The following is a 144,179-nucleotide window of genomic DNA, read 5'->3' as shown; positions in this document are numbered from 1 at the left end:
AAAATTCTACACTAAGCAAAAAAAAAATTGTGGCGGTCAATTGGTTCCTAAAGTTTTACACGATTTTTATATCAGCTGAAATAGTGCAGCTTTCTATGCAAAACGATAAACTTTTTTTGAAAATCAAGTTTTGCTCAGAAAATGCGGCTTTCTTTTAATGATATTTAAGAACTGGAATAGATTCAGGTCCCAATTGAATGATTTGACATAAAAAACATAAAATTTTTCTCAACTACCAGCTGCAAGACGCCTTCTTCCAGGCCCAGATTTAAGGAGGGGGCAAATGCCCCGGGCCCCCCGATTGCTATACCCCACTTCATGATCCAAATCTTCCTCTCCAGCAGTGAAGGCTGGTGGAACTCCTTTTGATTGAGATTCGTAGCCATAAGTTACGGCTCTTTTATCGTAGTCACTAGAACGCCGGAACCTCTCGAAGCTTCCTGGTACGACTTTCCCTCGCGCACTTCTGTCACAGCTCTTTCGGGATTGTTTGCCGTATATTTATGCTTGTTTTCTTCCATAAAATGCTGAAAACAAGGATGAAAGTTCAACAAAATATGCATGATACACACGCTGTACGGATTTAGATTCAAGCGATTAACAAGGATCAAAATCCGTACGGCACAGTTTTTGATGAATAAATACAATTTGCACTATTTACCAGACAATACACAGCTCGAAAATGACAAAGACACACCTTTTCAATCGATTTCAAGAAGATTCACAGAGTAAAACACTTATATCCCACTTGAAAAACATTTTTATCTGAAGAACGTTTCTTTAGTGAAATCTCTAACGATGCGACGAAATGACAACTGAAACCGATACACGATTGATTTTTTATTTTTAATATTTTTATTTCATGGCCTACTGGCGCATAGTTCAATTTAACAGAAAGCCAATAGTTCAACGGACATGTACATGTAACTTTTATATGAGTTTTCATTTTTGTAATGCCTAAAACTACAGAAAAACATCAAGGTGTACGGATTTCGATCCAGCACGGTATTCTTCTGGAATAACTTCAAAAAAATTTTATATTTTCTCAAGAAACTCCCGTATTTCAACACCAAATATCAAAATTCGAATATAGACAAACATTTAAGATAAATTTGTAAATTTGAGCTGATTGTACCACAACCATTCTAAGAATCTATGTAAAAAGTATGAAATTCAAACGAAAAAGTAACCATGTTTAGCCGCTTGTCATCGACTATGATGCAAATACCTGCAGCTGGAATCTTCAATAAATCATTTTTATGTCCTAAATCTTTCGTTTGGTGGTAATTTGGTGATAGTATCTCGCGCGGAACATATTTAAAAGTTTACATGAATTTAAGTTTGAGCGGTGCTCTCTGACTTTATTACTACGTTCCCTCTCACGACTAATTATGATCACAGTTTAGCACATACCTATCCAAACAACACCGCAATAGCAAAGCAAACCTGTTTTCTGAAAGCTCATGATGAAAATAAACAGATTGAGCTATTGAATTTGTTCTACAGCGGATATGTACACAATGTAAAAAAACACGTCTGTTTAAGTTGATTTTGCGAGTGTCAAACACTTTCCCTTATCTCGTGCTCAAAAGTAAATTGTTCATAAAATAGGCCAAAAAAACAGCTTTTCTGCATTCTCAGGTCTATAACCGATCCATTTAATCAATAATAGCCAGAAAACCAAAAACTTTTTTTCTATTTTTGGCCTATGGGCGAACCACTGTGCATCCCCCTAAAAGTCAGAAAACACATTTCTTACAAAAAACATATATTTTGTAGTTATTCCTGATGTAATTGCAGTCAAATGCAAAGTAAAATTTTGATCATTGTATATTTATTTGCCACCCACTGTATTTCATATCTCAAATTTTTGAAAAATTGAACTATTTTTAATATTTTTCAATTTTTAAAATTTTTTTAAATATTTTTTCCATGCATCGATTATACTTTGAAAGATGCACCAAAACGTAAAAATGCAAAGCTTGCTATGTTTTTTCCATCAAAGATCCGCTATTGATCAACATGACATAAATAAACTTACGTTAAAGTTGTTTTGTTTCATGATTTTATAGGTTTCTGCAAATTTCTGCAAGAAATTTGAACTGCCGTGTGTGCAGAACACATGGAAAATTCAATTGGTGGTAATCTTGCCGTGGGATTGTTAAGAAACAGCAGAAAATCGAAGATTTCTTGTCAAAAGTTAAATTTTTGGCAGGAAAAATTGATAGAAACCTAATTATCATAAAATAAAAGTCTGCTATAACATATAAAAAATGTCTGATGTTGTTTTAAAAGTTAAATGAGAATATCAGAGGTATAATAGTGGTATAAAATATGAATTTTAACGTGAAAAACTTTTTTTTAAACATTATTGAACATAATAAGATAGCTTAGTAAGATTGAGAAATAGCTACCTTGTGTCTTCAGCAAAGTTTTTTGTTATGCTATGTTATGGATTTATCGCGGATCAGTTAATGTCCAAAGAAGGGTCTTTTTTTACTCTAAAACTTTCCCGAAGGCAGTATTGCTCTAAAATGTAACGTTTATGAAAAAATGACTTTCGACCAGCTTTTTCATTTCTGGGCCACAGTGTGACGTGAGCGCTGTTATTCTAACCCCCCTTCTCTCTCTCCCTCTCGCGCTCCCTCTCGCTTTCCCTCTCGCTCTCCCTCTCTTTCTCTTTCCCTCTCTCTCTCTCTCTCTCTCTCTCTCTCTCTCTCTCTCTCTCCCTCTCGCTCCCCTCTCTCTCTCTCTCTCTCTCTCTCTCTCTCTCTCTCTCTCTCTCTCTCTCTCTCTCTCTCTCTCTCTCTCTCTCTCTCTTCTCTCTCTCTCTCTCTCTCTCTCTCTCTCTCTCTCTCTCTCCCTCTCTCTCTCTCTCTCTCTCTCTCTCTCTCTCTCTCTCTCTCTCTCTCTCCCTCTCTCTTCTCTCTCTCTCTCTCTCTCTCTCTCTCTCTCTCCTCTTCTCTCTCCCCCCTCTCTCTCTCTCCCCTCTCTGTCTCTCTCTCCTCTCTCTCTCTCCCTCTCGCTCTACCTCTCGCCCCCCCCTCTCTCTCTCTTCTCTTCCCTCTTCTCTCTCTCTCTTCCCTTTCTCACTCTCTCTCTTTCCCTCTCGCTCTTTTTTTCAACCAGCATCTCCGTTCAATATTCTCGAAATTCACATTTTATTATCAAAATACAGAAAATATGGCAACGTCATTAAAAAAGGCAACTCCGTAAAATTTCTGTTCAATGATTTTAGTGAAACTTTTCTCCGCTTTTCCATACTAATATTCTAAAATCCGCTTTTCCATGCTAATATTCAAACTCAAAATGTTAGGATTTGAGACAGGACTTTCTGTATGGAATGAATCTCATTTGATGAACAAGACCTATATACGGTTGGGTCTAAGAAACACCTGTCTGTACCAATAGAAGTGATATCTGGAGTTCCGCAAGGCATCCATTTGAGTCCTTTGTTGTGCATTTCAATGAGTTTTCCCGTAGGCAATCGTCTTTCTAGTCCATCTTTTATTTTTTTCTAATTTTAGCTTTATTTATTTATTTATTTATTTAGTTATTTATTTATTTATTTATTTATTTATTTATTCATTTATTTATTTATTTATTTATTTGTTTATTTATTTATTTATTTATTTTACTATTTATTTAATGTTGTTAAATCATCTGACACATTGGTGGTTTTTAATAACTAAATGCTAAATCATATTTACAAACGATAAGAGACACTTTAAAAACAATTAAAATACGCTTTAGAAACAATTAAACCTGTCGTCTACGAAGAATCTGTTTGAATGTTGTTACCCAAGCAGCAGAATTTGTTTCGTAATGAATTTTGTGCATCACAGCAACAAATTCTTATGCGAAACTAAGTTGCAGCTACATTTCAGTTTCTTATACAATGACAAAAAAAGCGCAGAAGGCGGAGCCAACTGCAACATTTTCGTTGTTTCAACACAAGTTACAAGAATGAAACAGTAATGTGTATGAACTTATGCGTGGAATTGGATAACAACATGGTAACTGCTGCATGGTCAAATTTTAGCAACGAAGATGTATCGTAGCAGCAACTTGGACGAAATAGTAATAACATGACGTTGTGGTAAACAAAAGATTTTCTGTATAGCGATTGATCTTTGATTATTTCCAGAAATTTGATGAGGATTCAACTCCAGTTATCGATTTCTATTCAATTTTCACGTTTCTACCATTTACGTCATTTGCTGTAGAAACTCTTGCAAGTTTATAGCTCAGTCAGTCTTTATTTTGCTTCTCTAATTATGCTCAGGCTCATTCTCAGTTTTTAATTTTACTTCTTTAATTCATCAGCACTTCAGCGTGATAGTGAAATTCAAATCAATTTATTTCATTTGGTTTTAGAGACCAACATTTTTCTGCCGAATTGAAAAATGGTTTTTGGATGACCAAGTATCAGAGGCGCGATAAAATAAAAGGTCATTGGTTAGTCACCTGAGCAATGTTATTACTTTATTTAACATTTTAAACGTTACAAAGGTGAAATATTTCCCTCTCGTGTGTTGTGAAGATAATAATATTTGCAAGAAGCGCTGTAAAGAACCTGGGTGTGATGATAAACAGCAACATTCCCGTATGTAATCTGCTCGCCTTGCCTTGAAGACATGGACATCAGTATGAACCTCAGCAAAAAGTTACAGCGCAGTACATAATCTCATCTCAGAAACAAATATAAGGCGAACGATCGACCACTGTTACATGACTTGAGAACGTGACAGCAACTTTTAGAAGTATTGTTGTGTGTTTATTTGTGTATCTCGCAAGCATCACGTTGGCAACTTATTTGCTCCGCCCACTAGGTCTATCCAGTGAAGGTTAGGTTTTTGAATGCCGTTTCTACGTTTCAACAACAAATCCAACATCGCGAATTACGTTGTTGGTGTAAAGATTTTTGAAGCAGCGATGCAACTTTAGTTGTTGCTTGTATCTTTACAATTTCATCGTAGTAACAAATAATGTTCCTTGAAACCTCAGAGTTTCATTAGTGCAACAAATGATTACAATTTATTGTTTAATCATGTTTCAATTGTTGCTTGGGTACCGAGATGTTACAATCAAATGAATCTGCTACGACGTTGAAGTTAGCTGACATGAAATGAATGGGGTCGTGTTGCTCATATGATGCAGTGCGATGCGGTAGCGAAAGAAAGTTTCTCCACCTTAAAGACCATTCCGGAGCATACAGATTTAACTGCTGCAGAATTTTCGGGGCGTCAATTTCACCGGTTAAAATTTTGAAGACAAACACAGCTTGTGTATCAAAACGTCTTTGCTGCAGTGTTTCCATGCCCAAAAGCTGGCAGCGATCCGAGTACGCCGGTAGCTGCTACGGGTCTCGCCTCGGAAGAAAACGTAAAGCGTACCGTACAAATTTCCTCTGCACGGATTCAATTCTTGCAATCCAGTTTGCATTGAATGGACACCACACTTGTTTCAAGGACAGATCGCACCAGAGAGTAAAATAATGATCGGAGGCACAGTGGATCATGAAAATCCGAGACTACCTTGAAATTAAACCGAGTTGTCGGTTCGCCTTTGCTATGATCTCATTATAGTGTTGCCTGAAAGCTAAATCCAACGTAACACCCAAGTCTCGGACCTGGTTAACCCTTGTCAGAGTTTGACCAAGCATAGTATAGCTAAACATTTCCGGAATATTTTACCTATGGAACGAAATCACACAGCATTTCAGGATACTAACTGTCAACAGGTGGAGCACCAATTTAGAAAAACGTCTACTAGACGCTGTAGTTCGAGACAGTCTGCAGTATTTCTTATTGTCTTGAATAACTTGACATCGTCTGCAAAAAACATTCGGCAATTTTCTGGCAACACTAAAGATACGTCGTTTATGTACAAGGCAAAGAGCAGTGGTCCTAAATTACTGCCTTGCGGAACGCCCGATACATTTGAAAAATGAGCAGAATGTTGTGATCCAATCTTCACGTAGAGTGAACGATTTACCAAATAGGACCTCAGCCATTGCACCAGAGCGGGGGCCATTCCAAGTTTCTCCATCTTAGCGAGCAGGATACCATGGTCGACGCAGTCAAATGCAACTTTTAAATAAGTATAAACCGCATCAATTTGGGCTCCTTCGGTCATTTTCTGTAGGCACATTAGAGACACTTTTTTCGCTTTTGTCGACCAGTGAAATGCTAGTGATCGCGTTAAATCGTCTCAAAGTTTTGATAGATGTCACATGAAATTGTGTATAGAAACAAAAACCAAATTAGACCTTAGGAAATTCCAGCAAGAGATTAACGTTTTCGACAATTGTTGCGAGAAAGTCTTTTCGAACTTAATATATAATCTTACACAAGAAGAACAATCCAAAATATTTCACCCTCTGACTGACGCTCATTTTTTTCGCAAGCCGATAGCTCATTTAATAAGCACATTTTTGAACAACTTTATATGACCCTCAAGTAGAACTATAACTTTATCGAAATGATAATATGTCCTGCCCCTTCAGCAGCATATGTAAAGTTAAGGGAAACTCCTTGAACCATCGCCACCGTGTCCCAGATGAGTCGGATTTCCTCCTAGTTTCTTCGAATTCAGAACTACATTCAGCGCAGTTCTTGTTCGCTGGCTTCATAGACGTATCCTTTAGCTCGATAATCGTCGTTCTGGCTACGATCGTTTCGATACAACTCTGGTGACTTTTCCAGCTTTCTTTCCAACTGCTTTAGACGTTTCAGCGCCATAGGGTAGCTGTCCTAGAAGCTTACGTCATTCTTGGTCCAGGGGAGTCCCGTCTCGAAACGGTTTCCTACGCGATTTGTAGTTTGCTGATTCGAACTGATCGACAATCCCAGCCTGTGGTCGTACTGCGCCGATAGTTCATCAGCCTTGAGTGTCTGGTGTGGCAGTCTCAGTTTGTCAACCATATACACTGACCGCAGTGAACCTCACTCTCCTGGTTAGCAGCAGAAGTCCACGGGTTCATACGCCTGGAGTTCTTTTCGACCCAATAAATAACGCAAATAACGCCAACGATCTTTCTCCGCAGTAGACTATAACAGGAATCATCCGGAACATCATGGTAATGCTGGGCTTGAAGTGTGCGTGTATGGCAACTGTCGTTGTGGCCGGATGAATCAATGCAATGGATTGTGCAGTTCTCCGCAATCATCTACGTCGTACCGAATCTTAAAAGGGCATTGCCCACTACTTTGTCTGCAAAGAATAAGTTTTTGAAGTCATGGCAGACTTAGATTTTTCACATGTCTCAGCTGCTGCTTCAATGTCCGGCTTGTATTCGTAGTTGATGTTCGCCTCGCAAGAATCGTATACGATCTTGGAGATAAAATTCGTAAACGCTCGCAGTGTCACTTCGTTCTTCTTCCGTTTGAAGTGCAGCCACTGTTGCTTTTCTCCATCCGGGAGTTTGTTGACCAAATCCTGAATTAGGATTGGATTGACTAGGTGCAGTGCTAGCTCGGCAGCTTCCAAATGCTCACAAAGCTGCTCTACTGCATTTCCGAAGGGAATAAAACTGGCCAACCGGTCGGTTTTCGGGGAATCCAGTTTTCGAATCCTCTCGAGATGACTTCGCAGCAGTTGCTCAGGACGGCGATGTTTCATGAAGTGGTCAACGTGGTCGTCTTGAAAAGGCCGGCAAACCAATCTTGCAGGCGCATCATCGTCTACTAATCAAAGCACTTTTCTGCAGCTGCTACTAGATATTTAGTCATCCGAAAAATAGGTATCTACAAACATGTAAGTTCCGATATTATTGTTCTGTCAGCACTGATCAATGATTACTGTACTACCTATTGCTTACCATGGAGACTGAAAAACAGCAAAATTGGTAGTTGTGTTAGTTTGTTTATGATTCCATGTTCATACTGCTGTGACTGTATTTTTTTTTTTTTTTCAAGAAATGAGTTGATTTGATTTGATTATTACCGTTTATCAAAGTGTAAATTTAGGTTATGTCAAAACTCGAAACCCTATTTTAAACTCCTTGTTACCACTACATGTAATGATGATCATTAAAAGAATGATGTATTAAGAATGTACTTTTGTTTTTTTTTCTTAGATTTTATTTATTAGGGGCCCTTTTACAGAACACGATTTGTTCAAGCTTCTGCAATACGACCCTAAAATGTGAATGCTACAACGCCGATCATATCTTGAGTCTCTAGATGTATTTGATAATTTCCAAGGGAAAACTGAGCAAAGAATAAAGTTGTGCTATTTTCAACCAAAATCTGGGTTTACACAGAGTTTGTAACTTTTCAACAGATGTTTGATGTGATTTAAATTTATTTGTCAAGAACAGAAAAGTAATCATCCAACTAACTTGATTGACGACTTATTGCCTATAAAGAGAGCTGATAACTCTTATTACTTCTGAATGTAGGATGGGACTTTCATTAAGCTAATTAGTTCACGAGTTATTTTTTCATCCCAGAAACGTAATACTTTTAAAAGTTGAAATTCACTTTCGGATCAACGTTACGTAATTACTCAGCCGATTTTATTATCTCTCTTCCATAAAACTTTCATTACAGCATGTACCATAAAAAAAAGACAAAAAAAACACGTTTATGCAAACCAAAACCCGACAAAGAATGCATTAAATAAGACTGTGCTATATATCTACACGAATAAGCCGCCTCCGAGTGGCTTCGGATTATTTTCAGCCTCGTTTATGCGCATAAACTGCTCCGTTCCCGGGGAAAATGCAAGGAGTTTGCAGACGACTCCTTCCGGGCACGACACGGAGCAACGCAAACTTTCGCTTACATTTTAATCAAATTTCTCTTTCATTTCACTGCATCAACGCGCGCGGGAACGTTCCTCTTGGTGCGACCTTTTGCGGTCCACCGTTTTACTTACATTGCAGGAAAGGAGGTGGTGATGATGCTGGTGGCCACCCCGTCACGGGCATCAGTCGCAACGGTTGCATATTATTGATTGAATCGAATTGCTCACTGACACAGTGACTTATATTTGCTTATTTCATTGAGCTTTTTTTTCGGGACTGCCGCCTATCGCGCCCTGTCTAGACGCTGACATCAATTCCTCACAACGCTAAGCGCTGGTGTCGGTCGAAAACCCGGTTAATGCGCTCTCAGGGCTGCGGCACGTGCAACGAAAGTGCATCGCCGTTCTGTCGTGTAAATAAATACGTAAGTGTGGTTTATTAGCACAGACTGCGATATGACAGATCGATGAGAAAACGACAGGGAGATGGTTTTTTCGGCGAATTTGACGCATGTTTCTGTTTATCATATTATTGATGGAAAGAAATAGATTATTGATAACGCTTCTATCAGGGGCGGCGTCTAAGGTGGTGGAGGTGGAGTTTCTTTCTAAAAAAGTGCCCGTCTTGCAATGCAAAGACGATTTTTTTTTAGGGGGGGATTTGTTAGTAGCTTAAGTATTTATGATAAATATTAGTAAATAATTGGTATGTGTGTCCAATCACAAATGAAGGGCCGAAAGTGGTCAAACTGCTAAGAAAAAGTGACTTTAGTGACCAGAATTTCGAAAAAAGTGACCAAAAAGTGACTTCGAAACTTGAAAAAAGTGACCAAAAAGTGACTTGAAAACTTGAAAAAAAAAGTGACCAGTGGTTTTTTCTGATTGTCTTGCATAAATCGTTCAAAAGGGAACAGTTTTTTCCAAAAATCATGTAGAATTTTTCAAGAAATTAAAATAAATATTTGCATAACAGAACATTACGCTAAAATATGAAAATCGTCGATAAACCGATAAAGCTAAGAGCGGTGATGACAATTCAACAATTCAGGAGGCCTCTCAGCATAAAAAAGCAGAGATAAAAGACACTATAGATCATTTCCAATTTAAAGCAAAGAAAATCGAATCCAACACAAAGGAAAAAGCTGTTTTTGCTCTGCTAATTAAAAATTTAAAGAATATCCGCTAAAGCGTAGTTTTATACTGTTTTCCGATGAGTTACCTATTGTTTCATGAGAAAAAAATATTTTTTCCTTAACTAATGAACACCTTCCAGATTTTCTTATGTTTTCTAAGGACCCTAACCCTGTAAAACATTGAATAGGGAAATTGCAAAGCTAACACTTGCATAAACTTGCACATACAACCAACTCTTCACGATGCAGCCGATCGATTACGGTGCCAATGGACTTCGGAAAGTCGATTTTCGTCTCTAATGTTGGTTCTGAAGTAAATTGACTTGGTACTTAGAAAATTATCGAGCTTGGAGAGTGAATAGAGGATTTGATTGCAATTGCTGAGATTTTTTTTCTTCATCTAAAATTGCTGAGATATTCATGACAATCAGTGGCAAAACGCTGGGTAACACCCGGGCGGAAAATTTGCAAGTCAACCCTCTCCCTCCAGGTTGCAGTTAAATCATCTTGTAACCGGTAATTGTAATTTATTATATTTTCAAATGAAATAATAACAGCATTTAAAGCAAAGCAAAGCCTTGGTGCTACATTCCGTATCGGAACTCGACCTTCTGTTTATTTTACATAGACATCGCAGCCAACTGGTTTAGTGTACAGGACGATTGCGGGTCTAGCGCTATGATATTACTGACACTAATATTCTCACCCGAACCGGGATTCGAACCTGCGACGACTGGCTTGTTAGGCCACCATTGTATCTCAAGAACAGCTGGAAGGGAATAACAGCACTTAGCAGTTTAATACAAATTCATGTTTTAGCCGATTTTGACACGTCTTGGCATAGCAACAGCAAATTATTTTCGCTGCTATTTAGCAATATTTTGGGTAATATTTGATTGTAAGCGAAAATGAATTTGATTTTACTGAATCATTGTTGAGCTGAAACTCTGTTTGGAGCATGAGGCAGAGACCCATCAGGTATTTTATGTTTTTCTATTTCCCATGTACGCGTAAGCTCTTAACGTCAAAATTTGTTAAAAATAGCAAGAATATGCTCGTGATGATATGAACTTTCATTCCCACGAAGATTATATGGTAGGATTTCACGGAATTTTTACCTTTTTTACCTTTGTTATACTAAACAAAGGTTATAAAATCGGTCGAAAAACGCAAAATAGATCCATGATCCGGAGGGCCGAATCGTATATACCATTCGACTCAGCTCGACGAACTGAGCAATGTCTGTTCGTGTGTATGTGTGTGTATGTGTGTGTGTGTATGTATGTTGTCTGTATGTATGTGCCGCAGAATACTAACGCACCTTTCTTACAGAACGCAATATCTGATTTTAATGATCTTATACGCAAACGAAAGCTACTGTGCTCCCCCAGAATGCTACCGAGTGGATTTTTGATTAGTGGCTTAGATTTTAAAATATTGATCAAAGAGTATTTTTTATATAAGACATTTAACTTTTAAGGCAAAATTAATGGCACGGAGAGCCATGGGTTGTATACCAATTTACTCAGATCGACGTATTGAACAATTTATGTATGTTTGTGTATGTGTGCCTGTACGTATGTATGTTTAAATATGTTATTTATATGTGTAGTATATCAAAATCGACCCAAAAAAGAAAAATAACAAAAAAAACTCTCTTTTTACAGAGCGCTTATTCCGATTTTGATGAGATCTTTGAAAATCATACTAAGTGCGATCTTTTATTTGTTGCTTGAACTGTAGAGTTTTGACCAAAGTATGTTTTAGACATGGGATAGTTTACTTTCTGAATAATTTTTCTCTCTCACTGCTCTTTCTTCTTCTCTATCCCTCTTTTTTTCGTATCGCTGTTTATTTCTCAAAGAAAATCAACAGTAATCGACGACTTTTCATAATCTTTACACTCTTCGTAGTGCGTCTTAACTGTTGTAAATAAATTACCCTTTACCCTTTTCTTGAAAATTTGAACCAGATTTTAGAAGAAACTGCAATGCTTACTCAACTCCTTTTCTCGCTTCCGAAGTTTTCGTCCTCACTTCTTATAAAATATATACTAAATTGTACGTTGAACCTAGATTTGCGAAGAGTAAGAAACATTTACAGCTTTCGGGAGCCAAGCATTGTAGCAAAATCTGATTCCACAGTTTGCACATGTAACACAATTAGCGATGCAGAGGTTTTTTTTTTTTTTTTTTTTTTTTGTGGGGGATTTGTTAGTAGCTTAAGTATTTATGATAAATATTAGTAAATAATGAGTATGTGTGTCCAATCACAAATGGTGACTTCTCAACACTGTTAGAAATTTGTAATTTTAATTGTTAGGATTTGTTTGCTTTTGCAATTAGGACTTATCATTCGTAAGGATTTAAACCTACTTGTCAGAAAAGGGGAAGTAAACTTACAACTAACTTAATTGCTAACTTATTGGCTATAAAGAGAGCTTATCGTAGCAATTGAGGATTGCAACGATTTTTGTCGAAAATTGTTAATAATTTTATTTGACATAGCTTCTAATGGTTCAACACCAGTAAGTCTATGTAATTCGAGTGTACCAAACCAAGGAGGACGCTTCAAAATCATTTTCAGAATTTTATTCTGAATCCTTTGAAGCGTTTTCTTCCTTGTTGAACAGCAACTTGACCAGATCGGTACAGCATAAAGCATTGCTGGTCGAAAAATTTGTTTGTAAATCAAACGTTTATTCTTTAAACAAAGTTTAGAATTCCTGTTAATGAGAGGATATAAACATCTCGTATATTTGATGCACTTGGCTTGTATACTCTCAATGTGCTCTTTGAAAATAAGTTTTTAATCATAAATTAGTCCCAAGTACTTAACCTTGTCGGACCAACTTAAAATAACCCCATTCATCTTGACAACGTGATTATTGTTTGGCTTGAGGAAAGAAGCCCTAGGCTTATGCGGAAAAATTTTCATTTGAGTTTTAGAAGCATTGGGAGAGATTTTCCACTTTTGCAAGTAGGAAGAAAAAATATCTAAACTTTTCTGCAATCGACTGCATATGACACGAAGACTTTTTCCTTTTGCGGAAATACTTGTGTCATCGCAGAACAATGACTTTGTGCATCCTGGAGGCAAATCAGGAAGATCTGAAGTGAATATGTTGTACAGGACTGGGCCCAAGACAGAATCTTGAGGTACACCTGCTCTGACAGGAAATCTATCAGATTTTGAATTCTGATAGACAACCTGCAGAGTTCGATCAGTAAGATAATTTTTTAAAATTTTGATTAGGAAAATTGGAAAATTAAAAGTTTGCAATTTCGCAATCAAACCTTTATGCCAAACACTGTCGAATGCTTTTTCTATGTCTAAAAGAGCAGCTTCAGTGGAATAACCTTCAGATTTGTTAGCTCGTATCATATTAGTAACTCTGAGCAATTGATGAGTTGTGGAATGCCCATGGCGAAATCCAAACTGTTCATTTGCAAAAATTGAATTTTCGTTGATGTGTGACATCATTCTGTTAAGAATAATTCTCTCAAACAGTTTACTTATTGAAGAAAGCAAACTGATTGGTCGATAACTTGAAACTTCTGCTGGGTTCTTATCCGGTTTTAAAATGGGAATATTTTTTGCATTTTTCCATAATTTGGGAAAATATGCAATTTTGAAGCAGCAATTGAAAATTTTCACTAAAAATTCCATTGTGCTCTCAGGGAGATGTTTGATTAGTATATTAAAGATTCCATCGTCACCAGGTGCTTTCATATTTTTGAAATTTTTAATAATTGATTTAATCTCATTCAAGTTAGTTTCAATTATTTCTGCAGGTAAAAAATTCTGGAAAGAAATTAAATCAAATTGACGTGTGACTTCATTTTCAATTGGACTCACAAAATTCAAATTTGAGTTATGAACACTCTCAAATTGCTGAGCAAGTCTTTGAGCCTTTTGTTCATTGGATACAAGAAAACGTTCACCATCTTTTAAAACTGGAATAGGCTTTGAAGGTTTCTTAAGAATCTTCGACAGCTTCCAAAAAGGTTTTGAATATGGTTTCAATTTTTCAACTTTAGTCTCAAAATTTTGATTTCTCAGAAGAGTAAATCTATGTTTAATCTCTTTCTGTAAATCTTTATAAATAGTTTCAAAAACAGGGTCACGAGAACGTTGATATTGACGTCTGTGGACATTTTTCAAACGAATTAGAAGTTGAAGATTTTCGTCAATTATTGATGAATCAAATTTCACTTGAGCCTTTGGAACAGAATAATTCCTGGCATCAACAATTGCACATTTTAATGCTTCCAAAGCGGAATCAATATTCACTTCGTTTTGCAAATCAAGCTCATTATTGAAATTTCTCTCAATATGAGTTTTGTATCTTTCCCAATTAGCCTTGTTATAATTAAAAACAGAGCTCATAGGGTTTAAAACTGATTCATGTGATAAAGAAAAAGTTGTTGGAAGATGGTCAGAATCAAAGTCAGCATGTGTGATCAAATCACTACATACATGACTTTGATCTGTCAGCACCAAATCAATTGTTGAAAGGTTTCTTACAGAAGAAAAGCATGTAGGACTATTCGGAGACAAAATAGAATAGTATCCTGAAGAACAATCATTGAATAAAATTTTGCCATTGGAATTATTTTGAGAATTATTCCATGAACGATGTTTAGCGTTAAAATCGCCGATTATGAAAAATTTCGAACGATTTCTGGTGAGTTTTTGTAAATCACCTTTAAAATAATTTTTGAGCTCGCGTGTGCATTGAAATGGTAAATATGCTGCGGCAATAAATAAAATCCCAAGTTCAGTTTGAACTTCAATTCCCAAAGTTTCAATAACTTTCGTCTCAAGATGGGGAAGAGCACGATGTTTGATTCGGCGATGAATAACAATTGCAACTCCACCGCCGGAACCCTGAATCCTATCATATCTATGAACCACGTAATTGGGATCATATTTTAATTTTATGTTAGGTTTCAAAAATGTTTCAGTAATAATTGCAATATGCACATTATTTACTGTTAAAAAATTAAAAACCTCATTCTCATTGGCCTTCAATGAGCGAGCATTCCAATTTAATATTTTAATTGTTTTATTTAAAATCATTGCTAAATTTTAAATTAGAAACAATTTTAATAGTAAAATTTGTGCCTATTTGAATGGCTTCAAACATTGATTTTGCCTGCAACATGGCGTTCATAAGATCGAACATTGCCTGTTGCAAAAAAGAAAGTTTACCTGCCGTAATAGGCCCCAGGCAGTTGACATTAGAAAAAATATTTTCGGCAGCAATATTAGCTGGAGTAATAGGTGTACAATTATTTTCTAGCGTGTTTTGCTTACCCATATTAACGGTCATTTTCGAACTACCAACACTAGGCGGTATAATGTTCGAACTACCTGTAACCTGTGCATAAGTTAAACGGGTATGCAAAGGAGTAGGTAAACTATGCGTCACTGGTACGCTTGGAGAATTTTGTTTTGAAGTTGGTTTTAATTGAGAAATTGAATTTTGTTTACCTTGCCTTGCCTTAACAATTGCTAAACGGACTGGGCATTGATAAAAATTTGACATATGGTTGCCGTTACAATTCGCACAGCGAAAATTTTTACTCTCTTTCACAGGACATGTGTCCTTTTTGTGAGAAGAGTCTCCACAATTAAGACATTTTTGGTCCATGTTACAGAATTTGGAACCATGGCCATAACGTTGGCAAGTACGGCATTGGGTGATATGCTTTTCACCTCCGCCATACTTCCTATAAGTTTCCCACTTTACACGCACATTATACAAAGCATGTGCTTTTTCAAAATATTTTAAGTTGTTAACCTCATTGCGGTTAAAATGAATTAAATAATTAACAAGGGAAATTCCAGTTCTCTGACTGTTTTCGCCTCGTGATTTTTGTTTCATTAGAATTACTTGGGTAGGGGCTATGCCAAGTAATTCTGTTAAAGTAAGTTTGATCTCATCAACGGTTTGATCGTTGGTGGGACCTTTCAAGACAACCTTGAACGGCTTGGCGTTCTTGGTGTCATATGTAAAAAAATTGTACATCTTGTCAGTTAAATACTGAACAAGACGATCACGACCCTTTACTGAGTCGGCTAATAAGCGGCATTCACCTCTACGGCCAATTTGATAGGTAACTTTAACGTCAGAAACAAACGTTGAAAGTTCCTTTTTGAATATATTAAATTCAGAAGAAATAGTTACCACAATAGGTGGAACTTTCTCCTTTTTTAAAGTTTTTATATTTTGTATAGTTTCATTATTGGTAACTTCCATTTCACCAGCTTCTTGCTCAGGCAAAATATCAAAAGGATTGTCACTACAGACACTCGATGTGTCAGAAAAAGATGCCTCTCTTTTCCTCCCCGCAGCGATGCGAGGTTTCTTTTTCCGTCCAGCCATTTCAGGTGATACGAAAAAAGTTAAAACAAATGTTAAATTCAAAAGTAGGTAGTCTTGAGAAAGACTGATGGGAAATAACTTTCAGGTAGTCTTTAAAAGACACACTGACAAAACACAAACTTTGAAGCTATAGGCAGTCAAAGACCAGTCCACAAGCAACCGAAAAAACGTCTGATCTGTAGGACAGTTCAAGACGCACTGATGCAGATATTTTGAAAAGCTTTACCAAAGATGTATAGACCTATTTACGTACGAATGTGTTAGTGCCACCCGTTGAGAAAAACACAAATAAATCGCTGTTTTGTTTGCAATGCTACGTTTTGAACAGCTGGAAAATTTTTCAGTTGAACGCTTATTTTGCGTTTTAAATTTGTGACCAGAAATCTAAAGTTGCTGGTGAACGTAATCGGCAAAATAAGGAAAAAGTGTTGTAGCAACTCTTCACTTACTAATGTGCGCAGGTGAAAAGTCACTTATCTCTATGAATGATACAATATGCTAATGAAAGATATAAATATTGCTTTCTAATTGAGGACTAAGCGCAAACAGAGTATCCATGTTATTCCACTTCTCGTTATCGCAGCAAGATTAAAAAAGTCTTTAGGCCTTCGAAAAGACTAATGTTCTCGCCTACACTCTGAAAATCCAAAATTCTCAAAGATCGTGGAGAACCTTCATTTTTAGATAATGCATTTGAGATAGAATTAAATTGACACCTTTCATCAATAGGTATATTTTTTTCTTGTATAATTCTGAACTATATTTTGAGAGCAGGTTTGTAGAAGTTTGCTTCAACTCATAAAAAAAACTTGATGCTGATTCATAAATCTAGGTCCTGCGATTTCTGAAAATGAAGCGAATAAGTAGAACCGCATTGAATACATATTTGCTGTTCTAGTGTGAAATCAGCATCATTGTTCTCTATTATTATTGCTTCTAGACAGCATTTAAAAATTGGTTTGGGATCGAAAAAATAAGACTCATGTACTGCAGTTATAACATTCATATTATTTGCGAAAACCACGTCAAGCTTTAATTCAATTATCGTCTTTGGTTAACTCTCTGGAAACTATCTTTTAAATTCATTTTATTCATTATTGAAATTGGAATTACGTTGGTATACGATTTGTAATTGACTGGCCTAATATGTATAAAGTGATAGTTAGTATAACAAAGGTTTCTGCACCACTAGGTGGATTAATTCAGGTTTTGATATTGAAAAAGCTTGAAAAACTTAGTGTCTTGCCCCAAGCATAACACGACGCAAATTGTTTATCTCCGTTTGAGTTCGCAAAATAACAATACACGAGTTATCGTACGGGTGTTTTTTTGTCGATTAGTTCTTGTGCTGCGCGATAACAATAGCCTGTTATATATCGGCAGAAACATCTGCACACTGGTAGGGGCAGGCTACCCCGCCAGTGATTCGATACGCAGCTGATATATCAGCAAGAATAATTCTCCCGCACCGCTGTTACCCCGCTAGCAGCACGGACCATCATACGATCGAGCGAGTGGAAGTCAACTACAAGTGGCATCTACAAGGTCGCGTGTAGGACACGGCCACTGCGTCTCAACACGAAGCTGGATCGTCATTGTTTGTTCTGCGGAGACGCTCGATTAATTCTACTATCAGCCGTGAGGTCGTGACTTAGACGTTCGGTGACGTATTACCTTTAGAATTTTTACTATTATTATCAATATTATTACTATGTTATAATATTATTATTAATATTATTATTGATATTATTATTGATATTATTATTGTTATTATTAATATTATTATTATAATAATTATTATTATTATTATTACTATTGTTATTAGAATTAGTATTACTGTCTTTTTTTTATTTGATCCATTGTAGATTGAAAAATTGTTTTTAAAATTTAACATCAACTACTTGAACCCCCCCCCCCATATTCGAATATTTATCGTTTGTGTGCGGTAGAGCGTAACGCTCCCGCAAAATGGACGACATGCAGGTGCAACTTTTCCTGGAGGTGGAAACAAACGGGAAAGAAATTGAAATTTCTCCCATCAGCTCACCCCTACCTTCCCCTGTGCCCTCCCCTTTGCCAAGTCCTGTACCATGAGTACCGGAAGTACGGGTAAAAGCTTACCCAGATGCCGCTGGCGGTCCCTACGTTGTTTTTTTCGGGCCCATAAAGAAGCCATTGAATATTATTCAAATTGGCAAAGACCTGGCAAAACATTTTTCGGCCGTAACCGAGATTACGAAGGTGAGGCCGAACAAACTGCGAGTTGTCGTGAGTAGCTTGAAGCAAGCAAACGAAATTGCTGGCTACGAACTCTTCACGAGAGAGTATCGCGTGTACATCCCTGCCAAGGATGTAGAAATCGACGGTGTGGTTACCGAGGGGAATCTCACTGTCGATGACATTTTGCGTCATGGAGTTGGCTGTTTTAAAAACCCCTTGATGCAAAGTGTAAAGATACTGGATTGCAAGCAATTGCATTCAGTATCCATCGAAGAAGGGAAGAAGAAATTCCTCCCTTCGGATTCCTTCCGAGTAACATTCGCCGGATCCGCGCTGCCGAACTACGTCCGCTTGGACAGGGTTCGTCTACCTGTACGCCTGTTCGTACCGCGGGTCATGCATTGCCAAAACTGTAAGCAGTTAGGTCACACAGCCACCTACTGCTGCAACAAGGCACGCTGTAGCAAGTGCGGAGGCAATCATGCTGAGAACGCTTGCAGTGGGGATACTGAAAAGTGTCTTTATTGCGAGGGAACTCGGCATGACCTTCCGGCATGTCCCGCGTACAAACAGCGCGAGGAAAAAATTAAGCGTTCCCTTAAGGAACGATCAAAGCGCTCTTTTGCAGAAATGCTTAAGAGGGCTGAGCCACCCTCGACAGGAAACATCTTTTCCTTTTTGCCAACCGATGAGGGTACATCTGACGATCCCGTCGAAGGGTGTTCCTATGCCTTGCCAGAGGGATCTAGGAAGAGGAGAATGCTCAACTCTCCTAATCTTTCTCGTAAAGGTCGTAAGATAACCCCTAGCGGAATGACCAATAAGACAACACAAAAAGGAAGCGGTGAAGAAAAACCGAAGCAAGTACCCCCCGGTTTTAATTTCAAATCAAACCAGGAGTACCCACCGCTTCCTGGGGCACCAAAAACCCCTCGTGCACCCATTTCTCGATCAGAAGACATAAAAGAAACAGGGTTCATAAAATTCTCTGATATTGTGGACTGGATATTTAAAACATTCAACATACCAGATCCCCTTCAAAACATTCTTCTTGCCCTTCTCCCAACAGTGAAAACCTTTTTGAAGCAACTCACAGCAACTTGGCCCCTCATTTCAGCTATCGTATCTTTCGATGACTAATACGTTGAAAGAGGTTAGGAATTTTGTCACTGTGTTACAGTGGAACTGCAGAAGTATCATCCCCAAATTTGATTTATTTTCACATTTGATAAACACATACAATTGTGATGCGTTCGCGCTTTGTGAAACTTTTCTCAATTCAAATGACCAACTTAATTTCCACGATTTTAACATCATTCGTCGAGATCGAGACTCACACGGTGGAGGGGTACTTTTAGGGATCAAAAAGTGCTATTCTTTTTTCAGAATCGACCTCCCCTCGATCTCGAATATTGAAGTTGTTGCCATTCAAACGAATATGAATGGAAAAGACCTTTGCCTTGTTTCGTTATTTATTCCCCCATCCGCGCGGATTGAACAGAAGCAACTCCTTGATATAGCAGAATTGCTTCCCGCCCCTTTTTTGATTTTGGGAGATTTTAACTCTCACTGTTCGCTATGGGGGTCGCTGTACGACGACAACCGATCTTCTTTAATTTGTAACTTGATCGACGACTTCAATATGACACTTTTGAATACTGGGGAAGCGACACGTGTACCTAATCCTCCAGCACGTGAAAGCGTGCTTGACCTATCCCTCTGCTCGACATCACTTGCGTTAGATTGCCAGTGGAAAGTAATCAACGATCCCCACGGTAGTGATCATCTTCCATTCGTTATATCAATTGCTAATGGTTCAACTCCCCCGAACCCAATCAATATTTCCTACGACCTTACACGTAATATTGATTGGAAGCGTTATGAGTCTATTACAGCGGAATCTATCGAGACTCACGAGGAACTTCCTCCGGAGGAAGAATACGCGTTCTTAGCTGGCTTGATAATCGACGCCGCGACGCAAGCTCAGACGAAACCGATACCCGGGGTAACGATTAGACAACGCCCTACCAACAAATGGTGGGACAAAGAGTGCTCTGAGCTGTACGCGCGAAGGTCCGCGGCTTATAAAGACTACCGGGAGTACGGCACTGTTAACCTACTTCGAAAGTACGAGGCACTGGGCAGGCAGATGAAGAGCTTAGTAAAGGCGAAAAAACGCGGGTACTGGCGGCGGTTCGTAAACGCGTTGTCGAGGGAAACAGCGATGAGCACTCTTTGGGATACCGCCAGGCGCATGCGGAACCTTGACGTTTCGAATGAGAGTGAGGAGTATTCAGATCGCTGGATACTCGATTTTGCCAAAAAGGTCTGTCCGGATTCTGTACCGGAACAGAAAACCTTTCGCGACGCGTTTATAGTAACTACGGAAGAGCCTCCATTTTCGATGTTGGAATTTTCAATGGCTCTCCTGTCGTGCAACAATAAGGCTCCAGGGTTAGATAGAATAAAATTCAACCTGTTGAAGAATCTACCCGACTCTGCAAAAAGACGCTTGTTGGACTTGTTCAACAAGTTTCTTGAGCTAAATATTGTTCCGCATGACTGGAGGGAGGTAAAAGTCATTGCTATTCGGAAACCCGGGAAACCTGCCTCTGATCACAATTCATATAGGCCGATTGCGATGCTCTCTTGCCTCCGGAAATTAATGGAGAAAATGATCCTCTTACGGTTAGACAAATGGGTCGAAACAAACGGTTTACTTTCAGATACTCAATTTGGCTTTCGCCGGGGCAAAGGGACGAACGATTGCCTAGCGTTGCTTTCTACTGAAATTCAACTCGCATTTGCTCGAAAAGAGCAAATGGCTTCTGCGTTCTTGGATATTAAGGGGGCTTTTGACTCTGTCTCTGTAGAAGTTTTAAGCGCGAAACTTCATTCGCAGGGACTTTCACTAAATTTGAATAACTTTTTGCTCAATCTGTTGTCAGAAAAGCATATGTATTTCTCACATGGCGATTCGACAACTTCCCGAATTAGTTACATGGGCCTTCCCCAGGGCTCATGTTTAAGTCCTCTCTTATATAATTTTTACGTCAATGACATCGATGAATGCCTTGCAAATTCATGCACGCTAAGGCAACTTGCAGACGATAGCGTTGTATCCATTACTGGTAGCGAGGCTAGCGATCTGCAAGGACCATTGCAAGATACCTTAGACAATTTGTCTGATTGGGCTCTTAAGCTGGGTATCGAATTCTCTCCGGAGAAAACTGAGTTGGTCGTTTTTTCTAAGAAGCATAACCCAGCTCAGCTGCAGCTCCTACTAACGGGTAAAACGATCTTTCAGGTTTTAGTCGCTAAATATCTCGGGGTCTGGTTCGACTTTAAATGCACCTGGGCTTGTCATATTAGGTATCTGACACAAAAATGCCAACAGAGGATTAATTTTCTTCGTACGATTACCGGAACTTGGTGGGGTGCTCACCCAGGAGACCTTCTAAGGTTATACCAAACAACGATATTGTCAGTTCTTGAGTACGGCTGTTTCTGCTTTCGCTCCGCCGCGAACACACACATTATAAAATTAGAGAGAATACAATATCGTTGTTTGCGTATTGCCTTGGGTTGCATGCAGTCGACCCATACGATGAGTCTTGAAGTGTTAGCGGGTATTCTTCCGTTGAAACATCGTTTTTGGAATCTCTCTTACCGGTTGCTAATTCGATGCACAGTTATGAACCCATTAGTAATTGAAAATTTCGAGAGGTTGGTCGACCTTCAATCTCAATCCAGAATTATGACTTTATATTTTGACTATATGGCTCAAGATATTATTCCTTCTTCATACGATTCCTCCAATGTCGCACTTTTAGATACTTCTAATAATGCTATATTCTTCGACACCACCATGAAACAAGACATTTCTGGTATCCCGGATCAATTGCGACCCCAAGAGATCCCTAAGATTTTTTCGAATAAGTTTAAACATGTTAGTTATGATAAAAGGTTTTACACTGACGGATCTAATCTAGATGAGTCCACTGGCTTCGGTGTTTTCCACGAAAATTTTACCGCCTCCTACAAACTCGATGCTCCTGCTTCCGTGTACGTCGCAGAACTTGCTGCTATTCAGTACTCTCTTGGAATCATCGAAACCCTACCCATAGACCACTACTTCATCTTCACAGATAGTCTCAGTGCCATTGAGGCTCTGCGATCAATGAAGGCTGTGAAGCACACCCCGTATTTCCTGGGGAAAATACGGCGGTTTTTAAGTGCTTTAACAGATAAAAATTACCGGGTTACCTTAGCGTGGGTCCCTTCTCATTGCTCGATTCCGGGTAATGAAAAGGCTGACTCTTTTGCTAAGGTGGGTGCTATTGACGGCGATATTTATGAAAGACCAATTGCTTATGATGAATTTTATAGCATTTTGCGTCAGAGAACACTCAACAGTTGGCAATCATCATGGAACTCAGATGAACTGGGACGGTGGCTACATTCCATTTTTCCTAAGGTATCGACGAAAGCATGGTTCAAGGGGTTGGATGTCGGTCGGGACTTCATTCGCGTGATGTCCCGACTTATGTCCAATCACTACACGTTAAACACGCATCTCTTTCGTATAGGGCTTGTAGACAGTAATCACTGCGTTTGTGGCGATGGCTACCATGACATCGAGCATGTTGTTTGGTCGTGTACCGAATACTGTGGTGTTAGGTCCGAGCTTATAGATTCCCTTCGGGCCCGAGGAAAACAACCGAACGTACCCGTTAGAGACATTCTGGGAAGCGGTGATCTCCAGTACATGACACAGCTATACTGCTTTCTGAAAAACGCTGACATTAAAATTTAAAATTTTCTTTGTCTATTTGTCAGATTAAGGATACAAATATGCTATGCTGAAGACACGGAAACGAAGAGCCCGCATCTATGCTTACACAAATATTTTGAACCCACAACAAACAAGAATACAATTGCTCTACCAGTTGAAAAACAAAGTTCCAAAATAATTTTAAGTCAAAATTGTATCTCCCCTCCTCTCACCTTAAATCCCCACTAGCTCGTAGTCGGCCGCGAGAATAAAGAAAAGGCCTCCCTCTTTTCCCTGCTAACGTAGAATTAATACGAATTGTACTTGGCTCAGTAAAACAGAAAATGTATCGTGCCGTGTCAAATAAATTAATTTAAACCTTAAAACCTTAAAGCTTGAAAATACAAAAAAATCACTAATTTCGAAAAGTTTCTGAGAGTTGTTATAATTTTTTAGTGCCGGAATTTCTATCAACCGGTTTACTGGAATTGAACATAGAGAACTAATTTACTGCAAAATATTAATCAATTGTCATTTTTTTGACGCCGGGCACAAGTTTTTAGTATAAATGATTCGATTCCCAAAAAAGAAGCTTGAAAATTTGTCAATGTTTACAGCAATCTCAGCATATGTAAATGTAGTTAAAACTTAATCGAATGATTCCATTTCGTAAAGCATTTACTCAAGCTGCAGGAAAAATATAGCGGCACCAAAAAGCCTAGAAAAACTTTTTTCTTATTTTGGCCAGCTTTTTGTTCTAGGCACTCCTCTGGTCGTTCCTAAAAGTTTTGAGGCCCCTAGTAAATGTAGAAGTGCGTCAAAACGCCGCAGAATAATTGCGCGCCGGGTTCGTCGCTTCTACGTTCGTTGCTTATGGGAAAACTTATTTAAATCTCTGAAAAAGTTATCCTTGCTAGGAGCATCAAAATTCAAAGAAATGGTTGAAAAGCTAGAATCTTTCATTTTTTCCAATTTTGAACAAAACCTGTGTTTACCAGTTTAATTATTTTCCCATGAAGATGACACTCATGAAAAATATTCTCATTGATTTCACGCAATTGACCTTCTTTTTTCAAAAATTGAGAAATGGGCAAGGCAAATTTCATGAGCAATCGTATATATATACGAAAACAGATATTATAGGTGACCCAGTAGTTATTGGTTGCGTACTTTACAAACAGTTATTATTAGTAAACAAGTAGGTAGTGTTGCACGACAAACATATTATTTTATAAAACATTTTTATAAAACATTCGAACACACTTATGATGTATATAAAAGTGAAACTAGTTCTGTAAAGTATCTATGTCATAAATGAATATGTTCCTAAGATAATAAAACTGGAAAATAAATATTTGATTCTTATATATATTTATATCACTTAGAACATTCAACTCTTTTCTTGAGAACCGTTCGCCCAATCGTTTTGTTGTCAAAGAATGAATTGTATATTTTTGATCAAGCATTCCAATGAACTTATGGTTTTTGCTGGAGAACCATGGACGAATAAAGTAAAACGTGTATTTTCCTTAATAATTATAATTTTTCGAGCTTACATTAGAAATAACTCGAAAACCAATACCTTTAGAATGTTTACTACCAAGAGCATTTTGATTCAAAATGACTCTCTGCATCTTTCAAAATCATCAGAACACAAATATTTTGAAAAATGTTTGAATTAGAATTTTTATAAAAAAATTAATCTACCATAAAAAAATATTTTTCATTTCTCCATCCTGGACTTTTTTTTTTAAAGTTGCGTATTAACGTCAAGCTTCTTTAAAAAAAATTCAACTCTTTTTTTTTAAATTGAAATTTAATGTTTATTTTTATTTTTTTTCGGTCAAAAAAATTTTTTTTGTACAGTGTATATTTTTTATGGTGCATTTTTAATTCCCTACAACTCATTCTCAGACAGTTTTTCTATACAACCAACGGTTTCTGGGCTACGATGCTTCGAATAAAACCTATGCCAAAAGGCATACGCCCTTTTAGAATGTAACTCATGGGTGTAAAAAATCTCTCCACCTGTGAAAAATGTTCAGCTTGCTAAGCCAAATACGTGTGCAAAGTTTCATTCAAATCAAAAATGCTCGATTAAATTTCCGCGATTTGAAATGATTTTGCTCTATATCGTCGTAGGACGTTATTAATGTGTGATATTTCTTTGAAACGATTCCCTCATTTTTCTCCGAGGTGGTCCTTTAGGTTGAAAATTACAAAAATATGTTTTTAGCAAGTGTAAACAGTCAACATTTTCCGTACAGCTTGAACATTACGTTTGGAATGCGACACGACTTTAACTGAGGCGTATTTGCAGTCATTTTTTTTTTGTTTTTTGAAGAAATAAATCTTATCTACAATTTAGCCAAAACCGTTCTGCCTTTTACCAATTTACCAATTTTACTAAATTTTTTTTTCAAAAGTTAGTCGTGACTCAAAAAAAAAAAATAATACCGCAGAATAATATGTTTAGCTTATAGGAACATCTGTGCAAAGTTCCAGCCAGATCAAAAATGACAACTGGAAAAATGTTTCCTATGTTGCTAGTATTGCTAGTGTTGGTAGTATTGCTAGTGTTGCTAGTATTGCTCAACAGCAATATCAATATCACAGAAATATACCTCTTGTATGAGTATCCTTGTATACGAATCGGCACGGTGATCCTAACTGGATGTTTAGAAAGAACAAAGTCAATGATCCTTGTGCACTCTAATAAGATGGATGAAAATTGAAATCATTCAGCACAAGCTACTATAGAGCTCTAATGTACAAGATTCAGTGGTGATTGATTCAGCAGTTTGAAAACAAATAAAGTTTGCGACCGCTTTCCTTAACCACGCCTCTGGAATGCAGCAAAGTCAATGTCACAGAAACACGCTCCATACTCGAACAGAGAACAAATTTAGTTGACACGACAAGAACTGCACATAAAAGTCCTGGGTTGCATAGTTGAACGCAAGATAAGCTCCAGCCGCTTATCAAGTCCAAATTTCGTCAAGCTTTTATTTTATTTTTTTTAATAAGGGGATTGTTAGTAGTTTAGGTATTTATGATAAAGATTAGTATAATGAGTATGTGTGTCCAATCACAAATGGTGATTTCTCAACACTGAACATCGCAACCCCTGAAGCAGAGCTAGAATTCGACAAATATTTCATTCGTTAGGAAAACTGTGAAGTCAGCCTTGTGTGTCACTATTTAGTCCTCAATTTGTTTAATCAAAAAATACATCAAATTAAAAATAGTTATAAATAGTAAAACTTGTTTTGAAGTGTTCTTTTTTGAATCAAACAGTTTCTAACATGCATATATGAATTTATGATTGATTCTTTCACTAAAATAACGTTTTATTGAAATCATTGGCAACATTCGTTTCCAAATTACAGACCGTACCGGACTTGGAGCCGAACCGGAACGAAACCAAAAGAACTGCACCCTAAACGGACCGCAACAGAACAATAAACAATATCGCACGCTAGCCTGGAAGGCTAACGCGGTCTCGATCAACTAGATAATTAGTTGAGAGAATTCATTATCGATATTGTTTTTGGCACATTTTGCATGTTGTAGGATAAGTACAACGATACTCCGTGCCCCAGTGCTGAGTTGAGAAAATTTCCAGCTCGAAAAGATCCTCGACCTGATCGGGATCGAACCCGACATCACAACCGTGTGGGAAAGCTAGCCGACCGACATCACTAACCACAGAACCACGAGGATCAGGCTCGTACCGATTTTCAGTCAGACCGGACAAGACCAAAATCCAGACCTAACTTTTCGTTCCGATATCGAGCACTTTAACACTTGCGTACCCGACCCCTCCGCAGCCGAAAAAATGGAAATTCTTTTACCTGCCATTCCACGAGATTTGAACCGATTTTGATCAAACCTTTTTCAAAAGATCACAAATTCATCATAGTTTTTAGGACAGTAGAAGACATTTCGAAATTTTCCGTTGTTCCGGATTTATCGAGGGGAACCGTGGGGTAAGTACCCCTCCAGAGACACAGGCTAGAATAAAAATGGTAACGAAACCTTGCTTGCGACTTATCAAACTTGGCGATTGGCGATCGGTATTTGGCCGTATAAGGAATTGCATTCAAATCTTTTATGTTAAATTCAATTCACTCTCCCGTTTCGAAAATTTTCTCTTAGAGCCAGAAAGTCGGTTATTCCTAAAAAAAAATTTTTTTTGAGAGAACAGATCTCGACGTATCATGCATGTCTGAGATATTTGGCATCATAAATTTCATTCAAAAAGCAGGGCTGATGAGGGCTGGTCAAGTTGGTAAGAAAGTGACTTTAGTGACTATTTTTCGATAAAAAGTAACTTTAGTGACTTTTTGATGAAAAAAGTGACTTTTGAGTGACCAGCTTAAAAAAAAGTGACCAAGTCACTAAAAAGTGACCAACCTGCAGCCCTGCAAATGGTGACTTCTCAACACTGTTAGAAATTAGTAATTTTAATTGTTAGGATTTGTTTGCTTTCGCAATTAGGACTTATCATTCGTAGGGATTTAAGCCTACTTGTCAGAAAAGGGGAAGTAAACTTACAACTAACTTAATTGCTAACTTATTGACTATAACGTGAGCTTATCGTAGCAATTGAGGATTGCAACAATTTTTGTCGAAAATTGTTAATAATTTTATTTGACATAGCTTCTAATGGTTCAACACCAGTAAGTCTATGTAATTCGAGTGTACCAAACCAAGGAGGACGCTTCAAAATCATTTTCAGAATTTTATTCTGAATTTTTTGGAGCGTTTTCTTCCTTGTTGAACAGCAACTTGACCAGATCGGTACAGCATAAAGCATTGCTGGTCTAAAAATTTGTTTGTAAATCAAAAGTTTGTTCTTTAAACAAAGTTTAGAATTCCTGTTAATGAGAGGATATAAACATCTCGTATATTTGATGCACTTGGCTTGTATACTCTCAATGTGCTCTTTGAAAATAAGTTTTTTATCATAAATTAGCCCAAGTACTTAACCTTGTCGGACCAACTTAAAATAACCCCATTCATCTTGACAACGTGATTATTGTTTGGCTTGAGGAAAGAAGCCCTAGGCTTATGAGGAAAAAGTTCTCATTTGAGTTTTAGAAGCATTGGGAGAGATTTTCCACTTTTGCAAGTAGGAAGAAAAAATATCTAAACTTTTCTGCAATCGACTGCATATGACACGAAGACTTTTTCCTTTTACGGAAATGCTTGTGTCATCGCAGAACAATGACTTTGTGCATCCTGGAGGCAAATCAGGAAGATCTGAAGTGAATATGTTGTACAGGACTGGACCCAAGACTGAACCTTGAGGTACACCTGCTCTGACAGGAAATCTATCAGATTTTGAATTCTGATAGACAACCTGCAGAGTTCGATCAGTAAGATAATTTTTTTAAATTTTGATTAGGAAAATTGGAAAATTAAAAGTTTGCAATTTCGCAATCAAACCTTTATGCCAAACACTGTCGAATGCTTTTTCTATGTCTAAAAGAGCAGCTCCAGTGGAATAACCTTCAGATTTGTTAGCTCGTATCATATTAGTAACTTTGAGCAATTGATGAGTTGTGGAATGTCCATGGCGAAATCCAAACTGTTGATTTGCAAAAATTGAATTTTCGTTGATGTGTGACATCATTCTGTTAAGAATAATTCTCTCAAACAGTTTACTTATTGAAGAAAGCAAACTGATTGGTCGATAACTGGAAACTTCAGCTGGGTTCTTATCCGCTTTTAAAATGGGAATAATTTTTGCATTTTTCCATAATTTGGGAAAATATGCAATTTTGAAGCAGCAATTGAAAATTTTCACTGAAAATTCCATTGTGCTCTCAGGGAGATGTTTGATTAGTATATTAAAGATTCCATCGTCACCAGGTGCTTTCATATATTTGAAATTTTTAATAATTGATTTAATCTCATTCAAGTTAGTTTCAATTATTTCTGCAGGTAAAAAATTCTGGAAAGAAATTAAATCAAATTGACGTTTGACTTCATTTTCAATTGGACTCACAAAATTCAAATTTGAGTTATGAACACTCTCAAACTGCTGAGCAAGTCTTTGAGCCTTTTGTTTATTGGATACAAGAAAACGTTTTAAAACTGGAATAGGCTTTGAAGGTTTCATAAGAATCTTCGACAGCTTCCAAAAAGGTTTTGAATATGGTTTCAATTTTTCAACTTTAGTCTCAAAATTTTGATTTCTCAGAAGAGTAAATCTATGTTTAATCTCTTTCTGTAAATCTTTATAAAGAGTTTTAAAAACAGGGTCACGAGAACGTTGATATTGACGTCTGCGGACATTTTTCAAACGAATTAGAAGTTGAAGATTTTCGTCAATTATTGGTGAATCAAATTTCATTTGAGCCTTTGGAACAGAATAATTCCTGGCATCAATAATTGCACATTTTAATGCTTTCAAAGCGGAATCAATATTCACTTCGTTTTGCAAATCAAGCTCATTATTGAATTTTTTTTAAATATGAGTTTTGTATCTTTCCCAATTAGCCTTGTTATAATTAAAAACAGAGCTTATAGGGTTTAAAACTGATTCATGTGATAAAGAAAAAGTTATTGGAAGATGGTCAGAATCAAAGTCAGCTTGTGTGATCAAATCACTACATACATGACTTGAATCTGTAGTAAAGACGAGTTTTAAATTATTTTTTGGACTACCGATAAAATTTAAATTGAATTGACTTGAAGAGAATTGGACAAAAGGAATTACTGGAGCAAACACTGAAATATATTTTTCCCATGAAGGGGCGAACTATCTCAATATAAATGTTGGTTTCTTATTTTTTTTATGAGATTGAGAGAAAAATCTCACGATTTTACCTGCAAAACAAACGTACGTAACAAAATTTGATAATCAAAACCGTCATCGTCATCCAAACTCCACCTATTCTTCTATGCTGCCTGACACGATCGAAACACACTAGAAATGCAACAGTCAAACGCTGACATTTGCTAGGCGAGTTCCAAACCCAACATCTACATTGTGGCTAGCGACTGTACTGACTGTAGCTGAAATAACACTTGAGAGTTCCACATAGGTATGTAATTCATACAATCTAAACAGTTCACACCGCAGCCAGACTGGCAGCGTGTATCCTCGACAAACACGGTCCATACACACGCGGTCTGTAACTCACCGCCGTGGCCGATGATGCGGAACGAACATACTTGGCACTAACGTTAATAAATAAAAGCCAAGTGTGGCCGCGGCCTACCCTTAACTTATCGGTTGGCTTACGCGCGGTAAAGATGTTCAATCAGCCAACGCAACACGTGGTAATCGTTGCGTTAGCATGGCTAGTGTCCAGTTCTAGGGCAGTGATTAGTGAATTTCCCGAGTACACCAAATTCCCACCATCACCGTTGATTTGTATCGCCAGCGGTTGCATCATCGGGAAGAGCCGGAACGGTCTAGAGGGAAATCAGTATGAGGCCTTTTTCGGAATACCGTACGCTAAGCCACCACTCGGGAAGCTGAGGTTCAGAGTGAGTGCCTGGTGGCAACGAGCGACGAACAGTAATTGATTGTTGTTAATCTGCAGGATCCTGTTCCGGTGGAACCCTGGGATGGCTATTATGATGCCACTTATGAGCGCAGCAAATGCATGCAGAAGATCAGTGCACACCCGTTGTCGCAGGTGGAAGGAAGTGAGGACTGTCTGTACCTGAATCTGTACAGACCGAAGGTTTGTGTTAATCCGTTTCCGTTAAGTTACAAGTGGCATTCAAGGGTTTTAGTGTGCTTTTGTGGAAAAGTGATCGAACTATTCCGTTCCGTGACAAAATGTGAAGTGGGTGGTCATAGAGCGAAGGTTGCAAAATCAATGCAAACATACTGAATAATTTATGCATATCTAGCATGCATGCATGCGAAATTTTCAAGAACTTTGAAGGTCCGGTGGTCTAACAGGGTATGACTTGAACGCGCGAATCGGACGAAATCAGTAGAAATTTTAACAATTTGTTGTCGTGCCTTACGATGGTTTGTGTGAAGAGACATCGTGTTCGTAATTCTCAGAAGAACTATTCTTCAGCGACCGTCGCTTAAGATTATTCTAGCTTCTGGAAAAACCTGAGTGGAATCACAAACAGACTAGTCACAACACTAAAATCCACACTTACTACAGGGCTGAGCTTACAGTGAATCAGATCACAGTTAAAAAGAAACACGCCTAATGCAACATTTTCCGTAGATTTGTTTGGAACTTTTCAGTTTTTGGCATTCTAATAGAATAACATATCTACACGTTTTACATGTTGCCTCAATGGTCCATTGAGTCTAGTAGTAAACCAAGACATCGTATAATTTTCAGAACTTTCTTATTTCTCTCAGATCTTAGAATTAATCTTCAAACTGGCCGAAAAAACGAAATTCGTGTTCTGGACGAATCTCTTAATGGCCATGAATATCTTTATTTGACCGAAAGGATGTACAAATTATATTGTTATAATGCCAAAAACCGTTTAAGCTTTTTTGGAAGGTCTATGGAATTATCAAAGGAAATTGATGTTCATTTAACTGACTTACTTGCTTTTACCCAGCGATAATTTTGATGAATTGAAACGTGACAGCGAAAAATAATACGATTGGAATGCACCAGGAAAACTATCTAGTACATTTTGATCGTAACAAAGTAAAAAATTTAAAATATTTGAAATAGGCACGTGTTTTATTCAACGTGTGAATAAAGTAGGAAATTTTCAAGAGACATGGATGATCCTAAAATCTCGCGAGACTCCGGAATTGCCCATGGTCATGGAGCTCGTAACTGCCATATGGCAGCAAAATGTATACTTTGAGATGACTCTTTTATTGTGTTTAATTGTGAAGCTGTTTAAGTTAAGTGTGCCCACATCAAACTGCATTACAGAAAAATCCTGTAGAAAATTATCTGATTGATCGATCCTTTAGGCCATAAGTAAGCTCTTGGCATATTTATTTGATTCATCTTCAATACCATAACCGTACGTTCGCACCTTACGTTTAACGGGGAACCCTACTCTGTAAGGTCGGAAAGTAATGAATTTTCATGATTTTTTTTCGCATGTTTAGAGTACAGTGAAGTTTTCGTTCATTTTTGCTATTGGTTAAGGTGAATTTGAATATGTATTTTGCATGTCGTGAATGCAAATATAGTGAGAACTACACTGTTGACAGTGTTTTTCTCGAAACCATGTTTTTTCAACTGGTGGTACGTTTTTCTCAGCATCTACTGAACTGATTTGGCTGAACATTTTAAGCATGTAAAAATGAATTACACTGGTCAACAGAGATGCATTCCAAAAACCCAAGCAGGAAAAAAATGAAAGATTATAGCTATTCAACCATTCCTGTGAATTTCGATGGCCGGTTTTTGAATTTAACTATATTTTATCTTTTTTTAAATAGTGATTTTTCATGAGAAGAACGTACCACCAGTTAGGTACTGATTTAGAGAGAGCATCCACGTTTCCTTTACTCTGAACATTTAAAAAAAACACGAAAATTCAATATTTTTCAAACTTCCAGAGTAGGATCCCCCCTTGACTCCACTCCAGGACATAATTTGAATAGTACGAAGCTAGATCCGGCTATAAAACCGAAGATCGTTGAGCCCTCGTGTTGCTTCAATAGCAGACGCTACTGTAGACACTTTTTAAAAGTAGATCTCTCTGTTTACAGTCCCGGTAATCACGCAGAGCGCACTCCGTTTGTCACATGAGCAGATCACTTATCAAATCATGTATTTCTTGGTAAACTTTTAAAGTTCCTCCGGAACATGAAACTTGTGGTGAGCGGTGAAGAATAGTAGCCCCAGAGACTGCCAGAAGTTCGTTTTAACATAAGTCTTTTATCATCCATGAAGCAGCCAGAAACCGATTGTCAAAAAATGATTTGTAGAGGCAGCAAATGGGAAACAATTGTCAACATGTCCAAAATAATTGAGAAATTGTCTAATATCAAAGATGTTTTCAACCCGCACGCCAGAGTGTTATTACTTCATATTGTTTTAACAGGCTTTCGAGATAGTCATGTGGCCTGGAGTTTACTCCGTAGTTGATTCGGTATAACAAATTTTTTTCCTATTTGAAACGTACAATTTGAATTACAGTGTGGTAAAGCTGCTTCTTTCTTCGTGTTTCAAGAGCTTAAGCCTCACGCTTCCGCAAAGGGTTGATGGCCATTAGCCAAACTGCACAGGGGTTTGACAATTTTCTTCGAGTTCATAGGCCCTTATTACAGAAGACGAGGCACCCAAGCAACAATTGAAACATGATTAAACAATAAATTGTAATCATTTGTTGCACTAATGAAACTCTGAGGTTTCAAGGAACATTATTTGTTATTACGATGAAATTGTAAAGATACAAGCAACAACTAAAGTTGCATCCCTGCTTCAAAAATCTTTACACCAACAACGTAATTCGCGATGTTGGATTTGTTGTTGAAACGTAGAAACGGCATTCAAAAACCTAACCTTCACTGGATAGACCTAGTGGGCGGAGTATATAAGTTGCCAACGTGATGCTTGCGAGATACACAAAACAAACACACAATAATACTTCTAAAAGTTGCTGCCACGTTCTCAAGTCATGTAACAGTGGTCGATCGTTCGCCTTATATTTGTTTCTGAGATGAGATTATGTACTGCGCTGTAACTTTTTGCTGAGGTTCATACTGATGTCCATGTCTTCAAGGCAAGGCGAGCAGATTACATACGGGAATGTTGCTGTTTATCATCACACCCAGGTTCTTTACAGCGCTTCTTGCAAATATTATTATCTTCACAACACACGAGAGGGAAATATTACACCTTTGTAACGTTTAAAATGTTAAATAAAGTAATAACATTGCTCAGGTGACTAACCAATGACCTTTTATTTTATCGCGCCTCTGATACTTGGTCATCCAAAAACCATTTTTCAATTCGGCAGAAAAATGTTGGTCTCTAAAACCAAATGAAATAAATTGATTTGAATTTCACTATCACGCTGAAGTGCTGATGAATTAAAGAAGTAAAATTAAAAACTGAGAATGAGCCTGAGCATAATTAGAGAAGCAAAATAAAGACTGACTGAGCTATAAACTTGCAAGAGTTTCTACAGCAAATGACGTAAATAGTAGAAACGTGAAAATTGAATAGAAATCGATAACTGGAGTTGAATCCTCATCAAATTTCTGGAAATAATCAAAGATCAATCGCTATACAGAAAATCTTTTGTTTACCACAACGTCATGTTATTACTATTTCGTCCAAGTTGCTGCTACGATACATCTTCGTTGCTAAAATTTGACCATGCAGCAGTTACCATGTTGTTATCCAATTCCACGCATAAGTTCATACACATTACTGTTTCATTCTTGTAACTTGTGTTGAAACAACGAAAATGTTGCAGTTGGCTCCGCCTCCTGCGCTTTTTTTGTCATTGTATAAGAAACTGAAATGTAGCTGCAACTTAGTTTCGCATAAGAATTGCTGTGATGCACGAAATTCATTATCGAAACAAATTTTGCTGCTTGGGCAAGCAGCGAGTTACTCGTCTGACCAATTTGGACGTTGGACGTCTGGATGTTGGACGAGTCTGTCACTCAGCTGTCACCAGCTAAGTTTTACTCGCGTTCCCTAATTAATATTACATTTTACTCGACTCGGCTCTGTAATAGGGGCCATAATTGAAAAACGGGCTACTGCAGTAAAATTCTTGGCGGATGGAATTTGACTGCAGATTTTTCTGTTTGAACTCAACGGCATGGTTCTAGCATACATGAGGGGTGATATACACATTACAAAAGTTATCTTGAACGTTCAAAACTTGTTGTACCTACAAAAACATTTAAAATGCGTTTTTCTCGATGTCAGACCATTTTTTAATTATGGGCACTTTCGGCAGAGTTTTTGACAAGCCCAATTTTCGCAGCTTTCCCCTCGGGAAGTCCAAAGAACTCTTCCACCCAGGTTTCGGAATGGTCAAGAACCACTCTTCACTGCAATAATCGTCCCCTCGGGAAGTGTTCTTATTTTTTTGAGAGGCGACGGTTGTTTTACATTACCGAGCGAAAGCCTACTGTGACGCACGCTAAGGAAGCGAAATCAAATTAAAGTGTTGATCGTTTACAAGCCTGCTTTACCGCTCTACGGTTAATACTAATGAAGTCGATAGTTAGCATGTGAGACTTCGTTGTGATGATGCCGCTTCTGTCTAAGCAGCTATCCGTATATCATATATCATCCGTATATCACGAGCTCACCGGCTACTCCTATGCCTGATGTAGGTGGCACCAATCAGTCTAAGTAGTTTTGTTGGAAAATCATGCTCGATCATAATCTGCCATAACTCATTTCTCTTAACTGAATCGTTCGCTGCCCTGAAGTCTGTTGGTCTTATCGAGGATTTGTCGCAAGGTAAGCATTTGGTCCTCAGTGAAGCGTCCCTCTCGAAAACCACATTAATATTCGTCAACAGAAATTTCCTGCAAGGGTCTCAATCTGTGGAACAGGATACGGAAGAGAATTTCGTACACGGTATTGAGGAGAGTTATACCCCGATAGTTACCACAGTCCAGTCGGTGGCCTTTTTTGTAGATCAGTCTAAGGGCAATTCTTTACCAGACCACACCTTCAGCATATTCCGATGGTTGGCACGATACAGTTGTTCGTTCACGACTTCGAAACTCATTGGACGTGGTTGCCGCAGCTGTAGCCAACCCTTTTGGCGCTTTGATGCTGATCGTACTGTGGATATATCTCCACTATTCGCTCAGGTTCCTTTCAACTTGCTCATCGATCCGCTTTTCAACGTTCTGCGTGTACTCTGCAGCCACTCTTCCAATATACGTTGTGTTTCAATACGTTAGACAGCCGGAATCTTGCATACCTAGAAGTGATCCGAGTCAACGTTTGGTCCTCCCCGATCAGAAGAGCATAACTAAAACGTTACAAAATTCTATCAACAGCAGATACAAGTAACATATTTTGATGCGATTTAGTATTTTCCCATATGCTTTTGGTAACAAAATTGAATCTGAATGAGTTATAATAACAAATCCTGAAATAAAGTTGTACTGAAGCAAGTTTGACAAATTTTTCGTCTTTATCAAAAGCTGTTATTTCTAACAACGGTTATTATTATACTGTTCTATAAACTACAGTCGAATCGCTTTATAGCGCCACCGCAAGGGACCGTCGTTATAGAGAAATGTCGCAATAAAAAGAAAATTTGTTATCAATATGTATAAGGTAGAAGGGGCCTTTGAGAATGTCGCTATAGATAGGTTTGTCGCTATATAAATCGTCGTAATAAAGGGATTCTACTGTATCTTGTTTTGTTAGAAAGCTGATACATTAGTAACAAATTTTGATATATGTTTGATACTAGTAGAATTATTTCTGTTATAATTTCTGTTATTTTAACACCTAACGGGACCAAATTGAAAACACAGCCTGTAGGGTTTTTCCCGTAACAAAATAACAACTTCTGTTACATTTTTGTTTTTTCTTTCTGATCGGGATCCTAACGACCTTACGTCTGGAACGTCTGAAAAGTGCCGACCATGGACCAGAGCGTGCCGATCATCTACCAATTACGGGGCGGAAGAAGTGTTCCTGCACGATCTGCGCATTTGCATCTCGGATGACGATCATGATATCGTGTCCTGGGCACTCACTGTACGTCTTTTCGAGGAGATCGTAGAACTCCTCCTTCTCGTCATCGGGTTTATTATTGGTCTGGCCTTGAGGAGAAGATGATTTTAGAGGGGAGTTTTCGGCCATTCTGAGCGTAATTTGGGATCATTTTCTATATCGACTTTTTCTGGACTTTAGAGAGGGTTTCGGCCATTCTGATTTTTTTTTATTCTCGATTATTTTCCGTCGGTCTAGTTCCGCCACTGTTGTGCCAATCACCGACGCGCGGGAAGGCGACTCCTACCAGGACCTCTGAATAACCCGTTGGTTAACGGTCAGGCGCCAACGGCTTTACTTTATCATGCGATGGAAGGCGTGATCTCAGAGATTTTTCGCCCCACAAATTTTCCGGTGTCGACTAGGATTTAACGTAGACCAGTTGGTTTGGTTGTAAGTGGATCATGCCACCCCATAACCATTGAAACCTATGTCGGCGTTGGGACTCGAACTCAGACGACAAGCGTGGTTGGCGGAGACGTTACCAACTACGCTAGGCTCCCGCCTGTCTGAACTTAATTTGGGATCACATTGATTAGGCTGTAATTGAAGAATTTGCCCTTAATTCTCAACACGCATAAACGGTCACTGATCGGTCTCCATTCTATGACACACCTAATGTTATTTCTAATTAGCACGAAACTGATTTGCTTCCTGCTTTCACGCCACCACCGTATTAGATGTGGTACTTAAATGAAGTGTCCGCAATAGGATCTACTGCTCGGAATTTACGTTCGCACGTTTCCGGCCACCAGTAGGGCGTAAGTTTCCTCCGCCGTCGCAAAGTTACGTGTTATGATGTCAACGTCATCCGCGAAGCCCTGTGACCTTGTGGAAAGCGTGTCTTTCGCGTCGTGATAACTGAGATACCGCGGTAGTGATTTATAACCCCCATTTATTTTATAACCGGAAAGGTTTAGATCAATAATTGCAATTTGGTATCACGGGTTACTTTCAAAACACGTTAATTTTTTGGTCCTAGAATAATGTTATCATTACACGATTACAAAAAACATAATTTTTCAAAAAATTTCAAATCTCAACTTTGTCGTTTTACCAATTATTTTACATTTGTTTTTTAATCTTAAAATTTACCTATAATTTTCTTATATGCATTTTTATTGTTTTTGAATTAAATATCAGATTTTCTTTATTTCATGCCTAACTATCGATTTTGAATACCAAAAAGCGTTTTTTATCTCAGAAAAGTCAGATATAAAATATGACGTCAAATTGTCCCATCTTGAAAATTATCTAGGCTGACCAGACGTACCGGTTTGAACGGGACAGTACCGTTTTTTCGACTTTTTTTAACCGTCCCGTCTTTTTGCCATTTTGTATCGTTTTCGGATACTCCTCGAAAAAATCTTACATAGAGCTTTGCATTGAAACTCTTCCTAAATGAAAAATAAGTTTCCAAGCAGCCAGGATTTTTTTAATATTACTGAGTACGTTTTGTGCCTACCTGAATTGATTGAAAGTTGGGACCATGATAATTGTTAGTCAAACTCTCGATCATCATGTGACAAATTTCAGGAACTCATTGCAAAAAATCACACATATTCAGGATCGGCTAAGTGCATCAAAGCAATGTTTAATTGTTTGCATGCTTTGGGTGGTGAGAATTTTCAAAAATCTATTTTATCATGTGACCCGTTTTTTGAACCCATTTGTTCCGTTTGAATCCCGAGAAAATCTGGTCAGCCTAAGATTATCGCATATCAGTTCCGCCAAATGTTTTTCCTGAGTATGGCCATCTTTTTTCATCCATCCATACAAAAATATTTCGTGTAGTTTTTTACACTTTCTTTTGTTAAAAAATCTTCAGCTAATTGATGAAGGTTGTTTCAATGAAATTCCACGCAAAAATTAATTTTGAGTATATACTGAAACCGCAACTTTTTCTGGTAGCTCGTTTCTGAAAGGCTTCTTGGTTCCGTCTATCAGAGAAATAATAGATATGAGCAATGCTTCTTCCTGTGAAGTGTTAATTCTCTGTGGATCACGATCAACTGAAAATCAATCAGAGCTCAAAAGAAATCGTTTTAGTTGCTTAGCTGTAAGGGGCCATCCACATACCACGTGGACAGATTTTTAACGATTTTGAGCCCCCCGCCCTCCCCCTCCGTGGAGACAACTGTCCATATAAATTCTAAAAAAATTGTATGGACCGTGAACATTACCCAACCTACATAATGGTATGTGGATGGCCCCTAAACAGCGTGCAACTCTTCCCATCGTCGTCGTCTTCCGTCAAGTTGCTGCAACTTCCCCTTTTCAATACCTCTTTTCCAGTTTGTTAAATGTACGGACACGGCCCAATCAAACCTTACATTAACCTTACTTAAACTTAAACCTTAATATTTTGCTATTTCAACGACGGTCCTTAACTCGGGGTAATCGGTGGACGTCTCCGTATTCCTCATTTCACTGCAGTATGGAAGCTGACTGCGCGTATGAATTCGTGTTCATAATTGAAACACTTGAGGAAAATATGACTACTTTTACACAGAGCGATGGCCTAAATCTCGATGGCATAAATAATCACATGTTTTACAAAAACTCGTTCTTCAGTTTTGATGAATTCATACATTTTTTTTTAAATTTAGATGCACCGTTAGTCAACTCAAGTAGCCACGATCTCTGCATTTTTCTAACATCCCCGGTTACCTAGGCACTTTCCTACGGTCTCTACTTGACAATTGCCTAATATTTTTCGATTGGCCGGATGATAGACATACAGAAGAAATGAAGTCTTTTTCAATGAAATCTACCCTCCGGAATCACGGTTTTTTGTCCATTAGTAAGCATGGTGATAAAAAAATAACAACTAAAACTATTCACTTTGGAATCCAAACTACACTGGTTTAGATTTTTTTGCAGATTCCAATCAAAACTATGACAAAAAATAATTTTTACATCTACTAATCTTTCCGATTTGCTTCGATCGGAATAAATTTACTTTTGAACTAGTGTTTGCGAGAGATATTCTTGCATTGCATCACTCTCAGATTCGATTGATTTTAATATTTTTTTTCGCCGCTACACTTTCAGTACATCACAGATCCCCTGCCAGTAATTTTCTACATCCACGGCGGCAGCTACGCTTCCGGCTCCGCTTCAGCGGTCGAGTATGGCCCCGAACGGTTGATGGGCACACGCAAGGTGATCGTGGTCGTGATTCAGTACCGCCTCGGTGCGTTCGGGTTTCTGTCTACCGAAGATAAGTGCGCACCCGGCAACTACGGCCTCAAGGATCAGAACCTGGCCCTGCGGTGGGTGCAGTATAACATACAGAAGTTCGGCGGAGACTCCAAACGCATCACGCTGGTGGGTCAAAGTGCCGGCGGCGCGTCCGTTCAGTTGCATATGATGTCACCGCTGAGCAGAGGCTTATTTTCCAAAGCGATCAGCATGAGCGGAAGCGCACTGGGTTACTGGAATTATAACATTGATCAGGCAAGGGTTGCACGCAGACAGGCGGCCGTTCTTGGAATCCCTGACGCGTACACGATATCCAACGAGCTACTTATCGACGAACTGCGCGCGGTGGACGCCATCGAGCTGGCGAAAAGTATCGACCGGCTCAAATATTTCTACGTGCATCCAACAGCACTCTATCAGCCCGTTGTCGAGCGGTACGTGACTAATACGACATTCATGCATAAGGAACCACGCGCCCTTTGGGCGGCTGGTGACTATGAGAAAATTCCCTGGGTTACGGGCTTCCTTCCGAATGACGGTGCAGCTGATTCGTTGGGTATCATTTCTAACGTCACTTTACTCGAGCAGTTAAATGAAAAATCCAGGATTTTCATTCCACGTCTAGCTGGTGGAGACTCTGGCACACGGTCAGTGCAGATGTTGAAGGAGCGCTTCTTCAATGATAGTTCTAGGGAACGATGGTTGACGAGGGATAATTTCTTGAATTTGCAGGATGTAAGTCCGAAACCAGGAGGAAAAGTGTTAAGTGTTAATTGAAATGTATTTTTCTGTGATTTTAGCTACTAACCGAATCGACCATGATATATCCAATAACTCTTAGTGTAAAGCAACACACCGCACAGAAAAGCTCCAAAAGAGCACCAGTTGGGGTGTACTATTTTAATTTCAAAGGCCATTTTTCGCAATCATACCTGTACACCTACACTAGAGAAGACTTCGGAGTGTGCCATTCGGATGAGCTGCTGTATCTATTCCGAAACACAGCGTTCGCACCCGACTTCCCTAGTGGATCTCCGGAATACGTTATGGCCAAAGGATTTGTAGACTACATTGTTAAGACTGCATATGAAGGGTAAGTTCTCATTAGACCAAAAAAATCAATGATATGTTGAATTGTATTTCCTAATCCAGCGTCGTCGGTCCAACGTGTGAACGGGACGATTGTCAGCTGCTCGAGTTTGTCAATTCGGACAACCCGAAAGCTCCGGTCGAGCTTAACCTGTACAACGGTTTCGATGAAGATTTGTACCAGTTTTGGCGAAAGTTCTATCGGTTGCAAGGAATCTAGTAACTATAAAACCATTTGCTATATGTCAAAAAAAATTGTTTTGTTTTTGTGTCGTGTGGCTTAAACATCACATCCATACCTACATTGGCATTTTAACCGGCCGGGTCTAGTATTTCATTTTCACATTCCGCGGTGCATAAAGCAGCACTAGTAGCGCGGGCAATGGCTATGGCGTTTCGTGTGCATTGTATAAAACATTATTGATTGGTTGGCCGATCGCTACATTTTCCAAATTACGTCACAAGTGACTAATTTATTATACAATTAAATCACTGAGAGAGCCGACATATTTAAACAGCAACGGTTCCGCAGTGCTTACATATTTACCGTTCACAACACGCTAGGTATATTGAAAGTGTTTTCTAAAGCAAAAGTCACAAGGTAGAACTGTTAGAGTATAACACTGTCTCTAGGGTGAAAAATAAGACATTACCATGGTCCGTTGCAATAATCAACATGCCGTGGGACCCTTAGTATATTCAAAAAATTTTGACATGATAGTTATTAGAATCATCTGCTTAGTATGCCTTTACTATGTGGTTGGCAATACCAGCCAACTGGCATTCCATTCAAACAAAATACCGGTGGTGTGGCAAAGAACTAACAAGTCTATTTAGTAGGCAACGAACTACTGTTGGCTTCATTTGTAGCAGACTAGCAGTGCAAATGATTTAAGAGTAGGGTGAGGAACGGCTTAACCCGTAGCGCCTATTCTAATCAGTCGAAGAAAACGAGCCTCAAACTCCTGATTTTTATCAATATCGACAATTTCAATGACGAAAAGCAAAAACTGATTACACAGTGCAACAAAAATTGACTTTCTTTTCTGCCTTGGTTTCAATATATAATTTTTTTGATAATGCGCTAATATCACCAATCAATCGATTCCTGAGACTTTTTTACTCAATATAAGACATAATTTGACTACCACTTATAGATATAAGCGCATTACCATTAATGCTCAGATATACTCGATATTATTTTGCTCTGTGAAATATACTGAAACCATGCCAAAACCGGTTTCGTAGAATCACCGTTTTTAGCTCGGTTTTTGTCCGATTTAAGATGTTTTTTTTAAAAGATGGGTAAGAAGATGCTAATATGTGGACTCAGAATTTCGATATTTGGTCTTAAAACAAAATGGCGTCACAAAAACCTCGAAAATTTCCGTTTTCTAAAAAATTCAAAATGGCGCAATTGTTGCCCCTTAAGTTGGAATAGGTTCGAACTTGGTGGAATTTATTTTCGCATCAAACTTCATCAAAAAATCATATATAGAAGCCAAGGCAAAAAAATGTTGCGCTGTGTTATCTAGCTGTCTCACGAATGTATAAAATATCGTTTATCGCAGAGAAATCTTTGAACAAATTGAATGAGATCAAAGAGAAAATTCATTTTGTGTTGATTTTTTAGTGCAAGAGGTTACTTCATAGCTTAAGTGTTCGAAATTCGATACAGTACGGTACGCAGAACGGCATTGGTATTGAGAATCTTCTAGTTGACCCATGCAAGTGTGTACGGCCTACGTAGCAAAATTTTCTACCATTATGCCTGATGAATCTGAATTTTGTCAGTTTATCGAAAATGCTCTATATTTTCAAGTAGCACACATATTTTTCCGGGATTACTCGTGGGCGAGAAAAATGTCAACTTAAAATTATTTAAGTACATAAAAGTTAAAAATTCATAAGCAAGGGAGAATCGAGTGTTTTAGATGACTCGGATTCGTTTTCGTTCGGTTTGTTTTCCTAATTTGCGTTTACATACGACAAGAAAAACGTTTTGCCTTTCTCCTAGAAAGGTATAGCAATCACTGGAAAAACCAAAGGTATAAAACTGGTCCCAATGGCCGAATGTCATATACCACTCGACTTCTTTCGACGAACTGAGCATTTTCTGTATGTATGTATGTATGTGTGTATGTATGTATGTGTGTGTGTGTATGTATGTGCAACTTTTTTTTCTCACTCACTTTTCTTAGAGATGGCTGGACCGATTTTTATAAAATTAAATGCAAATGAAAGGTCTAGTTGCGCCATAGGTTGCTATTGAATTTTATTGTAATCGGATTTTTAGTTTAGAGGTTATGTATCAAAATGTAAAAATCACGAAACATCAATATCTCAGTAACCACACAACCGATTTTAATAAAATTGGTTTAAAATGATCGGGCTGTCTCCAGAACCCTTAACTTTTGAATTTCGTAATGATTGAACATATGGTTCAAAAGTTATGTAAAGAAAAGTTATCCTGAGGTTGTTAAAACTCACTCATTTTTCTCAGAGATGGCTGAACCGATTTTCACAAAATTAGTGTCAAATGAAAGGTCTAGTTGCCCCATAGGTTGCTATTGAATTTCATCGCAATCGGATTGTAACTTTGTCCGTTGTTCATGAAAATGTGAAATCACATAATGAAAGTTAACATATTGACTTCCTCCTAACGATCACTGGCTAATTAAAAGGTAGAAAAGTGATCCAAATGGCCGAATGTCATATGCTACTCGACTCAGTTAGACGAATCGAGCATTTTCTGCATATAAGCATGTATAGGTGTATATGTTTGTGTGTGGGTGTGTACGTGTGTATGTGCACCTTTTTTCGCACTCACTATTCACAGAGATGGTCTGACCGAACAGATTTCAATGAAATTAATTGCAAATGAAAGGTCTAGTTGCCCTTTAAGACCCTATTGAATTTTATTGTAATCTGATTTCTAGTTTAGAGGTTATGTATCAAAGTGTAAAAATCACGAAACATCAATATCTCAGAAACCACACATCTGATTTGATTAAAATTAGTTCCAAATGAACGGGCTACCATAAAAACCCTTAACTTTTGAATTTTATGAAGATTGAACATGTGGTTCAGGAGTTATGGAAAGAAACGTGTTCTGGAGACTATTTAATCTCACTCATGTTTCTCAGAGATGGCTGGCCCGATTTTTATAAAATTAGTGTCATATGAAAGGTCTTGTTGCCCCATAAGACCCTAATGATTTTTTTTTCAAACGGATTATTACTTTGCCTGTTATGTTTAAAAATGTGAAATCCAGCTATGAAAAGAAACATATTCCAAGACAACTTACTTGGACTCACTCATATTTCTCAGAGATGGTTGACCCGATTTCCACTGAATTAGTATCAAATGAAAGGTCTACCTACCTCATAACTCCCTATTGAATTTTGCAGTAATCGGACTGTAACTTCGTCTGTAATGTATCGAAATGTGAAAATCACGAAACTTCATTATCTTAGAAACTACACAACCGATTTGAACAATATTGATATCAGATGAACGGGCTAGTTAGGGGTTAACTGATGAATTATGATTGAACACGTGGTTTCAAAGTTTGGCTGCCCCATACGTTACCTTTTCATTTGATTGTAATCGAGCTTAAGCAAGCGTTATGTTTTAATTTGTAAAACAACGAAAGTCTATTATCTCAAGTACTACACGACTTATTTGAACATAACTAGTGTCATACAAATGAGTCATCTCTCAAACTTACAAATAACAAACTTCATAACAATTTGATATGCTGTTTAAAAGTTTTAGAAAGAACAGAAGTTCAAAGACTATTCAACACTTTACCTGCTTCGATCAATATATATGGCCTCAACATGATTTAAATGTGGTATCGTACTATCTGAACGTTCCCGGCATCGCTCGTGATTAAATTGTTCGAAATTAAGAGTCATTGCTTTTATTTCGCTATTTCTTAAGTACTAACATTACGTCAAATTTCATATTTTATACTTTAATTACAACATCAATATTTTAGAACCCAAAGAGTGGATAAACATTTATTGGATTTAAGCATTCATGTAAATCTATTTTTACAAAGGCTGAGTCTGACCGCTAGGTGGATTAATTTAGGTTTTTTTGTAATACTGCTACTAATACCCAAACTGCTACGAAAATGTACCTGACATTTCGTACATTTAAATTTATTATTAATTTTGATTCCGTTCATTTAAATTAATTAGTTAAATAATTTCTAATTAAACAATTAATTAATTTCGATTATTTAAAAATTACTGTCTTTAAATTCTAACTATTCCAGAAAATTGTACTTACACTTGGATAGTAGTAGTACTATAAACCAATAGTTTCCCACGAAGCTACGGTGCATATCGTTGATCCAATGAATAATGCAATTGTCGCAACCACGTTTCTGCAGTGCAGCAATCATTGAGTCATGAGGTTAAATATCAAATGCTCCTTCTATATGAAGGAACGCCGCAAGTGAAATTTCTTCTGCTGCAAATAATTTCTCTAATTTTGTAAATATAGTATGAAGTGCTGTTACAGAAGATTTACCCTCCTGGAGTTTTACAAAACGATGATGACTTTATGTTTTAATCGATCATCTTCTTCATTGTTTTGAATTGAGGAGCTGGCATCGCTGGCGACGTGTGTAGACGCTTTATTTATTGTGTCCGTGGTAATCGCGTTTTATTGTGGTATATAGCACGATAAATTGTGAATTTCGTGTGGTAATTGTGGGTAAAAGTGTTTCGAGTGTTATAACAGTGTTTTAAAAGTGATTTGGAAGTAAAACGATCTGGAAATTTAAAGTTTTATTGCCGTTTTTTTCACAATTTGTCGCCTAGCAAATGGCTGCTTTTAAAGCGCAGTGTTGTGTTGGTGACTTTCCTTTGATACGGTAGTGTGCAAGCTTACTCTCCGCCGACGGCACGATCTGCTGAGAGGCAGAAACTGAGAGAGCGGCAGTTGTAACCAAAGAAACAAGTTTCCTATACTTGTTTGCGTGCGAGCGGAGGCATGTTTGGTTTGCTGAAAGCTGATTCAATGGCTAAGATAAGTGCATACATTTACAGACATGTTTGTTTATTTATAAATGACTCGAAGGTAGTAGTTTTCACCAACAAGAATCAAATTGTTTTTTTCTATATTTCGTGTTGTAGCGTGTGCAGTATAGTATGAGTTTTTTAGCGATGAATTTGTGCGTCATTTAATGGCGAATTCATCTTTCATGTGTGCTACCACAGCGTAGCATTTTCGTACTGTTCTGTCATTCATTCATGCACCGCTTGAAAAGGTGTACCACACGATTGCTGTTTATCTATTTTGCGATATTTCCCAATGTTAAAAATGTCTTGAATTTTTGAACTGAAATATATCTGATGACCATGTTTTAATGTCCATTGTCTTTCCTTTTCTATTTATGACTTCACTAGCTTCTGAATAATTATTTTTACGCCATAGCTAAGTTTTGTTAAATATGCTAAATTTTTATAGGCGCAGATCCAAAACGGTGAAATGAATAATAATTGTTCTGGCATTTTGTAAAGGGTTCAGGAATACTGTAATGGTGTGTCAAGCTCGTTTCCGCAGCTGTGCTACACCGTTCTGGACTACACTTTACAGCACGAAAACGAACACGCAAGCGACGCTACACTCAGTTCTCATATTTTTCGTCCGGCATTTGAGAGCATTTGTTTTTGTTATTAGTGTTTTGAGACTGCACCCTGTTTCTTTCGGGTGTAGTCCAGGATAAAGTGTGTAGTCGGATACAGAAAAAGTATTGTCCGGAAAGTGAAAAAAAAGTACAGGACAAAACTGTAGTCCGGGTGTGAACGTGCCGCGGAGACGAGTTCGACATTACTTATGCTTTTACGCATGTCGTTTGACAAAAAGGTCCCTATTGCTCAGCTTAATAATGAGCCAACATAACGCGTAACATTACTTGAACTCGTCACCCAGAGAGTACTGGTGTGGTTTGTGGAATTCAGAGTATGGTGCATTGTTGCTAGTCGAAGTCGAAATCTTATAATTCAATTTTTTCGATTTGTCTAGTTTTTGAGCAGAGGTTTGTGTATACTATGTCCCAATAATGACTAGTTCGGCATTTTGTCAACAAACTTAAGATATATATTTTGGTCAATCTGCGTATCTGCATTTTTCAAATTATTGGGGCTTTGGATGCATGGAACTTTGCCAATTTTTCTATTTGATAGGCAACACTCGCATCGACAGCTAATAGAGAATCGGCGTGAAATATCGTGCTCCCGAGCGTCTCCATCGGTAGTCGGGGATTGAGCGGTCGTGCATAATGCTTTGGTAAAACGCGTCTCCGGCCCGGGAGAGTTTTATGATATCTTAGTTCGAATCGTCCACTTAGTGTGGTATACCATTTTGCGTTTCACTAGGATGTACCACACTTACCTGTGCGTGACCCTAACAACACTCTTTAGTTTATTACTGCTTTAAATCGGTCTCAAATCAAAAAATCGCTTTTTAAGAACAGACGAACAGTATACAAGAAACGCCGTTAGTCGACCTGCTAAGCTCAAAGACAGATGTCCGGGTGACCGAATATCTAGAGACTTCGCGTCGATACCTTTCATGGATCGTATTTTCTACAGATTGGTTATAAACGTGTTATAATTTTTTATATAAATAGGGTCACTCCACGAAGAAGTGATAGGAGTCGCGGGGCGTTAACATGGACTCAACTCTCGTAGCTTTCGTAACATTGTGTAGTCAGCTGAGATCAATCAATGGGAGATACGTTTCGGTAGTTGCATAATAACTACATAAACAGATGTTCAAATATTTGAGTCGGTCTCGATTGAGTCATAGGTCCGGTATCCTCGCGTGCGCTTTATTTTTGCGGTGTTACTTCATCTAACATATTGATCGCGTTATGACTTCCGTAGAAGGTATAATGAACTCGTACGTGCGATATTTATTATTATGAACCCGGTACTCGAACTCAGCGCATCGTTTACCAAAACGAAACCTGCTGCAAACCTTAACCTTTTCTCCAACATCCCAGTGATTTCTCGTGGAAGTGCAGAGGTGTTCTCGGCTTCCAATAAAGCGAGTATCACGTCAACATATTCCTATACACACTCCATCTTTGACCTGCATTCGGATGCGGCCGGCGCTGGTATTGCCTAATATAAAGATTAAGGTCACCAGTTTTTACACATTGAAGATGAATGTTAGTCCCAAGCATCATCTGTTGGTTCTCTGTGTAACTACAGCTGTTCTGGCAATAACGGAGTAGCAACCGCGGGCGGTCAATCATGCTCATGCTCATGCTCATCATCTTCTTCATTGTTTTGAATTTTTCATAATATAACGAATAATAAAAACAAAGAGATTTCCTTTATCAGTGTTAACAACTTCTAAAATTTGATTGAAAAGAAGCGCAAGTAGTGCATAACAAAAGGGATCGCAAACATGAAAAATTTGACAACCAAGGCATGAATGAAAAAGATTCACTATTTCCACCTCAAAAAAAACGTAGAAGCTACTGTTCAGGAGACCACTTGAAACGAGGCCAAGGAGGGAAAAAGACACTCAATCTGAGAATCATTTTCCGTTTATTTTATCGCTTGTAATACTTTGATTAATTTTCAATTTAAAACAAAGATACTGCTGCTTAGTTGCAGCTATGAAAAAGAATCAGTGGAGACGAATAGTTCTAAGACGCGTGGTGGAGGCGTTTTGTTTGATGACTCAAACCGCCTTAGTAGCTACCTCGACCCTTCGCCTGTTTGTAATACACTTGAACAACTGTTGGTAATGATTACAACGCCGACTCACAAAATAAGTACCGGTGCCATCTATTTGCCCGCTGATCGCAGCGCCGATGCCTTTGCTATTGCAAACCACGTCCAATCTATCAGATCTGTTTTGTCTGATTTGAACTGTAATAATATTCCATTGCTATTTGGTGACAATAACCATCCTGGATGGATTTGGGGCCGCTCAAATAATTATGTACCAGCCAACGACTTTTTTTAGTCGCAGATATCACCGGCTTGTTGCCTTGTTGGATGGATTTAACATTCATCATCTTTCTCGAATTAACCTGACCGTCTTCTTGATTTTGTTCTGATTGACAATAAAACCCTGTTTAGATTTCCGCAGACTTTCAGATTTTAGTCACTTTTATGTCTCAAATTGATTGGCAATTTTTGTTAAGTGCCGCGCCTCTTGATGATGCAATAGAACATTTTAATAGTGCCATTGTTGTACATCTCGCGCGCGGTTTCAAAGCCCCCTAGGTCTAACACTCGCTTGCGACAGCTTAAACGACAACGGTCTTCGGCATTACGCAAATATTGCAGAATGCTAAATACTTTAACAGACATTCAATCATGCCAGCAACTTCTATCGGAGCCTAATCGCTACTTGTACAAACGATATACCATTTGGATGCAGAGTTGTCTCAGACGGAATCCTCGACTGTTTTAGTTGTCTTGAGATAGTTATTTACGATGCACTTTTCGCTATTCGCAAGCAATATACCTCGATAGATCAACACGGTTTCTTTCAAAACACTTTACGTCTACAAACCTCGTGCAATTTATCGCTACATGCCTACCAAATATGTCTGAAGGCGCCCAAATTGATGCTGTTTATACTGGTTTGAAATCTGAAATTGGAATTGCTTCTGCTCTCGTACAGTGACTAAAATCCTTTTTAGTAAATTGAACGCTTTACGTGAAGATTGGATCACAGCATTCGGAATATTTCTCAAATCTGTCGGGTGTTCCGCAAGGCAATAATCTGGGACCACAGCTTTTTGCGTTGTACCTAAATGACGCATCCACGTTTTATTCCATGGCAAGATTCGTAGCAGCTAACGGCGTACCCTGATCGCTGCCAGCTTTGATTCGATGGTCAGCCTGTATTCGTTTTTAACTGACGCCCCGAGAATCTTGCAGCAATTACATTTGTATTCACCGGAAAGGCCACTGAGACGTGAAACTTTCTTCCACTCCCGCATGTCAGCAAGCTCCAACATCGTAGCAGATTTAGATGACTTTACCATCTAGACAACAACGTTCAAGGAAATTTTTTGTAGACGACAAGTTTAAGTGTTCTCAATGTGTTTTTATCGTTTGTAAATTTTTGCGCCGGCTACGTCATTATAGACGGTTAGGAAAAAAAATGAATGAGACCGAATTCACCGCTGCATCTCTAATTACTGTTACGGAAAGAATGGCTTCCTTTACCACAGTGCTAAGTGACGGATTTTTGTACCTACGCTTAACTTCACTGCTCTTTTTTACCGAGCCTCGTTAGGTACTACTGCCAAGTATCGGTAATTTTAACTGCCGGAAAAGGTGTGTTTTCATTATCGTGTCTGACTTCTTTTCATTTAGCGTGAGAGAACTGATGTGTAAAAGTCTTACTGACACCGAACGGTCTGATTCTACTAAGATTCGAACTCAGGAACATTCGCTTGTCAATACGGACTCTATAACGTTGAGGCCACGAGCTCCCCTATAACAAAACTTTCTTGAATTGTCAAAAAAGTAAGGTTAAGAATCGCTGCTGATAATTTTCGCTCTTTGGAAACGAAAAATTTTACACCGACTTTTTTTTCAGAACAATGATGTTATGCTCTATCTTCTGGGATGATACTCAATAATAAGTCGACGGTGTTACAAGCTTATGTCTGCCTGTCTGGAGTCTATCACAGAACAGAAAATGTTGTATTGACGAACGCGTGAAAAATTTGGCTGGTGACAGCTGAGTCACAAACGATTCGAGCAATTTACTGAGACGAGTTACTCTTCCAAAATCCAGTCGACTCGCCATCTGCAATAGCAAAATTAGTCAGGCAAGTAACTCACCGCTCGCCTCGTCTTCTGTAGTATGCCAAATAATGACTGAAATGATTTTGAAACACAATTGAATTCGCCGTAGAGTTGCGCCAGCTCATGGTTCATCCTTCACCTCCATACTCATCGCAGATAGTTCTAAACACAAGGCCAGGGTATGCAACTCCTCATCGAGCATTGTCCATATATCTTGTGCTCGTAGAGGACTTCCGGGTTTACAAGCGTTCTGTACATGATGCCTTGGTACGAGGGTGAAGTCAGACCTAAGGGTCTTGTGGAGCCCGTAATAGGCACGACTTCCAGTTACGATACGTCAGCGTATCTCATACGATTGCTACGCTATTGCCTATACGAACCTGCTTCACGTTTCAGCTTGGTGTACTGTTCAGCAACCGTCTGGAACGTCCTTCGGACAAGGTCCGCGTCTTCAGCGAAGCAAATTAACTAGCTGGATTTTTTGAAGATTGTGCCGCGCATGTTAAAACAGGAAGCAGGAAGAACTGTCGCCGAAGTCTCTTACGTGTTTCAAACGGACTCGATAACGCACCCGAAATTCCTACACTATAGCATATTCATCGTGCCGCTGATCAGTCTTAAGAGTTTCGCAGGGTAACCATTTTTGTCCATAATTTTCCATAGTGCTACACAGTTGAAAGAATCGTGAGCAGCCTTTAAATCGATGAATATCGCTGTATGGAGAAATGATCTTCGCGACACTTTTGAAGGGCCTGCCGCAGCGTACAGGTTTGGTCCATTATCGATCTCGAATCTACAAATTCGGTTTGTTAACTTTCCACTAAACTCCTTGCTAGCAACGAGGAACGGTAAAAAATATCTAGGAGAGCTGTGGGTTGCATTGAAGTTGCGGCGATTCTCACATTCCAACGTATCGCTTTTCTTGTATATTGGGCAAATTACTCCCTCCCTCCACTTCACTGATAGCTGTTCTGCATGCCAGATCCTGACTATAAGCTGGTCCAGACAGTAAGCCAACATACCCGGGCCCAGATTGATGAACTCTTCGCCAAGCCCAACCAAGCCCAATTTTCCAACTGATTTGTGGTTCTTGAGTTGCTCCGTAGCATCCTTAACTTTACTTATCGTGGAGCGGTTTGTCGCTCTCATCCGTAGTACTGGCAAAGTTGTTCCCCCTGCCATCTTGGTCTTCTGCCTCTATAGGCATTTAGGTGTTCATGTTAATACTGCTTCCATCAATCGATCACCTCACGTTTATCCGTCAAGATTTCTCCATCCTTATTTCGACACATTTCGGCTCTCGGCACAAAACTTACGCAGGATACTTACGTAGAACTTACGCGTGACAACGATACTCCTGCTTTATTTTCTCACACTCAAGCACTTCCAGGCGGCGCTTTTTGTCCAGGAAAAGATGGCTCTGCTGTCTTCGTTCCTGTTTATATCGCGTTTTGACGGGTCTTTGCTGCAGCATGAAAACACGCACTGCATACTGCGTCTAAAATCGTCTGGCACTTCTCTTCGAACCAGCCGTTACCTCAATGCCTCACGACGAGCCCAATAGCACCTTTCGTTGCGCTGTTGACGGCTGCTTTGATACTTGTATTCCAGCAGCCCTCTATAGGGGCTCCGATGAGTTCAGTGACGGCCTCGGGATGTGTAAATTGCTCCAGATCATACCTTGGCTGACGACAGTTGTTGTTATCAACCGAAAGTCTTTGTAGTGGCCAGCATCAGCGTTTGCACCACGAAATGTTCGGAGGTCGAAATATCCGAGAAGTGCTTTTTAAAAACAATAAAATATGATAAAAGGTAACAAGATATATAAAAAATATTGTGTTAATAAAAAAGAGTTATATAACTGAATTTTACATGCTAAGCTCAAAAAAGGTGTTCCTGGGAAACGGCCATCACTTCACAGAAAATGTATAACTTTAATCTAATGAAAAAGAGGGGACAAAAAGATATAAAGCTCCTTAAGCAACGGTAACTATTGACTTTATTCTATTTGCTGGTGTCATCGAAGCTCTACAGAAAAACCTACAACGAACACGCAAAATAACAACAAAGGTTATCGGTAAACGGCAATCAGAGTGCAGGTTTGGCTTAGGTATAAAACTCAGCGAATGAAACAAAATCAATTCATTTACCGGCTTTGTTCGTTCCGTTTCGGAGCACAAACCAAACATGTGTCGACAAGCATCAACTATACTCGGACCAATCTTATTGGTTTGCAGTGTGACCTCGGATATCCTTCGGCCGAATGGACCGCGCACCTGTCTAGCAGAGAGTGGCTGTCTGCAAGGCCGCTATTTTACTAGCCCGAACGGGACTCAGTACGAGGCTTATCTGGGCGTGCCGTACGCACGTCCCCCTGTTGGCGAGTTGCGATTCAAAAATCCCCAGCCCGTCGAACCGTGGACTGGAAACTATAATGCCACCTTTGAGCGAGCAAAGTGTGTGCAGAAAAATGACCTGGAACCTAACGCTTCGGTGGAAGGAAGTGAAGATTGCTTGTACATGAATGTGTACAAACCACAGGTGAGAGCGAATTTGTTTTATACTCAAACAGATTAATCTAAAACGTGATTAATGGTATTCATAGCTTTCGAAAAACCCCGATAAGCCTTTGGCGGTTCTAGTGTACATTCATGGTGGAGGTTACTTCGCCGGGTCAGCATCGCAGGGTGAATTCGGTCCGGATCGTTTCATGGACACTGGAGAGGTTATCGTTGTTGTTATGCAATATCGGCTAGGAGTGTTCGGATTTCTGTCCACCGGAGATGAATTTGCTTCTGGTAATTTTGGTTTGAAGGATCAGAACGCTGTTCTGAGATGGGTTCAGAAGAATATTGCCCAGTTTGGTGGTGATCCAACGCTGGTGACGCTGTTTGGACAAAGCGCTGGCGGGTCATCAGTGCAAATGCACATGATGAGTCCACTAAGCAAAGGTTTGTTTTCCCGTGCGGTCATCATGAGTGGAAGTGCACTAGGGTTTTGGCATCGGCCTGTTGAAAATCCCTTGAAGATGGCTCAGGAACAGGCAGCCGCCGTAGGAATCGACTCACCCAGCGCAATGTCCTCCGAAGAATTGGTACAAGCTCTACGCCAGGTGGATGCTCTCGAGCTAGGTAGAAGTATCGATAAACTTAAGGTACAGTTCGTCATATAATTCTGCAATTTCCATAAACCACTGTAAAAGCATTGTTTCTAGTTTTGGCATATATACCCTTTGGTATTCTGGCGCCCAGTAGTGGAAAAATACGTGGATAGTGCTACGTTCATTAGCGAAGATCCACGTACACTTTGGGCAAACGGAGCGTACCATCAAATACCGTGGCGAATTGGTTATGTGCCGAATGAAGGGGCGTTTGCATCGTTGAGTCTTATCACTAATAAAACTCTAATTGATGACCTTAACAAACACGCCGACTCGTACATTCCTCGGATGTTCGGCTGCAAGGAAGATGAGAAATCTCGACGAATGTTGAGACAAAGATTTTTTCCCGATGGAACAGACGAGCAGTGGATAACTGAAAAAAACTTTAAGCAATTGCAGGATGTAAGAAAACTATTCCCATCTGCGTAGCCCACTAATAGAATTCAAACTTTTAGCTGTTTAGTGAAGCGTTCATCACTTTTCCGATAACATTGAGTGTGAAACAACACATTTCCAAAGGTACAGAAAAGAGGACACCATTCGACATTTACTACTTCAGCTTCAAAGGGAATCATTCATATTCAAAATATTTCGCGCAAACGGATCTTGACTTCGGGGTGTGTCATTCTGATGATTTATCCTATCTTTATCGCGCCAAGGCTCTGTTCAAGGATTTCAAACCAAACTCCCCGGAGCTCGCAATGGCAACTAAGTTGGTTGATTACTACGTACAGTTTGCTTACAATGGGTATGTCATAACCTTGATATTTTTCTGAACTTGAAATTCAATTTTTTTTGCCCATAGAGTGACAAACGATGCCTGCTCAGGAGACTGTGTAGTACAGGAGTTCACCAAGTCCGGTGACCCAGACAAACCTGTCAAAATCCAAATCAATAAGGCATTCGACGAAGAAATGTTTGCGTTTTGGAGGGAAATTTATAATATGTGATTATGGTTTTTTTTCACTACGCTATGGTTTACATACGACAACAAAACAATGTTTAGACTTCTACCGTTACGATTTAGATTTACATTCTTGATACAAAATATGACCTCTGATGTTCGGACGCATCAAGAAACTATAGTAAGTCTTTGATGATTGTCATTCTAAAAAATCTCTCCTGTGAATTGATTTCATCGCAGTCGAATATTAGCTATCATTCTCACGACAGTCTCTCAAAATATACAAATGATTCGATTTGCTTTGTTTTTCTCACTCTTATTATCACTATCCTAAATCAAACATTCAAATAAAATAAAATATAAAGTATAAAGACAACGAAAACCATGGCTAGAATAGAAATGCAACGACTAAATTTAGACGCCTGTTTTTGGCTAAAATTTAAAAAAAATGTTTAAAATGCTTTTCCCATTACGACATTAAAAAGAACACTGCGAGAGAAAATATGAGAATATGTTTGTAAGAATTGCCTTTGGTATTGCGTACTTTCGTTGTGATTTGCTGCTACCTCTCTCGTCATCGCGATTTAGATCGGATCGGAAGCCGCGTCTATATTGGTGACAGTGTTCTTCGCTGACTTTCGCTCAGCTCCGGATGCCAGAAGTCCACGATCAACACCAGCCGAGTGCTGGTGCCGTTGTGCCACACCTCGTGCTCGTAGCTGTCATCGAAGATCAGCCACTCGCCTTCCTTCCAGGATCTGAAATATTTGGGGGAGAAATCGTTAAAATGCTGATTTTTTTTTTTGTAAAAAATATAGTTTATCTTAAACGCGCCCTATATTCAATAATGTCGGTCGCAGCAAACCTGCGAAGGGTAGTCTTCGCCACCCACCGAGAATTACCGTCAACTTTTTTTTTGTAGAAAATGCCACGCGTGTGTCACTCGAGGGCCTTCACTAAACTATTGTTGCAGCGTTTCCACCTGAACATTGCAATGTAAATAGCTATCCGCGTCTGCACGGTGAATGGTTCTCATCAGTTTCCTATGCTCAGTCTTTTCATTGATGAGCAAAAACTCTGCAGTTCTGAACTGAGTTTTTTCGTTGCAATATTCGTCCAGATGCGTTTCCATTTCAAATTGGGATGTTCCCTTTCCATTCGTGGGGTTTCCGATAGTTCCAGAAAAAGCCCATGTAACTCTGGTTACTCGTGAAATGCTCTCGTATGAGTGGGGTAAGGAGAGAAATTTGTTGAAATAGCAGTTTTAGGCATGGAAGATCTGCGGGGGAAGAAGTTGCTTGGTTCAAAGGAAACTTGTAGAACAGTAGAGAATTTCTTGCCTGTATGTGCCGAGAGATCAACCATGCCTGCATTTCAATGCCGGTAACTGCAGTTTCATTCCACCAGAGTTTCTGTCGCACGCCATTTGTTCCATTAGAACGCGTACAGGTAGTCCGCGCCTTAAGAACGAACCCATAGTGGCCGTGATTTTGGCTGTATGCACACAATACGGTGGTAGAATTGATGCAAAATACCAAATTTTCGCCGTGATTAACGTGTTCAAAAGTACCACCTTTTGTTGCAGATTTAAATTTCTCAGCGAGTGTATCCAGAATTGCTGACTAAATTCTGTTATTAGTGCATCCCAGTTTATTTTTATCATTGCTCGTATCGAATTTACAAAGTACCTTTCAACCTTTTCTGCTGTTTGCAGCCATGGTACGATTGATGAGTCTTCATCACTGAGCTCGACGTCAATCGCAACAGTTTTATTCCGATTAAGTTTTGCGCCAGCAGTGTATTCAAAGTAATCAAAAAGTTCGTTTATTTCCTCAATTACCTGTGTATTGGTGACCATCACTGAGATATCATCGGCGTATGCTACCACCAGATCAGTACCGATGTGCCGCTCCAGCCGTTGGAGGAGTTGGTGAAGATAAATGGCGAAAAGAAGCACTGAAATTGGGTCTCGCTGACGAGCCGAACGTTCAATGAAGAAGCGTTCGGAGAGATGCCCATTCACCAACAGTCTAGAAGACGATCGCTCTGCTATTCCTTTCAACACATCTACGAAAGCGGGGTTTATTCCCAGCTGGCGCAAAGTTTCGTGCAGAAAAGACAGAGATGCTCAATCAAAAGCGTGGTTCGAATCGCAGCCTTTTTTTAAGGTGGCGAACTCAGGATGTGGGGATGGAACTAGGGGATAGATGCTGGGGTAGTTACACTCACTGGTCCATGTCCCGACCCACTAAAACCGATTAAGTCTTCAGCCCTGGTCTTCCCGGAACTACGGTTAAGTATTACGTCGAGGAGTGGCTTTTGTGCGTGATGCACCCTCTTTGCTCTTATAACCTCCTAGCTAACTACCTGGAGACATGCTCATCAATCTCCTCCGCCTCCGCACACTCGGGACACATGGTGGAACCCGCGTGTCTGAGCCTGTGCAGATACTGCCAGGATATCTCCGGAGTAAATCGGTGCGTCCATCGGCCCTTTGTGGATTTAGACCATTCCCGCTGCCAGCGAAGCATCGAGAATGACCTTCTGGTACCTCGTGTATCCCTTGTGCCACGTTGGTCGAAACATTCTCTGTTCTCCTTAATGGCGATGCTGATAGGCATCATGCCGGACAAGACACAGATTGCATCGTATGACACCGTACGATACGCACTCGTGACTCTCAGCCACATGAGCCTGTGGGTACATTCTAGTTTACCGTGGTAACTGTTAGTATCTAGCGCTCTGGATCACACTTGCCCACCATACCTGAGTATGAACGAAACCACGCTGGCAAAAAGTCTTCACTTGCTGCCATAAACCGCTGAGCTATTGGACATCATACGAGATCGTGCTGTAATAGCCGATGAGGCCCTCCTACAGGCATAGTCGACGTGACTCCCGAACGTGGGTTTATCGTTAACGCCGTAAACTTCTAGCGTTTTGTCGTCTGCAAAGCCGAAGATCACAACCCCTGCAGGAAACTTGAGTTTCAAAACCCCGTCATACATGACATTCCACAACACCTGCTGATAGAACCTTGCGGAACTCCTGCAGGGATAGGAACGCACTTCTGACCCTCCTCCGTGTTGTAAACAAACACTCGATTCTGGAAGTAATTTTCCGGAATCTTGAACCGGTATTTGGATGCTCCTGAGCGCGAGCGCTATGGAGTCCCAACTGGCACTATTGAACGCATTTTTCACGTCGAGCGTGACGATTGCGCAATAACGTATTCTGCTTCTCTTAGGCTGGAGTGCTATCTCCGCCGTCTTGCTGACGGATGAGATGGCATCCAGCGTGGACCTGCCCTTCCGGAAGCCGAACTGGTTACTTGCCAGACCCTGTACAGCCCCTGTGTACCCCACCAGTCGTTTAGGATAGTCCTCTCAAACACCTTACCCGCAGTGACCAGCAGGCAGATGGGTTTCCTGGCGGTTTCTCAGCTTACCTTACCTAGCAGGCTAGAGCCGGGGTAGCTCGTGCTGTATCAAGAAGTCGTCTCCATTCAACTCGGTTCTGGGCTGTATGGCGCCATGCTCCCAGGCGTCTTATCACTTGTAGGTCACTTTCAATCTGATCAAGCCATCGTGTACGCTGTGCTGCTCTGTTTTTGGTGCCGGAAGGGTTACTGAAAAGGGTCGTTTTAACCGGGTTGTCGTCCGGCATCCTTGCGACGTGTCCGGCCTATCGCAATCTGTTAACATTGATCAGATGTGCAATGGGGGTCTCTCCTAGCAGCGCGTGCAGCTCATGGTTCATGCGTCTACGCCATTCTCCTTCTTCAGTCTGTACTCCACCGTAGATGGTTCGCAGCACCTTCCGTTCGAAAACTCCAAGGGCGTGAAGGTCCTCTGAAAGCAGTATTGTCGTCTCTAGCCCATAGAGGACTACCGGTCTAACTAGTGTTTTGTACAGTTTCAACTTTGTACGGCGGCGCACTCGATTGGATCTCATCGTCTTACGAAATGCAAAGTAAGTACGATTTCCCGCTTGATTGCGTCTCCGGATCTCCTTGCTGGTGTTCGGTGATCTACGGTGATCCGGGGTAGGAGGCTCACATTATTCTCCTTGGAGCCTCTTCCCTTCATATACTTAGTTTTCGACGCATTGATCAGCAGTCCAATATGCTTAGCTTCCGCTTTCAGTCTGGTGTAGGTTTCCTCCACCGTCGCAAAGTTTCGTGCTATTATGTCGAAGTCATCAACGAAGCCGTTAAGCTGAACCCGTTTCGTAAAAAGCGTACCACTCATGTCGATGCCCGCTCTTCGTATAACACCTACGAGGTCGATGTTAAAAAGCAAACAAGAGAGTCCATCACCTTGTCTCAATCCTCGGCATGACTCGAAGGGACTCGAGAGCATCCCCGAGACACGCACGTAACACATCACACGGTTCATGGTAGCCGGGAAGATATCATCGTTCTCGTGCATGATCTGCCATAGCTGTTCTCGATCAACTGTATCATAGGCTGCCTTGAAATCGATAAAAATGTGATGCGTGGACGTTGTACTCACGACATTTTTGCAAAATCTGTCGGATTGAAAAAATTTGGTCCGTGGTTGCGCGGGCTCCCATGAAACCTGCCTGGTACTGCCCCACGAACCTCCTTGTTAGAGGTGTTAGACGTTGGAATAGAACTTGGGAGAGTATTTTATATGCAGCGTTGACGAGCGTAATGCCACGATAATTGCAGCACTCCAGCTTGTCGCCCTTATAGATGGGGCAGACGACTCCCTCCATGTACTCTTCCGGCATCTCCGGCGAGCTCCTCTGCCGTGGGTAGTGCCGCTTCAAGCTGTTGTGCGTAGACTTCGGCAGCTTGCGGGTCCCATAGCTGCTTGATGTTGAGCCGCGGGGATCGGCTCTGTCGTGACTGGTAGACAGTCGACAGTTTTGAGCGCATACAAACCGCCACTAAGTAGTGGTCCGAGTCAATGTCCGCACCTCGGTAGGTGCGTATGTTGGTGATGTCCGAGAAAAATCTAGCAAGCGTTACTTTACCATGTTTGTAGAGCTCGCCCGGCAGGCCATCTTTGCCGTTGGCTTTGTTGTTCTTTAGCCTCCCAATCTCCCGCTGAATTTCGTGGAGATCGGGGGCTAATACCCGGTCATCTACTGCTGGCATTCCCAGGTCCGTTCCAGTTCCGCTTCTGTTTGTTGCATCGCCACTCAGATGTTCATCGAAGTGCTGCTCCCACCTGTCGACCACCTCGATGTCATTCGTGATGAGGTTACCTTTCATATCCTTGCAAAAGTCGGCTCGCGGCACATAACCTTTCCGGGATTGGCTAACCTTTTCGTAGAACTTTCGCGTCTCATTAGCAGTGAACAGCTCTTCTAGCTCTTCATAGTCACGATCCTCTTGCTGGCGCTTGTTACGTCTCAGGATCGTGGTCATGTCGTTCCTTGCCCGTCTGTATTTGACCAGGATCTCTCTCGTCCTTACCGTCAGGTAATTTACCCAGATCCGGTATTTCTCTGACACCGCTGCCTGGTATTCCCCATCATACCAGTCGTTTCTGCCAATCGGCGCCTCTGTTCCTAGTGTCGTTATCGCGGATTCCCTAATGGTCGTGCGGATGATGGTCCAGCCATCCTCGAGAGAAGCTGCGCTGAGCTCCTCTGCCGTGGGTAGTGCCGCTTCAAGCTGTTGTGCGTAGACTTCGGCAGCTTGCGGGTCCCGTAGCTGCTTGATGTTGAACCGCGGGTATCGGCTCTGTCGTGACTGGTAGACAGTCGACAGTTTTGAGCGCATACAAACCGCCGCTAAGAAGTGGTCCGAGTCAATGTCCGCACCTCGGTAGGTGCGTATGTTGGTGATGTCCGAGAAAAATCGTCCTTCGATGAGGTCAATTTGGTTCGTTGTTTGTTGGTCAGGTGATTTCCAAGTGGCTTTGTGGATGTCCTTGCGGGGGAAAAATGTACTTCGGACTACCAGCCTTCGGCAGTAATATCAGTCTCTGCCGCTTCCTCCCATCTGGAAAGAGACAGTCATCCAGGCACCTCTGTATGCCTGCCCGGAACAGCTCGGGGGCCGTTTTTATCGCCTGCCTGATTACCAGTTTAGGGATACCATCCGGTCCCGGGGCCTTGCTCACCTTTGCGGATTTGGCGATCACGATGAGTTCCTCATTCGTAACCCTTGCCTCCTCCTCAACCGCGACAAGACTGTCGTTACTCACGGATTGGGTGTTCGACAGTCTGAGATACAGAAACGTCGGACGTTAGACCGCCGGAGGCCAGGGGCTTGGCTCGTGGCGGGGAAAGAGTCCCTCGATGATACGCTCCAGCATCGCTGGTGATCGCTCTGTAGGCGCATTCTCCATCTTACACGGAGGCACGCTCTGCAAAGGTTGGCTATCGCGTCAGTCCTAGGTTGGCGAGTCTCAGGCATGGTGTCGTCACACGCCCGCGATAACATGGCAACTAGTTGGTCAGCAGTCGGGCGGAGCCACCTCCACCCGTTGCTCAGCGATTCGATCATTTAGAGAAAGACTGGCTTCGAATATTGAGTGCCCGTCGTTGCAACACTTTTGGACATCACTCAGTATCCGTCGTGATTACGTTGAGAATTTTGAAATCCGCATTCAGCAGACTGATCGGACAATATCCTTGTACAATGTTCGTCGTTTCTCTTTTTCGCACTAACACGATCAAAATCAAAATCTTGTGGGAAGTCGGTTGTCATTGTCTTGTTTAGTACATGGTTCAGCTCTCGATATATTACGTCGAATGTGCGTCATTGTCACTGGAGATATCATTTCCAGGTACAAGTCGATTGCATTGGAAGGGTTGCCCCGCTTCCTCACTATTGCAACAGGTGGTTTCCGATTGCGTCAGAGATGTTTAATGTTTCATCGTTGTCCCCGTGTAGCTCAGTAATGACGTTTTTTTGTGGTTTCTGAAGGAGCATACATGGGTGGCTGCGTTTCGCAGATGCTCATGTCTAACGTACATTCTGTCGACAGAGTTGTGTGTAATATATGTTGGTGCGGGGGTTAAGGGGTACAATTTTATCCACATATCGTCGAACCAGAGCTGCTAGATGGTGGATTGCAGACGACTGTTCGGGCTGTTGTTGTAGCCCGATGCATCACATGGTCGCAGGACGCAAATAAAGTCCCCATCGAGTAGGCTATTTTCAGTGTTATGCCGAAGATTGGAGGCAATCGTGTTTTTAAAGAAACGCTCACGTTCGGCTCGCATCACTGTGCTCGATGACGCATATATATTTGCTAGCGTAGTGTTTGCTACCCGAAGAGCAACAAATCTACCGTCTAAGCTCTGTTCTACATGCGAGAGTTGTATGGAGTCCACTTGCTATTACTGTCCCTCTTCTGCATTCGTCAACATTTGCTCCGATTGCATGTCGAGAGGCATCCAATTTTTTTGGTATTGATATGACTGCTGCTGTGGCTGCTTTTTCTTTTTTGCTGGGGGACGACCCGGACCCGACAGAGATGGACCTGGCGGCGTTGATATTGAGACCTGCTTCGAGTTGTCCGATTCGTTCGATACAGTCTCCGACAGATCGAACAGTTCACCTCCACGACTCCGGCTTCCATCTTTTTTTTTTCCATCGTACCAGCGCATGGCCAACAACCTTTACGAAGGCACTACCGAGAGTACGGCTACACTGGATTCTCGTCACTTCACCTGGCCTTAGGCCCAGCACGGTTTTAACGAAACTTTGCACCTTCACATAGGCTGTTTTTTTTCGGCAAATCCGCATAATCGATGGGGAAAGTGTTTTCACGGCGCTTCATCGCGGAGTAGTGGTGCATTGGAGCATACAACGGCTCGATGATGAAACTTTCGCGGCGAAACTAAACGATAAAGTTTGAGAACGACTTCCAAAATTTCCTGAACACGTCTGCTCGGCTTGGAAGTTGAGTGCTATCTGTAATAAAGTAATAATGATAGCTGGAATATTACAAAATTGTCTATCATTCCATCAATCCAACGATATATTGATTACTGTAATTCATCATATATCTATACAAGTTATAACCGTTTGAAATATTACATTTCGACGTTACACCTTGGTTCTAGTTTCCGCATAACGTACCCCGATATAGTGCGGTGAAACGCAGCCTTACTACAAAATAATAAAAAAAAACACTCACCTCGTTTCCTCCGCGACACGGATGTGTGTTCCGCTCGGAACCTTCAATCCCAGATGCGCTCGTATCCGACAGTTGGTTGGGCCACAGTGTGGCCAAACATGTGTTCCCGGATGCATAACACTAAACTTAACCTGGCCACGTTTGCAGGATCGCGCTGCCCTAAACTGTTCTATCAGTTTGCATGTCAGTGGTGCCTTAGCGCAGTTTTTATCTATCCGATAGCCACGCGAGAACAGTTCGAACTGTTTCCAATCCCCTGTATCGCGGAGATTTTCCGCCTCATCTTTGAAGTTACCCGCTGCATTCAGCAACCGTAGCCCTTCGTCCCGAATGGCACTCCACTGTAAACGAATCAGCTCCAGCTGGCTGCCGTACGTGGTCTGTTCAACCGTCCAAAATGGACGTGATTTCAGATTATCCTCGTTATACAAGGACCGCTGATACATCGATAAAAAGAGCTTCTTATTAGCTCCCTCGCGATAAACATTCAAGGCTTCTTTATTCCTACCCAGACGCTGCAACGCATCACCTAAATGGAAGTAGAATCGGCCATCCTGTGTTCCCTCATGACCAGTTTCGATTCCTTCCTGCAGATATTGGGCTGCTAGTTCCATATTTTTGTCGAGATTTTTAACAACAAATCCATAGTGCACAAGCGCAAAGCCATCCTCTATCCAATGGAGAAGAGTTTCATGCAAAACGGCTTTAGCCTCAGCTAATCTGGAAGTATAAATTAAGAATTATCTTTGCCATGTATAACCAAACGTCTCTTCCTTCATCTTACCGATTTGCCATAAGATACGTTACAGCTAGCTGATTCCTGAACCTGGGCTCCGAGTCAAAGCGCTTCACTAGTATCTGATGGATGTCTACAGCCTTCAAGTAATGGCCACTGAACCGAATTCGATTGATACAGCGCTCGGCAACAGTTTGCAGCGTGTCATCATCTAGCAATTGTCCCAACGCTAGTACCGCACGGTACGCTTCGACGGCTTCCTCCAGGATCGTGTTACTTTGCTGCTGTTCAGCCATCAGGTCCAGAGTGCGCGCTTTGCCAACCAAAGCCGGTACCAGGCGGGGATATCTGATCAACAGAGCTTCAAAACTTTGCAAGGCCGCTTTCGTATCTTTGAACTGGACAATCGCTTCCGCAGGTGTAAGTGTGTTGCGTGTGCGTGTGTACGTTGTTCGCGGGGGGTGGTCCAGGCGGTTTCGGGTTAGCAAATCACACCAAAGCGTTAGGAGAATGCGGGGTGATGAAGAAAAAAAACAGAATCGAAGAATCACACTTTTGGATTAGGTTATATGAAGGTAGTATAGAATAATCGTTACATAAGAAGCTATGAAATGGTGAACTCAAACTTCACTGGGAGATAGCATATTATTGAAAATAATGTGTCATCTGTGTGTGTGTGGGTGATTGTGAAGATTGAGGTTAACATTTCCGCGTATGCACAATACTTAAACAAACGAAGCAAAAAAATCACAGATCGATGCAGTTTCGACGGGCAATCTAGTTTTTTTTTACAAATTATGTGATTTGTTCTTTAGCCCAGCAAAGATGTTAAAAGTAAAGTTTAATGAGAACAAAGTTCACACTTATCTACTGTTTAGTTCAATCGTTTAGTCATCGTCAGTTGCGTGTCTCAGTTTGGTCAATTTCGGTCTTGATATTGATAATGAAAACAATGCAGAAGACAAAAAATACAAAAAAAAAATTAAAAAAAAAACAGATGCATTTGTGTCATTCTATGCTAAATGTTCCTAACTGAATAGAGTTAGTGTTAAAGTCAACTTATTCAAACCCGAATTCCTATCAAAATGAGAACAGATCAGATAAGACAGTTAAACGCAACAGTTTGCCCACAATTGTCCTTACCTCATCGAGTTGTCTTTTGGCTCTATCTAGCTCCTCCTGGTAAGATTCCTCAGCGCTAGGCCTAGAGGAAATTTCTAGGAAAATTACACAAGAAAAGCCCTAAATTAGCAAACCGAAAACACATCGCACTAGGTCTATTAATGCGTAAAAGTAGCAAATAATGTGCTGATATTCACCGTACTATCAAACTACTATGAAATATTACTACAGAATCACATAGAAAAAAAAAGAGATGAGTATCATGATTTATGCAAATTATAGTAATCGATCGGCACGAGCCCTCCCCGCTGGCTCAGAATGATGGCACTATTCTACCATCCATTAATCTATGAGTAGATATACTTGTCCAGCTGTCCTCATCGTCTTCCTGCTCTGGCTCTCTCTCGCCCGCATCTTCTTGATGTTCTAATTTGCCATACTTTTCCTCGAGTCGTCTCATCAAATCCGAATCGTCAACGTCGGAAACATCATCGCGGATTTCATCCGAGAAGGGTTCCTCCTCCTCATCCGACGGATACTGCCTGAGAAAAACGGAGTCTAATTCCTCTAAGTCTGCTTCATACAGCAGTTCATCATCAAACAATTCATCAGCGCTGTTGTCATCATACGGAATATACAAATTTTCTTTACTTCCATTATCTGCCGGCTCCATCACGTCTGGTTGTAACTCGAACGAAGAGAGTTCTTCATCGGATCTCGTGATACTGTTTGACTCGTCTGGTAGTATGAATTCGACATGTTTTTCCTTTGTACTCGTGGAGGCATCAGAATATGGTGCCACTGGTGTAGGGACGGAAGCAGGAATGATTGTGCTGGTGTGAATACTAGGTTCAGAGGTTGATGGTTCGGACTCTAGGTTACGGACAGGATCTTTGGATGGTGAATGGATTTCCGACAGCATTGCTGCCAGGACACTTTTGGCCTCACCTTTCTCCGCCGAAGGTTTTAAATCTTCAGCCGTGAATAAAGGCTCCTTGTGTAATCCATAAATAAGCTTGTTCACGGCGCCTTTGGGCGGTTTCTTTTTCGCCAACGGCGAATTTTTGAATATACCAGCTTCTAAGCTCTTCGATGCTGCTGGTGGAACGGCGGACGGAACACTGGGCTCAGGAGTTGCTTCCAGGACAGCATCTGTTGACTCTGGTTCCGTTGTGTTCGATCGATACATTGCGCTAAACTCTTCGAAGGTTGTAGGTACAAACGTTCCGATTTCCCGTTCTTGTTCTTCCAGTTTTTTCTCTTCTATACTCGCAGCGAATTCTATCCCTACGTCTTCACCTTCCTCTTCCTCTTCTTCGATTTCCTCTAGCTCATCGATGTATTCCTCCTGCTCGTAATCGAAATCTTCATCGCCAGAGTAGAGTTCCTGTTCCAGGTCATTGTCTTCCGGGACTGAAGGGAGTAAAAATTATAAATTAAGTCAACAGTTAATAACTACACAGAATACGGTATTTACCATTTTCTTCGATTACGTCGCGATCAACTTGGTCAATTTCTTGGTAATCATTAGCGACGGGTTGTTGTACGTAACTGATCGTTTGATTGACAAAGTCATCTGCTTCCACGACCTTCGCGGCTACTTCACTGTGTTGTATTTTCTCTTCCAGGTTGGAAACCAGAGGCATCCCAGATGGAACAGTTTGTTCTTGAATAATCCAAACAAGGCGAACAGTTTTAGAAGAGTTCAACTAAATCAAAGTTATGGTTAATTACGGCTAATCCACATGCAAGCCAACTAGTATGCTCTACCAGCTGCTCTTTGCTTCCTGTACAAAGCAATAGCGAATCGCAGTGTACCGTAGTTGGTGTGAAAACTGTTCAGTAAAATAAAACCGCTGCGCTATGGATTAAAAAACGACGCGTGTATCACGTGATTGGGAAAGTGCAATTTATTATCAGATGAACCGTGAGTTAACATCTAATTAGCCATTGGACGATTAGAGATCATATCACATAAAGTCACTAGAGGTTACAAACTCAGACTGGTAAGCAAGGCCATGCGACATCCAAAAAACAAATTAGAATATCAACTATCCAGTACATAGTAGAGAAACGTAAACATGTAGAATTAGAGCAAGAAACAAAAACAATAAAGTAGAACAACAAGAAGCACGCCTAACACTCACTGAATGGTGCGGCTGCCGGATCCGACCGGGTAGGAGCACGCGGAGGCTTCAAAAGAAGATGCGCTGCGACGATCAGCGCCACACCGACAAAGATTTGCACCGCAACTGGAAATGTTGGAGGTTTTTTTCAGTCAAATTGTGAGCCGCACAGAAAAATTGAAAATTCACTTTTGAACGTCCAAATGCATTGAAAAGCAATAAGTTGCACTTTCTCTTTGAGTGAAATATTTATAAAAGAAATGTAGAAAATAGCATATGTGTATGTGATTCTGTAGCAATAAAAGTGCTATTCTAGTCTAATTTTCTAGCTCATTAGAGACTTTCTAGTGCTGCATACTTACGCGAGGTTTCCTCCCTAGGTTCCTCCTTCGCCTGCTGCTGATGCCGTTGATTTTTGAGCTCTTGTTCTTGTCTTACTTTAGCAAGATACTCTTCCTCACCGCCGTCGTTATCGACGAAGTTTTCGAACGTGTTTCCATCGTCATCATCATCGTCGTTATCGTCGTCGATATCATCCTTTACAGCACTATTGGACGCGGGCCTGTCATCGACGTCATCGTCAACTGAATCAACTTGACCATCGTCGTTTTCATCCTCCTGCAGAATAGAACGTAATAAAAGCAGTTCATTTGAAACCCTGAAATTAACATTTCATATAAGCGAGCACCTGGAGGGGTAATTGAAGTGACGTACCTCGATTGCAGCTGCGTGTACGAAAAACTCTTCCTTAGGGACGTTAAGCATTTCCGCAAGTTTATTATAGTTTTCTACTAAATCGTCCATTTGAGATTTTAGTATCTCACCACTAATGTCGGGTTTTTCCAACTGATCAACAATGATAGGATCCTGATTGTAAGGGTGTTTGGACTATTATCAAGCAAACACAACCTAAGCGCGCGTTGGCTATGCGGAGCATACTAACCTTTGGCCCGCTTTCAGCGGTTGCATTATCCATCGAGACTCCAACTGTGTCTTTTGATGCAAGGTTTAGTTTGTTAGCCTGATCATTCAAAGCGTGGATTAAAGTCATTGATTAAAGTTGTGAAGCGGAAAAATATTTAACAAAAAAACTCGTGCAATTCAGTTGCTTACCTCTTCATCGAATGGATCTTCGCCGTCGTCATCATCATCGGCATCATTTGCGTCGGCAATGTTTTCAATTTCTTTGGCGATCGCATCGGCATCATTATCCTCTTTCTCAGGAACACCGACATCATTGTCATCATCATCATCATTATCAGCTGGAATGGGATCTTCCTTTTTGTCGCTGTTTTGCTTGGAAGCTGAAAAGAATCCCACAACGGTAAAGTTTGGCTGCAGTACAATCAATACAAAATTTAGTAGGTTTTTCACGATAATTCGAAGTGAAAATGCTTCGTGTTTAGTTTGTCTTGGATGATGAAAAGCGATTTTCTCCTAACCTACGCAGATATTTATACAGCAACTCGGAAATCTTCCGTATCTGAACACAAATCTAAATTGCATATGAAGCAAGTGATTAACGTCTTGTTCAACATTGAGCTAATATCAAAAGAGTTGTTACCGTGAGGCGCGTTAATTCCGCGCGCAGGGTGGCGACTCAATTCCCGAAAATTAATTTCCTGATATTCCCTGATAATTTTTTCCCCTGACTATTCAAATTTATTTTAAAATGATTTAAATTACGACCATCGTAGGCTTTACCACCTAAATCTCAAAACTAAAAAGTTCGATGGCCGACAAAAATAAAAAAATGGTATTGGTGGTATTCAAGACACGACCGCATGACGTTGGACTACGGTATTCTTATTTTCCATTAAAACAAATAATAGAGAGAATTGCAACTCTAGTATTTGCTGCAATTTTATCTAGTGCATTTCTGAATGCTGAGACGTTAAAACGTTATAAATAATAATATATAGGGTAGGGAACGGCTTAAGCAGTAGCACCTATTTGAATCAGTCGAAGAAAACAGGCCTCAAACTCCTGCATTTCGACCACTATCGACAAATTCAATGATGGAAACGAAAACTTTAATTGTCTAGCTGTCTTACGAATATAAGAAATACCGTTAATCACAAAGAAATCTGTGAACAATTGCAATTGAAACAAATCGACCTATATTGCAGCCATTCAGGAGCCACTTCAGGTGCTGAAAAAAAAAACGCCTGCAAAACAGATGGAAACTGCTTAAAATAGGTTCGGGGTGATTGGAATAGTGTCCCTCGATTGGTAACTTTGATTGATGATTGTCAAAGTTTGCTAACTTAGTTTTACAATCCGAAAACAAGTTCTGACAGAGGAAACGATAGAGAGCAGATTGATATACTACTGTTTGAGTTTCACCCAGCACATTTCGAGTGTTTCGTCTGAATACACAGGCGGTTCCTAAAGCTGCTTAGAATCTGTTTCCTACCCTACTAAAAGAATGGATATCTTTCATTTAATCGCTGTCATTTCATACATATTCGAATCAAACCTTTGTTCGTAGCTGCACCAGCAAGACAATCATTTAATTGAGCGAATTGGTAAAATTTTCCTATCTAAGCAAAAAGCAAACTTAACGAAACTATCTGAAATTGGAGCCCAGAACGATTCAAACGAAAATTTTAAATTTAAAAATTGTTTGACATTAAATTGATAAAACTCATGCTCGGTTAGCTCCAGCCCAGCATATAACTTCATGTATTTAAACAAAAAATACGTTTATTTCAATAACTTAATACAGCAAGAGCCCAATTACACGTTTTTCGGTAGTTGTTATCAAGGTTTTGGCGAGTGACAGGAAAAAATCTTAACTTCTTCAATTGTGATTTAGAGCATTTCTAATTGTTTTGTTATTTTTCACGATAGCGACAAGTTTGTTTTCTTTCTCTGTGTGCGAGAAACAAAATCAAAACCGCGGACCGAGAAACAAAAATGAAAATTTAATGAATGCTTTTTGAGAAAACTTGCAACTCTTTTTACCAATAATTTATGACACTCAAAAGAACCTGTTTTGATCTAAATGAAATTTTTAGTAAATAAGTGTTGATCATTCATAGGCAGTAATTTTTTCTCGATGACTAAAGACTGGCAGAAGAAGTTAAAATCGCTGCTGTAAAATCAAATTCACAACTGTGTTCGTTAAGACGTTTTAATATTTTTAATGACAATAATAATCTTCGACACCCGCTATAGTTATCCACACACATGCTATAACTATCTATACACACGTTAAAACTATTCATACACACGCTGTAGCTATAGTTTTTTATACAAACATGCTAAAGTTATCCATACACACGCTATTCCTATCCATACATCCGATACAACTATCTATAAACACGCATAAGCTATCCAACCATGTGCTATTACTATCCATACATACGCCATAAGTAATCATTACACACGCAGCAGCTATCCACACACACGCTATAACTATCCGTACACACGCTGAAGATATACACGCTATAGCCATAATATGCTACACATGCTATATCTTACACATGCTATAGCTAGCCATACACACGCAACAGCTCTAGCTATCGAACAGAATGAAGAAATGCAGCTGCCCACTACCTCCGCCGCTGCTGCCTGATACCACCGCTCTGGTTCTGCTGCAGCTCAGTTTCGCCACTGGAATCAGCCACCGCTGCTGATTATTCAAGACCGTTCTAGTGGCCTTCCACTTGTTGACTGATGACTACTATGAGACGACGCAGGTTATTATATAGCCCAAAGCAAAAATCCATTCGCGAGCAAAGGGGAAGCGAGCTTGTGATTGGTTGAATGTGCACGACTTTTAACACAACTTTTAACTAGTTTAGTATCGAAAACATATTTAAATTAGTATATGACAATCTTGCGCAATATTTCCCCTATCAATCAAGCCATTGGTGTTTAGAATCTGTTCAGTGGTAATGATAAAAGAAGCATTTTAAAGTGGTGTTGAAACACCTGTTGCAGCTACCGAAAGCGAGCTCGTTATTGGTTGAAAGCTGCGAGACTGTTTACAAAGTCAGATCGGTTGTATCCGTTAGTGTCGACTGTGCTTGTGAAGAGAGGTGGTGATTGGTTGCTCGGTATGATTTAGACAATCGATGTGATTTATCAATTTTTCAATAGTGTATCTCGAGCAATAGGTTATTTTTGTTACATAAATTCAACCGTAAAAGAATTTCTGATCGGTTGATGCCAAAACCTCGAAATTCTGAAAAGAAATGACTGATATATAAGCGCTCAAAACCTGACCACTTTTTCCTGGTTTTCCCTGGTTGAATTACTAGATTTTCAAATTCAGGTGCCTAACTTCGATATAGACGTTAGTCCAACGTCAAAAAAAGTTGTCCTGAAAGCTCAAATAAGTATCCTAGAAATATTATAGCATTTTAATCTGTTCATTTTGGTGCTCCTGGTAAATGCAGATGTGTGCCAGTTGAGTAATTGCTCGCCGTGTTCGTCGTTTTCCGTGTACTTACGGGAAAATTTTATTGAAGTTTCTGAAGACTTCTTGAGGCATTTCCGAAACGTCTAGGGGCGCCAAAATTCACAAGAACAGTGTTATCAATTAACTATTTTGAGACACACCTGCTTTGACAAGAAAATCAATCAGATTGGGAATTCTGGTTGAATCAGTTGAATAATTGTTTTAAAATCATGACTGTATTAACAATTTCGCCTTTATGCTAGACATCAAACCTTTATGCTAAACACTGTTAAATGCAAATCAAAAATATGTATAAAATATGTATAAACCTTTAGATTTATTAGCTCGAAATATCATAAATTGATTGGTCGACAACATGGAACCCCAGCAGGTTTCTTATCCGGCTTTAAAATTTGAGAATTTTCAGCACTTTTCCGTAATTTGTTGAAATATTCATTCTGAAACAATTTGTGAGAATTTCTCATGAACTTTGAAAACAATGTTTGAAACTTCATCTTCACGAGGTGCTTTGATACTTTTGAAAATTTTAATGAAAGATTCAATCTCATTTTCAATTTCAAGTTTCAATTAATTCTGCTGGTAAAAATTCCGGTGTAGAAATTTGATAACATTAACTTGTGACTTTGTCTTTAATTGCACTCACTATATTTCGAGTTATGAAGACACTCAAACTACCGAGCAAGTCTTTAAGTCTTCTGTTAATTAGTTGCAAGAAGGTAATCACCATTACTACATTACTAGAGTAGAACAATGGCGATAGTGAGGCTTGCTCAGGCGATGTTAGAAGGTGCGTTAATAGTTCGAAAGCAATTGTGAACATGATGATGAAGTGCAAGAAACCGAAGAAAAAATCTGGTCTAATGGTTTTTACAAAAAAAAAGTAGTAATTAGCATTAAATGCGCGCACTACTTGATGACTTGTTAGTACCTATTTGGATACTTTTCAAAAAGTTTAAAGTCGCCATTTCTTGATATTTTGGTCATTACAGTCACTACTGTTTCATTGTCTAACCGTTATGAGCCTTGTAAAAGGTATCATCAGTTCACTGCAATTCATTCTCAGAAAGTTTTACTGTACAACAAAAAGTTCCCGTGATACAATGCTTTAATCCATTCCCCGCAGGATTTCAACTGAAATATAAACTTTGATTCCAGTTTAACAACGATGGAACGGTTGAAAAACAGACCGATCTTTAATTTACAATAGAGTTTGTGCAAAATGTGTCTCACGGTTGCTGAGTAAGTAGAGTTTGAAGGAATCGAGGAGAACCCTATCACTCCGCGGGTTAAATAAAGCCTATGCTAAAATGGATGCGTTCTAGTAGAAAATGACTTTTCAGAAAAAATCTTCTGCCTGGAACAAATACTTAGTTCACTGTGCCAAGTACGAGTGCATAGTTTCAGTCAATTAAAAAATGATCGATTATTTTTTGCATATATTCAACTCATTTGGTATTGATTGGAAAGAGCAAATTAAGTAACCTAACTTTTATTGAGTGTTGTTGTAGGATTGCTGATGAGCGTCCACATCGAATACACTAAAATAATTCCAATTCAGAACTAACTTCGTGAAAAAATATCAAACCTCTGAAATTTCCGCTTATGACACTTTTAAATTCCCTGATAACGTTTGCGGTAAAAAATGGACAAAAATTGCCGATTTTTCATGGGTTTACCTTTAATCGCACCGACGAAACTACTCATGTATCATCAATCATAGTAACCCATGAGTTAGCAGTAAAAATTTGACAGCTCTATCAGTCAATTTCTAACTGTGATGGCAAAAAAGTGAAGCTACTCCGTTCAGAAGTGTGCGCATTCAAAGAACGGTACCCCGCCGCGTCAAAAACGGACATCGTGCGGTACTTTTTGAACGCCGGGTATGGCCGTTCCGGCATCTACAACATCTTGACACTATTGGGCAACGAACAGAGCATTGAAAGAAAGCTCGGTTCCGGACGGCCAACGACCAAAGGATGCTGAAGAGGAAGACCGAAATAATAGTGGCTAAATCGCTGCGTGAACTTGGCCGGGAGGTTGGTGCATGCGGTAAAACAGTGAAAAAGTATCTGGAGAACATGGACATACATGGAAGCGGCAGTCCAATCCACTGGTCTCGGAGCTGTAGGCAATGACGCAGCGACAGCGGTTGAATAAGATGGTCAAGTCGATTTTTCCGGCGAATCGCGATGTGGCAGTGGTGATGGACGACGAGACCTATCTCACCCTGGATGGCAACGACTAGCAGGGCTCGTCGTGTTTTACCTCCCCAACGAAGGAAATGAGCACCGAGGTGAAGTTTATTTTACAGACCAAGTTCCCCAAGAAGATGCGGCTGTGGCTGACAATCAGCGAGAAGGGGATGTCGAAACCGCTCTTCTTTCGCTCTGGGCTGGCCGTGAACAGGGAAATTTATAGTACGAAGTGCCTGCCACAAGTTGCGTCGTTCATCAAGAAATACCATAAGGGCGAAGACACGGTGTTCTGGCTAGATTTGGCGTCGGCCCACTACTCGAAGCGATCGTTGGAGGAGATAGAGCGGCTGAATATCGATGTGGTACCGAAGTCGACGAATCCGCCCAACGTCCCCCAGCTGCGTCCCATTGAGAATTTTTGGGCAAACTTGAAGCGCAAGATCTATTCCAACAATTTTGTCACAAAAACAAAGGAGAAATTAATGAAAAAACGAAGAAAGAGCTTAAAAACATACCTACACGCATGTTTTCGTCCGCGATGGCGAATGTTCCGGTTAACTGCCGGAAGGCCGCAAGCAAGGACGTATTATTTTTTTGCGAGGAAGCTAACATGATTACTTTCTATGAGAAATTTATCCAACTCAATTATCTGTCTTAGTTTTTTTTTTCATCGCCATCAGAAAGAAGTCCATTTTTTTACCGCAAACGTTACTTCTTGATTTTCCTGATCGAAAAATTAAATCCCTGATATTCCCTGATTCTCCCGGTTTTTCCCGGTATTCGCCACCCTGCGCGCGGCTCCTCATTCCGTGCACTTAGTATGAAAGTGTGAAAAAAAAACCAATCACTTTAAATCATTTAAAATGAAAGCTTTTTACCATCAAATGGTATTTTAGCAACATCTTTGCATGACTGAAATACAAAATTATCTATATTAAGCTCAAAATCTCCAAAACCCCTCCAAAAGGCCAGAAAAGGCCGAAATAGAAAATGATGCCAAATGGAGCTCAGAATGGTCGAAAAACCCTTCTAAACAGGCAAAAATAGAAAATGATCCAATATTAAGCTAAGAATGGTAAAAAAACCCTTCAAAAAGCCAAAAAAGGCCTAAATAGAAAATTATCTAAAATTAAGCTCAGAATTGCCGAAAACCCCTTCTAAACGCTTGAAAAGACCGAAATAGAAAATGATCCCAAGATAAAGTCAGAATGGCCGAAAAACTCTTCTAAAGGCACGAAAGGGCCGAAATCGAAAATGATCCCAATTAAGCTCAGAATTGCAGAAAAGCTTTTCAAAAGGTCAGAAAAGGCCGAAATAGAAAATGATCCAACATTAGGCTCAAAATGGCCGAAAACCTATTCTAAAGGCCTGAAAATGCCGAAATAGGAAATAATCCCAAATTGAGATCAGAATGGCCGAAAAGCCCTTCTGAAGGCCAGAATAGGCCGAAATAAAAAATAATCCCAAATAAAGCTCACAATCCTCGAAAACCCCTTCTAAAGGCCAGAAAAAGCCGAAACAGAAAATGATTCCAAATTGAGCTGAAGACAAGAAAAGCCCGGAAAAATTATCCCAAATTAAGTTCAGAATGGCCGAAAAGGCCTTCTGAAGGCCAGAAAAGGCCGAAATAGAAAACAATCCCAAAAAAGCTCAGAATTGCAGAAAATAGAAAATGATCTCAAATTGAAAATAACCCCAAATTGCACACAGAATGGCCGAAAAGCCCTTCTTTAGGCCAGAAAAGGCCCAAATAGAAAATGATCCTATCGACGGTAAAAAAAAAAAAACAAAAGGAGTTATAAAAGTTCCACGAAATGGTTCGAACCTACTCTGAACAAAAAAACTTCAAGTCCAAAAAACAAAAATGACTTTTAAAAAGCAGTTGGGACCAAAAACGAAAAAAATAACAGAGCAATAAAATTTATATATCATGCACAAATCGAGTCATTTCAAAAATTTTCGTACATAATATCGAATGCATTTTAAACTTTAACCTAAGAAACCAGAAAAACTCCGAATTCAACTAGAACCAGTTCGAAGCATTCAATAATAAAGCAATTTAAATTCAACTGAAGTGCTTTTGTAAGCTAGAAAACCCAGGAGCAAAATAATCAAAAATGCACAATGAAATAGCTGGAAGCACTTTAAAAATTTGAAATTGAAAAAAAAAAACATTCGAAGCAGCAGAGAAACTCTTCAACTAAGAAAAATCTAAAGAAATGATCTCAAATTAGTATCTAACGACCCAAATATAGTTTTTTACCAGAAAAAATACCAAACTCAAGAAAAAACTATATCAAATTTAATTAAAAAGGCATAGAAACTCTTGTAGTTGTAGCTTGAAACTGCTGAACTTATTTCGAAAGGCTTGAAAAAATGAATTCTGAATCCAGCTTAAAATAGTCGCGAAACGTCTCTCAGTGTAAGAAAAGGCTAGCAATGGAAACAACATTTTACAGTACACAAAAGTCGCTTTTTACGCGGGGGATACGTGCCGCGTAAAAAAACCGCGTAAATTCCGGAATCCGCGTAAATTCCGGAATCCGCGTAAAAAAAACGCGTAAATTCCGGAATCCGCGTAAAAAAAACCATCGTTAATTTTGCATTCCGAGTGGAGGGAAACCGAAATCCGGGCAAAAAAAAAATACCGCGTAAATTCCGGAATCCGCGTAAAAAAACACGTAAAAAAAACCGCGTAAATTCCGGAATCCGCGTAAAAAAAACCGCGTAAAAAGCGACCTTAGTGTATTTTAATTAGGAAAAACCGGATGAAGATATTCTGGATTAAAATGCTTGAGAACGGTTTTGGAATCCAGAAAAAAAGGATCTTACATTTGATTCAAATTCAATAATTTTAAACGAGAGGAAGCGTGGATTTTTGCGTAAACCCCCTCTCCTCTACCCTCCTATCTTAGGTTTTCCGCGTAAAATGTGGACGACTCCATACCAATAACGGTTTTTAGCATTATTAACGTTATCTAATTACAATTGAAAAAATAAAAATTTTAAAACAAGAGCTTTTCTATTTTTTTTTTTTTGACAAAAAGATTTTTTGCTTTACATAGGGTCAGGTGGGGCAAGATGGGTCACCTAAGCCAAATTTTCAATTTCTCGTAACTAAACTTAGTTTCGGTCTACTTTTCAGATGATTATATTGATGTTATGTATATTTTATAAAACTACGCTAAAAAATAACAAAAATCAAGTGTTGGTTCGCTTCTACAGAATTATTAGAAAAGGTTGTTTTTCATTGCACTGTAAAAAAGGCGGGGCAAGATGGGTCATTTGGTGGGGTAAGATGGGTTACCCTCTCAAACAGAACACAATTTAGATTGAATCTCAATGAACTTTTTACGGATAGCAAGAAAAAAGCCTTCTCTTCATAGATAACATAAATATTGGGTGATCTCGTCTATGTTGTACCGCCGAAGGGGTTAAATTTTCCTCGACGATTACTTTCTGTACCATTTGGAAGAACTTCGCTACTGTCGGCTTATTGAAACAATAAAAGTTTTTTTCCGTAGTGACAACACCATTTGCGCCTTAAAACTGAATCGTTGACAGTTAAAAATCAGCTGTCGATACGAACTATACTGCCTCGTCTTTGGTGACCCGTGCTGCCCCAATCATTAATTGAGTTCACGATTGTGATATTCATGATTATTTTACATTTATTTGACATCATGAGCGAAACTTTATTTGGCATCATGAGCAAAACTGCTTCTGCAATGAAAGTTTACTTCAAATTGTATAGCGTACGACGAGAGAACACGTTTTTTCGAAAGTGTGAATCGCGTAAGAAACTTAGCGAAAAAATATTTTATTTATAAAAAAAGCAATATGCAATTTTTTTTTTGTTTTCAAGAGGCTTTGCCTAATTTGGCATTTGCCTCTGATATGCAAATATGAACTATGAACACGTTATACATAGTCGAAAATACATTACGCATCATGCAAAATTAGTGTCCCCACAAAAAAAAGTTATTTCACGCTAAAAAACGACACTGACCCATCTTGCCCCACCTTACCCTAGTAATATCACAAAATACATCTTTTGTCTATAACAACATCTATGCAAAGTTTCAGCCAAATAAAAAAAAAATGAATAATATTTTCAAGTTATTCTTGCAATGTTCCAGAAATATGTATTACATATTACCATTATTTAATCACCTCAGGTTTTTACTTCAGAATCATCTTCAAATCTTTTACGATTGATCCTGAAATTACTTTGGAAGAAGAAACTGAACTATTTTCAATACCGCTTTTGAGTTGTTCGTACCATTCGATTTTTTCACAATCATTCTAGAAATGTAAAGTTATTCAAGAATCATTTTGAAATAATCTTATAGGGTATCGAACGTCTTCGTCAGTGGTTTTCTGCGGCAGGTTTTCTGGAGCAGTCTTATGCAGTCAATTTAGAATCATGTTCATGTTATGTATTTTAGAATCAAAGCCAAACTGTTAGTTTAGAATAACTTCAGAATCATTTGAAAATATTTTTGTTATTTTTACTTCGTCACGGTGAACGGTGATAAATTTATTTTGCATTGATGAATCGTAATTTTGTTCTATCATGCTGATGCTACACTGACTTCACTTTGAAGTGGTACAATGCGCGTCTTTTCTCACGTAAGGGTTAATATCAACAATGAAAAAACGGGTCTACTACGAAAGGCTGAAACTCAAAAGGCTGAAACACGAAAGGCTGAAATTCGAAAGGCTGAAATCACGAAAGGCTGAAAACTACATAAGGCTGAAAACACGAAAGGCTGAATCACGAAAAGCTGAAAAATCATAAGGCTGAAATTCACAAAGTTCATTTCTATCGCTATCGCTCGTTCGGACTAAACTAGGGGATCACCCCTACGAGTCAATAGACCTAGGAAAACGAACCTATACAGAGGTGATTTCTGCGGGGGGGAGAAATCACCTCTGTATAGGTCCCCCCCCGCAGTGGCCGGCGCTTCCGACGGCGGGTCGCCGGCGCACACTCGCGGCCTTCGGCCGTCTCGCCCTGAATCATCTAGGAAACGTGTACAAGAGTCAAGTGTGTATAGATTCAAATAGTGCCGAAAATTAATTTTCCATTGCACAAACCAATTAATACTCAAACATTGAACTCTGTCACCTTATAAAGGTTTGTTATCCATGTGTCCGAATTTTTCAACGATTATGATTCAAAAGTTTCAGCCTTTCATGTTTCAGCCTTTCGTTCATTCGGCCTTTTGTGGTTTCAGCCTTTTGTGCATTCAGCCTTTCGTTATGAAACATACTTTTCAGCCTTTCGGGTTTCAGCCTTTTGAGTTTCAGCCTTTCGTTACTAACCCGAAAAAACATATGTAAACGCTTTGCGCCTCTCCACTTTCAGTATAACATCAACTCTAGTCAAGCAATGAACGAGGTTATGCGTTACTTTTCAATTTTTTCCTTCATAGCGTTGCACATATTAGAAAGGATTTTCCCCGAAGTATGTTGTCATAACATAAAACACAATTTAATATATCGTAACGAATATTATAGACTTGGCGGTATGAATTGCTTTCTCATACACTTAATAGTATAATTATAGCCTAATATTAACAAAATATACAAAACAAATTCGTTTTAATATGCTGTTAGATTAGCATTTTTCAATAAACCAGTACAGTCAAATCACTCGCATCACTCTCAATTTTGATTCGAAAATTACTAACCATCTTCAGCCTCGTCTAAATCAGCACCTTCGTCTTCTGCATCATCATCATCATCATCATCATAGTCATTAGTATCACCTATATTATCCTCATCATCGTCATCATTCTGTTCACCTTCCTCATCCACTGGATCGTCAGTTGCGTCATTGTCGTCATTGTCGTCACGCTGAGCATCGTCGACCTGGTTGTCAACAATTTTCGGTCCTGAAAAGAACTTCCAATTTGAAGAAACCCCTTTTTCTGCGAATCAACACATTGGCTAACAACAGGAAAAGCTCAATCAAAACACACACTTTCAACAAAGCACCTAAATCGATCGTAGAAACTGCGGCTACCGCCAAACCGTCTTTGTTATCAACGGAATACCCTATGAAAAAGCCAATTTTCATAGAAGCGCTAAGCGTACGAGCCATATAATAGGAGGAGCGAGCGGCGAGAAAAAAGCGAAATCGAACATAGAAATGTACTCACTCGAGCTTTCTAAGTCAAAATTTGAGGAAGGAAAATATCGATTTACCATCACTATCCTCTTCATCATCATCATCTTCTTCGTCATCCCCATCGTCGTCGTTGTTGTTTTCCTCGAAAGCATTCCCATCATCGTCTTCCCCCTGATCGATTTCCTCTTCCAAAGCCTCGTCCCCCTCATCATTGATGTCCTTTTGATCATCAACTTCATTATCCCCTTCATCGTCGTCAGCGTCTTCTACGTCGTCTGTGTATAAAATTTAGTCCGTTTAAGCCAATTTATTCATTCTCGTTTATTTATTGCGTTAGGTCAGTGTAAATTTTTGATAAATAATCACTCATTTTTTGAGGAAACAGTTCGTTTGTTATGGTCTTCTCAAGAACAGGCATAATGGAATAATTTTTTGTCGAAGAAGTTAACATACCATCCTCTTCATCGTCGTCCTCCGCGGGCGTCGCCTCCTGTTGGGAAAACTTTTTCTCTGCCGCCACGATCTCCTCTACCTCTTCATCGTCTAATTTACGCACTTCTTCCTCGTCTGCATCGTCATCCTCGTCGGCGTGTCCTTCCTGCTCGTCATCATGATCCTCCTCCTCGGTGTACGGTTCATGATCATCGTCCGCGCCGTGCCCATCACCATCATCCTCGTGCTCTTCCTCCAACTGATTGAGTGCATTGAGAATATCCTCATGATGATGGTCATCCTCACGATTTTCGTCAACCCAACCGCTGAAGTATTCTGCGTAGCGTGATTCCGACAGTGGGGTATCGCCATTCGATACGCCGCGGTTCTCAATCAGAATAAGGCCTATCAGCGCACCCAAACCGACCAGCAGGAAGAAGAAGACTATTTTTGCGCACCAATTTCCTCCGGTTCCATGATCACTGTGGATATGCATTTGAATGTCGCCGGGTTGAGTGGCAGCCTGGGCTGCTCCCGCAGATTGTTTCGAACTGGGAGCCTCCTTGACGGCATCTTCATCATCTGCAATTAAAAGGAGAACAGAATATAACAACGCATGTCGTGCTGCGAGTCAATTATTTGTTTTTACGTATCATCCATTATCTGACACCTCATTACTACTGATTTCCCCCATTCAAACCCACGATAGAAAAAAGTGTGCAGTGTATTTTTAGCGAAAACATGTGTTTTTGGCCACCGACCCTGCTCTGGCTTCACGCAGATTGCGTTTTTTCTTAGCACGCCGCCGCTTGGCGTTGACGTGGAAGCCAGCATCCGCCAACAGGGCACTAGATTTTCCGCTCTCACTCTCTGTTGGTGTTTTGTTTTCTGTCCCAGTAGTTGTTATTGCGACTTGCCATGTGCAAACAAACGAAAGTTTTCCATTTCTTACCACTTCAAAGAACGGATGTGGTACAATGCAAAAAAGAAAAATAAAATCTTTGAGCGCAATCGAATTGTTGTGCAGAGTAAGGTACATCAACCAATTACTATTTTTAACTGCCCACGAAAACAACTGACTTTCCGCTTTGTAGAGGCGCAAATGATCGTCCTTTGGCCCGAGAAAATTCATCGCAAGAAGGAGACACCATGTGCTTCGGATGGCCGCACATTTCAGGTCGTGTTTACTTTACAGACTTTTACTTTCCTAACGCGAAGATTTATTAGTTCTGAGTGGTGTCCCCTGTGTCGAAGTATATTCGATGCAGATTGGCTTCATCAATTGCGCTGTGGTCTGGATTAGTGCCAAGCCGTGTTACGAATAAAAATTCCGTATCCGAGGTTGAAGTTCAAAATTTTTTTACTGGCAAAGATCAATGTAAGAAGGAAAGGCGTATTAAATAGAAATGTGGAACAAGCGCGGGGAAGCAGTAACGACTGTTGAACAACGTTAGAATACGAGTTCAACAAACCATCCAAACAATTTATTGATATATTTCCTTGTTTTCAATCAACAGTTACACTCCCACGAATAATTTTGTTGATTTACAGTTTATGAAATTGCTATTAATTGAATTTTGGTTGAACTAAAACTTAACAGCTGTTTTCTCATTAGAGTTAACAAGCTGTTAAACGACAGAAGCGTTTGAAAGGCTCTTATTCAAATAGTAAATTTATGAATGCTTTAAATAATTGCGATTTTTGGGAGACAAAAGATACAGCTTAATCAGAACTTTTCTTTGTATTTCTTGGGGATACGCGTTTTCCTATTATATTTTATACTTTTGGTATCCATAATTTTTTCGGTCTATTTTGTGTGTGGCATTACGTAAAATGAAGAAAATAACAAAGTAGTACTGTTCTCGACTGCATATGAGGTTACTCCCAATGAATGGATTCTCAACACCAGGAGTTTGATCGAACATTTTGACGTTCCCCAAATTTGTGACATGTTTATTGGCATGTAACTACCGACGATTGGGCCGCAAAGTAGCGAGGAATGGCTCAAGAACTAAAATTGTAATTTTGTATCAATCGCAAAGCAAAACAATTTTCCACTCTTTTCGTAGTCCTATGTCAATCTTGTGTTTGTGCACTTAGATGCAGAACTTCTATTGTCGACATTTTATCAAAAATATTCTCTTCTATTAATTCATAAACTCCATGGACTACTTTGTTTTTCGAAGTAAAATTATAGTTCTATTTGCCTTTGAGGGCCTTTACAGAAGAGATAGCATTGTTTATTGCTACGATCAAGTTTCTGATCTAATCTGATAAGACAGTAAATGATATCGCGTTTTAATAAGTTCAACGTTTTCACAGCGATGGAAGCCACTAAAGCTGTTTTGTCACTGACTCTAGCATAACTTCTCCTAATTCTATGAACAGCATCGTTCTCAGATGGAACCTCAGCGTGTTTCATGTACTCCAATGTCAGCAGAGGCAAACGCCGCGATCTCTTGGAGGATATAAACTCGCCCATAAACTCTCAAACTGTACCGACCGGCGGCAGCTAGACAAGACAGATCGCTTCGCCGGCTCGTTGTCACAGCGCGAGCAGACAAAGTGTACAGCAAAAACGCCAAAGCGGACTGCGGAGAGGACAGCCGGCCGAAAATATCTATTTAAAGATTTTTCACACTGCCTTGTTCAAGTTCTAAATTGAACCATATTCACGGAATCACCGAACTCGCTCGCTTGCGATTTGCTGGACAAAGCATTCCCACAAGATATCTTATATTTACTGGTTACGAAACGATCTTACCTTTCTTCCTCTTCTTATCCTTGCGCTTTCGTGGCTGGACATCTCCGGACATATTTTAAGCTGTTAGATAAGCTTATCAGCTACGAGTAACTTTAATACTAAAACAGAAAACCTTATTGCAAACTAACACAGCACTTAGTCGTAGTTTATCAACGTTTAAAATTTGCCTCCGTGGACACTGTTGGAACCGGAAGGAACTTATTTCAGATTCTTCTGACAACCGTAGCGCAACCGTTCTACTCTACGAACAACGCGAACGAAAGTGTCTCTCATACTAAACTAAAGCGAAGATCCAACCAAAGAACGACTAACGAAATGCGATAAGTTCAAAAATCTGATCTTTCTGTAGTTGAGTCTTGCGGTACGGAATAATGAGCCGAACAGAGAGGCAAACACAGCATTTCCTTTTCTTGTCGCCATGAAAGAAGGGAAACAGCAGAGTCTATGTGTATATAGAGTCGCGCGAAGAGAAAATCTATCGTTTCGGCAACACAGTTTTTGTGCCGTTTGTTGCCAAGAACTATACAGTTCTGTTTTTCACCATGCATAGGCGAATATCATTTTTTGAAATTCTTCACAAGGTACACAGTTTTGTAAGATTACACCGGTGATGTTTTGTTAAATTTAAGTGAACCAGTGTACAGGTTTAATGTTGGAATAAAATGTGTAAGTAAAACTTCGGAAAAACACATATTCTTTATTACGCTCAATTACAACACTTTTCATCCACTCCTAACATTATCACCTTGTTTGTTTACATTGCTCGATTGGTACCCTCGTTTGACACTGATTTGGTTCCTTTGGTTTCATCTTTGCGGGACTCTTATTATAAACATAGACTCTGGGAAACAGGACACACAAAAAATAACATAACACGGAATAATGTTTAAGGTAGGCTCACGCTCGGAATTTAGCATAGAGTGGTGAGTATCTCTGAAAATGTAGAGTCTTGCACGCTTGCAACAAACCACTCATGGACTGAGTTATTACATTTAGTTTTAATCGTTATATAAATTAACAGCATTCTCAGACCAAACATGAAAAGAGGTAGAGGTAAACCAATAGACTATTTTTTTTTCCTGTATGGACTTCCTCGCTGCGACCAGAATCGTAGATTTATTTGAGATATGCCCGGGTGTCTGCTGTATCCCGTACTTTTGTTGATAGCAACCGCTATTGAGAAGTGGCATGCTTATTATTATTGTTCATCAGTGCTTGTGTGTAATGTGATACCACATACTTAAACATACGTAACACTAGCGATTTTTTTGGTACTCTTTGCCCCACATCACCCGGTACCAACATCAATATGAACTGCTCGACGAAAATAAACGGAATGAATTTTCTTCATAGCGGCTCTACTCGAGCCCTCAACAAAATCCCTTACGAAACTGTCAAAAATTTGTTTACAAAATCAATGCTGCATTTTTCGAGTGGGAACGAGTGGGATCGAGACAAACAGAGGTTTTTTACAGAGGTTGGTACTTTCGAGTAGTTCATTTTGTACCAACTTTTTTGGAAGATTTCTTCCTGAGTGTTACGTATGTCTTATGTATGGTTTTTTTACAGAGGTTGGTACTTTCGAGTAGTTCATTTTGTACCAACTTTTTTGGAAGATTTCTTCCTGAGTGTTACGTATGTCTTATGTATGTGGTGATACTCTTCCTTACACGCTTACTATTCTACCACATACTTAGACATACGTAACACTGGCGATTTTTTTTTGGTACTCTTTGCCCCACATCTCCCGGTACCAACACCAGTTTGAACTGCTCGACGAAAATGAACGGAATGAATTCTCTTCATCGCTGCTCTACTCGAGGCCATAACAAAATCCCTTAAGAAACTGTCAAAAAGTTGTTTACAAAATCAATGCTGCATTTTTCGAGTGGGAACGAGACAAATGCAGGGCTGCGCAGGTACACAACCTCCATAAACTACTCAAACCGAGGTTTTTTTACAGAGGTTGGTACTTTCGAGTAGTTCATTTTGTACCAACTTTTTTGGAAGATTTCTTTCTAAGTGTTACGTATGTCCTATGTATGTGGTGACACTCATGTTAATCCCTGCTCTTCTAACGACACCTTTCAGGGCAATGTTGAACAGTAGGCACGAGAGATCATCACCTTGCCTTAGACCTCTTCGGGTTTTGAAGGGGCTCAAGAGTGCCCCCGATACTCGAACTACACACATCACTCGGTCCATCGTCGCTTTGACCAACCGCGTTAGTTTGTCCGGAAGTCCGTAGTCGTGCATAATTTGCCATAGCTGGTCTCGATCGATCCTGTTGTATAACCGCGAATATCTGGTCCGTGGTGGCGCGGGCACCTATTATCCCGCCTTGTAGTGCCCCACAAACTGCTTCGCAAATGGTGATAATCGATGGTAGAGTATTTGGGAGAGTTCCTTGTAGACGGCGTTCAGCAAAGTAATTGCAGCATTCCAGCTCGTCGCCCTTTTTGTAAACGGGACACACAATACCTTCCATCTACTCCTCCAGTACTTGTACTTCCTCCCAAATCTTGACAATGACCCGATGCACGGCTCGAACCAGCTCCACCGTATTTCAAAAGCTCGCTGGTAAGTTGGTCAGCTTTATTGTTTTTCAGCCGGCCAATCTCCTCCTCCCCCTCCAGAAAATCAAGGGCTGGTAATCTGTTGTCTTCTGCTCGTGCACCAAGGTCAATTGCCATTGCCATTCAGATGCTCATCGAAGTGCTGCTTCCACCTTTCGTTCACCTCACACTCGTCCGTAAGGAGATTGCAATCCAAGCTCCTGCACGTATCAGCTTGCGGCACGTAGCCTTTACGGGAGCCGTGCAGCTTCTCGTAGAACTTCTGAGTGCCGTTAGCTTGGTACAGTTCTTCCATCGCTACGCGATCTCGGTCCTCTTGCTGGCGCTTCTTCCTTCGAAGGACTGAGTTTTAGCTGTTCCGTGCAGATCGGTATCGTTACACGTTCGTTCTGATACTTCTGAAACATTTCGCTGAATTAATCAGCTTTTGAGTTCTCGGCAATAAAATTTAGGTGTGCTGGTGATTAGCAGTCCTTTTTAGACATCACCGTCGTCAGCAATGGTTTCTTCAAGAACTTTCCTAATACTTTAACAACGAAGATTGATGCAGGTAAAAACAGTAATTCAGCGTGGCCTTTGTTTCAAGCGCGTCGTTTGGGATCGAGCTATTGACATCACTATACCGAGTAACAATGAATGATAATAAACTCATGTCCTGGGCTCAAACTCATATGAACCCGCTGTCAGCCTTCAGATAAAGCTGTATGAAAAGTGGCGGCCTAATATGCAATCTCGTTCGCACATGCGTTGAGATGTTAGCCCTTGAAACATGGCGCGATGCCATTGGGTTGTTTGGAATAGACCGCGTTTAGTTTTGGGCAAATCTCTCAACACTCAATAAGTCCTTTTGAAAAGTTAGGCAAGATTTGATACGAGCGTGGAAATTAAATATTTTCCAGGGGCCTATAAGGGCATCCTTAACAGTGCGGTACCATTTAAGTATGTGTACAGCGCGGCTATTTTGTTCACTCATCCGTTTTCACACCGGTCGTTGCTATCGTTTCGTTTGACGTTTCATCCAGCATAAACCTTTAGCAGCGCTGTTATCGGGCTGCTAAATTTGAGAGCGCGATGCTTCCCGGAAGCTCGGCTACTAGTTCTCTAGCGCGTTTAGCAGCGACCGGTACGGTGTGAAGTGATGATAGAGCGCTGCCAAAGGGGGTATAGAAGCGCACCGTTAAGGATACCCTAAACGTCAACATTTTGCCTACCAATCATAAATTCATCACGGCGGTAATATTTCAATTCAAATGCTTACAAAACTTATCTTTTTCAATGAAAGTGCACATTGTCCTGAAAACAAATGTTGATCTCTTGTTTTTTTCCATCTAATATGTGAAACATGTGCGTGGTCGTTCATCACACATCTATCAAACCAGCATTTGTCCATATCTAAATGCTTTTTGTTTTTCATTTCAGCTTGCGTGAAAAACCCTGCTTCGGTGCTTCGATTGATCCAGATATTTCACCTACATAGGGAAAGTTCTCTTCATTTTCTTTTGTTGTTTTATGTGCTTAAATTATTCACCTTTATCGATGTACGCCGGAGATAACTCGCAAGTTGTTAAGTTACAAAATTCAAAATATATTTTTGTAAGTTGTATGTAGTAGAGATGGTCGGGTATGGGAAATTTGTTACCCGTACCCGACCCGTACCCGACTCATCGAGAATTTTCAAACCCGTACCCGACCCGAACCCGAAGTCGGGTTTGTTTGAAATACCCGTACCCGACCCGAACCCGAAAAAGTTTGTTTTCAACTACCCGTACCCGACCCGTACCCGAAAGAAAAATACCCCGAAATTGCCGGTACCCGACCCGTACCCGACCCGTCCTGGATTTTTATTTTATTTTTTTTTTTAAATACCTGATTACCTCGTACATTTTATGCACTGATTGTCGTATGTGGTTTCTCGAGATGATGGCCGGAGTTGGGCTAGACCCGAGTGTTCATGTGAACGAATGTTAATGAACCAGAGTTCCAGGCGATGTATTGGTGCTCCAGCGTAGCATCTGTCACTGAGAACGTCCGCTCGTTTGATCATTTTTATCACGCAGCAAAATATCTATTCATAACAGTGTACGGATAATTTGGGTTCCGTTAGTCACCTCATATTGAAATTGATCAGGGATTTCAATTATTTATTTTGTATGCATACGTATGATTCATATAAACTGCTGAAAATTTTCATTTTGTTAATTTACCCTACTAGCACAACTCGGAGAATGGTGAGAAATGCATGTCTGGTAGAGTTTAAATTAAGCGACGAGTTTTATGTGCACATCGTAGCAATCAGGAATCTAAAATTCGGTATAACACAGATATTTCTGTACATGCGGCAGCCCTGGTCACAATGCAAATCAAGACCTGGGAGGGAGAAACGAATACTACGCTATAAAATTATCGAAACAAATGACACGCACATTCGTCGTTTTTTGATAGCGTGTAACTATTTTCCTGCTGTAACCCGAGTATGACTCGAACATCACGAATACTAAATGTGCAAATTCGTATGCAAAACACAGTTTTTTCGAGTCAGTTTATTCAGATTTTTGAGTTTATTTATATTTACGTAGACTTGCGCAGAGTTACAATAATTTTATAATTTCGTACCTCACTATTTTGTGAAACGAAAATCAAGACTCAACCGTGATGAAGTGTATAGTTCGGAACTGTTACCAAACGACAGTTTTTTTGATACCCGAGTAATAATTACGCAGGAGGTCTGCCAAAAAGAGTTTATTTGCAAACATTGCTCACACGTTTAAACAACAAAAATGCTTTTAAAAAAATCGGCAAACTTTCAAAACTCGTAGCTTACCAAAGGACAGAAATATTATTTTACGAACTAATTTCATTTTTTGTCATATTGACTTACATTTTAAGTTTAGTAAAGCGGGCAATGTATGTAGTTTCGCGGGAATGCGAAGATGAACGGGAATAGAAGGTTTGACTAGAATTAGAAAAAAATTTTCCTCGTCCAGGCGGGACTCGACTCGACGGGACGGAGATTGCGGGTTCGAGTCCCGTCTGTACGAGAAAAAAATTTTTCTAATTCTAGTCACACCTTCTATATTCATTGCTTGTGTGGATGTTATTTTTTCATTTTTAATTGTTTATTTATTTCGTCAAGCAAATGTAGACTACATTTATATTTCATTACCATTATTATTATAGTGTTTACAATGTTCTTGTTACGAGCTAAATATTTCTAGTGTATTTCAGACAGTTTTTAATTTTTTTTTTTGACGTTGTTATGCCAATGGTTTTACAATGTAGATTATACTGACACATCATTCGATTAATGGGACCATTTTTTGCATAATTAGTTCTGCAATTTTTTTCTGAAAAAAGTTTTCTCGTTCTAAGATGCCGTGAAGGTGTATTAAAGCTGAGTTGTGATAATAATGCAGATGTGTCTATACGAATTGAAATAATGTCATTGACGAAGAATAGCATTGCAAATTCGTGGCGTTGTTTAAGTGTTTGCAGATTAATGAGCATGCAACGTGCTTCGTACGATGACAGAGGGATAGAGTAGTGATAGATCATATTGTGGTAGTCTACTTCAGGTTTCAAATTGAACTATGATTTGTTTGCTTGTTACAGTCATGTTTAAAGAGTAAGATTGAACAACATTTGAAGTATTTTAAAGAAAAATTGCTTTGTCCGCCATTACTGATTTTTCTTTCGCGTACCCCCTGAAGGCTCTCGAGTACCCCCAGGGGTACGCGTACCACAGGTTGAGAATCGCTGTTCTAAAGAAATCAATGACACCGTTACCGATGCAACTTCGTGCTGCTTCGTATCCGTTTCTCCCTCCCACACCAAGACTATGTTAAAACACCTAGGCTAGAAAAGTTAATCATTAAATTCTCATAATGCACGCAAATCGAATTACCCGTACCCGACCCGTACCCGACCAGTTAAGAATTTTTCAAACCCGTACCCGACCCGAACCCGAAGCCTTGGTTTTTAAATTACCCGTACCCGACCCGAACCCGAAAAATATTTTATGGCGTTACCCGAAACCCGACCCGAACCCGTCGGGTACGGGTATCGGGTAAAAATACCCGTACCCGACCATGTCTAGTATGTAGCAAACAAAAAACTCATGTTTTTCTACAGGGAGCTCAAATCTACTGTCCGCGGCGTATGGTTGAACGAGAGTACTTTGAAACCCGCTTCCCCGGAGAAATGCGTTTAAAGAAAATATTTTTAACGACGGAGAATCTATGACACTGCTTGAAGACTTCATTTGTTGTAACCGTTGGTTGTAACCAGTATTACGAGCATCTGGCTGCGGTAGGTAGAATCATAATGATGAGAATAAAACATTTTTTTGACGTAGGATAACGTCTAACCGCACTATATCGAGATACATTCTGAGGAAACTAAAAACCAAGATGTAACGTCGGAATGAAAGATTTTAAACGGTAATACTGATGTAACCACATGATGGATCACAATAATCAATATGTCGTTGGATTGATGAAATGATGGACAATTTTGTGATTCTTCATATATCATTGTTATTTAATTGTTAAACAGTGAAAATTGATGAAAAATTTCAAGGTCGTATTTTTACTAACAATGTACCAATCACATGCGAGCACTCCTGGCACAGACTTCATGAGTGGACACCAACTGCCTGCTATGACAACCTCTATATCAGTGGCAAAAAAAAAATGACAGAATCTCCCCGTCCCAACAGGTCAACTAATATTTGCTTCTAAGAACCTAGACTATTTTGATGTCTTGAGGGTGAAGCTTTTTCGGAAAGTTCGTAACAACCTCCTTTATCAGACAATTAAACGATCTGCTGTGAGAATGTTATTAAACCTGATGTCTTGAAGGAAAACATGCTGGCACAGACAACAGTACTGCACCGAGCCATGTATGAGAAGACGGTCGCTCGTCGTCAGTGCAGTAGCACTCGATTACCATTTGTGTGCAGTCAAGCCAAGTGGAAGCAATGTAGCTGCTGTCGACGTACAGTGGTGCGTGTTTGCACACTACGCTGTGCGGCCGAGGATAAAATAATTCTGTACGCAACAGTATATCACGATGTTGGATGTTGCATCCAATATTATCGATTGCGGGAGAATTTATCTCGCAAGATGCATGAAAAACGCCGTAGAAGTGCGCGGTTATAACCAATCATGTTGGTGTCTTCTACAAAAAGTGCGCGAATCCAATTTCCGCACTTTTTGTAGAAGATATTACCGCGATTGGACGTACCCGCGCACTTCTACAAGAATTTTTCGCGAGAAAATTTGTCGCAATCAACAATATGTGATTACAACTGAACGGATTTTGAACACCAATGCTTTGATCGAACGACGACGGTTGCCAAAGCATGTGATACAATAATTGGCATATCATTGTACATTGTACATTGAACAGTAAATTAGTAAAAAGTTCAGTTGAAATCCATTTTTTCTAGTTCAGTTTCGGAGCTTTCAACCAATCACAAGCTCGCTTCATATAGCTGCAACAGATGTTTTCTCATTGTTTTAAAGTGCTTATTGTATTACTACCCCTGAACAGATTTCAAATACCGCTGCCTTAATTGGAATATAATAATTAAAATATCTTTTCAACAAAAGTTGTGTTAAAAATCCTGGACATTCTAATAATCAGAAGCTTGCTTCCCTGTTGCTCATTTCGTTTTGGTTGTCGTGACCAGTAGATGGCATTTGAACTGCAACCGTAGTGATTTTCAGATCCATGTTTAATGATAAAAACTTCTTTCAAATTCCTAAAATTTGAAGTTGCATTGGGTTGCTGTCTTTTTGAATTCTACACTCTGTATTTCTCAGATTTCTTTAAGGGGCTAAATACCTTTTTAGTTTTCAAAAAACCGGAAAAAATTTTGTTACATTATCTTCAAATACAACATCTTGAGAACATTTCCACAAATTTTCATAAAGATCTGAGCAATAGGAAGAAAGTTAGAGCGATTTGCAACGCGCCTCGCCACGACCGCATAAGCTAAACTTGAAACTTTACACGCGATTATCTCGGAATAATTTTCTCCGGAAAATGACTGCCGTGATCCTGATTGCGGGAAAACTACTGAACCGATTTCCTTCATCTTTTTATTTTTTAAATTTTCGTAATAAAATTCGCCGGTCCTTGAACGATCGCTTTTTGAAACATACAGTTACATTTTGCCGCAAAAATTTTTTTAATGCAATTTTTTGCGCTCAAAACGTGCATTTTTTGGGAAAAACGTTTCCGTTTGCACTGAAAACAAAATACTCATAAAAGCGATCCCAGCTTACTTCTAAACTAATGAAATAATATATGTTTTTTGATTTCGGTTGATCCGCTGAGTTTCTATCAGGATCACCGGAAGCCTCTGCAAAAATAGCGTTTCGGGGAAACGGCCATTACTCCAGTAATAATTGGTATATCTCAAAATCAAACGTATTTTCTTGTTGTTGATAAACTGTACTTTCAGAAAAATATCACTTTGATGCAATGAAAATGGTGCTATGCACTTAAAAATAAATTCAAACTTCCCTCATTTTTCTCGACCAAAAAGGTATATAACCCCTTAAATGACCAACTATAGGCTATTTAAAAGACAATAGAAAACCAATATGTTTCGCAAAGATTTTTAAGCAGATAGCTCAGATAGCTCGTTTAAGCTGTACTGATGGTTATATTTTTCCAGTTAAATAAAGTTAATTCAATATGACAATCCTAGTTGCATTACGCGGTTGTGGCATAGAGAAAAACCAAATTATATGCATCTTGACGTTAGGTTTTAAACATTCATATTTTTCAATTACAAAAATATTACATCAGCATCTGCAAGAAACTTTCTAGATACTAAACATATAAACACAACCTGTCATTGCCGGATTTGTAATTGAACAACATTATGCAAACATCAATTGGAGAGGTAAATGTTGTTTATCAAACCGAGCTAGGTTTATTTTTGAAGGAAACAAACAGATGATTTTCAAATATGGCATCTTGTTTTTTTTATTGGTATCTTAAAACTAATAATTTTTTTTCTGGTTCTGCCTAATGAATTAATATTTCAATTGGGATAAAATAAAACAAGAATGAATGTTAACATGGTCATAAATTTCAATGTCCATTTCAAAATTTTTGTAAATCTAGATTTTCCACTAAAAACAGCAGCTCTTTATCGTTACTTTTCCAACGAACTTGTAAATGCAGGTTTTTTTATGTGACATCTTTGCTAAGCAGTTGTAAGAAACTGACAATGATGCTGCTTTGGAATCGGCGAGTGAGCCATCTTTACTAGCGCATTTGAAGACGAAAGGAAGTTTACTTTCTACTAAATCGTTCTTAATTAAGACCTATATAAGAAATTGCCTTTTCGCATGTTGAAGAAAATTGACTGCACTAGGATGAAAGGTATTCATCAATGTTAAAAACAGTATTTTTTTCTTCTTAAATAGATGTCTGCAAATAAATAATCAGATTTTTTTCTGTTATATGGCCACCAATGAACTAGTTTTAGGATTGTAAGTCGTTAGAGGTGTCGCTTGATGAATTTAGGCTAAATAATCTGGAAGTATCCGGAACGCAACGGGAACAACCTTTAACGACCTAGACACTTGATATGCTTCTTCCGAGTATAGTATAGAGGTATAGCACTGCTAGTACTGCTTTGATTATGTCTATTAGATTACTGGAACTTGTTCCGGTCATATCTCCAGAACCGTTTTACTGATTCCGGTATTCCATTTCGGCAACATAATGGACAAAATGCCTTTCTTTTGGTGGTTGTTGAGCTTGAATTGGTTAAAAGCAAAACAAGAAAGCTATAAATTATGTTTGAATATTACCGCTCGTTTTTGGCTTATGTGTGCCAAAGTCGAACCGTTCCAAAACTGAACCGTGTCGAAAGTGAAACGTGGTCCAATCGAATAAAGTATGAATTCTCTAAATGAAATACAAAACTTTCGTAGTCCTACGTCAAACATGCGGTCGTGTCTTGGATACCACCCTCGTACTATTTAAATATCTTTTATCATTATGATTCTATCTACCGCAGCCAGATGCTTGCAAAAAAGTTATCCCAAAAATGAGTAAACTAAAACATCATCTAATCATCCCGGATGAAAATTTGAAAAATTTTACGATATGCTGCTTGACCACTTGCTGCCCGACACCCGAATCGTGCCAACTGTGTGACTTGTTTGATATGATGGCATGGCAAGGGAGCAGATGTCAACAGTTGCGCGGAAGGATGCTTTTCTGCATTTTCTCTACCGAACCTGGAAGCGAGGTTGTTCTGCCGGGAATGATACCGAGTAGTTGGTGAATGATTAATAGTAATGTTACTCCTTTTGAAGTAGAATACTACTCTCAGGAAGTTCGGCTACATAGGGATGTGAAATGAAAATCTAAAACCAAAAAAGTGAAAAATATGTCCAATTTCAAATGCTAATAAATCGGTTAGTATTCGATGGATTTCCTTCGTTCTTGTAGCAATAGATTGGAAAATCTTTTAAGATTCTTCCCAAATGAAGATAATTGTAATTTTGTTATTCGCACTATTGTACTATTGAAAATAGTCAAGCCTTGTCGAAACGAAAAATTCTACCTCTGATTGGTCGTTATATGATTGCTTCCCAAGCACGGTCGACAAAATCATATACCTTGCAATTGAAAACATGCTATTTGGCCTATATAAGAGCTTGTTTCAGCCGGAGCCGCTCATAATAGTTCTAGACAGCGACAACAGCAGTCGTTCTTCCTTAGCAGCAGCACTAGCCCTGTGGTTGGTCACCACGTCTCAGGAGCAGTTAATTCCCCCACTGTTGAGGCAGCTCAAAGGTTGTGATCAGCAACCGATTTTGAACCGCAAAATGGCCTTTTCAAGGCAAATAAAAAATAATTGAAGGTTAATAATTTTCTGGCATCAACACAAGCAGACATTCTGTGCGGGATGCAATCAAATTCTCTTGTAGTTGTCTAATTTTATCTTATTTACCACTGTAGGGGCAGCGCAAAGGCTGCGATCAGCATAACCGACTTTGAATAATAAACTGCCCTGTTAGAAAGCATTCACAAAAGCAGTTAGTTCGACTATGCAGAGCTAATATGAAGTCGATTCAATCAATCAGCATAAGAAGAATTTCGTCGTCTCCCAGCTGCCAAGTTGCAACATGATGCAACACGCAACAGCGAGCAAACGAAATCGCTTGATGTTACAAACCGCAATAAGATACGGGTTAAAACCGTTACGTGTATGAGAGCACCATCTGTGTTTATTCGCTGGATACAAAAATCATATGCGAATTGTGGAATAATTTGTCTGAAGAACATTAGGGAATGGAACAACTGAACTGAAAGGCGTGGCCTATTACGTAGCACCCTTCGGCTATAGAAAAGTGTTTCTGGGAAAACTAGCTACATTCATTAGTCGGAAGGTGAGCTGGATAGACCTCCACAACGTTGACAGCAGTAGCAGCAGATATCAGCACTCAGCAGTAACAGAATATAGCAGCGGGTCGCGCCTGTGGCTGCCTTCAAATTAAACAAAGCACTTGCCCTGTGGTTGATCACCACGTTTCAGGCCTCTGCCTGAGAACGAACGCCAACTTGAGCGATCGGGCGAGATTTTTGCCGTACATCAGCCGGCACTTCCTCTAATGGAAAAGTTGGATCATTATGTTCGGAAGAATATGACTGTCGGTAATATTACAGAGATGCGATTGCATTATATCCGATATGGAATTGAACAATTGCTCTTTTGAGGACAAATAAAACACTTAATTTGAAGAATTAATAGTTTTGGGTACAAGTAGCAGTATGGTAACAGCCTCAGCGGTAGGTAAAGTCGGTACTTCCATGAGGCGGATGTTATAAGCAAGTAAATGCTTAAGCCTGTAGTACACTCTTTGTCTAATGGTCAAACATTTGACCTTCTGACATAATGGTCAAATTTATTTGACATCATGGTTGTTGTTTGCCCGTGTTTGCCTCATGTTAAAATTGGCGAGTGACAAACAATTATCTTTGACCAAATTTCTATCTGTCAAAAAGTGACAAATATTTAACGCTTGGTCAAAGAGTATAATACAGGCTTTAGACGCGCGTCATTTTTCGTTATTGATATTATTCCCCACATGAAACGACGCGCTTTCGTACGATAGCGGCGGTATTAGCGGTAGATGCATTTGCCAACACTTACTCCAGTAAAGCCGTGTCTAATTTCCAATGTGAAAACACCTTTCTATTGTGTTGACCGTGCGCATAAGGCCTCTGCCAGGCTAAACGCGAAAAGCGGCCGGAACCGATTCGCCCGGCCGTAGGTTAATGTACAGCCGTAAGTAGAGCTGTGGAAAAGTATTCTACTTCAACCTTGCGGTCGTGGCTTTGCACACAACCCTCCTGTGATTTTTTCAAAAAAATTAGTTCAAGCATTTTTTCTTGCAGGTTCGTCGTCGTCAATAGCAAACATTTCCTCTCAACTTTCAACGTTGTCTTCTCAAGATGTATCCGTGCCTCCCACTTTGGGTAGAACGGACGTTCCGAAAGTGTCCGTCGAACCTAAACCGGGTACGAGCAAAACAAAACAACGACGTCCCAATGATAGACCAAGTAAGGACCTCTGAGCTTTTTGTTTTTTCTTGGTATTATAACATTCCGAGTCATTTTTTTAACGTTTTCATAAACTCAGAGTCGGATTCATCATTACGGTCTTGAACAATATAAAAATTTAATATTTCTTGAATAACTAAGAATAATAGCAGTTAACCATATTCATTAGAACTTAAATAGTTGATGTGATCTAATTTTCTGTAGCTCTTTCCGAAAATCCATCTTCTCTCGCATGACCGCAGAATATTTCCACGTCGAGGCGACCGTTTCTTCAACTGAAGAAAGCCTTTTCAAAGGATGTTGATTGTTCAACTTCAAACAAAAATCGACAAGTTTACGCAAAGAGTTTATTTCCCATCGTCTCCTACTCACAGAATGCATAACGAAAATTCTGCTGTTTACTCAGCCTTCTTGGGGGCAGCGGCAGCTGTGCTTCCGGAGGCAGCAGCAGTGCCACCAGTCTTGCCACCCCTCTTTACCGTAGCCAGTCGCTGGGATCGCATGATGGCACTGGCACGACGTAGAGCCGCCTGACGCAAATCTCGTCGGTACTTGTTGCCATTGATGATATTCTTCAGCTTCTTCAATGTGCGGCGTGGACGATGCTTCAGCGTCACCTTGACGGTCGATTTAACCGGTTTGTTCTGCAATAGAGACATAAAAAAGAAAACACTTAGAGAATGTTCCAAAAGAAGTTCGCAGTAAAGAGCTGAAAATGTGGTATCAGTATTGGGAAGTGGACGTAGTCAATTCACGAACATCAGTCAACCGTTTCCTCACGTAAAAGCATTAAGGCACAATGCAATAGAGAAAGAAACTCACCTGCTGCTTCGGCCGCTTATAGATGAGGCTGATTCCCTTATCGGCGGGAACAACACTTAGCGTCTTCTTGTGGACTAATCCACTATAACGGAACGAGCTCAGGTTAGTCAAGTTGTTTGGCTCCTATAAAGAATCGGTGTGTTCTATGAGAATGAGGAAAAGCTATTATCGTATTGTTTTTCACAAAAGGAAAAATAAACCATTCGGAACCACCAGAATGTGCATCAGAAGGTGCAAATGGTATCAACAGAAGCGCTCCTTGGAACGTTCAACGATCTTGGCGGAAAATGTATCATCATGGGTACAACACGGTTCCGATATGGCACTCTGTTGTTAAAGGTACATTTTCTTACCGTACTGAACGGCTTCTTGATGTTGCGCTGCTTCAACAGAAAGGCATTGTGATCACGGATTATCAGCCAGTTGAGATGCGACGAACTATCCGCCATTACTTCGAGTTATCTGGAAACAAATAGAAAGCGTTAATATTTTGATTCTCTAAATCAACATTAACCTAAACTTTCAACGTCACTCGAAGATGGCGATATACAAACGCATGTTTTCGTTATAGCAGGCGAACTGATTTAGGCCGTGTAATCACTTTAGTTCAACTTAGGTTTTGATAAATTAAAACTAAAAAGGTTGGAAACATACTTTCCAACATTTTATCAGTCACCAACACGCTTTATGAACTTCAAATTTATCTTTTCTGGTCAAACATCGAGTAGCAACTCACCTATTTACGACGACCGACAAGATGAAAAAGATTCCATGCTTGACTGACACTGTCAACTTGACAGCGCTCGATTTTTTTTCTGGTTTGATGAATGGCCGAAAAACTGTCTTATATCCACCCCCGCCAGTAAACTTTGTGATTGTTATTTGTGTTTGTGACGACTTATCGTCATACTGTGATTAGGGCCATATTTAGAAACTGTAAAATTACTTTCAATTTACCGGTTTGAAGTTCTTTTGTATTGTTGTTAAGTAGGTCTCGTAAATCTTCAGGTTGCATTCAGTAAACTTGAAATTTTACTGATCATTCTGTAATTTCCTGAATAATTACTGATGTCGGTTAATTATTTGCCGAAATACTGCTCAATAAAATTCACTTGATGAGTTCAGCAAAAAACATTGCTGACCCCTTCAGTAAATTAAAATATTTTTTGCACTTTTTTCTATTTCAGTAAATATTTAACGATCTATCAGCACTTATCTATATGTTGCTAACAAATCTCCAATTGTTTTACTGAACTTTTGTTCGGTTTACTACACGATTCGGTAATTTTTCTGCATCTGTCATAACAGAATCGCACATCAGAAGTCCACCATTTTGAGATTTTCAGATAAGTTTCGTGACTGTGTTATTTAACGAGTTTTACGAGCCATTTGGACAAAAAAAGGAAACAACGGTAAAAACAATGGTAAAATTTACCACCACAGTAGATTAATTTCGCCTTTAATAAAGCCTTTAATAAAAAGTCTATCCAGTTTTTCACGCGCCATAAGGAACCATTCAAATATTACATAATGCGGAATTTGGCAATTTCCAATACCCACCCACCCCCATGTAACGCAATTTTTATGTATTTTTTGAATGATCCCTAATGGCGGACCCTATAATGCAAAGTTCGTAATAAATTATCCACTCTTTTGACAACACTGCTTACATCAGTTTGAAGTCTCCATACAATTTATCAAAAGAAAAATATATCTGGCATCATTTATGTTGCCAATTTTTCAGAAATCGCAAATCTGACGTAAGCAGATAGGTTCGCATATTACGAACACACATTATAGCGACAGCCATTATGGTGCGTAAAAAGCTGGATTCATATTTATCTATATTATTATAACCGGGAAAGAGCTTAAAGGCTGTATTACACTCTTTGTCCAAGAGTCAAATATTTGGCACTTTTTGACAGATGAAAATTTGGTAATAATAATTGGGCAATAATAATTGGGTCCTAATGTTTTACACGGTTTTATAATTTTTATATATCAGCTGAAAGAGTGCAATTCTCTGAGCAAAACCGAGCAAAACGTGATTTCCAAAAAAACGTTTATCGTTTTCCTTCGATTTTTAAATGAAGAATAAAAAACTGCTCGAAAGGTCTTAGATGACGTTTCGCCCATGTACGGTATATGAGAGAACTGTCATTTAAGGCATTTCGAACAGATTTTTATCCTTCATTTCAGAATCAAGGGAAAATGATAAACATTTTTTTAAAATCACGTTTTGCTCAGAAAATTGCAATCTTCCAGCTGATATATAAAAATCAGAAAACCGTGTAAAACTTTAGGACCCCATTGTTTGTCACTCTCCAATTTTTTTAATGTGACAAACACAGGCAAACAATAATCATGATGTCAAAAAAATTTTGCCGTTACGTCGAAAGGTCAAATATTTGACCACGGACTAACAGACGTAACACTGGAACCTAGCTCCGTCGTCACAAAAAACGTTCATTTCAAATTTGCAATCGAATAACAGTCGTCGCGCGAAAACGTCGTCTGGGGCGCTGTCATGCAATCTCATACATATTTTGTAGTTCCCCATTTGACACATGCAGTAACGCTGATGTCGAAATACATGACGCAGCGCGAACACGACAGCAGATGGTACTAGTTTTACTAACGTAAAGTACTGGAATCATCCAAACGATGATTTTATTGAAAATTTGTTCGACGTGTTATGTCTGTTAGTCTGTGATTTGACCATTGGTCAAAGAGTATAATACAGGCTTAAGTTGCATGTTGCGGAACGCTTGTAAATTTGTGGTGAATCATCAGCTTTGTAAATGCCGACTCATGCAGCAACTTTTGATGAACGTTTTGTAAATATTTGCTGAGCTATCTTCTTTTTTTGACGTTGACGTTTGAAATAGAGTGCATATAAATATAACTGGAGTGGCGCCTTGTCATCAAAAGTAACGCTGGTAACACTGAATATCCCTTCTCTTTTTCCCACACGAGTTTAACAGGTTGTTTGCTCAATTGGAATGACAGTGGCACATTTCTATCGTTGTCCTTCAATTTTTGAATCACGCTTTAAAACTGCTAGAAATCTGCTCGAAATCGCTACAATGACAGTTCGCCCATATACCAACTGTCATTATAGCGATTTCGAGCGATTTTAATTTTTCATTTAAAAATCGAAGGGCATTCATATAAAATGTAAAAAAACTCACGTTTTGCTCAAAAAATTACACTCTTTTACCTGATATACAAAAATCAGGAATCCGTGAGTAGCTAAACAACCCAATTGACATCCAACGATAATGTAACGTCAATAAGCTATAATATACGTAAAGGAGTGCTCAAATGGGGATGTTACGGATATCCGCATCCGTAAAGGCCCAAACACAATGGATACGTTTGCGTTGCGTTGACGTTAATTTGACAGAAAATGTATGGGCTAACTGTCAAATTGCCGCAAACGAAGCCGCAACGTATCAATTGTGTTTAGGCCTTAAATGTGGAGCATCCGCATGAAAATTGACATCTGCATTCGCATCCGCATCCTCATCAAGTATCACGAGATATCATGCGGATGTTGAAAAAAATCCCTTTATAAAATTTTGTAGCAATTTTTTTTGTGTATTTGCTGCTCGCTTGAAAAGCTTTTGCACTGAGATGCGACTTCTCAATCGACATAAGCGAAATAAAACACTTGAGATGTTACGGATATCCGCATTCACATCTGCATCCGTAATCGCATATCTTCATCCGTTTCTGTAGATGTCTGAAAAATCACATCCGTAACATCCCTGCTTTGTAATATAGATAATACATAATCAAAATATTTCGCCATACATCAATAGTGTCTTGCCCCTAGGTCCCAAATACTTCCCAACAAACAATTTTGTTGGATAACTTTTAAGCTTTTTAAGCTTTAGTTCAGCCGAAATCCACTGAATAATAGATTATTAGGCTGTAAATCAACTAAATTGTTTGTTGGGTTATCAGACCAATTTAAAATAACCTCATTCATTTTGGTTTCAATTGAGTTTTAAAAGCATTCAGGGAAATTACCATTTTGGCAACTAGGGAGAGAAAATATCTAACTGCAAGTGACACGAAGACTTGTTCCTTTTACAAAAATGCTTGTGTCATCGCAGAACATTGACTTTGTGCATTCCGAAGGTAAATCAGGAAGATCTGCAGTAAATATGTTGTACAGCACTGGGCCCAAGACTAAACCTTGAGGCACACCTGCTCAGATTTCGAATTCTGATAGACAACCTGCTAGATGTTTTTTTTAATTTTTTATTATTAAAATTAAAAGTTGAATGTTACCAATTTCGCAATCAAAAGTTTTTGATGTTTTTGTTCATTAGAGACAAGAAAATGAACACCATATTTTATAACTGAAAATATCCGACAGCTTTCAAGAGAGCTGTGAATATGGTTTCAATTTTTCAACTTTGGTCTCCAAGTTTCGATTTCACAGAATAGTAAATCTTTCTGTAAATCTTAATAAATAGTTTTTAAAATTGGGTCACGAGAACGTTGATTGGCGTCTGTGAATATTTCTCGAACGAATTATAAGTTGGAGATTTTCGTTAATGATTGGTGAATCAAATCTTACTTGAGCCTTTGGAACAGAATCATTTCTCACATCAATAATTGGGTTTTTTAGATTTTGACGGATTACAGATTTTTATATACCAGCAAAAAGAGTGTAATTTTCTAAACAAAACGTGATTTTTTAAAATTTTATATCATTGTCTCTAGATTTTTAAATAAAGAATAAAAATCACTCCAAAATCGCTTCAATGACAGTTGGTATATGGGCGAACTGTCATTGTAGTGATTTCGAGCAGATATCGAGCAGTTTTAATTGGGTTGTTTAGCTATATCAGTTTTTTGTATCATCTGAAAGATCTGCATTTTCTAAGCAAAACGCGATGTGAAAAAAAAACTCTATCGTCCTTCGCTTTTTAAATCACAATTTAAAACTGCTCGAAATATGCTCGAAATCGCTATAATGACAGTTCGCCCACATTCATAAGACATACGTAACACTGGCGTTTTTTTCTGTTACACGTTGCCCCAAAGTACTCCGTACCTCGCCCTGTCAAACTGCTCGATAAATAATGATCAAAATGGATTTTTTTTTTCTCGGCCTCATCGAGCCCCAAAGAAAATCCCATAAGGAACTGTCAAAAAGTTATTTACAAAATCAATGCAGCATTTTTCGAGTAGGAACGAGACAAATGCAGGGCTGCGCAAGTACACTGCCTTCAAAAACAACTCAAACAGAGGTTTTTTTTTACAGAGGTTGGTACTTTCGAGTAGTTCATTTTGTAACAACTTTTTCGGAAGATTTCTTCCTGAGTGTTACGTATGTCTTATGTATGTGGTTCGCCCATATACCAACTGTCATTGTAGCGATTTAGAGTGAATTTTTATTCGTCATTTCAAAATCGAAGGATAATGATATAAAGTTTTAAAAAATCACGTTTTGCTCAGGAAATTACACTCTTTCAGATGATACATAAAAATCGGAAATCCGTGAATAGCTAAACAACCCGATTTGTGATTTAAAAATTGAAAGACAACGATAGAAAATTTTTGAAAATCACGTTTTGCTTAAAAATTGAAGCTCTTCCTGATGATATAAAAAACTGCTAAAGCTAAACAACCCAATTACACATTTGTATGCTTCCAAAGTGGAATCAATAGTACTGTTCGAAAGAAAACCAAAACAACGCTGGTAATGGAAAAATATCTTCATCGCTGCTCTTTGTTTCTGTGTATGCGCTGACAAACGATTACAAAGTTTAAATCCTTGTGGCAAATACCGATAGGCAAATTTGTCATTGTTTTTGTTGGTTTTGAAAATTTCAAGGAAGAACGATAATGCCATAGTAGAAAAATTGGTCACCTTTTTTTCTAAATTTCTTTTCGTACTCTGAATCGCAAAAGTGACATAGTATTTGTGGAAGCCAGCTCTATTCTGTATATTCATAGAAGCAAGTTTTTGTCTTTTATTCTAGTCCCCTATTTAGTTTTAAAGTAAGCTATAATTCCTACGAATGATTAGTTTTAAGCGCGAAAGCAAATAAATTTCAACACCATCATCAGCATATAATTTATTATAAAAAACTTGAACTTATAACAAACATCCCTTCCGAAGTAAAAATATAAAACGTTCACCTTGATTTTTAATGCTTTTTATATCCTTCTTGCGTATTTCTCAGTCACGGTATTAGCCTTTAAAGATGACATTTAAATACAACCGTTTGAGCGTGCAACTGATACATCAAAGTTCCCACACACACTACCATCAATCTCACAGGGTTTTGCTTGATAATGTGTGCATGTGTTCGTTCGTGTCAAATGAAGGTGTTTTGACATCGAATCTTTGAAGAATTCACGACGAGAGGTTTTGCTGTTAGCGGACGGACATTATTTCTGTAGGAAAAAAAGAAATGTGAAGAAAATGGTGTTAGTTTAAAAAGCAGTTTGCTCTGTTTCAGGCCTGCTTAGGGGCAGAATTTATCATGAAAGTCTTAACGATACGTTTGTCTACCGAAATTCTCTGAAAACTGTACTGAAACTATTTTGCTTTGGCGGTGCTTGGAAGTCTGACAAAAGTGAAAAGTTTTCCATTATACGTTCGTACTTAATGGCGTAAAATGGCACAAGAGTGATGATTTATGGTAGAAAAATAGATTTTTTTTTCGCTTGCTGTAGTTTAGCGTTGTGCAATTAGTGTTGAATTTGTACGAAAAAAGCAACAGGACAACGAATTCCGGCATGATGGATGAAGTTCAAGTAATTGATTGTCCACCGACTCCGGAAATTCTTCTGCCTTCCAGTACTCCGCCATCCAGTTCCCTGCTGGATATGCTGGATAGCTCTTCATCGGCCGAGGAGGTAGAGGTTGGCTGTACCACCAGAACAGAAGAGGGAACAACCGAAAGTGGCCGCTTTTCGCCACCGCCCAAGTGCGCAATTTGTCTGGGCAAGTGCCGTCAAAAATGTTACACCGACTCGTGTCGTCATCAATTTTGCTATCGCTGCCTGCTCGAATGGAGTAAGGTAATTGAGCGTTTTTTTTGTTCATTGCTTTATTTCAACTGCATGCGTAACAATCGGAAGCGGTGATACTATCAAATTGCATTATGTATAATGGAATGACTGAAAACTTTGGCGTTTTATTTTTCAGATCAAAGCCGAATGTCCACTGTGTAAACAGGTCTTCCGGTCTATTATTTACAAACAGAAAATGTTCGATCGCTACGAGGAGCAAATTATTGGCATTGTCCCACCAGCATCTCCCCCATTAGCTTCCAGCAGAGAAGGTGCAGGTGTTGGGCCAACGGGAATGGGTTCAGCCCGAGCCCCACAAGTTTACCATCGGTTGGATTTTACTCTATCGCAGACTCCCCGTTTCACGTATAGTGCAACCCTTCGGGTACAACCGAGTCAAAGTGAAAGGCTGCAACAATTGTTTTTGCATCAATCTGGAGACGTGCAGCGTTTCAGCCGTGAATATCCGGACGATTCTATTCCCTCCAGGCAAAATGGACCAGAATGGAGGAGGTATATTTACCATCGAAGACTGCATGCGAGACCACTGCCGGATATAAACGGTCGTTTGAGGGAGTGTAGCGCTGCTTTTTACAGGTATGACAGGAAGTTATCAACTTTTGGTCGTAGGTAATCAGGTATTTTTGTGGTGTTTTCTTTGCAGGGAAAATCCAGCTCAAATTCACCGTCTCATGCCATGGGTCAATCGGGAGCTCATTGCACTGTGTCGTGGGAATCCGTCACAAATTACACTGATTATGGAAGATTTTCCCAATCTGCTCATGACGCATGACATCATATCCCCGGCGTTCCGCGAGAGGCTCTCGTACTGGGGCCGCAGCAGAACAATCCACTTTATTCACGAGTTGTTGAATTTTGCACGCTCTCCGTACGACATGATCGGTTATGATCGCAGTGTTCAGTACGATCCCTACTATAACAGTGTTGTCGTACTTTCTTCCTCTTCGTCATCCTCGTCAGGATCCTCCACATCATCCGTATCCGAGGGTTCCGACGGAGAGGATGATGTTGTTAGGATAGTCGAGCCGGTAGCAGGAACATCGCGAATGGTTGAATCGGCCGGTGCCCCGAGTGGCAGCAGAAGAGGCCGAACGCAGTTCACCATCGAGACGAGATCATCCGACCAGACCGTGATAATGACCGGCTCCTTTGGTGGGGCAGGAGTCAGTGGAATTGTGTCCGTTTCCACCTCTGGTACGCAAACGAATGGCAACGTAGGTGGAACCAGTACTAGCACCGGTTATCCAGATTTATCACGAATGCATCCGTTGACGTCGTTACCCGCACCTGTTCCACTAAACCGCCTGGATGATGGAGTGAATATTTCCCTCTCATCCAGCGATAGTGATGATTGTAGGATTGTCGGCGCATTGAAACCGCCCCACTTGAGAACGCCGGAAATGGTTAGTCTTGAGTCTGAAAGTGACAGCGATGTTGTATTTGTTAACGCCGATGAAAATCGCAGAGAAGACATAGCTGCACTGGAAAGTGTTCCAGTGGAACAACAATTGCAGGAAAATGATTATAAGCAGCAGCAGCAAGGGTCAGCAAAATTGGAAGAATGCTCGGGCGCATCTGCCTGTGAGTATAACAATGGCGCTTCGACTTCTTCCGGAGGAGGTGCGGCATTTATTGGAGCTGCTAGTGGTGTATTCAAGAAATACTACGCTAAACCTCGATTAAATAGACCTTCGAACGGTATTGGTTTCAAGAGTATCTACGAAGCTAGTGAGTCATCCGATAAAAGTGAAAACTCATGCTCGCAAGCCAATACCGACTCATCTTATCATGTAGATAACAAAGCTAACGTCCGCAACAAAGTAACATCATCCGGCCGTAGAAGAAAGGCCCCTAAACGCCGTGTAGCAACTCCAGCGGACACCAGTGACGATAGTAGTGACCAGAGCTCAACTTCCGACGTGGAAGTTTCTCACAGTAGTATCAGTTATTCAAATTCTAGTTTCTGCAGCTCCGGCAGTGAAAGCGACTTCATACTTCGTAAAGCTACGAGGATCGCTTTGAAAAACCGAGCATCTAAAACGAAACGACGCAAATTGCGCAGTTCCTCTAAGCGACGTCAAAGCAAGTTGAAAAACCGATCCAAAGTGAAAAAGCAAAAATCCTCTCCTAGCAGGTCCAGTCGCAAGCGCTCGAAACTAGCCCCCAAATTGACGACGAACAGCTCAATCGAACAGAAAACAAACGCTGCACCCTTAACGGAATCTCTACCCAGTGGAAGCAATACATCACCCAAACCGAGTTTAAATGAATCAGCCAGAAAACGAAAACTCCGAAGTGCAGTCATCAAACCAGACTCTACTGGTCCCGCGGCTCCGAAAAAAAGACGTAAAGTGCCCATCTGTTCGGAATTAATCTCTAGCACAGACTTTTCTGCAGAAGAAGATTCGCCCGTTCCAGCACCAGCAAATGTTACTCAACCTTTACCGACACCGACACCCTCGGTAGCAGCACCAAAATCTGGTGGGTCCTTGTCGTCGGACGTCTCGTCCGCAGGCGATGCCACCGACAGCGAAGAGCATACTATCGCATCACTTATAGATGAAGCCAAACGTCAGTCGACAGAATTGGATAAACAGTCTGACCGGCAGAACACTTCTACGGCATCCACCGGTAGTAGTAGTAGCGGCAGCAGTAGTAGCAGTAGCAGCAGCAGCAGTAGTGGGAGCAGCAATTCCTCCACTGCCACCTTCGGTTCCAACGAGTGCACCGTGGACACTTCAATCAGCTATACGCTCACGGCACCATCGCAGCAGGATCTGTCCGATAATCAACCCTCATCGCAGGCCTCCGATGAGGAAGCACCCGCAACAACGCAACTGATCGCCGTCGGTGCCGAGGTGGAACTCTGAGATTTGTTGAGAACCGTCAACTTTGAGGAGTGGTGATCGGTACACATAGAGCGGTGAGTTCGTGCAGATAATTTTAAAAAAGATTGATGTTCGAACACAACAAATTCTTTTACAGTCGAACTCTGGCAGCAAATGTTCAGTTTTGTTACGCCCGATCAACACCTAAAGACGTCGTTATGTGATTCATAAGTTAAACCCGCACAACCTGCTTCCTCAACATGGAGGTCGCAAGCTGGTACTGCATTGAATCGAGTGAAATTGTTCGTTTTAGGTCAGCAACCGGTATGTTTATGTATGTAGTTATTATTTTTCCCTTGGCAACAGAGCAACTTCTTCGAGTTAAATAGAAGAAAATAAAAAACGGTTAGTCCTCGTATACTGTGCACACAGGACTGTTCAGAAAATATTTGTAGCATATTAAATGAACTGTAGTTTATGAATGATTCAGACGATGCATCATATTTGAATATAGATATTAAGCATAAGAGTTTGTTTCTCCGCTGTAGACTAAACAACGTTGGTGAAGCTGCCTGTATATTGCAACATTATTTTGTAAGATACTATCTAAAAAAAATCATTAAAGCTTTCTGCAAGCTCCCCCGCAAGAAGCAAAAAATTACCCGATATAAGCATCAACCGACAAACTTTAGCAACAACTTCTGATAAATAATAAAAGGATGCATCTTTTGATATATCAAACATTGTGAGTTTTTCATTTCCGTCCCTGGTGTTTTCATCCGAACAATCAATCAAACCTTGGCGGCAGCGGTCAACAGAAACGCAGCTGACCGAAAAGTGTATACGCCTGTGGGGTTGAATTTTGATTACATAGGAAGTAAACAGGGCGTGCCTGTGCGCACCACCGAGTGTCGATACGATGACTTAGGGCCACGGTCAAGTTCACGACTAGCGTTGCGTGAAATTTTATGCTAAGATTTGGTTTTACTTACTGGTTCACTTACAGTGGAGGAGAAAATTAACGCTGCTACACGGTCAAAGTTTTGCAGGAAGCAAATGTTGGCGAGGTTTTTCATATTCAAAATGCGGTAAGTTTAGTAGGTCGTGAAGGTTTTCTAATCGAGATTTTCTATGCACAATTTTCTCATTTCAGTGAAGTAAATAATAAATTCAACAATGGCACTGTCGGAGGTCAGATCTGCAAGTTTAAAGTCCATTTCAGAATTCATAATAGTTGAGGCTTTTGCTTATAAACAGGTGGCATCCAAATATTTTAGGAATTAAATTGCAATATTTTCAACAAACTCCATAAACAGAATGGACAATTGAACATTTGCATTTTTTGCTGAAAATTCTTACACTTTTAAAAATAAGCCAAAAGAAAGATATATCAAAAAACGGTGAATCTACATGTCGTCTGTTTTGATTTTTTTTATTCATTTATTTAACTTCAAATAACACAGTCTCAATGAAGTAATTTTTCTAACTCTAATTATCTTACGTCATGATAAGTTTGTATCGGTCAACTTCAAGTATAGTTTTCGTTTCTCCCTCCCAGGTCAAAACCATGATGGCAAAATTGATTTGAAGAGTAACCATCTGTCCGATTATTTCGCACCTCAAACGCGGTTCTAGCGCTGCTCTCCGTCTGTGGCGGTTCTCTTTAGTTCAGTACGAAGAGACTTCATTTATTGAAAATTGGAAGAGACTTCAGCTATTGAATTGAAGAGGAGGATGGTTGTAATAGCTCCTAACCATGGCTTTTAAATTCAATGGTTAAACTCCTAAGCTAAGGTGTAATGCGACCCGTGCAGAAAAATGAATGGTTTGTAGCAAATTCCCAGCCGCAAAACCGAGCCTGTAGAATACCTAGCGTTTCTGCACAGTATTCTAGTCTTCTGCCTTCGGCTATCTAAACACGCAGAGGACCCCCTTCTCTCGTAGCAAACTCTTGGGATCAAAACTGGATTGGAATGAAAATAAACAACAAACTTTTAAACCCAGGCCCCGGCAACCTTACTCTGCAGGAACAAATGGAACTAACACACTACATGGCATGCAGCCCCACAAGGTTGCACGCAACAGGCGGGACCGAGAAGGACCTTCGGTTCTATCATTAATCCTTGATTCGTCTAGGGGGAAATACCCGACGGACAGTCTTCGTGTCTTTCACACGAAGGATATGCCGAATAGCGTTCTACCAGGACAGTGAAGGTTCCGCCGAAAAATCGTAAGAGGAGTAAACGTAAGCCTCCGACCAGTCGCAACCCTCAGAACCATAACTCCATAACGCAAAGGACGCTTCTAGTGTTCTTTGCAAAAGGTTCACTAGCTATTCGTAGCGCTGTTCCAGGAAGCATGAGTTAACGATACCAGGACCCTTGACTTAACCAAACGCAAATGGTAAATTGATCTATTATAACCAACGATCCAAGGACTGTAATTCTGTTGAACAGAAATATTAATATTATTATTATATTAATATTATCAATATTATTAATATTATATTATTTGGTTGCCATTGTGATGGAAGTTGTCGGCTGGGATGCCAACGCGCACCACACAGTCTGGGGCAGCTCGGATGTCAATACACGAGGTGAGTACCTACTTGAACACCTTACTTCGATAACGGAAAAATTTAAAAACTGGCATGTCTCTGATAAACCCACCCAGCACGTTTTTTTGTTGCTTTACAGCTCACTGAGCTGCTATTAGACGAAGTTCGGCTGAACTATAACGTAATAAGCTGTTATTCAACCAAATTGTTTGTTGGGCAGTTTATCAGACCATAGACACATCAGATTTGACGTTGAGCTACTCCTCTGAGAAGTGAACACTTCAGGAATCCAAAGAAAACCAACTGGAACTCTTTCTTGTTACCTTAGCAACCTTCGTAGGGAAGCTAGACTCTTGTTCAACAAGGCTCAAATTACGTACAACCTGGAAGCCTATAGCGCATACCTTACAAAATATAACGCTGAGTTACGCAAGAGAATCCGATTCTGTGAGGACATTAGAACTCTGCCTGAGTCCTCGTGACTGTAAAAACCGATGTCAATAGATCATACGAATGGTCTTGGGCAATTGAAAATAGGTAATGGATGACTGATACCACCGAGGAAACGGTTTAGTTTCTTATGAACATCTACTTTCCTGGTTCGACAGTGATCTCCGTGCCGAAAGCTGAAGAGCTATAGAACCTCGGAACATTTATTCACGGAAACTTCTTTCAATTAGATACTAAACTCTTTTGAGCCTATGAAGTCACCAGGAGCGGATGGCATTCTACCAATCTTCTTACCAAAATCGGACGGGGTTATCATTTCCGAACTCATCGGCCTTTTTCGAGCTAACTTTAGTCTAGGACATCTTCCGGACAGCTGGTTGGGGGTGTTTATCCCAATGTCGGCCAAAAAAGACAACGCATTGCCACCTGCTATGGTCACTTGTGGCATGCGTTCTTCTCAATAAGCTATCGCAGCTTAGTTACTAAGTCATTAGTTATGCTGATGATGTACACACTTAGATATTATCACCGAATACGGTAAAATAAATTACCGAGAGTACAACAGCTGAGATCTCGGTAAAAATCTCGGCAATACATTAAAACACCAATATTCTGTAGAGGCAAAAATAAAAAAACCTGCCAAACTTCAACGAGATTCTCACTAATGTTTCGTCGAGCTACTCTGAAATTTAAACTGTCAAATTTTTTTAGAAAACCCAGAATATGATCAAAACGATTAAATATACAAATTAATTTAATAATTGCTAAGTCAACTGATTCAACTAAATACAGCATTGTTAAAAACTGGAGAGTTTTATTGCTTCCAAGGAATAAAGAAACATCTATCACTCTGCAACTTCCATCGAAGAGAGTTGTTAACCTGCAAAATTAAGTGAGGAAAGAATTAATCGTTTTCTTCGAATTTTCTTTGCAGCAAAAAACAAGCTCTGTGAAAAATAGTGCATACTCACTCAATATTTTAGTTAATCAGATCATTCCAGATTTCTTTATATAATAATAAGCAGACGCAAAACCTGCTCCTTTTTTTTGCACTCGGACTCGAAAAAACTGTTTGTGTCACACGCGTTATTCTGACAGCTCAGTTTTCAGGAATTTCGGTAAGAGCGTTTTTGTTCGACGAAATCTCGGTTGAATAATGTCAGGTTTCCGGGTCCGGTATTTTAGTTTACGGAACTTGGAAATTTTCGGTTTTACGGATTTTTTCGGTAAACAAATTAACGATATTGCGGTAAACATGTTGAGCTTCCGATTTCTCAATATTTTTTTTACCGAACAACGGTAAACCAAAATATTTTCGAGTAGTTTGGTATTTTACTTTACCGAGAAAGCATTACGCAGTTAAGTGTGTAGTTCTTATTGTTCAGGGAAAATGTGATGCAAATTTTCCTGGTCGTACGCAAACCGTTCCTTACACCACTTTTAAGTAGTGCTAAGAAGAAGGGCTGAACATTAATCCTACTAAAACAGTAATCATACTTTTTACCAAGCGAAGGACACATTCAATCACTTCTTCCTAACTAAACGGGGTAAGACTGAGTTTGTGCAATGAAACTAAATACCTTGGAATCTTTTTTCGGATAAAACGCTGTATTGGACTGCTCAACTGGACTACGCCTCAAGAAGGTGAGTTCAGCGATCTGGGCTTGCAGTACATTGTTCGGCAAGACCTGGGGACTAAAATCACAGTTAGTGCTCTTATGTTATATCACAATTGCTCGGCCACTTATAACGCTCCGATGGCCAGTATTTCTTATTAACGGTTTGTGTTTCGTTCTATGAAACAATTAGAATCCGAGACGGTGGAAACATTTGTAAGCCGCCTGTGACAGCAAAGGAGGTTATGCGAAAATGGATCACGCAACAAGTTTCCGACCACTGTCTTCTGGAAGAGCTCAGCGAAGCAATTCTGAGAAAGAAGCTCATGACAGCTCAGCTCATGAAGCACGGATCATCGAAACTGAACAGGAACCTTCAATATCCAACACAAACAATAAAATGATGATGGTTGCAGGCTCAAAGCATGTTTCGCAATTTGATGACAGCGAGGTCGAAGAATACAGTGATGTTTACAACACAATCGTCAAGGTAACACGACATTCGAAAAGTGCGCTTTATTTGCTCAACATTTTCAGCAGATATTCCGCTGCTCTACTGCTACAACTACAGAAATAGATTCAGCTGTAGATGGTATCCCCAGAGACGCCATTGACTTCAGCTCATTCACGGTAACCGACCGCCAAGTGGAAGCTGCAATCGACAAAATGAATTCCTCTTTCGTTCCTGGGCCTGATGGCATTCCTTCTTGCGTCCTGAAAAAATGTAAAGCTATTTTCGTACGTCCACTATGCTAGCTATTTAACTTGTCGCTTCGACGATGTGTTTTCCCAACCAGTTGGAAAATATCGACCACGTTTCCGGTGCACAAAAAAGGTGACAAACGCAACGTGCAGAATTACAGAGGCATAATCTCTTTTTGCGCTTGATCAAAAGTATTTGAAATCGTTTTTTATGATGCACTTTTCGCTAGTTGTAAACACTATATCTCGATCGATCAGCATGGTTTTTATCCAAAATGTTCTACCGCTACTAACCTCGTTCAATTCACTGCAACGTGCCTGCAGAATATGACCGAAGGAGCCCAAATTGATGCGGTTTACTTACTTACTTACTTTTTTGGCTAACGGACCGTTCACCGGTCTAGGGCCGAACGAATTAGAGATGTCCAGCTTCTTCTGTCTTGGGCAGCCGTTCTCCAGTCTCCCCGTACACCAGCAGATCGTGCATCTTCTTCCACCGCGCACATCTACCGCGTGCGAGGCCTACCACGGAGTCGACGGCCTCTTCCTGGTTCTCTACTGAAGGTAGTTTTGGCGGCTCTCTCGTCAGGCATCCTGGCTACGTGTCCAGCCCACTGAAGCCTGCCCCGCTGTATTACCTTCACTATATCAGCATGTTTGTATAGCTGGTACAACTCGTGATTCATGCGTCTGCGCCAAACTCCACCTTTCAATTTACCGCCAAGTATCGATCGCAGAACTTTACGCTCGAAAACTCCGAGCACTCGTCGATTAGCTTCCTTCAGCGTCCATGCTTCATGTCCGTAAAGGGCCACCGGGAGTATCAGCGTCCTATACAGCGCTAGTTTTGAGCGAGTTTGCAAACTACGGGACCTTAGCTGGTTACGCAGTACGCAGAAAGCCCTATTCGCAGCTGCAACTCGTTGTTTCACTTCACGGCTCATATCGTTGTCACATGTCACAAGCGTACCAAGATAAACGAACTCGTCAACCATTTCAAATCGTTCCCCATCTATCTCCACCTCAGCACCAACACCACGGGGACTCCCACGCTCTCTGCCAGCTACCATGTACTTCGTTTTGGCAGAGTTAATGACAAGTCCCAATCTCGCTGCTTCTCTTTTAAAAGGTACGAAAGCCTCCTCCACGGCCTTACGGTTGATACCGATGATATTGACGTCGTCCGCAAAACCAAGAAGCATGTGAGATTTCGTGATGATCGTGCCGTTTCTTTCCACGTTTGCTCTTCGTACTGCACCCTCAAGAGCGATGTTAAACAGTAGGTTGGAGAGCGCATCCCCCTGCTTCAGTCCATCCAACGTTACGAACGCGGCTGATGTCTCGCCAGCTATCCGCACGCACGATTTTGATCCCTCCAGAGTGTCATACGACTCAGATTTATTAGTTTCGTAGGGAAACCGTGTTCCAGCATGATCTGCCACAGCTCGTTTCTTTTCACTGAGTCGTGTGCCGCCCTGAAGACCACAAACAGATGGTGAGTCGATAAGTTGTACTCCCGGAACTTATCGAGGATCTGTCGCAGGGTGAAAATTTGATCCGTTGTGAAACGCCCTTGTCGAAAACCATCCTGGTATTCGCCAACAAAGGATTCCGTTAGCGGTCTCAATCTGAAGAACAGGATACGGGAGAGCACTTTATATGCGGAGTTGAGCAACGTTATCCCTCGATAGTTGCCACAATCCAATCAATGGCCCTTCTTATAGATAGGGCATATGAGGCCTTCCAACCAGTCGTTCGGCATTTGTTCGTCCGCCCAGATTCTTAGTATTATCTGGTGGACCGCATAGTACAGCCGCTCACTTCCCGCTTTTAGAAGTTCGGCCGGGATACCGTCCTTCCCAGCGGCCTTGCCGTTTTTCAGCTCACTAGTCGCCTTTTAACCTCCTCCTGTGTCGGTGTCACCACAGCTTGTTCGTCACTCATAATAGTCATCCTGTTCCTGCTCTGCTCATCCGGCTTCTCACCGTTCAATAGCGCCTGAAAATGCTCCTTCCACCTGGTTGCAACCGTCGGTTTATCAGTAAGCAGTAAGATGCGGTTTATACCGATTTAAAAGCTGCATTTGACTGCGTCGACCATGGTATCCTGCTCGCTAAGATGGAGAAACTTGGAATGGTCCCCGCTCTGGTACAATGGCTGAAGTCCTATTTAGTAAATCGTACACTCTACGTGAAGATGGGATCACAACATTCTGCTCATTTTTCAAATGTATCAGGCGTTCTGCAGGGCAGTAATTTAGGACCACTGCTCATTGCCTTGTACATAAATGATGTATCTTTAGTGTTGCCAGAAAATTGCCGAATGTTTTTTGCAGACGATGTCAAGTTATTCAAGACAATAAGAAATACTTTAGACTGTCTCGAACTCCAGCGACTAGTCGACGTTTTTCTAAAGTGGTGCTCTATTAACCTGTTGACAGTTAGTATCCTGAAATGCTGTGTGATCTCGTTCCATAGGAAAAATGTTTCGAAAATGTTCAGCTATAGTTTGCTTGGTCAAACTCTGACAAGGGTTAACCAGGTTCGAGATTTGGGTGTTACGTTGGATTCAGCCCTGTCCTTCAGGCCACACTATAATGAGATCATAGCAAAGGCGAACCGACAACTCGGTTTTATTTTCAAGGTAGCCTTGGATTTTCATGATCCACTGTGCCTCCCATCATTATTCTACTCTTTAGTGCGATCTGTCCTTGAAACAAACTCCGTATGGACACCACACCATTCAACGCAAACTGGATTGCAAGAATTGAATCCGTGCAACATTTATGCTACAGACATCTACTTTTCTGAGGTTGTACTGTTGCGAAGAGATAAAATTGTCATTCCTTTGCCTCTGCAGGAAACAGTTATGGCCTTGGCACACACAGGACACCCAGTGCATGAGAAAATGAAGAAGAGACTTTGGGTTGCCGTGTGGCGGCCAGAGATTGACGCAGACATGAAGAAGGCGTGCAGAGAATGCTTCGACTGTCAACTCGTCGATCTTCTGCGAATCAGAAAAAGATTCCACCTTGGGTTCACCTAGCCGGAGACTTCATGGGACCATTTCCGAACGGTTTCTATCTGTTCGTTCTTCTTGACCTTTACGTGGAGCCAATGGAGGATACAAAGTCGCCTGATGTGATCCGCGTACTGAAAGAGGTATTCACTAGAACACTAGAACACACCAGAACAAAGCAAAACGACACAACCGATCGCAGCTAAAGGTGTTGAAATTAGTGAGTCCAAGGGAACGGATTGAAAGGAGGTGTTACAGGAATACGTTACATGTACTCCATTATACCTCACTCGACGACAGGCGTCCCACCGGCCGAGCTTATGTTCGGTAGACGATTCTGTGATTCTGCTCGGAAACCCAAAAAATCTGCCTCAGGTTACGCTCACCTACCTAGTTTTTTTACTGAACATGCCCCTTCTGAAGCATAAATATTATAAAATACGTCGATATTGTGGAATTCAAAAAGGTCTTCGAAATTTTGTTTTCAATTTCGTTAGGGGTGATATGCGCATATGTGTGTCCAAAACGCCCCACAACAAAAAGCCAAAATGCGCCGCAACAAAGTGCATGCATAAGTGTGTTGCTATGACAACTGTTATCCAGCGCATGTGCACATGTTTTGTTATGCGCAGTGCAATAAGATCGCCAATCATTTTTATTAGTGGCAATTTTAATTGGTATTGAATTGATGATTAAATACAATATTCAACCTTCAAAATGTATTGTCTTATTCGGTTGAATATTAGAATTTTTTTCGCATAGTTTCAACGTAAATTGTACATCAAATCTAACAAAACTATGAAACGTTTCAAGATATACAATAATATAAAGTGGAGTTTTATTGATTGCACTGCAAGCGATTTGTTTATTTTCACATTTTGACCCGCCTCGAATAGTTTTATAAAAATTATTTGAACTGTTTGAATAATAATTTAATCAAGTAAAGGACAAGACAATATGCCCGACACGTGTGAATTATGTAAAAGAGTAGTGATTGGCTCACAAATTACTTTAAAAAGGTATGAATTTTCTGTAATATTAAAGTGGCGCGTTTTGCCGGCGGGGCATTTTGTGCAGAGTTTCCCTAAATGCAGACTTGGGTAAAAATCAGCAGACACTTTTATACAACTGCAAATTGGAAAAATCTGCAGCAGATTCGCAAAATCTGTGTTTTGCAAACAAATCTGTACATCTAGTATTCCTGGTGTCACTAAAAACTTCATTCGAGTCTTGCGCGGGTTATAGCTGGAAGGTAGTTACACGCTACCAAAAAATAACGGGCTTACGTGTCGTCTGTTTTGATTATTTTTCAGAAATTCAAATTTTCTGGCGTCATGACAAGTTTGTTTCGATGACACCCCGTTAAGCATACAGACGCGAGGCATAGTACGCTAGGCATAATGGACGGCAGGCATACGGACACGAGGCATATGGACGCGAGGCCGAATGGACGCGAGGCCGATTGGACGCGAGGCCGAATGGACGCGAGGCCGAATGGACACAAGGCCAAGGGGAAGTGATGCGGAATATGTTATTATCGTCATCATCATCACAGCCCTCTTTCAATAACATGTATTTCGCTTCAAAGTGTCATTTGAAAAGCAATACACTCGCGGCCTTCGGCCGACTCGCTGTTCAGGCGAATGCTGTCCTTACTCGCTACCGCTCGTTCGGACTTAACTAAGGGAAGAAAACTCTGTTTGAGTAGACCTAGCAAACCAGTAGATCAGTCGTTTGAGTGCGAGAGGCCGCCGCTTCCGACGGCGGGTCGGCGGCCGGCTCGGACTGCGGAAACCACGCCGCATGATTTCAACAAAAGTATTATACCCAACTTAAACTCTTTAGGAATATATTAACACCTGAACTACATAATTGGATTTCATGCGATCGAACAAAATCGCACTCGGCCTCGCGTTCATTTGGCCTCGCGTTCATTCGGCCTCGCGTCCATTCGGCCTCGCGTCCATTCGGCCTCGCGTCCATTCGGCCTTGCGTCCGTTATGCCTTTTGGCAGTATGCCTCGTATCCATTATGCCTCGCGTCTGTATGCCTAGCATACTATGCCTAACATCCATATGCCTAGCGTCCATATGCCCCGTGTCCCGTCCCCGTTTGTTTCGGTCATTTTTACGTGTAGTGTTCGTGTTTTCCTCTCAGGTCCAGACCATGATGGCAAGATTGAGGATCCCAATAATGTTCAATTATTTCACACTTCGAATGCGGTGCTAGCGCTTCGATCCTATTGATACCCCGAAACGGGAATCGAACTTACGACGACTGGCTTTTTAGTCCAGCATCGTAACTCGAGACCAGCTGAGAGGCTATAATTTTAGCAACTAAAAAAATTGAAGTTGAAAATTGAGATTATTCCGAAACTTTCGATGAAAAGTCCTGGATTTGTAGATGTAAGATATTTTTAACAAAGTTAAGTTCTACAGAATGTTTCAAATTTCAAGTTTATTAACAATAGTCAAATTCTAATTATGCAATATGGTATGAGAAGAAACTTCAAATCACAAAGTTCTTGGCGATCAACTTCCTATTTGCATCCGTTTGTACCTTAAAACTACAAAATTTATTTTGAAAAATTCAGGTTTTTGTAAGGAAATATACTTATTGCATGCAACTTGTGGTCTCCAGCAACAAAAACAGATTTATTAAAATGTACGATAAATATGTTACCAATTATTTTTTGATAGGAAGAGATTGGATTAAAGATTTACACTTAACTTCTTCGAGTTATATGCTGTTTCTGATTTTCCGATGAGAAATCTGTAAAAAGTCTTCTATAAACTTCCATTGAATACGAAAAAAACAACATTTTATCATCAAAAAAAAGCAAAGCCTTGGTGCTACATTCCGTATCGGAACTCGACCTTCTGTTTAAGTGTACAGGACAATTGCAGGGCTAGCGCTACGATCCTACTGACACTAACAGTCTCTCCCGAGCCGAGACTCGAACCTACGACGACTGGCTTGTTAGACCAGCATCGTACCTCTAGACCAGCTGGGAGACATTTTATCATTATGTTCTACAAATTCATATTTTGCCATGCGAACTCATATATAAATATGCCATGCAGTCTAATATAAACTTTAATGCAAAATTCTCTGTTCAAACTGAAGATGTCAGATCGACAATATGGATCCAAATTTCAATCGTGATCAAACATGGAGTGGAGGAACCTTTGACGTAAGCATATTGTTTTCTGCAAATTCATTGTGTTTTTTACTCTAATTTTTCGCTTTTAGAAACGGTCATCACTGATGTAATGCGTTTTCTGATCAAGTACTACTGATACCTATCTGGCACCAGATTGGCATTTGCGGTCAAAATAACCTGCAGCACTAGAAGCTGCCGTCTGCAAAACTCTTTCAACAAATGAAAGAAAACATTCATTGCAATTAGAATAGCTTGTTGTTTGAATAAATATGGGTTAGCTATATATACAATAGGTTCAATGTTCACTGCATTAATCACGAAAAGATGGAACACCTAAACTAAATACAGCACTAAAAGCTCTGGTAGTAAACCCGATTTATCGGAGAATCTGTTTGCTGTTTCTACCAACAACGACGACGACGACGGCAGCCAACGGCAGTTTGCAAGGGAGAGCACCACGCTAGACAAACATCTTTATCCAGATGAAATAAGTACAGAAACAAAACAAACCTTCAGCAGCAATCGACATTTGAATCCAGCAGCAGCTGGCCGCTCGCTGATCGCGTTGATAAGCAGGCGCTCTACCGTGATTGGGCTTCTGTGCGAGGCGATTAGAGAAAGGAGATTTTAGCGCAGAAGTGACGGACCTGGGCTAAGTGATCGTTTCGGGGCCTGTTCGGTTGCATTTTAGTGGTGGCCCCAGGGCCGCCCAGTCACTGGGTGTTCGAGTGCGACGTAATGAGTTAGTCGCTTGGCTGTTGGTTGAACTGGAGTCTAAAACAATGTTGATTTTATTCGCCATCATTACAGCCCTAGTTTAAGTGAATACTTGGAATTGTGCTTACGTGTGCAAATAACTAGCAGAAGTATGTGGCAGTAATTGGTATAAGATTACGTGAAAACGTAGAAAAAGCGGGGAAAAAGAAGCTGTAGATATATCACTGACACCTGATAAATACTCACCGGACAGTTGAGGTCCTAGCTCCGAGTGTGTGTTCAATGTTGCCTTTGTAATGAACACGGACATCATCCTGCTGGCCAGTTAGGACTGAACGGACAAACGACCCCCATTAATTTCATACGCACCATCCGAGATCGAGCAACTTGATATCTCCATCGTACCGTGCGTGCAGAGGGTTGAACTCATGGGTGAGGTCGGATATCTTTTGTCATTTGTGTCGTTCAGTTACTTGTCCCTTCACCACAGTAGGTACGGCTAAGCTGCTAGACTAGGCTGCTGCAACGCGGGACCGAGACGAAGAGGCGTGCGGCGATGGAGAAGGAATCTGATTACCATCAAGAAATGCCTTCCCCCTCGGAAGAATCCGTATTTCCCTTTATCAAGCCGCGTGCGTAATGAAAGCGAAACGATCGCAATAAACAACGTTTCAATTTATGATGACTGTTTAGCTGAGTAATGAGTTCTGCAGGAACCTTACGGTAGGTCCATAACGACCGTGAGAGGCTTTTTGTTTAGTGATTGATTTAAGGGGTCTCACGATGATACGCTGCCCGAACAAGGCATGCGGTAAGAATGCACGATGTGTGAACCCCTTGGTGTAAAGAATTTTTACCACCTACTGAGATCCCAGCCACATGGGACATGTATGTTGCGACGTTGGCAGTAGCATCGACCCGTGCCAACAAGCTTTAATGCATAGCATACTATGATACTTCGATGGCGCAGTTGAACTTATGTGCCCGCACGCGCACCTCACGAGACTATGGAGACGCAGGGTGGATAGATCGCAGATATTCTGAGCAATAATTCTTCCGAGCTCTCGCTCGGACCACCACAACAAGGAGAATGTTCCTGATCGCCTCGCTCGGATTGTTCACTGTTTTGAATAAAATTAATTTAACACGTTACTTTTAGTGACTCATTTGCATTGTTTTGTTCGTCTTAGGGGAAAAGTTGTAAATCGACAAAACGAGGAGAGGCAAGGCAACAAACAGCCGTATTGTATTCTAGCCGGGAATGAAGCCGAGTTCACTGACTTCTGGCTTCGGTTGTGTCGCCAATGCAGTAGGAGGTGGAAATCTTATGCAAATGTGCAACATACGGGGAACTCGGAATGCATTCAATAATGGTGCGATTGTGCGGTAGTTCGGACAATAAAATTGATCATCTTCCCCGGCCTGCCTGGATAACATTCAGACGGCGACGCAAGTATTGTTCACAGTAGCAACTCCCGCTGACAGAGCTATCATCAATCATTACGCGTTTCCTGCTCCCGAGTTAGCGCTCGGTGTGCAGACTTCTTACGCTGTTCCTTTTGTAGGTGTCACCGAACCCGACGTTGTTGGAACATAATTAATATTCCTCCAATTGACTTGATGTACCGTTTTATGCGGATGCAACTGTTTTTTTTAAAATGCGAACTTAAATGTTTATGCTTATACTTATACTTATACTTATACTTATACTTATACTTATACTTATACTTATACTTATACTTATACTTATACTTATACTTATACTTATACTTATACTTATACTTATACTTATACTTATACTTATACTTATACTTATACTTATACTTATACTTATACATATACTTATACTTATACTTATACTTATACTTATACTTATACTTATACTTATACTTATACTTATACTTATACTTATACTTATACTTATACTTATACTTATACTTATACTTATACTTATACTTATACTTATACTTATACTTATACTTATACTTATACTTATACTAATACTTATACTTATACTTATACTTATACTTATACTTATACTTATACTTATACTTATACTTATACTTATACTTATACTTATACTTATACTTATACTTATACTTATACTCATACTTAACTAACAAAAAAACTAGTCATCAACTACATGGTGTTGAGCAGTATTCACCTTTTACACGTATCGCAAAAAGTGGGTACTTTACGCGTTGTAACCTATTGTTTTATTACTGTACGAATTGTTCTCGATGTAATCTAAAGCATTCAATTATAAAACGAAACAGTAGCCTATTCTCGACGTGGTGGAGCAGAAAACACATTCACATTTTACAATTTTCAACGCTCAAACGATCGTGTTTGCGGGTTATAATTTTCGAAATTATTCGCCGTTTTGTTTAAGTGTCTGCGCGAGTCCCTCAAGGTTGCTCCCGTGTTGCTAGTTTCTGCTTCATCGATTCGTAACACGGAGGTCAAGCTAGAACAAATAGCAGCGAGGGATTTAATTTCAATTTTATCGGCGAGGGTTATTCCTTCAGCTCTGCGAGCTCCCTATAGTTAACGGAGAATCCTGCCATCTGAAAAAGGCATATTGCAACAAAACAAAGCTCGGCATCCCTCGGGATGCAATCGTTCTTGTTAGAATCGAAAAAAATAGTTTGTCCACTGATCCCCATCGCATTGGAAAGCTCGATGCTGCCAACAGCCAATTGGCGAGCGTAATTAAACGCGACTGTAAATTTAATGAGTTCGGGTCATAACGATAAAATTTTATGGCCATCGCCGCGTATCGTTGTTGCACGCCTCTGCGTAATCGTTCTAGTTCTATGTGCGCTTACGAATCTTCTGGTTTATTGGTCTACCAACAGCTTCTAGCTAACCGTCGTTCTGTTCTGGCTGATTTCTTTTTTCTCTGCAGTTTATCTTCATTAAACGGGCTTCTTTTCTCGTTACAAAGCTAAATAATTGCACCTTAGACCAGTCTGGTTTCAAATAAAATAAAACGAACAAAGCATTCTTTTCTGCTGCGAATCGCTACCAATGCGCTGATATAAGATTCGAACCCATTGATAATAAACAATTTTTCAATTTCATAGTTCAAATAATTTAGAATCTTCGGTTACTTCACAGAGCTTCTAAATGGTTTGCCTCTAGTTTAATTTACTGCTTGTGCCCATGAAAAGCATAGTTTTATGATGTCCTCATATGGTTTCTGTTATTTTTTTTTCTTCCTACAATTTGGATGTTAGCTCGTTAACCGTTGCCCGTGGCTGTGTCGCCATTAGTTAGTTCGCTGCCTTGAACATAGTCACGACATTGAGTTTGGCCTTTAGAGTAACAAATCGCTTCGACCGTCGGTGAAAATTGGCCGGCTTGGACGTTGAGTGCGCTGGGAGCCGAAATTGAGAAAACCTCAAATATTTTGTGTCAAACTGTTCCAAATTTCAAGACAATAGGAAACATCTCAGTTAGTCAGAGCCTATACAAAAAATCAAAATAAAGTTTAGATTTGAAATAGAGATGCTAACTTCATCATTCAATCAGGATGTCTTTTTACAAACTAATGCTATAAAACTAATGCTATTGGTCTAAAAATGTTCAAACATTTTCAATCAATCGTTTTGGGAGAGTCAATCAAACCTGCGGTTTGCTTTAAAGTCAGAATCACGGCCGATGAAGCATAGATACTGTAAAACCCTTCCGTACTGTTTGTGACTGTTTTGACGTGGGACATGTTTTACTTTAGTAGGGTGACATGCTGTGGAAAGTATAACGAAAATGTGCCCTATTGAAATGCATATTATAGGTTTTCCCGTGAACAGATTTTTTATGCCAATGACTTGATCGAAAGGGGAAAGGTTGCCCCAAACTTATGGTATAATAATTAGCATATTTTTGAAATGGTAAACTAGTAAAAAGTTTAATTGAAAATCTTTAATTTCAGTCTAGTTTTGCAGCTTTCAACCAATCACAAGCTCGTTTCTCTTTCGCTTACTTTCGGCTGGTTGTTGGCTTGCTATAGGGTAGATGATCCAATAGTTGCGGCATCGCTTTTAAATTCATCGTTTAAACTAATTAGAACCGAATTGCTTATGCTACATGTTGAAGAAATAATAGATTAAACATAAGTACATGTGTTACTACAACAATATGTACTGAAAATATCCAAATTACTGAAGAATACTGTATTTTTCAGAAACTTACCCGGAAGGCACCACTCACTACCCATTTTCTTATTTTGTCCACGATTGTTTTAAGATATGTGTGTGGTTTTAGTACGATTATTTCTCATATATTTATTTTCCCAGATAACAGTTTATTATGGAAACTGTTGCACAGGTGAAGTTTGTTAATAGGTGATCACATTATTTATAAATTACTTACTCCACTATTGGATCACAGGATACACTATGCTCTTATAGTTGCGGTATGTTTCGCAATTCTGATTTACGTTTATCAGAACATATGTATGTGGGACTACTTGTGTATATTTGGGACAAGCAGGTAATAGGGGACATACCTAAATGATGTAACTTATTACTATTCAATTTTTGAACCCCACCTTCCCCTGCCACCGTGTATTTACCGATACTTCATACATGATCGGCCACAAAAGCTATCACTCTCACCCCTAAAATGCTGTATTATGCATTTATGACCTCTTAATCGATGCTTACCCACTGCTTTTTGTCTTGTAATTCTTTTAACGAGCCTTTCCCAGCTTCAGTCACTCTTTTAGTAATCACTAACGTCAAAAATGTAAGCGCAAACATGGTACGAAGCAGAGTTAATAGACTCTAACCTCCAGTGTTGAGAAGTAAATAATGGCCAGTTTACTATCGGTGCGGGATAGAATCGGGATAGAATCGTAGTGTCTAGTTAAATTATCGACTATACCAGTTCGAACATCTTTGAATTCATGTTTTTATTTTTTATTGTTTTTTGAATTTTGAATGTTGAATAATCTTACTAATTTATTTAACTTCATACTGTTATTTAAGTTAAACCATTTTAATTACGTTATATTGTACTACAGACTAACAGACACAACACTTCGAACAAATTTTCATAAAAATCATCGTTCGGATTATACCAGTACTCTACGATAGTAACACTAGCACCATATGCAGCCGTGTTCGCGCTGCATCTTGTATTTCAACATCAGCGCTAGCGTACGTACATGTGTCACATTGGTAACCACAAAAAATGTATGAGATAGCATGATAGCGCCTCAGACGGCGGTATCGCGTGGCGGCTGTTATTCAATTGGAAATTTGAAACGGTCGTCTTTTGTGGCGATGGAGCTAGGCTCCAGTGTAATGTCTGTTAGTCTGCGGTTGTACTATACATACGAATGATCAACTCTAATGAAATATCGGTATTACTTCCAGAAATAATTAAATGTCAATAAAATTACAGCGAATTCATCATTTGAATCCCTTTTGCACCAGCTTCATGATATCCCAGCTTTGAACTTATAATTAACTATTGACATTTACAACAACTATTTTAACCTATAAACTAATAATATAATAACTTAATGCAATCAATGTTAAAAACGCCGAAAGCAGCACAATAACAACTATTGATATCTCGTGAATCAGTCTAATATAAGTTCATCTATTTAATTTTAACACAACAGAGCGGACACTTTCTCTATGTTTTTCGAATCTAGCTTAGAACTTAGAACTTGAATGTTTCAGCTATGGAAGACGGCCAACTGAGATCTGTTTTATTTGCCTCCATACTTCTTATTCAATTTTATAATTCATTTTTGTTAATCTCACGTTATATGTACATGATCATATCTACATAACCCAAATGTATCATGGTCATATCACCAAAATGTGTGGAAATGTTCTCAAGATGTTGTATTTGAAGATAATGTAATAAAAAAATTTCCGGTTTTTTGAAAACTAAAAAGGTATACAGATCGGACTCGATTATATACAGACTCGATTATATATTGATTCGATTATATATGATTCGATTATATATGATTCGATTATATACAAAATTGTATATAATCGAATCATAATTTTTTTTTCAATTGCAAATATAACTTACCTAAAGCAGCAATGTCGTATAGGGATCGTCCAAAAATACGTAACGCTTGGGGGAGGTAGAGATCTGACGAAACGTCGCAATCAATACTAAAAATTTTGAAGATCTATACAAAGAGCGTTACCTGAGGAAAGAGGGGGTCGAAAATAGTTTTTATTTACGGTACGTAATTAATGGACATTCCCTTCAGTCCAATATGACGTAACGCAACATTTTTTGACCCAAAACGTTGGTTTTTGAGCCATAATGTTTCAAGTAAAGTAAAGCTGATCTAAAACAGAAATATCGCGAGGGAACGTTTCCAAATTATGTAACGCTCAGGAAACGGGAAAGAGTGTTGCAACCCATACGGAAAATTTAAACAAAAAGCACGGCAAAGGGGGAAAGGAGATCAACAATAATTATTCTTGCGTTACGTTATAAATAAGCGCTTCCTTATTGATTCATAAAAGTCCGTTCAAATGTTACATAACGCAAGCAGGGCTGAGAAAATTTTTTATGCCTGGTGTGCTGAGTATTGGAAACATGCTAGACAAAGTGGTGAGGGTTTTCCGGAAGTCCAATATTTATGTCACGTTAAATTTGAATGGACCCTAATATTATTATTTCAATGTTAAGGTTGAGGTGATAGAGATTGACTCTTTTCAAATACTTATTTCTATGAAGTTGAAATCAATACTGGTGAGCAAAAATTTAAATAAATTAAAGGCAATGTTTTTTTTAGCTGATCTACTTCTGAATTGCTTGATAACGCAGCACAACAATATCAAAGCTAAAAGAGTTAACAAACACAATACACGCTGATCAAAATTTTTCTTAAGGTTTGACTGCAATCAGCCATGTTTAAAACACGCACTGCTACGGAGAAAATATTTAAAACACTACACGGCGTGTATTGCAACTTGCACTGCGTGATGTGTAAGAACGACCGTACACGCCGTGTAGTGTTTCTATGCAAAAGTGGCACCCGTGCAGCACGGTGTAGTGTTCTTGCCATGGCTGACTGCAATAACATTAAGAGTAACTACGAAATCTATACATACATCAATTTTTGTGAGAAAGGTTTTTTGCGACTTTAAGAAGGTTAGTCAAAAAATTCTACTTATTTATTTAAAAACAACAAAAGATGTATGCAATATAAACAAAAAAAATTTTTTCTGATTCGATTATATATACATATATTTTTGTAAGGAAGGTTTTTTGCGACTTTAAGGGGGTTAGTCAAAAAAATTCTACTTATTTATTTAAAAACAACAAAAGATGTATGCAAAATAAACAAAAAAAAATTTCTGATTCGAATATATTTACGTATTTTTGTAAGAAAGGTTTTTTGCGACTTTAAGGGGGTTAGTCACAAAAATCCTACTTATTTATTCAAAAACAACAAAATATTTATGCAAAATAAACAAAAAAAAAATTTTTTTTTTCTGATTCGATTATATACAGGATTCGATTATATACAGTGAAAATTTTTCGGAGACTGTATATAATCGAGTCCGACCTGTATAACCCCTTAAATAGGGTTTTATCAGCAAAACATGTTCTCATCTCGAGATCAATGGTGTGGTTTGTGAAAGCTGGGAGTATGGTGCAGTGATAATACATGAAATCTTGTGCTTTACTTTTTCGATTTTTCTAGCTTTTGGGTTGTTTATGTTTTGTATACTATGTTCCAATAATGACTAGGTCGGCATTTTGTTAACAAACTTATGACCATGTATTGGTCAATATGGAAATTTGCATTTATGAATTATTAAGGCTTTGTATGCATGAAACTTCGCCAATTTTTCTATTTAATAAGCAACATTCGCATCGACAACCAAGAGTGAATCGGCGTGAAATGTCGTGTCCCCGATTGTTTGCGTCGGTAGGAGGGAATAGAGCGGTCGTGCATAGTGCTTCGATGTAAACCGCGTTTCCGGCTCGGGAGAATTTTACTTATATGAACGTTTTCAAAATATAGTGATTTTTTTTTTTTTTTTTTAAGGGGGGATTTGTTAGTAGCTTAAGTATTTATGATAAATATTAGTAAATAATGAGTATGTGTGTCCAATCACAAATGGTGACTTCTCAACACAGTTAGAAATTTGTAATTTTAATTGTTGGGATTTGTTTGCTTTCGCAATTAGGACTTATCATTCGTAGGGATTTAAACCTACTTGTCAGAAAAGGGGAAGTAAACTTACAACTAACTTAATTGCTAACTTATTGGCTATAAAGAGAGCTTATCGTAGCAATTGAGGATTGCAACGATTTTTGTCGAAAATTGTTAATAATTTTATTTGACATAGCTTCTAATGGTTCAACACCAGTAAGTCTATGTAATTCGAGTGTACCAAACCAAGGAGGACGCTTCAAAATCATTTTCAGAATTTTATTCTGAATCCTTTGGAGCGTTTTCTTCCTTGTTGAACAGCAACTTGACCAGATCGGTACAGCATAAAGCATTGCTGGTCTAAAAATTTGTTTGTAAATCAAAAGTTTGTTCTTTAAACAAAGTTTAGAATTCCTGTTAATGACAGGATATAAACATCTCGTATATTTGATGCACTTGGCTTGTATACTCTCAATGTGCTCTTTGAAAATAAGTTTTTTATCATAAATTAGCCCAAGTACTTAACCTTGTCGGACCAACTTAAAATAACCCCATTCATCTTGACAACGTGATTATTGTTTGGCTTGAGGAAAGAAGCCCTAGGCTTATGAGGAAAAATTATCATTTGAGTTTTAGAAGCATTGGGAGAGATTTTCCACTTTTGCAAGTAGGAAGAAAAAATATCTAAACTTTTCTGTAATCGACTGCATATGACACGAAGGCTTTTTCCTTCTACGGAAATGCTTGTGTCATCGCAGAACAATGACTTTGTGCATCCTGGAGGCAAATCAGGAAGATCTGAAGTGAATATGTTGTACAGGACTGGACCCAAGACTGAACCTTGAGGTACACCTGCTCTGACAGGAAATCTATCAGATTTTGAATTCTGATAGACAACCTGCAGAGTTCGATCAGTAAGATAATTTTTTAAAATTTTGATTAGGAAAATTGGAAAATTAAAAGTTTGCAATTTCGCAATCAAACCTTTATGCCAAACACTGTCGAATGCTTTTTCTATGTCTAAAAGAGCAGCTCCAGTGGAATAACCTTCAGATTTGTTAGCTCGTATCATATTAGTAACTCTGAGCAATTGATGAGTTGTGGAATGCCCATGGCGAAATCCAAACTGTTCATTTGCAAAAATTGAATTTTCGTTGATGTGTGACATCATTCTGTTAAGAATAATTCTCTCAAACAGTTTACTTATTGAAGAAAGCAAACTGATTGGTCGATAACTTGAAACTTCAGCTGGGTTCTTATCCGGTTTTAAAATTGGAGTAATTTTTGCATTTTTCCATAATTTGGGAAAATATGCAATTTTGAAGCAGCAATTGAAAATTTTTACTAAAAATTCCATTGTGCTCTCAGGGAGATGTTTGATTAGTATATTAAAGATTCCATCGTCACCAGGTGCTTTCATATTTTTGAAATTTTTAATAATTGATTTAATCTCATTCAAGTTAGTTTCAATTATTTCTGCAGGTAAAAAATTCTGGGAAGAAATTAAATCAAATTGACGTGTGACTTCATTTTCAATTGGACTCACAAAATTCAAATTTGAGTTATGAACACTCTCAAACTGCTGAGCAAGTCTTTGAGCCTTTTGTTCATTGGATACAAGAAAACGTTCACCATCTTTTAAAACTGGAATAGGCTTTGAAGGTTTCTTAAGAATCTTCGACAGCTTCCAAAATGGTTTTGAATATGGTTTCAATTTTTTAACTTTAGTCTCAAAATTTTGATTTCTCAGAAGAGTAAATCTATGTTTAATCTCTTTCTGTAAATCTTTATAAATAGTTTTAAAAACAGGGTCACAAGAACGTTGATATTGACGTCTGCGGACATTTTTCAAACGAATTAGAAGTTGAAGATTTTCGTCAATTATTGATGAATCAAATTTCACTTGAGCCTTTGGAACAGAATAATTCCTGGCATCAGCACATTTTAATGCTTCCAAAGCGGAATCAATATTCACTTCGTTTTGCAAATCAAGCTCATTATTGAAATTTCTCTCAATATGAGTTTTGTATCTTTCCCAATTAGCCTTGTTATAATTAAAAACAGAGCTCATAGGGTTTAAAACTGATTCATGTGATAAAGAAAAAGTTATTGGAAGATGGTCAGAATCAAAGTCAGCATGTGTGATCAAATCACTACATACATGACTTTGATCTGTTAGCACCAAATCAATTGTTGAAGGGTTTCTTACAGAAGAAAAGCATGTAGGACTATTCGGAGACAAAATAGAATAGTATCCTGAAGAACAATCATTGAATAAAATTTTGCCATTGGAATTACTTTGAGAATTATTCCATGAACGATGTTTAGCGTTAAAATCGCCGATTATGAAAAATTTCGAACGATTTTTGGTGAGTTTTTGTAAATCACCTTTAAAATAATTTTTGTGCTCGCGTGTGCATTGAAATGGTAAATATGCTGCGGCAATAAATAAAATCCCAAGTTCAGTTTGAACTTCAATTCCCAAAGTTTCAATAACTTTCGTCTCAAGATGGGGAAGAGCACGATGTTTGATTCGGCGATAAATAACAACTCCACCGCCGGAACCCTGAATCCTATCATATCTATGAACCACGTAATTGGGATCATATTTTAATTTGATGTTAGGTTTCAAAAATGTTTCAGTAATAATTGCAATATGCACATTATTTACTGTTAAAAAATTAAAAAGCTCATTCTCATTGGCCTTCAATGAGCGAGCATTCCAATTTTATATTTTAATTGTTTTATTTAAAATCATTGCTAAATTTTAAATTAGAAACAATTTTCATAGTAAAATTTGTGCCTATTTGAATGGCTTCAAACATTGATTTTGCCTGCAACATGGCGTTCATAAGATCGAACATTGCCTGTTGCAAAAAAGAAAGTTTACCTGCCGTGATAGGCCCCAGGCAGTTGACATTAGAAAAAATATTTTCGGCAGCAATACTAGCTGGAGTAATAGGTGTACAATTATTTTCTAGCGTGTTTTGCTTACCCATATTAACGGTCATTTTCGAACTACCAACACTAGGCGGTATAATGTTCGAACTACCTGTAACCTGTGCATAAGTTAAACGGGTATGCAAAGGAGTAGGCAAACTATGCGTCACTGGTACGCTTGGAGAATTTTGTTTTGAAGTTGGTTTTAATTGAGAAATTGAATTTTGTTTACCTTGCCTTGCCTTAACAATTGCTAAACGGACTGCGCATTGATAAAAATTTGACATATGGTTGCCGTTACAATTCGCACAGCGAAAATTTTTACTCTCTTTCACAAGACATGTGTCCTTTTTGTGAGAAGAGTCTCCACAATTAAGACATTTTTGGTCCATGTTACAGAATTTGGAACCATGGCCATAACGTTGGCAAGTACGGCATTGGGTGATATGCTTTTCACCTCCGCCATACTTCCTATAAATTTCCCACTTTACACGCACATTATACAATGCATGTGCTTTTTCAAAAAATTTTAAGTTGTTAACCTCATTGCGGTTAAAATGAATTAAATAATTAACATGGGAAATTCCAGTTCTCTGACTGTTTTCGCCTCGTGATTTTTGTTTCATTAGAATTACTTGGGTAGGGGCTATGCCAAGTAATTCTGTTAAAGTAAGTTTGATCTCATCAACGGTTTGATCGTTGGTGAGACCTTTCAAGACAACCTTGAACGGCTTGGCGTTCTTGGTGTCATATGTAAAAAAATTGTACATCTTGTCAGTTAAATACTGAACAAGACGATCACGACCCTTTACTGAGTCGGCTAATAAGCGGCATTCACCTCTACGGCCAATTTGATAGGTAACTTTAACGTCAGAAACAAACGTTGAAAGTTCCTTTTTGAATATATTAAATTCAGAAGAAATAGTTACCACAATAGGTGGAACTTTCTCCTTTTTTAAAGATTTTATATTTTGTATAGTTACATTATTAATAACTTTCATTTCACCAGCTTCTTGCTCAGGCAAAATATCAAAAGGATTGTCACTACAGACACGCGAAGTGTCAGAAAGAGATGCCTCTCTTTTCCTCCCCGCAGCGATGCGAGGTTTCTTTTTCCGTCCAGCCATTTCAGGTGATACGAAAAAAGTTAAAACAAATGTTAAATTTAAAAGTAGGTAGTCTTGAGAAAGACTGATGGGAAATAACTTTCAGGTAGTCTTTAAAAGACACACTGACAAAACACAAACTTTGAAGCTATAGGCAGTCAAAGACCAGTCCACAAGCAACCGAAAAAACGTCTGATCTGTAGGACAGTTCAAGACGCACTGAATATAGTGATTTCGAGGGCTCTACTCAGATACTTGTTCATGTCTCACTGTGACTGTTTACCCGAAGATTTCGTCCGGTCGATAAATATCGCGATTAACGGAAAAGTGATGTATACCCTCCAAAGAATCGCGTCGGTCGACGTGCATTCGTTTCTTCGAAAGTACTCGGGATTGACAAATAGCTTATGGCTACGAGTACATCGCGGGCGTCGTACGCAGAGGATCGCGACGTTTGGCAAGAAATATACTCATGGTTCGTTTTCGTAATAAGCGCGCAACATTGTTATATTCTGTTTTTCAGGTGTGTTTTTCGCGGGATCGTACCGTTTCTTTAGAGCAGACAAAGTGTATACGAGAAACGTCGTTGGTCGATCTGCTAGGTAGAAAATGTCCGGTTGACCGAAAGCCCTAGAGACTCCGCGTCAATACCTTCATGAGGTCGAATTATCTACAGATAGATCAACAACACGCAATTGATTTCGGTGTAAAGAGGATCACCTTACGAGGAGATATCATATCATTTGAAGTTGTCCCAATTTGACCAAAGGTCCACTATCCTCTCGTACGATTTATTGTTGCGGTGTTACATTGTCAAACTGAATAAGTTCGAATCGCATTATGAATATCGTGGCGGATATAATGAACCTGTTCGCGCGCGTTCTAAAGAACCCGATACCCGAAAACAGCGCATCGTTCACCAAAACGAACTCTGCTGTGTACCTTGCCCTTTCTCCAACATCCCAGTGATTTCTCGTGGAAGTGCAGAGGTGTTCTCGGCTTCCAATAAGCGAGTATCACGTCAACATTTTCCTATGCAAATTCCTTCTTTGACCTGCATTCGGATGCGGCCGGCGCTGGTATTGCCTAATACAAAGATTAAGGTCACCATTTTGTTGGTCCCGAGCATCATCTGTTGGTTCTCTGTGTAATTACAGCTGATCTGGCAATAACGGAGTAGCAACCGCGGGCGGTCAATCATGCTCATGCTCATGCTCATGCTCTAACTTCCAGTGTTGAGAAGTCTCCATTTGTGAAAAAAAAAATTCTTCTGAATATTTCAAAATGAGCGCCATTGGTCTTTCTCTTCAGCCAATTTCAGCCCTTTTCAAATGTTAGTCTAAAGACATTTTATAAAAAGTATGCAAAATTTGTTTTATTTCAATAATTCCTACATACCCTCGCTGAATTTTGCCAACATCTGACCAAATTGGCGCAAAATCCGTCTCTTAGTTAACTATGTGCATTTTTGTATTTACTTGCAAACCGACTTGTCAACCTATTAAAAACAATATGATAAATAGTAAAACAATCAAAAACCACTTTAAGCGAGGCAAATACCTTCACTTAACCAAGCAAACACGAATGTTTTATATACCGCAACTACAGGAACACCCATTCACAACTATAGGAACTCTACCGCAACTATTGGAACACAAGCGTGCAACTTATTTTAGTTAATTTAAACCCTCAAAGCGGGTTCAAAGTCAATTTTAAGGTGCAAAATTATCAAATAGAACCCATTTTAACAGAAAATAATGAAACGGACCAGCTAGATTCGTTTTTCTTAGCCAAAACATGGCTAAACATGCATAACTCGTGCTTAGCTCCTCCACTATTGGGTCATTTACCCTACATAGAGAATGTTTGACAATTAATCGCTTATTTCGTTGGGGTGGCTGTGGCGAGCAGGTAGAATGTTGCGGTGTGTACTTCTGGCTGGTTAGACCGCATCGCATTCTATAGCCGTAACAGATGTTATGTTACCATTTCCATATGCTTTTTATCTTATTGCCACTGAACGGTTTTTGAACACCAATTTCTTGAAGTATTATGCACAGTATTATCCAGTTGCGATGAACAAGTCTACTGCGCATTTGCAGTAGCTTCGAATTACAGTTGCAGTTCGCTAAAAACCATTCATTGTGCTCTCCTTAACACATGTAGTAGCCTTAAGAAAGGCCAATTAATGCAATTGTAAATTTCATTCAATTATCGCATAGAAGCCTCATGGTCAGCTCGTGTACTATATACGCACTGACATTATAAAGTAGGCTCCACTTTTGTTTCATGTTTTCTCATTTCCTTACCTGCGCAAAATGTACGCAACAATAAAACACGTATCGTGTCGTGTTGTGGCTTCGAGGGAAGACAATCAAACTGTTCTCGTGTCGGATGAAAGCAGATACCACAGGTATCTCTGGCGTGTTGCATAATGCTGCTGTGCGACTAGGGAAAAATTCTGTTCGTGCTGACGATAACTGCTAGCAGACATGAGCATGAAGTTCAAAATACCGCTGTGATGTCAAACTATAGCCGTCTTCTTTTAAGACGTAACATCCTTTTTAATGAAGTGTTAATAATTTTCTCAAACGGATTCAGCATCCGCTTCATATTCCGCCCATGTGCGGCGTTGCTGGCGGATTGAAATATCACGCTGTCGTGGCACTGCTAAGAGCTTCTGCGCATGCGTTGTGAATTCGTTGCATCTCGTTAGCCGAGCCTCGGAAGCACGTGGCATTGTCCGAAAATATCTACGTTGGTACTCCGTGCGCCTTGATCCTGATCACCTGATCATCCTGATTACATATATACATAGTAAACATATGGACGATCTCGAGAAGAATCGACTGTGACTCACCTTTTCACCTTCTTCCGTCAGACGATCCCTTAGATGGGGCCCAAGTAGTCTATGCCCACCGCGCTGAAAGGCTGGAAGCAGACCCATCAGCGGAGCCAATGGTACACAGTGATGTACTTTGCACCAGTTGCACTGTCGAGTGACTTGAAATATCACACTGAGATAATGAGCCTTGATCAGCAGCCGTTGTTTTGCGGTCGCTTTCGTCGTGATGATCGGCAAACCCTTTTTCTTAAGCTTGCAGTTGTCTATGAAACGCGAGGCATATGCTGTTCACAACGTTGTTAAAGGGGAACATTTTTCGGAAATGACCACATCGTGGAACAGAACTACACCCCTTGCTTCTGCAGTAGTGCGTGTCGGAACTTGGCCATTGATTTTCGGACTAGTGCAAGAATGATGAACCGGTTAACTATTCCAAATCCCAGTAGTCGTTTCCGATCTCTTCTTTCCAATCACAGCCGCTTCGCCACAGATGTTGAACGTTTACTCTGGTCGACAAAATTAAAAAATGGTACATTCCAAAAACTCAAACCAAAAAAAAAAGATATGTTATAGGCTTATAGATATAGTATGGCGCCATGCTCCCAGGCGTATTATCACTCGTAGGTCACTTTCAGTCTGATCAAGCCATCCTGTACGCTGTGCTCCTCTGTTTCTGGTGCACGATTTCCCGCTTGAATGCGTCTCCGGATCTCCTTGCTGGTGTTGTTGTCAGCGGTCACCAGCGATCCTAAGTACACGAACTCGTCTACCACCTCAAGCTCCTCGCCGTCTACGGTGATCCGGGTTGGGAGGCTGACATTGTTCTCCTTGGAGCCTCTTTCCTTCATATACTTAGTTTCCGACGCATTGATCAGCAGTCCAATACGCTTAGCTTCCGCCTTTAGTCTGGTGTAGGTTTCCTCCACCGTCGCAAAGTTTCGTGCTATGTATCGAAGTCATCAGCGAAGCCGTTAAACTGAACCCGTTTCGTAAAAATCGTACCACTCGTGTCGATGCCCGCTCTTCGTATAACACCTTCGAGGGCGATGTTAAAAAGCAAACAAGAGAGTCCATCACCTTGTCTCAATCCTCGGCATGACTCGAAGGGACTCGAAAGCATCCCCGAGACACGCACGTAACACATCACACGGTTCATGGTAGCCGGGAAGATATCATCGTTCTCATCATAGGCTGCCTTGAAATCGATAAAAATGTGATGCGTGGACACGTTGTACTCACGACATTTTTGCAAAATCTGTCGGATTGGAAAAATTTGGTCCGTGGCTGCGCGGGCTCCCATGATACCCGCCTGGTACTGCCCCACGGATCTCCTCGTGAAAGGTGTTAGACGTTGTAATAGAATAAAACTTGGGAGAGTATTTTATATGCAGCGTTAATAAGCGTAATGCCACGATAATTGCAGCACTCCAGCTTGTCGCCCTTCTTATAGATGGGGCAGACGACTCCCTCCATCCACTCTTCCGCCAGTTTTTCCTCTTCCCAGCGTTACTTTACCATGTTTGTAGAGCTCGCCCGGCAGGCTGTCTTTGCCGGTGGCTTTGTTGTTCTTCAGCCTCCCAATCTCCCGCTGAATTTTGTGGAGGTCCTGGGCTAATACCCGGTCATCTACTGCTGGCACTCCCAGGTCCGTTCCAGTTCCGCTTTTGTTTGTTGCATCGCCATTTAGATGTTCATCGAAGTGCTGCTTCCACCTGTCGACCACCTCGCTGTCCGTTCGTGATGAGGTTACCTTCCATAGCCTTGCAAAAGTCAGCTCGCGGCACATAGCCTTTACGGGGTTGGTTAACCTTTTCGTAGAACTTTCGCGTCTCAGTGAACAGCTCTTCTAGCTCTTCATGGTCACGATCCTCTTGCTGGCGCTTTTTACGTCTCAGGATCGTGGTCATGTCGTTCCTTGCCCGTCTGTATTTGACCAAGTTCTCTCTCGTCCTTACCCTCATGTAATTTACCCAGGTACGGTTTTTCTCTGACACCGCTGCCTGGCATTTCCCATCATACCAGTCGTTTCTGCCACTCGGCACCTCTGTTCCTAGTGTCGTTGTCGCGGATTCCCTGATGGCCGTGCGGGTCATGGTCCAGCCATCCTCGAGAGAAGCTGCGCCGAGCTCCTCTGCCGTGGGAAGTGCCGCTTCAAGCTGTTGTGCGTAGACTTCGGTAGCTTGCGGGTCCTTTAGCTGCTTGATGTTGAGCCGCGGGGATCGGCTCTGTCGTGACTGGTAGACAGTCGATAGTTTTGAGCGCATTCAAACCGCCACTAAGTAGTGGTCCGAGTCAATGTCCGCACCTCGGTAGGTGCGTATGTTCGTGATGTCCGAGAAAAATTGTCCTTCGATGAGCACATGGTCAATTTGGTTCGTTGTTAGTTGCCTGATCACTGATTTCCAAGTGGCTTTGTGGATGTCCTTGGGGGGGGGAGAATGTACTTCGGACTACCATTCCTCGGGAAGCTGCAAAGTTGACACATCTTTGGCCGTTGTTGTTCGTTTCAGTGTGCAGACTTTCGTGTCCGATCACCGGTTTATACAAATCTTCCCTTCCGATTTGAGCGTTCATCTCCCCGATGACGATCTTGATATCCCGCTGCGAGCAGCCGTCGTAGTAGTCCTCCAGCTGAGCGTAGAAGGCTTCCTTTTCGCCATCGGGTCTTCCTTCATGTGCGCAGTGTACATTGATGATCGAGTAATTGTAGAACCGGCCTTTAATTCTCAATACACACATCCTGTCGCTGATCGCCTGCCACTTGATCACACGACTTTGCATCTTGCCCAACACAATAAAACCGGTACCCCGCACATTTGTTGTGCCGCCGCTCTGGTAGTACTGGGCCCTGCGGCCACACATCCTCCGTACAGTTTATCCTTTCCGACGAAGTTCCTGCAGAGCTACGATGCTGAAGTGACGGGGTTCCAACTGAAAGGAAATAGGATTTTTATTTGTTCAACAAAGTTTCATATTTTTGAATCTTCTACAACTTTGCTGAACAAACTATTCTTCTATCTCTTAACACAAAAAAGTTATTTATTTTTTATTTCTAGTAGAGTAATTTTTTCATACTTTTTGAGAATTTGCGATTATGTGGATCATTCATACCAACAATTGTTCCGAAGACACTTTTAAGCTTGGATGAAGGTAAAAGGCGCTATGGAATTAAGTTCCACTTTTTGCCTTATTGGACCACTGTGCATTGGAAAGCTGAGAGAAGAATACTTTAAGATACATATTGTGCTGATTCGATATCCCGATCAAACGATTATAACAAACGGGTAAAACAAATATATCAGAACTTGATACACGCAAAACTTTTCCTTATTACTTTAGAAGCAATAGCGCAAAATTACCTTTTAGGTAACAAATCCATTACTTAAAAAGCAACAAAATTCTTCCCCAGTCAAGTAACAACACATACTGTCATATATTTAGCACGTGTTATGAGAGTACGACTATCTAATAATGGTCGTTTTTTTTTGTATGCCTGAAGGGCATTGGGTAGAAAGCGCCACTGCGACAGGAATGTTTGTCTTTTGTGCCTGGTCCCGATTACTTCACACAGATTACAAGATGCTCGAACTCATTGATGGAGTTGAGCTAGTTGGTTGTAAGCCTGTGCCCCAATCCGGAACTACATGGTTGATGAAACCTGTGACCGTTTTGGGATTGGTGCTCCATACCTGGTATGGAGTTGAGAGGTAACTTCCAAAGAAGTTAAACCTCGATGAAGCAAGAGTCCCGCAAAAGCAAAGCAAATGCGCTGAGCTCTCAGGTTCAGCGTTGCAAAAGCGACAATAGTCGGTTAGGACTGCCGATTTTCTTTAAATGATAAAGAGCAGGACAGTGTCCAGTGAGAAGTCCCGTGATGATGCGTAGTTCACTACGAGTTAAACTAAGTAGCCGTTTGGTAACCGTAGGGTTAGGGTAGATAAACTGTTTAGCTTGCCTGCAACCCTGCGCATGTTGCCATTGAGATGCTATCTTTAGCTTTTCCCATGTACTTAGTTCGCCTTTAATTGCGGATGTGGAAGTACCCAAAAACGGTTCCGGTCCAATGAATTGCTGAGCAGATCCTTGTCTTGCGAGGCTGTCGGCATGTTCATTTCCCTCGTTCATTCCGCAGTGACCGGGTACCCAAAGTAGCATAACTTTGTTGAGGCGGGAGAGTTCCCTGAGTGTTGCGATGCACTCCCAGACTAGTCTGGAGACACATGTAGCAGACTTTAATGCCTTTAGTGCCGCCTGACTGTCCGAAAAGATTCCGATTTTCGCATGTCTATATTTGCGATGTAGACATGTTATAGCACAGATATATATTGCGTATACCTCCGCCTGAAAGGCGGTTGGCCACTTACCCATTGAGATAGTGGCCTTTATACCTGGTCCGTAGATCCCTGAACCAGTCTGGGGTCCGATTTTTGAGCCATTGTTCCACATGGAGCGATCTGTGTCGATCACTATGTATGGAACGTCCATGTTTGGCTTCGCTTCCATCCAGTCCGAGACTGTTGTTACTAAAGGTGTCAGCTTAAACTCTTTTAGGATGCTTAGGTGACCCGTTAGGTCACCTTCGAGCATCGTTGTATTTCTTTGCAGCCTTAGTGCCCCAAGCTCTGCTTCCTTCTTCACATGGAGATGTAGAGGAAGTAAGCAAAGCAAGGCCTCCAAGGCTGCTGTCAGTGTTGTGCGCAGGGCACTGGTAACTGAGAGACAGGCCAATCGTTGGACTTTGGTAAGTTTCGCCTGATCTGTCTTTTCATTTACTTTAGGCCACCATGCGAGGGCTGCGTAGGTTATACGTGGCCGAGCAATGGTGATGTAAGACCAGAGCGCTAATTGTGGTTTTAGCCCCCAGGTCTTGCCAAACAGTGTACTGCAAGCCCAGATAGCTGAAGTTGCCTTCTTGATAGCGTAGTCTAGGTGAGCAGTCCAGTTCAGCTTCTTATCCAGAATGATTCCAAGATATTTGGTCTCATTGCTGAAACATAGTCTTACCCCATTCAGTAGCGGAGGAATGATTGTGTGCATTCTTCGCTTGGTAAATGGTATAATGACCGTTTTAGCGGGGTTAATGTTCAGCCCTTCTTCTGAGCACCACTGAGAGGTGGTGTTAAGTGCCGTTTGCATACGACTAGATAGAGTTGCATCACATTTTCCCCGAACAATAAGGACTATATCATCAGCATATTCAATGACTTAGAAGCCCAGCTGTGATAGCTTGGTTAGGAAAATGTCTACCACCAGTGACCATAGCAGTGGAGAGAGAACTCCTTCTTGAGGACACCCTTTCACTGCCCCTACTGTGACAGACGTATCCCCCAATGCAGCTGTGATCTTCCTGCTCGAAAGCATTGCTTGGATCCAGCTCATTGTAGTATCGTCGACTCTTTTATTTTGTAGAGCCGTGTAAATTGATGCAAAGGACGTGTTATCGAAAGCTCCCTCAATATCAAGAAAAGCGCAGACCGCTGTCTCTTTATATTTCAAGGACTTCTCGTTCTTCGTCACTAGGCAATGCAAAGCGGTTTCAGTAGATTTACCCTGTTGATAATCATTTTGATGCTTGTGTAAGGGTAACTCCTTCAGAAACTCACTGCGGATGTAGTTGTCCGTAATTTTCTCCATCAACTTGAGAAGAGTTGACGTCAGACTTATAGGTCTGAAAGCTTTGGGCAATGTTTTGTCTTTTTTGCCCGGCTTTGGTATAAACACCACCTTAACGTTCCGCCAGTTGACCGGGATATGTCCCATAGTAAAGCTGGCTCGAAAGAGGCTGATGAGTTCGGACATAACGACTCCGTCCGATTTTTGTAGAAAGATTGGTAGAATGCCATCCGGTCCTGGTGACTTCATAGGCTCAAAAGAGCTTAGTGCCCAGTTGATAGAAGTCTCCGTGAAAATTCTACGAGCGAGCGCTGCGGAGTCACGTGACGTTATGCGTCTGGATTCGAGGCTCTGTAACTCTTCGACGTTCGAACCGGGGATTGCTGTCGATCCAGGAAAGTGAATGTTCATAAGAACATCCAGCGTTTCCTTGGTGGTGACAGTCAGACTACCATCTTCCTTTTTCAACTGCCCAAGACCATTCGTGTGATCCTTGGACATCGCTTTTTGCAGTCGCGTTGCCTCAGGTAGAGTCTGAATGTCTTCACAGAATCGAATTCTAGACCTCCTTTTGGCTTTGCGTAGCTCAGCGTTGTATTTTGTAAGGGATCCCCTATAGGCTTCCCAGTTGGACGTGATTTTAGCCCTGTTGAACAAGCGTCTAGCTTCCCGACAAAGGTTGCTGAGAGTTTCATTCCACCAGGGCACATCACGGCAGACTGTTCGATTTGTTAACGGACAGTTTGACATAAAAGCTTCCGTGATCCTGTGCTGTAGGTCACTTGCTGCGATGTCCAGTTCACCTGGAGTTCGAATATTTTGGTGGCAGGATGTTCTCGAATTGACCAAATGTTCCTTAAAAGAGTTCCAGTTGGTTTTCTTAGGATTCCTGAAATGTTCTCTTCTCAGAGGAGTAGCCTCGACGTCAAATCTGATGTGTCTATGGTCTGATAAACTGGGTTCTTCAGAGACATGCCAGTTCTTGACTTTCTCCGTTATCGAGGCGCTACATAGAGTGAGATCTAGGACCTCTTGTCTAATAGCATTACTGAAAGTAGGCTCGTTTCCCACATTGCATACATTAACATTGTTAGAAGTAAGGTATTCAAGTAGGTACTCACCTCGAGTGTTGACATCCGAGCTGCCCCAGACTGTGTGATGCGCGTTGGCATCGCAGCCGACGATGAGTGGCTTGTTGATGCTTCGGCAGTATCGCACAAGTGCTGCGACTTCGGATGGCGGTATATCGTCCTCGTCCCCCGGGAAGTAAGCGGAGGCAACAACCACTTCTTGAGTGCCGTTGGTTGTCGGGACTTCCACCGCAATGGCAACCAAATCCCGTTGGATGAACTCTGTAATGGGAGCAAATTTAATGTTTCTGTTCAGCAGAATTGCAGTCCTGGGATTTGACTGTTGATTACAATAGACCAACTTACTGTTTGTGTTGGCTAAGCCAAGGATCCTGGTGTCGTGGACCCATGGTTCCTGGATCAGCGCCACGGATAGCTGATCCTTGGTGAACCTCCGGCAAAGAACACCAGAGGCGCCCTTTGCGTGATGGAGGTTCACCTGAACGCAGCGTATGCTGCTCATTTTGTTGGCAGCGCGTCCTTCGTCGGATCTAGTTGAGATCCGATTGGTGGACGGTTGCCATCAGCGGTGACGCTGGGATGGGTAGTCTGCATACCCTCAGCAACAGGCTCCCGTTGCAGCAGACAGTAGGCGACAGAAGTGCTACTCTCACGTTTAGGCGGCGGAATTTGGCCCTGAGGGTCGCGACTGTTCAGATGCTCACGCTTACTCCTCTTTCGATTTTTCGGCGGAACCTTCTTCGCTATCGCGGGAGTGCGTCGAGCAGGTGGTAGCGGTACACTCCCTGAGGGAGTCTCCGAACGTACCGTTCCTGCCTTCGCACCAGAACCTTTCGCGCCTGTGTTTGAGGACTTTCTGCCAACCTACCGCATGCGTGCTTTGCCGTACTTGTAGTTCAGCAGGAAGCTCTGTGCCGCTATGAGGTTAGCAGACTGTTGGTCCAGCTCCACCATCAATTCGACAGTCTTTCCAGTAACGTTGCGATGACATACTCGCCATGCACGTGTGGAGAAACCGTCGTTCTGATTTTGGAGAAGACGGAGAATTCTCTCATTTGTGGTGTCCACACTGTCCTGGAAGTACCCTACAAATTTTAGGGCCTTCGGCAGGTCCTTCGTGCGAAAGACACTAAGGTGTGCTCCCTCCCACGGTATGAGAGAAGACACCGTGGTCTCCAGCCATCTAACTGTGTCGTTGTCGGCACAGTCAAGTTGTAGGGTACCGTTTTTTAGGCGGCAGCTCCTAAACTTGGGCCTGATGGCCTGATGGCAATGCAGTCCAGAATGGCATCTCGAACAGTTTTTAACTGTTCAGGGGTAAGTAGGGAGGCTGGATAGTCTATCGTTGTGATAGACAGGCTCGTGGCCTCCAGCATCTCCCTATATGTTACCCCTGACGTTTGTCGCGGTGCAGGGGGCTCCGCGGAAGCCAAGTCCCGGGGCTTTTTGCTGCTCGGGTCCTTAGCGCTTGTGTTTGGCGACGCTTGGTCGACTGGTTGACGAACTATGCCTATGGCCTCCTCGCGTGAGTGACCCAGGCTTAGCAGTCTTTCAAGACGCCGCCGTTGCGATTGGGAGAGCCGTTTGACATCAGCACGAGGTGACTTAGGTTTCCCCTTGTCAATCGGCTGTGTCTCCGGATCGGGAAGACTGTCCGTCGGGCTCTCTTCTTTCCCGCTTGGCGAACCGAGGATTAGTGATGAAACTGAAGGTCCTCCGTCCAGCGATTCGCTGTCGAGGTTGAAATCCATCTCCAGTTCCATCTCCTTGGTTCTGCCTGTAGCGTGCAGCCTTGTGGGGCTGCACGCCATGGAGTGTGTTGGCACCATTTGTTCCGACAGGTTGAGGTTGCCGGGGCCCTTTTTTGAAAATTTGTTAAACTCCAGTTTTTAGTCCCACGAGTTTGCCACGAAAGAAGGGGTCATCTGCGTGTCACGATAGCCTAACGCAGAAGGCTAGGTTACTGTGAAAGGGCGCCAGGTGTTCCACAGGCTCCGTTAGTGGCTGGGAATTTATTAACCCCCCCCCCCCCCCACCATTCATCTCTCGGCACGGGTCGCGTCACACCTTAGCTTAGGGGTTTAACCATTATTTTACGTAACAGCCATGGTTAAGAGCTGTTACAACCATCCTCCTTTCCAGGGGCTTTGGACCCTCTGCGCCAGTTCTCAATAATTTAAGTCTATTCGTACAGGCTACACTAAACTAAAGAGAACCGTCACAGGCGGAGTTAAAAATAATGGTCGTTTCAACCCCATGCAACGTTTTTTCTGTCGAAAAATGCTCCCTTTCTACCTCAAGTCAAAAAAAAAATCACACACCGTCGCATAAGTTGCACATGTTACAAGTTTTTTCAATCTCCAATTCATCCGGTGGGCGTGTATTAGTTCGTTTGTTGTATGCATACGGAGTAGCGAAAAAATATGACAAGAGCTGCCAAGCAACATTTTCCCCGTCATAGAGTATGCAAACGTTGAGGATTTCAAAGACTTGAAATGCGCCTTAAAATGACATCACGATCTGTAAACTGCGTTAGAGAAAAATAAAAACATTCGCTTTCTTGCAAGCTATTTACAGCACATAATCATTGGTTCATGGAAACTCATTTGGACCTGTTTGAATATACAGAACTCGTGCCCATCCAGAACAATATTCGCAACTTCGGCAACTCTGGTCAGACAGTATTACATATTTCCATTTCAAGTAAACACTGGGGGACGAAACGAAAGTGTTTCTAATTGGACATTTGAGGTTGACGGTTGAGATTCTGATTATGTGTGGATGAAGGGAGACAAAAATGAACCAGATCGTTGCATCAATACAAATGCAGCGAGTGAAGTCTTGCCAACACATGCATTGCGGTGCTTGGCTGTATGTTCTCCTGCAGAAACTCATACAAGCGTGTGGCCGTCATAATTTTTATTACTTTTTGTTTGTTACTTTTTGTGTATAATGCGCAGTCATAAGACACAAAAAGTAATAGAAAATTGCCCAAAAGTAATAAAATATTCCCCGTTTGCGTTGGGTGTAGAAATAACAAAGCCTGTAATACACTAAGGTCGCTTTTTACGCGGATTCCGGAATTTACGCGGTTTTTTTTACGCGGATTCCGGAATTTACGCGTTTTTTTACGCTGATTCCGGAATTTACG

At 40.1% G+C, this 144,179-nt stretch overlaps 5 protein-coding genes across 12 annotated transcripts; 3 read left to right on the top strand and 2 right to left on the bottom strand.

Moving 5' to 3' along the window:
• Positions 1-30,489: 30,489 nt before the first annotated feature.
• Positions 30,490-103,478, top strand: LOC129723264 (juvenile hormone esterase-like). The gene is made up of 6 exons (XM_055677382.1): positions 30,490-30,772; positions 30,829-30,972; positions 40,003-40,887; positions 40,953-41,245; positions 41,305-41,460; positions 103,378-103,478. Exons 1-6 carry the CDS (start codon positions 30,536-30,538, stop codon positions 103,394-103,396), a joined length of 1,734 nt encoding a protein of 577 aa, XP_055533357.1. The 5' UTR covers positions 30,490-30,535; the 3' UTR covers positions 103,397-103,478.
• LOC129723266 (juvenile hormone esterase-like) lies at positions 53,179-55,406 on the top strand. Its single transcript, XM_055677383.1, has 5 exons — positions 53,179-53,588; positions 53,653-54,201; positions 54,262-54,609; positions 54,663-54,955; positions 55,013-55,406. The coding sequence occupies exons 1-5, from the start codon at positions 53,235-53,237 to the stop codon at positions 55,155-55,157; spliced, it is 1,689 nt and encodes a 562-aa protein (XP_055533358.1). The 5' UTR covers positions 53,179-53,234; the 3' UTR covers positions 55,158-55,406.
• LOC129723258 (aspartyl/asparaginyl beta-hydroxylase) lies at positions 55,224-83,541 on the bottom strand. Of its 8 annotated transcripts, none has more exons than XM_055677364.1 (15): positions 83,178-83,534; positions 80,435-80,995; positions 80,059-80,256; positions 79,542-79,745; positions 68,335-68,525; positions 68,165-68,242; positions 67,936-68,088; positions 67,584-67,839; positions 67,243-67,347; positions 66,573-66,761; positions 66,044-66,508; positions 65,117-65,190; positions 64,022-64,371; positions 63,238-63,957; positions 55,224-55,869 (listed from the first exon to the last, which is right to left on the bottom strand). In XM_055677364.1, the coding sequence occupies exons 1-15, from the start codon at positions 83,227-83,229 to the stop codon at positions 55,719-55,721; spliced, it is 3,747 nt and encodes a 1,248-aa protein (XP_055533339.1). In that variant the 5' UTR covers positions 83,230-83,534; the 3' UTR covers positions 55,224-55,718. The 8 variants fall into 8 exon arrangements, with proteins under 8 accessions (XP_055533339.1, XP_055533340.1, XP_055533341.1 ...); XM_055677370.1 differs by lacking the exon at positions 55,224-55,869 and having other exon boundaries at positions 63,526-63,674; positions 63,746-63,957; positions 83,178-83,541; XM_055677365.1 differs by lacking the exon at positions 67,243-67,347.
• On the bottom strand, positions 96,683-97,953 carry LOC129723269 (60S ribosomal protein L28-like). The gene is made up of 4 exons (XM_055677386.1): positions 97,908-97,953; positions 97,525-97,633; positions 97,172-97,294; positions 96,683-96,993 (listed from the first exon to the last, which is right to left on the bottom strand). Exons 2-4 carry the CDS (start codon positions 97,618-97,620, stop codon positions 96,748-96,750), a joined length of 465 nt encoding a protein of 154 aa, XP_055533361.1. The 5' UTR covers positions 97,621-97,633; positions 97,908-97,953; the 3' UTR covers positions 96,683-96,747.
• Positions 103,479-103,523: 45 nt separating the features above from the next.
• LOC129723261 (E3 ubiquitin-protein ligase Topors) lies at positions 103,524-107,802 on the top strand. The gene is made up of 4 exons (XM_055677372.1): positions 103,524-104,221; positions 104,349-104,809; positions 104,877-107,156; positions 107,219-107,802. The coding sequence occupies exons 1-3, from the start codon at positions 103,937-103,939 to the stop codon at positions 107,101-107,103; spliced, it is 2,973 nt and encodes a 990-aa protein (XP_055533347.1). The 5' UTR covers positions 103,524-103,936; the 3' UTR covers positions 107,104-107,156; positions 107,219-107,802.
• Positions 107,803-144,179: the final 36,377 nt, after the last annotated feature.

The sequence above is a fragment of the Wyeomyia smithii genome, chromosome 2 (assembly GCF_029784165.1).
Source record: "Wyeomyia smithii strain HCP4-BCI-WySm-NY-G18 chromosome 2, ASM2978416v1, whole genome shotgun sequence".
In the NCBI taxonomy this organism is placed as follows: Eukaryota; Metazoa; Arthropoda; class Insecta; order Diptera; family Culicidae; genus Wyeomyia; species Wyeomyia smithii.
Note: the sequence above shows the minus strand (reverse complement) of the source record. Positions and strands in the feature narration are given on the sequence as shown.

Coding starts and splice junctions, on each gene's coding strand:
- LOC129723269 (XM_055677386.1), bottom strand. CDS start 97,620: ATGGCGGATAGTTCGTCGCATCTCAACTGGCTGATAATCCGTGATCAC. Junction 97,295..97,524: donor TCAAGAAGCCGTTCAGTACG/GTAAGAAAATGT, acceptor GATTCTTTATAG/GAGCCAAACAACTTGACTAA. Junction 96,994..97,171: donor ATAAGCGGCCGAAGCAGCAG/GTGAGTTTCTTT, acceptor TCTCTATTGCAG/AACAAACCGGTTAAATCGAC.
- LOC129723266 (XM_055677383.1), top strand. CDS start 53,235: ATGTGTCGACAAGCATCAACTATACTCGGACCAATCTTATTGGTTTGC. Junction 53,589..53,652: donor TGAATGTGTACAAACCACAG/GTGAGAGCGAAT, acceptor TGGTATTCATAG/CTTTCGAAAAACCCCGATAA. Junction 54,956..55,012: donor GTACAGTTTGCTTACAATGG/GTATGTCATAAC, acceptor TTTTGCCCATAG/AGTGACAAACGATGCCTGCT.
- LOC129723261 (XM_055677372.1), top strand. CDS start 103,937: ATGATGGATGAAGTTCAAGTAATTGATTGTCCACCGACTCCGGAAATT. Junction 104,222..104,348: donor GCCTGCTCGAATGGAGTAAG/GTAATTGAGCGT, acceptor TTTATTTTTCAG/ATCAAAGCCGAATGTCCACT. Junction 104,810..104,876: donor TGTAGCGCTGCTTTTTACAG/GTATGACAGGAA, acceptor TTTTCTTTGCAG/GGAAAATCCAGCTCAAATTC.
- LOC129723264 (XM_055677382.1), top strand. CDS start 30,536: ATGTTCAATCAGCCAACGCAACACGTGGTAATCGTTGCGTTAGCATGG. Junction 40,888..40,952: donor ATTTCTTGAATTTGCAGGAT/GTAAGTCCGAAA, acceptor CTGTGATTTTAG/CTACTAACCGAATCGACCAT. Junction 41,246..41,304: donor GTTAAGACTGCATATGAAGG/GTAAGTTCTCAT, acceptor TTCCTAATCCAG/CGTCGTCGGTCCAACGTGTG.
- LOC129723258 (XM_055677364.1), bottom strand. CDS start 83,229: ATGTCCGGAGATGTCCAGCCACGAAAGCGCAAGGATAAGAAGAGGAAG. Junction 66,509..66,572: donor CGACGTAATCGAAGAAAATG/GTAAATACCGTA, acceptor TACTCCCTTCAG/TCCCGGAAGACAATGACCTG. Junction 55,870..63,237: donor CGTGTCGCGGAGGAAACGAG/GTGAGTGTTTTT, acceptor CAAATATTTCAG/ATCCTGGAAGGAAGGCGAGT.